The sequence below is a fragment of the Mytilus edulis genome, chromosome 1 (genome assembly GCF_963676685.1).
Source record: "Mytilus edulis chromosome 1, xbMytEdul2.2, whole genome shotgun sequence".
NCBI lineage: Eukaryota > Metazoa > Mollusca > Bivalvia > Mytilida > Mytilidae > Mytilus > Mytilus edulis.
The window spans coordinates 104023501-104149088 of record NC_092344.1 but is presented as its reverse complement, the minus strand read 5'-3'; the positions used below and the strand labels follow the sequence as shown (position 1 = coordinate 104149088).

Sequence of the window (125588 nt, the reverse complement as noted above, 5' to 3'; positions counted from 1 at the left end):
TTTGTTTAAGTTTTTTTTTTTAAATTTCTAACATGAGGCATTTGTCTCATTTGCCTCAATGTAGTTACGGCCCTGTTTATTACAACTATCACATAAACTTAACATAATCCAAGAAAATGAGATCGACAAGGTCAGATAAACCAAACTAGAAATACATGTATACCTAACAATTGTAAGTGTACATGTCTGTCTGACCTTGACCTCATTTTAATGGTTCATTGTTCAATATTAAGTTTTCCTGGTTTAGTTTTTTTTCTCTCGATATATCACGATGTTCAGTAGGTCAACTATATTTAAGGAATGATTGTAATGTGTATATGTATTTCTAGTTTGGTTTAAGGAAGGTGCACATGCCTGTCTGTCAGGATTCATCTGACCTCATTTTCATGGTTCATTGGTCGTAATTCCACACTCCTAATATGCTTTAAATATAGGCGACCTATTGCAAAAAGTATCTAAGAAACAAACTTAACCAGGAAAACTTAATATTGATCAATAAACCAAGAAAATGAGGCCATGGTTAGATGAACCCTGTCAGACAGACATGTGCACCTTACAATCAAATGTGATTGACCTATTGCATATAATATCTATAAAGAAACAGACTTAGCAAGGAAAACTAGATTGACCAATGAACCATGAAAATGAGGTCATGGTCAAATGATTATTTCAAGACAGACATTTAATCTTTACAATCATTCCATACAACAAATTGCTTATAGAAAAAATAAAACTTAAGATTGAGGAATGAACAGTAAAATGAGGTCAAGGTCAAATAAAACATGCAAGACGGACAATTACATGATAAAATATTTTCATACACCAAATATAGTTGAACTATTAAATGCCTTAAGTGTAACAAAAACACAAAACTTGATTTTGACCACTGAACCATGAAAATGAGATCAAGGTCAGATGAAACTTGCCAGTTTGACATGTACACATGTTTCTCGATGCATTGGAGACCTATTTGTGACCTTCTGCTGTTGTCTGTTCTAAGGTCGGGTTGTTGTCTCTTTGACACATTCCCAATTTCCATTCTCAATTTTACAAGTTGCATCATTATATACACCAAATATTATAGACCTATTGTTTATAGAATCTGCGATATGGACTTTACCACGAAAACTTAACCATGTTCCACTGATCCATGAAATGAGATTGAGGTCAATTGAAAACTGTCTGATTGATATTTCTTTTAGAATGATCTTTCTAACTGTATCTTCAAAGGTTTTACCATATGAATTAAAGGTAATACAAAGTGATCTCCAATAATAAATAACCTCTTTCCACTTTGTAATGCTAGGTTACCTAAATTTTTTAAATGAGTTTTATGGAATTAAATTTTGCAGACTGGCCCCAACAACTTTTTTGTTTTCAGAAAAGTCTGATCTGACATTTTACAGATTGAGTCATATTCACTACTGTATATTGTTTTACTTGTCTTATGTGTTAATGAGTCTATTTCTCATACTAGGGATGAGTCATGCAGAACAGGGAATGACAACTCTCTTGACACATTTGGTATCCCTCTGTTTAGTTATATTGTTTTATGATATTTTCTCTTAGTTGCTTTTAGATGCATAAGTCTTGAAACTGCAGTTAGTTGACTCCAAGTTGTTGAAAGCCTTACACAGTGACATCGAGATGAAGAGCCACATTAATAGTCTCTTTGTTCATGTTCTGATTTGTCTTTAATTCCCATGACAAGTGTTTTGGTACACTACTATATGTATCACATGTTATTCACTCATCATGGCTGTTTTCTTGAGATGTAATGGCAATGATGTTTGGGGCTTTTGATGATGGTGATGGATGACTGTTTAAGATTCATAGCAAATCAAATGCATATTCCGTACAAGAACATGTACCGGTAATTGGAATATGAATATGAACCCCGTTTTGTACTAGACACACAGAGCCAGATGTATAAGGGTCAATTCTCAAGGTAACAGTCTAGAAGAAGACATGTCACTCTACACAGAAACATTATTCTATCTTGAGTCAAGCAGTCTATGGTCTTGCTAAGCAGAGAACAGGCAAACACCAATATTTCAGTCTTTGGTTTGACTTCCCTTTTGACCCAATTAAATAAACAATAAAAAAATGTTCGATAAAATGCTTTATTAAATATCTAATAAAAATCAAATTTAGAATAATAATCACTGTACATGTTATACACACTTATCTTCACACATGACTAGAAATAATTACTTTCACTCATTCATAAACTTGAGATCAATATTCTCACACAATTCATTCATACCATTATTTGAGAAGTATTTCTAGTTATAAATGTTTGTAATTTTGTAACAAAAAGTTGTTAAAATGTTTGATTTAACATCAAAACATGCCCCTCTTGAACTGTAACTGTAAAGTTAGAAATTTTCATAAGGTGTATATTTAGACTAATTTTGTGAATAAGATAAATTCATTAAAATATCCCCTTGCATAAATTTGTTCTCTATAGAAGATCAGAATGGGAGAAAAAAATAAACTATTTTACAGTATCAGTTCTAACAAAGAGTAGTTTTTTTTTTGAAAAGTTTAAGACTGTTCAACCCATTGAAAATGTATCAACTCTTATATAAGCTCAATTATAATACATTCTTGCATTCTTTATATTTGGTGTTATAAAAAAAAAATATAAATACATTAAAAACACAAGGCTGCTACAAATTAGACACATTACATCATATAAAAACTGAATATTGTAAAGTAAACTCTTAAATGGCATTTATTTTTGCTATTATCAATTCAGCAAAATAATAACTGTTTTCAGGAGTATTATTCTATCTGACGAGGTAGATGATACTAAATGGTGGGTTTTATTAACTGCAGATATTCTGAATGATGAATGTATTTCCTCCAAGACCTGACCTTTTTTATTTTTATTTTAAATAAATTTTAAATTAATGATTTATTCAACACTATAGGGACACTTCAAATTGGATTCAACCTATACAGTCTTCATATCCATTACAATATTATTCCATTTTAAGTTGCTATGTTAAAAATAATAAAATTCATGACATTCAAATGTAACTTTTACAAAAACAATGCATACAATTGTGCTCCTAAATAATTGGGAAACTGAAACTTAAACAAATACATACTTTTATGTAAAACAATTTCTATACAACATTGAGGTAAACAAATACGAGATTCATTAATTTGTCTCCATTTTGATTTATGCTTACAAATACTGGCCAACTTTAAAACAAACAATATAAATGCTTCAACTTTCTCACTTTGAAAATGCAAATACAACATTTTCATAAAAGTGATAGGAGAAAATTTTAATATCATTTTGGTGCTAGTAATTTCCATTCTTCTATATTCAATTATTCCGCTTATATTCATTCATCCGTTCACTATTATCATATTCATGGATGGAAAATATCTAAATATTACATAACTCTAAATTTGCTGCCGATGTAAAAAGTGCAGTTGCATATTCAAATTATGATGCTTGTAAAACCTGACATTCAAAAGATCATTCATGTATGACATTTAACAGATCATTCATGCCTGATATCCACCAGATCGTTTGTGCATGATATCCACCAGATCATCTGTGCATGATATCCACCAGATCATCTGTGCATGATATCCACCAGATCATCTGTGCATGATATCCACCAGATCATCTGTGCATGATATCCACCAGATTGTTTGTGGTTTTTTTACATTTATCAATCATACAGACTATAGGGAACAAATATATATGCATTTTAACCTCTAATATATCTTTAATTCAAAACTGAGTTTTAGAAGAAAAATAATTTTTTTATATATTCTTAATCTGTATTTTGATACTTAGGTTTATTTTCAAACTATTTTATATGAAATTAACCAGTCAGTGCAAATACTTTTAATATAAGCCTTTGGGAATTTTGTTTAATGGTACTTTTTCCATATTAAATCTATTCTTATAATAATGCTAAATACAGCTTCATTTTCATTGGCAGTGTTACAGTTACATGTACTAGTATAAATAAAGGGACTTAATTTACACACACATGAACACATTACAACACAAAAATATCACCGTTAAAAAAATGTTGTTTATGTACATCTATGGAAAACAAATATTCCTTTTTTTCTAATATAACTTAACACTTCAAAACATCTTTAAGAAAAATGAAACTATATTTGTATGTGTAATAATATCATAATATAGTCATAATAGCATAATTAGAATTATACCATATGTGACTTTTAATTCTAAAAATATATGATCACGAATCTCAGAATGGATTTTCTGAAATAGCTCTCAGCTCAACAGAGCTGAACAACAAAATACAAATAGTATTAACTTTACTTGTAGAAAAGTGACAACAGCAAGCAATTGCCTGACATTTGCAGAAATTTTAGAATATTATGCTTAAACCTATAAAAATTTATACATATTTACATAATTTACTACAACTATTTACATCATATTTACAAAACAATAAATAATTAAGTATATCACACAACTTTAAAATTAATAACTAAAATAATTTAAATTAATTAGAACCTTAGTGAGCAAGCTCATACCAACCCCATCCCCCACATCAATGAAGAGTTGACCTACTAAAAAAAGTTTAGGGCTATCCAGGTGAGGCCCAACCCATGTATACTTTAATCAAATTTGAAGAGGATCCAAAATGTATGAAGAAATTATCCAGGCAAAAAAAAAGTACTTATAGTCTAACAAAACAATAGCATTATAACCTCTGCAACTTTCTTGCATGGGGTCAAATAATTCTTAGTAGTTTAAAAGATAGTTATTGGAAACACCTGTTTTTCAATTTTTTAATAAGAGTTTAAGGTAGATCACAAGTATATATTTTTTGAGACAGAATTTTTTTATAATTTGCCAAAATAAAGATTTTACTATGCTCTTTTCAAAAATTTAATAAAAAGTATGGGTCACCGTGCTATTTTTCAAGCTATGAGTCGTTGAAAATTGCCAAAATTTGGTTAGTTTGTTCATGAAAATACACATTAGTGTGCATAAAAAAAATTCTATGAGATAGAATTTTGAAATAAATTGTGATAAGAAAGGTTTCATAATATGTTTTAAGAAAATAAAAAGAAAACATGGTGTCACCGAACTTGTTTTCTTGCTACAAGTAAAAATTAAAAATATCCCTATTAGCCCAGTATAAATTTTGTACTAAAAGAGTTATCTCCCCTTAAATGGCTCATTTGAAGAAAAGAATGATTTTTAAACCAACCAAATTGATATTTGTTAAAATATTTTGTATTATACAAATAATTAACAAGTTTTCTTTAAATAGAAAATACATTCTAACCATTGAATTGCAAATCTGTCTCCAAATTTGCAGATTTAGGCAAATAACTAGACCGGTTTTGTACTGTAATTGTACAATCCAAGATGGCGGTATACCATGAATCTACCTTAAAAGATTACAATGAGGATAATTAAAGACTACTATTTAGAAGATAATATATGAGGTTAGAAAACAGTCCCATGAAATATACCAAGTTATTACTGATATATTAAAGGAACTTCAGTGTTTTTATTGTCATCTTTATTGATAGCTATCAAAAAGTGTTTCATGGTGAACTGATGAAGTTAAAACTTTAAGCAAGCCTTCTGGGATTCAGGAGTTGTCTAGAACTATCAATTCCTGATATGTTGTTTAAACATCAGTAGCTTGAAATGAAAGCTACTACATTTTGCTGGAATAAATAATAAATATCTGTTTACCTCTGAAGTCGCAAACACTGATCAATCATATAAAGTTATTCACAATCTAAAAATTGTTTTCAAAAATTGCCGTCTGAAGTACCTGATTTCTACATTAAAGCTTGTGATCAAATACACTAATTATGTATTGATTGTCAAGTTATACTGAAAAAAAACCAATCACCATTTTGAAAATTGACTTAGGTAAAATTAACTGTCAATTATAAACCTTATTTCAGGACCACAGACTTATTTCTTTGATCAAACCTTAATGAACTCTTCAATGAATATTCTAAAACATAACCATTTTTGTATCAACAAAAAAATATATATATACAACTTTCTATAAATACATAACTTGTCTTCTAAATGAATGGAATGAACACTAACCAATAACAAAACTGGGAAAAACAAAAAAATATTCCAACAACAAAATTATGAGTATTTGGTGCAGTTACCGGTTACTTTTGACTTAGTCATTTATATGGGGTTGTCAATTTGGTTCTTTATATATATTGCACCACATGTAGAAAGACATATGTTCAAATATTTCATCAAAGTTTTTTTGTATGAAATTTTAAAAAATGGCTGCTCTGTCTTTAACAATAGAAAAAAAGTAACATTTTTCTATTTCATTTGAAATTTAAACGTATATTATAAACCTTATGGCTAAAAAAAATTTCAGATGAGTGGTCTAAGCAAAAACACACACAAATATATTTTTGATAAAACTGATGTCTACTAATAATGCTTCGTCAAAACTTTTTGAATAATTGCATATTTTTTTCTGGTGAAATACAAACAAAATGAAAAATGAAAAAGTTACAAAAATGGGCCATAAAAATATACAAAATAAAATACAGACTCAAAACAAATTTATAATAAATATAAAAGACATTTTAATTACAAAATTTAAATAATATCAATGTTTGTTATATAGCACCATTTCAATATCTGTGGATTTCATCATTACACTGCTTCTATAAATAGTAACGTCTTTGTTCCTCAAACAAATATCCTTTGAAAGACAGCAATGTACAAAATTGCACTTTTTTTCAATTTTAAGTCCTTTTACTGCTCTATAAATTAGAACAGTTTCTACTGCAACTTTCTTGTCAATGTATTTTCATTCTCAAGATATATCCTGAAGATAAATTCAATTACCTTGACAAAAACTCCACAAAGTCTAATAACATTTGAGGACTGTTTGCACTGCCAGCAACCCATTCTATTGATAACTAAGTATTTGTACACCAAGTATCAGACTGGTTTTCTGAGATTTCTTCCTTTGGACGGAAAAAGTTTATAGCAGTGATACTGTTATATAAATATTAGAATGGAAATATATACATGAGAAATGAGATATGTACATGATGTGGAGTGAGAATTCTTCCATGAGTATTGCTGAATGTGTATCATCTTCTAAAATCCTGAAATATAAATGAATTGTTTTAATAAAATTTTAAGTTAAATGCTTAACTGTTTTATAAATCATAAAGTTATAATTCCTTCATAAATACTAGACAACAGTTGCTTGCATTTAATTTCATAAGGATTAATTCAATTTAATTGATATATTGATTGGTGTTTAATGCCACAATCAACACTGTTGTGCTATTTCGTGGCAGTTAGTTTCTATTGGTGGAGAAAGCTAGAGTGCCCGAAGAAAACCAAGACCTTTGGCAGGAAAACTGTCAGTCCAAGTCAATTAAGATTGGAGTCGAGTGCACCTTTAGAGTGTGGTTCGAACAAACACCAAATAAAGATCTCTATACCAGTATCCATAAGAAACATCAAGAAATATTTATTCTTGTGCAAGTTTTTAAAACAATATTAACTCACATTAAAAGCTCCTTACTTTTTATTTTACTGTTGAAGAATTTTATCTTAGGTGACACAAAAGCAAACTTTTTTAAAATTTGAAGGGAACTAATTTTCCAACTTTATTTTCCTAAAAAGTGGGGTTTTTTTAATTGTTGATTGATAAATAATAATACAGAAGCAGGATTACTGAAAAAGTCCTCTTACCTCCATCATCAATGTCTTACATCTAACTGAAGACCAAAGCTTACATCTGGTGAGCATGTACCACAATGTCCACCACAAACTCCTTGTACAACTTCTCTATCCTACAAAAGTAATGCCTCTTTTTTAGTATACTTATTCAACAATTTCAAATAATCCATTTACAAATAATTATAATAGGTTGTTATTTGTTTGATAACATTCAACTCAATTTATTATGTTTCATTTTATGTGTAATGTCAGTAATTTCAAACCAGTATCATCATTTTGTTGGTTTTTAGATATCTTCAATGTCATTAACAAACAGTTTTGGACTCGTGTGTTATTAAGCAAAAGAAACACTGACACAAAACAGAATGGTTAAAATTTCAAATAGTTGGATTTAAGTTACAATTTCAAGTTGGAAATGTAGTATGTTTCAAATTCACAGTTTACCTTGTTTCGATGTGCATATCATTATTTCTATGTTTTTTTCTAGAGTATAGTCCATTGTGGATTAAATAAGCTAAAATATGATAACTAATTTTGAATCTAGTTCTGATGTTTATTCCCTGATCCAATACTAATGCCCTATACTTACATTGAGTATTTGTATAGATTTTGAGGTACGTTTTCCATATGACTTCCATGTGGTATTTTTAGACACTAGCAAACCAGTGCCAGATAAGTTGATACTAAATCTACCCTGAAATTATAAGACTTTGGTGTTACACATGTACTTGGAAATATAATATGTCACAATATTATGCTTCAACCATTTCCTCTACAATGAATTTTATTGCTGTTCTTATCTCATTTATTTTTTGATTTTTCCCCTTCTATAACCAATGGTACTTTTGAAGTGTCACAGAAACAAAAGATCACAAAAAGATGAAATTAATGTCTATGGGGTTTTATAATGTAGATTATGTTTATTTAAGAAACTAGATGTTGTTTCAAAATTTCATCTCAGTGAAGAAGAAATTTGAAATTTATTGATGGGGAACTGAAATACAGTATTTTTTTTCAGTAATATTGATTAGCAAAAGTGAAATTTAAAATTAACAAAAAAGCTATTGATGATCTTAAATGAATGTATATTTACCTGAGGGCAATGATTCTTGGCACTGTAACAGTCACCAGCAGATGCAAAAGGAATGTATTTTCCACTATGGGATGTGGCAAATGATGTATCTGTGGCTGCAATACACAATGTTTATTAATAATCATATAAAGTTAAATTTCTCTTTCAGATAACTAGTCAGTCTATTAACACATGTTTCAATTGTTATATAGTTGACATACAGTAAACCAACTTATTTTTGCAGATACTTTATTTTGCGTTCAACCCTCTCTAGCCCACTTAATGTCGATTTAAATTCGCGATTTTCAAATTCACAATAAATTTTCCAACAATTAATATTTGCGTTATCTATATACTGGTGAAAATCCAGAAATTAAATTTCTTGCAAAAATTAGTTGGTTTACAGTAAATGAAATATATAAAGTATCTGCAGTAAAAAAAAGAGAAAATCATGATTGTATGAGTCAAGTTAATTTAATGGTAAAGTATTATTGATCAACCCCATGTCATGGTGCAAAAGATATTTTTATACTAACCACCATAATTATTCCGTAGTCACTCCATAAATTCATTCTAACATTACTCACAAAAAAGATGCAAAATGTATTAAATTGACATTTGTTTAAAGTGTAAATGAGATGAACTTCAAAGAGAGTATTGTCACAAAATCAGCCATCTTTGAAAAGATCTGTTCAACAATTGACAATTTCTACACCGGAGTATCCAAATTACATGTTTCTCTTCAGCTTTATTTATTCTGACCTTTTCTACGATGTATAATTTTTAAAATGATATCACACTATGTATTTTATTTGGTACTTACTGTTGACTATCATTGTCTTGAGATCTAGGCGAAGTTTAGTGTACGATGTATATCCTGCTAATCGGTAAGGTGAAATACGGAATTTGGAACTATCATTTTCTATTCTTGATCCATTATTTGGACATGACCTAGCTCTTTTCAACCTGGAAATTTAAAAAGAAATTAGAGCTACATCCTTCAAACTTATGACAACTTGTCCATCAAAACAAAAAAATACACCAAATGAATTGCTTACCCAACCACCCACCTGCCTGTGTACTACCCTAAACCAATATATACAGAGAATAGTAATCTATAAAATTGAGAAAGGAAATGGTGAATATGTCAAAGCGACAACCACCCGACCATAGAGCAAACAACAGCCGAAGGCAACCAATGGGTCTTCAATGTAGCGAGAATTCCCGCACCCGTAGGTGTCCTTCAGCTGGCCCCTAAAATATGCATAATAGTACAGTGATAATGGACGTCATACTAAACTCCGAATTAAACACAAGAAACTAAAATTTAAAATCATACAAGACTAACAAAGGCCAGAGGCTCCTGACTTGGGACAGGCGCAAAATTGCGGCGGGGTTAAACATGTTTGTGAGATCTCAACCCTCCCCCTATACCTCTAGCCAATGTAGAAAAGTAAAACAATAACAATACGCACATTAAAATTCAGTTCAAGAGAAGTCCGAGTCTGATGTCAAAAGATGTAACAAAAGAAAATAAATAAAATGACAATAATACATAAATAACAACAGACTACTAGCAGTTAACTGACATGCCAGCTCCAGACCTCAATTAAACTGATTGAAAGATTATGTCTTCATCATATGAATATCAGGTACAATCCCTCCCGTTAGGGGTTTAGTATCATACTATCATAAAATATATGAGAAGAACATAACCCGTGTCATGCCAACAACTGTTTTTTTTTTAAGGAAATATGTATAACAAAAAAAAGAAGGCATTTGTATTTTAATTAGTAGAATAGAATAATTATAAAAGCAGCTGACCATAACAACTTTGAATACCCAATAAAATCTTACCTCATGTCATAAATTTCAGCATAATTATCACCACCTCCAGCAGGTAATGTTATATATTCTTCAGGTTTATTGCTTTTCATATTTTTACAGAACACCTGCAAAATAAATTACTGAGTTATCCCTCTTTGTCCAAAGGACTGACATACAAGTTAATCAGTCATCAGCTTTACCAATTTTAAGAAACTACATTATGGAGCTATGATTCATGAACTGAATGAGAATAGCTAATCAAACTAAGGACAAGGAACATAAATAAATGTAAACATTGTGCTTGGAACTGACTAGCTTAACTCAATTTTTTAAATGTTTTCTCATAAAATGTCAGTTTGAAAAAAATATTTGCTACCAAAATGACACAGAGGAGATTCATTTGATATATTTTTTCTCAAAATTGATTTTTTTTCCCCCACCGTTTTTTAATAGACTAAAAGATCCAGAAAGTGTTACCTGTAAAATTCTTCCTTTCACCAATATACTGTACATATCATCATGTCTAATTGATGTCTTATCTTTTAACTCTAAACAGGACTTAGCATAACCTGAAAATATTATAATCATCATACTATAGGTAACAGTCTTGTATTACAACTCCAGTTTCCGGTGCATGTCAAAACATGGAGGGAAACAAAATAGTGCATTTTTTTCTGAATTTTTTTCTGAACTCAATTTTTTCTGTTTGATTATAGGTTTATGCTGAATTGAAACATATATATAGACTTTAAAAAAAATCTTGCAATCCCGGAAAGTGGACGGATATCATGTTTACTGGAAGTGGTGCGGCCTAGTAAAAAAATGTTTTGACTTCAATGATACATGATATGAACATGAAATTTTTTTTCTATGTAGCATTTTTTATTTTTTTATTTTCAAAGATCAGCTGTTTTGCATGTAAGCCTACGGAGCAGTCAATTACAAGACTGCAACCTATAAACACAAGTCTGCCTAAAAATATTTTAAAACATTGTACTTTAGTAACCAACATATGTAAATGTAAAGAAAATACATGTTTCATATTACTTGGCTGGCCCCTAATCCTTATCTTGGTCGCTAATATTTTAATTTCCCCTACCCTAAATATTTTAGTTCTTTTTTCAAATAAATATTATCAAAGTCAATAGCCAAGACCTTCCTTATCAATATATTTATATAAAAAAAAAGAAAAAAGACAAAAAATAGAACATTTTACCAACTACATAACAAGGGCTAGCATCTGTGTACATTATATGTAAACATGCATCTACATATGTTCCAGAAAAGAACTGCACATTTTAATGTTATTTAACTTGTTTTTTATTGGTTGCTTTTCTATTGAGACAAGTTATACATACATGGCCCACTGTAACAATCTTGTCTCGATTCAGGTTTAAGATCTCTACGACATCGTTTTCTTGATCTTCTTCTTCCTTGTTTATCAACACATATAACTAATCTCATTTCTTTACCCCATCCACAGCGTGAGGAACACTGAAATAAACAATTCATATGCTTTCATTCTAATAATTTGTCTTCAACTTTTTTACAAAGGTTGTAAACAAAGACATATTCTTCGAATAAAAATATGATGGAGAACCAACAAATATTTTGGGATGAAATCAAAAGTGTTATTGATAATCAATTACAATCTTGAATAAGTTATCATTTACATTGACTGATCCAGGGGGTGATTGGAGAATTGGAACTCCCTTTTTAAAATGGTTGGATCCGCACCTGATTGATTGATGTTGACAATTACAATTTATTATTAAGCAGCAGTGACATTTTTTTTAAAGATTTTCTTGTAACAGTTAACCCAGTGGTTATTGGTGATAAATCAAATATTGATATTCTTAAATAATTTAATTTTAGATGTAACATGTCTTCTGATTGGCTTGCTCCAGTTTAAAATAGAATTTAGAATTAAATTATAAGAAATGACTGTAATATTTGTTCTGTCTGTTCAAACTAACATAAAAAATGTGGTGCACACTTTGAAATAACATGCTACACGGGTTATTTAGTGTGCACCACATTTTTGATGTTATTTCTTCATAGGCAGAAAAAATATTAAAGTCATTTCTTAAATAAAGCCGATTAATTAAGAATATTTTCACATTAGAAACTACATAATGTTTACAAACAACAATTCTGTTAAGTTCAGTGCGTTATAAATATTGATATAATATGGGCTGAACAAAATTAAATTCACCCTTTAAGTAACCTATCACTTAAGCTTATTTATAATTAAGCCCATTAACACTAAAAAGACTAGCAAATCCAGCACATTGCTGATTTAACTGAGACAATGTAATCATTACCAATAAACTGCCGAATAATCTTTGATCTTTTTTTGTATTTCTTAATGACTTAACAACTAAAGGTGCCAAAAATGTAACATTTAAAAACCACATTTTAATAAGATTTAATGACACAAGTTTAACAAATCAAAAGTTAATAAAATGGCTGGTGGCAATGATTACTATTTTAAATTGCTGATCTAATATCTACTAATATCTAAACTAAAACTATAGTCAACCTTGAGTTATCTCCCTTCCATTGTAAATATTCTATTCATACTTACAATGAAGTTGCTAATAGACTAATATTAATTCTATAACAAAAATAATAATCTTCTGAAAGATGGCATTCAAAAAAGTAATTGGGTTTTCAGCATTTCTACAAGGAATTTCTATGTTTTTTGCTGTCCTATAAAGGTTATACATTTAAATAAACAATCTGAAAATTAAACCTTTTTTCTCATCTTATCCTCAAAAATGTTAGTTCCACGACTTGCATAAGCAATTAATTGTAATTTTGTATTACATGTATAAGCTTCTGTTAAGAGTTTCTAGATAAACCTGTTCTATGTGAACTCACCTTTCCCCATGCTCCTACAACCCAACGATAACCATCACAATTGCCTAAGTTACATGTTTGGACTCTCGGTGGCTCTTCCTCCTTTCGACAGCCATATGGTACTTCTCCTGGTAATATCCATCCTTCTTTGGTCACAGCTTGACAAACAACCTGTCTTTGTTGTGCACCTTCATCACACGTTTTATCACACTGTAAGAAAAAAAAATATTACATATAATTAAACTATCAAATAGTACCTGTACAAATGACACCTTATCCACTTGCCCTTTTTACTTATATAAGGCTGGCTGACTGTACTTGGACACTTGGTAAATATAAGGCCTAATCAAAGTAATTGGATAACTTATAGTACAATTGTACTTGTTTTTACTATTGAGATACCTGTGAGTGTTTTGTTTGAAGTGGGAGATAATCACTGAAGTTATATGATTCATTGTAATGTGGTACCAAAATAGGAAGTCTTCAACTACAGATTGTAAAATCATGGTTAATTACTTTGACTTGACCCTAACTGAAATCACTACTGGGTCAAATATTTATCATGGTGACAAATTCTATATATGGAACTACATGTAAATCCTTACGCAATAAGTCAAATTACAAGATATCATTTCATGTTATTTAGAAAGGTACCCATAATTACATATTAAGTTATGCAGGAATCAGATGTCAGTCAAAGTGACCTAGTTTTTGAAAGGACTTAAATGATCATCAGTGTACATGACATGAAGTTGAATAAATCTGGACTTTAACAGAAAAATTCACTAATCATTCCTGAATAAAATGCCCCAAAAAGTCTTTTCCTCCTTGCCAGGTACTTTGGAGATTTTTTTAATAATTTAAGTCATTCATTAGTGTAACAAGAAATGCTTTGGACAAAGCTAAAAAAAAAATCCCTGCTCCATGGAACATCTATGATATGCTAAGGAAAATAAAAAAATAATTTAGATAAAAAAAAGGAAATATGCAGAGGCATATATAGCACAGATTCTAAAAAATTTAAATACATTCTGAGAAGGGACTCCTGGAGAGGGATATAATACAATCATTACTGTACATGTATAACGATTTTGAAATGGAAATAGTTGTATAAAAAATTTTACTTACCGAAGTCCAAGGTGAGGTGTTCCAAAAATAAGGACATGGAAATTCACTACAACGTCTCTTGACTTTCGGTTTTTTATCTCTATCACATCGATTGTCAGGAACATGGTAGCCATCACGTCTTACACATTTCACTCTTCGGGTTTTCATACCAAAACCACAGGTCTGAGAACACTGAAAAAAATACCAAAATATATAATTTGTTATGGCAATAAATGTAATGCATAGTAATGGAGATATTCAGCTTCATAGGCTATTTGTAATAAAATCATTTTTTAGTAATTCTATAAGTATTCTGGGACATTTTATAATTCTGAAGGAACAAACAAGAAAAAAAACATGATATATATATATATAAACTTTTTATTAGAAGAGAAGAGGCAGCAAGTCAATTCAAGTTAGAAGCAGTCTTTCCAAATTAATTAAATAGATATCTTATTGAATATGTTTTTGTTTTTTCTATAGAAAAAATAGCCAAAAATACATACAAAAAACTTATACTGGTCATTTAGTAGTACATACAACTTTTAGTACATCATATAAAATGGGTTAAGCCATTTCATACTAGCTTAAAAAAGAATAAACTTAATAAATATATATGAAAATCATTGTTAGTCTAATAGTTTAGTTACCAATAAACTATCTTTCTTTAAATTTTCCCTAGTGACAATCTTTACTTATATTGCTTTAAAAGATACCTATATAATGCTTTTTAATCTTAAAACTAAGATGTTGTGTTTTGATCTATGAAAAATTGTGGACAATATCGTAATTTATGTCATAAATTCTACTTGTGAGTGTTAAAAAGGATTGTGTTCTTCGCACTTTTAACCAAATAAAAGTAAATAGTGAGAAATATCCCTTATTAAAAACTTGCGTAAATCGTTTTTTGGTCAGATCTTTGATGACTTTAAAGTATCCATCAGACCTTGACAATTACAGACCCAACATAAGTCCAGACATGTAATTATATAAACATATCTATTTCATGGACAGCAATATATTTCATGTAGTAACCAAACATTAAAAAAATATGATATATTTCTCCAGTATATCATAAGTTTTCAGTTTAGTTTATTACCCACATAAAACCAAGAGGAATTTCAATGTTTGTAAACTCAATATCTTTGTGTTTATACTTCTGCTATAAACAACCCACCTAATGCTGTCAAAATGAATGTAGAAGTTACATAAACTTCATGTATATATGATTCTCTAAAACTGTCATTACAAGGCTTATCTATATTAAAGGCAAATCAGATGATTTTATTTCTTCTAAACAATTTCCACTGTCAGTCTATGATAATTTGAGCTCAAGTTACCTTGATTGTTCACCATGATTTAGGACCCTTCTGTGGATGGACATAGAAGCCTGGCATACTAACTTTTTTTAATGTTGAATCTTTTTTAACTACTGACACAGTAACCAATTTAAATGATAGATTTTTGTATTATGTCTTGTTGGGTGGCACACTTTTTACATATGTCTATGAAAACAAGCTCTTAATGGCTTAATCTTCAAAGGCTTAACTCAAGATTAAAGTTCAACTTAAATGTTTTAATCAACACATGTATGACATCACTGAGCTTAAAAAGTAATTGTCTTATTCTAAATTAAAAACCCTTTTTAATTTTATCATTTAAAAATAAGAAAAAATTCTTATGATTATTGATTTGTATAGAAGATATGAAATATAAACTAAATACTATAATGATAAATGAATACAAGCCTCCCATTTTACAATCTATCAAAAATTATGATAAGAAGGTCAAGATGAATTGTTGAAGGTCAAGTACTCAGATAGCACGTCTTGACTACTAATATATCACTTCGTAAGTGGAATTTTGTACTAACGTCAGAAAACAATGATATGTAAAGTGGACTGATACCCTTTTAACCAGGTCCTTTGAAAACAAAAAGTATGACTTCATATCTTGGGTGGACCTATGAACAGCATGACATAAAACGTATGGAAAAGATTCATCAGAAATTGTTTATCTACCATGGTATAGGAGCACTCTTTGAAAAACTTAAGTCTACTATGAGGGTTAAAATGTAGATTACCCCAGATATAAACTAAATGCATTTCGCCAAAGTATAAAATATTCAAATATATACATAAAGCATATACCATTGATGGATTAGCTGCTCCCTATCATTTAGGGCAAAACATTTTTTTTAAAATTGAATTTTATTCACTATTTCTCATTTACCTGTGACCAGTTATCTGTTTTCCAGTAGTAGTTGGAACAAGTTTTCCTCTGACAAGTTCTAAGAACTCTTGGTTTCCTCTTTCCTTCACATAGTTTTGGATCAACAGCCTGGTATCTTTTAACTTTACATGTGATGTTTCTAACCCTAATGCCTTCTCCACAATTTACTGAACACTGTAATAGTATGAAAAATGCTATGACTGAGACCAATACACTATAAAAACCTACATTTAGGCAGGTTGATATTTTGTATAAGGAGATGCTGTATGGAAATTATTAGTCCAAACTTTCTCTCAAACTATTCTAAGTAAATAATATTAAATAATTAATAAAAATTTCAAAGAAAATTTTAGAACAAACTAAAATTTAAAAAAAAAAAAAAGTTTTATCATAAATAATCTATATTTAGATATAAGAAGATGGGGTACAACTCTCCAGCCAAGTCACAATTTGTAATTAGTAAACCATTATAGGGCAAATTACAGTATACTTTTAATACCCTGAAAAATGCTTTACAGATTAACATGGTTTAAAAAATAGTCTTTCATCATTATCTTGGATAATCACAGTAGGGACTTTTAATCAAATGATAAAATCATGGAGAATTATAACAGCTATTTATTTCCAAAAAGAGCCTGTTTGACAATACCAGTATTATATTAAACCCCAATAAACAATATTATGCAAACAGTTTCAGACAGTCTATATGGATAATATTTAATTTATTGCCAACTCTTTTCACACAAGATACAAAAATTAAAAAAAAAGAATAAATAATTACCAAACTAATCACAAAGTAAGAATCAATGACAACTTCTCTAATCTGATCTGGTAAATTGAGGCCACAGATTTTGAGAAAAGGGATAGGATGAAGAATACCCTATATTAATGCTTCTCAACATACCTTGCTCCATTTGTCTCCGTACCATCTTGGACATCTACCCATGTGACAGTATTGTGATTCTCTAGGTTTCATGCCATGACATTCTGTGTCTGGATGATGATTACCTTCTTCATCTATACAAGTTATCTCCCTTTGTTGGTGGCCTCTTCCACAACTTACTGAACACTGCAAAAAAAAAAAAGATAAGTAAGATACGTCACTGGATTTTTTGGCAATGTGTTGGTTACAAAATTGTGATACTGGACTATGCTTTTTGACTATTGTACACATTCTTTGTACATGTTTTTGTAAATATACCTCAGCAACTTAGAAACTTCCAAAACTCATCTGCAAAACAGAATCTGACTGGACACCAACAATTTAATTTGTAGGTTAACACTCTGAATAAAAGAAAAACACCAGATGAATTTGTACACAACTTTCAAGCAGGTAGATCAAAACACCAATGCCCTCAAAACTTTAAAGACTAACCATATTGTATTGGTATATACATGACTTTGTCAAAATCAACCTTTGATTTTACATTCAAAAATATGTTTTTCAGCTTGGTCCATAACTGGCAAACTTCTGTTTGTAAAGGCAAATTCATGATATTATTATTTTTAGCAAGTTTTATAACAACTCAAATGTAATAGTGAAAAAGAAATCTAATATATTTTGGTTTTATACAAATATTATTTTAAGGTTATAATTGTGGGAAAATATTGATAATCAGAATCAATATCAAACTTGTTACTAAATAAAACACATCTGAACTAATTCAAATTGATAATAAATTGCTGAGTTGCATATTATCTGCCAGAATAATCTATTTCTGACAATAGAGGATGACCACAAAGAAACAAACAATCTTCAGCTTAACACCTATACTTGTTCTCTCTATCATACAACAAACAAATAATCACATGTTTTGGCAGATATCAGTAGTCTCCCCTTTGAAGTCCTATCATTGTTATCAATGATCTGATCATATAGGAGGTCAATCCCAATGATAGGATGCCAACCTCTGGTAGTATTGTCCAGCAAAAATCATCATGATATGATGGTCAGTTAAAATGGATAAAGTAGACAAACCAATCACAACACTCAAAAGATCTCTTTGAGAACAGGACAATTAACAAATATAATGCCTAGAATTAATCATGATTTCCCAGTTATAATGCCTTTGCAGAGAAAACCATAGTTGACCAAATATAGTGAATATAAAGAAAACATAAAAAAAACCAAATATATCTAATAGACACTTAGTATAATTCTTATTTTCTTATAATTACATTAGATGTATGTTTCATTATAATACTTTATTCTGATTTGCTAACTGCATATCACGTGTTATTCCTTAAGCAATTGCATCACTCAATAAAACTTATCATTCATGATAACACGTGGTTCCACAAAAAAGTGCACAGGTGAATTGAAATAAAAAAGATATAAAATTCGTGTTTTCATGATCATAGCTAAAAAATGTAATTATAAGTATTGAATGCCTCTTTTTGTAACTTCATAGGGTTGTAAAAGCGTTGACCGTGCGTACATTTCGCGCTTAATACAAAATGTACTTCGATCAACGCTTTTACACCCTAATAAAGTTACAAAAAGAAGCGTTCAATTCTTAAATATAATTGTGTCTATAAAGGAGACTTTAAATAAGCATTTTCACAAAAGAATTTCTGATGTTGAAAGGTAAAATCTGAAATTTTTGGTCCAGCAGCAATTTGCTGACTGCCTGATTGTCTTTGGTTGGGTTACCTTACTAAAAAGCCTTATCTATCTTACATCAAACTGTATAATAAAATCACGTAACAGTCTATGTTCTTGGATATCATATATTACCCTCAGTCAATAACAAATTAACAATACAATGTTTACTGCCAATAAAGAATTCTATCAGGTTAGTAAATAACAGGTACAGCAAGTACAATTTTTGAATGCCACTTTCCAGATTATATTTTGCATGCAATTTTCATAATACAACTGGTCACCAATCCCATTTTTCCAGACAATGTATGATTCAAATCAATTATTCTTACACAAAATATTGGGTTTTTTTTGTAGAGAATATTGCAAAAACACACCTCAAGCAGGTGACTTCTTTGTCTGGTGTGTAAAGAAGCGAAACTAAAGGAAGCTGGGATGAACACTGACAAGTATTGAGGTTAAACTAGGACCAGATCACGGATTAGACAGACTCACAAAAAATGCATACTTAATGCACTTTAATTAGGTGTGTATCGTTACATAATCATTAATAAGACATAAACATGGTATAACTGTAAACCAGAACTGGCTAAATAGATACCACATTTCTTCAGGTGTATAGAACTAGGAGTTCTGTCAATAAACATAGCTATCTAGTACATCTGGTAAATGCTATCTTTCTTTGTAGGAATTGCTAACTGGACTCATTTGTGACACTATTTGACATTATAGAGATTTTTATAAATAAAATGTGAGGTAATTTCTGGTTACAATTTTCTGAAGAAAACTCAATTTACAGTTTCCAAAATTTTAAAACAAATTTTTCGCTAAAAAAAATATGGACCATGGTTAATTTCTTATCAGTAAAGAATATCAGGGCCATTATTTAATTTTAGACATGGGTTACATTTAGACAGAAAATGACAACCTATCTGTTTTCACTTGTCTATTTAAACCACAGTCTGTGGTCAAGTTAAATTTATTGCCATTTTCTGAAGATGATAACCTAGTAGGACAATGTAGATTATTTTTGTTTACTTATTTTTATGAACTAAGTTCCAAACTCTGACGAAAAAAATTGAGCATTAGTTCTGAAAATGTACATGGAATATTTTTCAGCATTTCAGGTGACTATTCTGTCCTCTTCATTATACATCTGAAATGTTTATATTGTCAACAAGGTAAACAACATATCGAAAGCAAACTTCATGGAAAAATTGAAATCAATTGTAAAAACAATTGTCCTCAACCCTGTCAAAATTGAGCATAGATTGATTTTTTAAGGTCCATTTAAGGTCATACTGTTCTTCAACAGTTTCAGTTTTTATACATCCTCTGCATTCAGCATTCCTGGTTAAGGTAAATCCAGAAAAGCATTCTGATGCACAAATATCAATAACATGTTGTTTTCATTTTTTGAAACTATTGTAAAAAAACATTTTGCACCTGTATTGAAATAAAATTGCAGATTAAAATTTTATTGCTACAAGTTTTGTTTGGATTGAATTCAACAGATGCTGTAAACTACACTCAACACTGCAAAATTGCAAAAATACTACAAATTCTTGGAATTAAAAAAAATGGAAATGGAAATTGGGTTCAACCTGACACATAGTTTAAAACAAATGCAGACATAAAAAACAAAAGAAACAATCTCCTATTAGATTAGTTATTATCAATCTGCTGAAACCTTTAATGACAGCTTGTACAAAAGAGATGCATTTTAAATGTGCATTATCTGGTAAATTAACTGGTATCAATGCCTATGATAAGAAGATGGGTAAAAAAGTTTGTTCTATCATAGCCTTTGGATAAGAGAATCAGTGAATTGTAACCAAATCTGCTGTTTCGCGTGCCATACAGAGATAGTACTATATGCAGCCATCTGTAGAAGTCAGACCACACCAAGAAAAAAAGAATAGTTTCAATGTAAAATCCATGTACAAATCATTGAAAGAAATCCCATCTTCAAAAGTTGGACATTAAATTATAAGCCAAATAGAATGCAAGAAGAAATGACAAAAATGTACATTGATTGCATATTCAATAACATATAAAATACATTAAAAATTTCAACCCTCTATTCATATTTCAAATTGAAATGGTTTTTCCTTTAGTCCTTTAACTTTACAAAACCTCCACCATCAATTAATTAAATTATTACAGTTTTTCCTACAGTTACTGGTGACCATTCTTACAGTAATCACTAGTCCCATTTACAATTCTGTGAGAGATATGAAAAGTATTAATACCAAATATCTATACCACAACTAATAGTATAATTGAAATTCAACTTCAAAGCTGTCTATGACTAAAGACTATGAACACTACATGCATTATGAGGAGCTACGGTACTATTGGAATAATGTGTGTGGTAACATAAAGGGGTGTTAAGATGATTCACTGTTAATACAAAAGAAGCTGTCTGATGTATATGTGTCAGGCAAATTATAAGGTGAAGACAGCTATTCAACCATATCTTCAATATGTGCATGTTTTAATTGTTAAAGAATTGCACTTCCTTTCCTGAATGTTATTCACTAGGTGTAAAATGACTCTGGTAGTGTTGTATTAGTACAAATACCATAAACTATCTAACTGAATTACTGTCATTTCATCATTTTCATGGGATACCACTTTTTGATTTTGTGGATACAGGTGAAATACATGAATTAAGATATTCAACGAAGAGCAAAATTTGAATAGGCTTGCATGCAGACTTTGTAAAACCAAGAAATCAAATATCAACAGAAATTTTCCTTAATCCAAGAAAATGGGTACCCTCGAAACTAAATAAATCCATACTATGTTTAATGACATTGAGTTATGGTTCAAAATAATATATAGTTCCCAAATACACCTTCAAAGGGAGATTAAAGGGGTCAGTATTCACATATATAAGGCACTAATACGTAGGGAAAAAAAAAAGCAGGATTTAGTAGCTGTATGAAATGGTCAAGACTTCCAAATTACATTTAGTTGGTTTTGTCTGTCATTTGGGGTAATTTGAAATGTAATCCTAAATTATATCCACAGACAATTTATTGCCATTGCCTGAAGCAAGCAGGGTTATTTTATGAGGATTTCATAGGTAGGAACTGCACTTCCAAATCAACCTACCACAAGACAGACCACATTGAAATTTCCAAGTCAAAGAACATCAAAGTTGGCAAACAAAGAATATTCAAGGCTATGATCAGAAATTTTTGTGTCAAAGACCCTCAAAGTTTGTAATAAAAGAGCATACAATTGTATAATCAGAAACTTTTTTGTCAAAGACCCTCAAAGTTTGTGATAAAAGAGCATACAATTGTATAATGAGAAACTTTTTTGTCAAAGACCCTGAAGCAGAAGAAGATAGAACATACACTGTTATGATCACAGGATGATGTTCTATTTAATTCTGGCATGAGTTTACCTAGTAGTTTATTCCACTTGAGATTCAGCACCCAAACAATGGCAAATCGTCAAAATCTGGATCAAGTGTACCATCAATATATATTATAATCACAGTTTTGAAAATGATATTTCTACTAACAAATTCTTTAGTAAATCATTCAATTCATCAAATTCAAGATATAGGTTTTAAATTAAATGTAGGGGGTCTGATGAAACAAGACTTTATCTCAATGTTATATTACATACCATTAACCTTTCTACCTATCAATTAAAATAGAATTGTTGGTATGTATAATTTGATGAAGAACCTCCCAATGATTTTAAACTTCCAATCAAGTGCACCTTTCTACAAATCTGTCTACTCAGCACCAATCAAACAGACATGGAGTTGTCACTTTGGCAGTCCTACAGGGTGTTGATGACACTTAACAATTTAAATTTTTTAGTTCAAAGGTCATGACAAATAGTTTTTAAAAAACTCTCACATGGCAAAGTGAAGCCAACAGACTTGGCAACCACTTTGCCATGTGATTTTAAAAAAACAAAGATTTCAAACAGATGTAAAAAATTGATTTCTAGACAAAGTAATCACAACTACATACAAATCACAGGAAATACATCAATAAAAGATGCTGCTAATATAATTCATATTCATTAAGTTATTTTTATTATTAATTTTATAACCCAGACAAACAATGATTTATTTCTTGCCTTAATAACCCTTTTAAAATCAGGTCACCTACAAATAAATAAAACTCAAGAAGCCTTCGCTTTGTTCTAGATTTCTTTTACTAACAAACATAGCGATCAAATAAAATTCAAGTATTTAAAGAATCTCAGATTGATTAAAACAGGTTAACTCAACTTAATGCTGAATTTCACTGTGCAATGATAGAAAATATTAATTAATGCTACAGTAAAAAACCTATTAAAAGATTACCCTGTATTTAACTAACTGATATACATTAAGCCACTAGAACAAAATGTACAGTAAATATTTATATGTAATGATTACTGTTACATATAAAACTAGATCATCTCAAAGTTTAAGATGAAAAGGGAACAAGGCATCACTTCTATGTGAAGAATAGAACAAAAAACTATCCCTGCTGATATACAGAATTTCTCTGCCTTAGAACAAAAAACTAAAAAAAATGATGGCGTCTTTTATGACTTGTTAATAAATATCCTACAAGACATGTAAGCATTAGATCATATAATTCTATTTCAAAGGAACATTTAAAAATAATTCATCAGCACTGATTTTCGAACTTTTTCTAGACATTGCTGATATAAACTTTTGATTTTAATTTCATATCAATTCTCAGTGGCAGATCCAGAAATGTTCATAAAGTGGGGCTCACAGACTGCCCTAATAGGGACAAGCTCCAGTCATGCTTCAGTGATTCTCAATATATAATCAACAAAAATGTGTCCACCAAAAGGGAATAGGGATTCTACAAGAAATCTAGAGTACTGAAAATGCAATATTTCCAAGGGGCATAACTCCTTCAATATTTTTTTTTATCTGAACTGATTTTCAAACATGTCAGAGACATTGCTGATATAAAGCTTTGATATAATTTAATTAAAGTCAAGCAATAATTGTGGACATAAGAGTGCTTACTAGACTAAATGGACAAACCAATGTTCACATGGTCAGAAATTCGGTTGGACCCCTGTATTTTTATGTCCCCCGTACTATGAAATAAAATGTAAAACATTTCATTTTGCTTTACAAAGTTCCTCAAAAAAAAAATCAAAATGAACTAGTTTTTATAAATTTATAAACCTGAACATTGAGTAAGCAGTTTATAAAGATTCTTGGAGACATACTTGAGTTATCATGAGAAATATGAAAAATTGCATATGGTTTTACAACCCTGCAACAAATTATTTAACTAATACATAGGTGAAAAAGACCAGGGTCTGAATTTAAAGTATAGATGGCAATAAAAATACAAATGCCATCAAATTGTATCAAATTGGCACCTACTTAGTAACAATAATAGTGAAAAAATAGAGGGGCTTCATGCTATCAATTTTCAATTTAAAGTACTTGTGTGAAGTGGTCACTGAAATGAAACTTCTATGTTTTCTTTTTTAATTACTCTATAGACAGATGGAGTTTACTAATATCCATGTTGGATAGTTGTTTTATTGGCTACTAACTTTTTTGTTATAAAGAATTTCAAAACTGCCAACACTTGAAACATTTCTAGAAAAGAAAATTTAAACTTTTCAAAACATAATTCTATTAAGATTGTATCATATATTTGTTTAGCAATAACAAGCATTTTAAGAGGTAAATAATTAAACAGAATATAGGACATATTTCTAAAGAACTACTATTTACATTGACTGTTTACACATAAAATACCACTGCAGAAATACCATAGTACTGAAAACACCTGTCTTCACATTGGAATCTCTAAATGTAATAATATTTAATAACCATTGCATCATTGCTTCCTCAATCAAAATTATTCAAAGTTGTAAAAACTAATCTGATTCTGATCTAGCATATAAACACAATTTTCTATTATACGTCATTGTTATCAACAAGGAATTTTACAGTTACTTCAAAAAGAAGTGCAAGTGTTCCCAGACAGTTTTTCACATAGCAGGAATTTAAGTAATTAGTAGCAAAGGTCCATTAATTTAGGTTCAAAGATTGTGTATAGGTTTATTACAATTTGTTTTGTCTTTGAGAATAAGAAATACAAGCAAGGTCAAGGTTTTAGAAAGTGATTCACATTTCCTTCATAGAAAACCTACTTTTCATTATCTTTGATGAAGGTTCTACTAAAGACTTTGAAGGTCAAATGGATGTTTTTATATTAATTGAAATATGCAATTGATAGGAACTGTTGATAAACAATATAAAAAGTGCGAGTCAAATTAACCTTATTTCTTGGAATGACGTCATGTGTCCAAGTTATGATGCAAAACAGAAAGAAAGCCCATTATCATTATTTAATACAGAACATTTTTATGGAGGTAACAGGGCTTTGAACAGGATGTTTTTATTATTTTTTTCAGATAGTTAGCACTAAGATAATTGTATATTAATTGATACTAGTACGTATGATGATAAATGTGAGAAAAAAACATAAAATAAATATATGTATTATAAAAAGCTATAAAGAATAATTATTCAAAAATTGCGCTTTTTTATTGCAGAATGTCAGGTGCTGAATGAATGCAATGCAGAAAATCCCTTCTTTAAAGAACACTTGTCAAAAAAAAAATTTAATACAAATTGTTCAAATAAATTCAATGCTTTTGTCTCCTTGAGGTAGTGAAACATGTAGTATTATCAAGCTTATAATGCTTTGGACCCCACAAGAAAGAAGATATACCAGTTGCATGATCAGGCTTTTAATACTTGTGACCACTAAAGGTTGAGGGACATTAAGTATTCTTAAGCTGTTATTGCTTTTGATTCTGTACAGAACCTGTATATGGGCATGTAACATTCTCAAGCTGTCGATGCTTTTGATCACAAAGGTACACTAGCATGTAGCATCATTAAGTTGTTGATGCTTTTGACCTGATGTAGAGGGCATCTAGCATTATTAAGCAGTTAATGCTTTTGACCCATCTAAGTCAAATTAAGTTTAGCATTAAAAAGTTGTACTTTTGAATCAGTTAACTTTGAACTTGAGTGGCATCACCAACAGAAAATGACCTAAGAAAATACTTCCTTTTGAAAAGTTGGCAGTTAACTGGGTAGACAACAAAGAAGATTTAAAACAAAGGGTGGAAAGCAATTATCTTGTCTTGTTTGTTTATAAAAACAAGTTATACACAATATTGCATCTATACAAAGCTAGTAATACAGCGCCAAGTACATGTAACACTGGGGTACGCTCCAGCTGGAACAAGACATATGAAGGTTACTATAATACACCTGTTGAAACTTTGCCAAATGTAGTATCGTACACTATCTTCACGACTCTAACGTCACATGTATATATACAAACTGAAATCTACGTCATATTGACAAGAATAAAAAGCTACAATGACAAACTGAAGCTGCTGAAACATCCTGTCACTGTTAATGTAGGGTTTGTTTGGAGCAATGAGTGTACACCAGATATATATATTCAATATTAAACCATTATCTTGTCTTCAGAACATCCATATGTCATACCTTAGAATTTCTAACAAACAGTATTTGTAAAAGTACATAGAGCAGAATATAAACAAAATGATAGATGCAGTGCTATGGAGAAAAAGAACTCACAAAAATTATACTTAATATAATTTAAATGCTTTTCAATTGACAAACCTTCCATATATATCATATTATACTCATACATGCCAATAAATTACTCAGATATTCACTTCACATTATCAAAAACATTGAAAATATATATACATCATTGTACCCTGATTTGAACATTCCATAAGTTATGGAAATTTTGCTCTGAAGTTGTTAAAAAGAGTTTCAGTCATGATATATCAAATACTCTGACTTGTGAAAAAGTCAATATCATTGCAGCAATAATAATATGGACTTTTCTAAGCCAATAGGTACCCTTTGACATTAAATATAATGACAGAAACTTGTTGAATTACAAATGAAAGGGAATCAGAGTGCAGAAGGATACAGAGTTCTTAAGCAGCTACTCTAATTCTTTTGACACTTTTCTATCAAGTTCAAGCAGAAGGATCAAAATAATTCAAATAAAAATCTAAACTTGCAAAGTTGGTCATCAATTCCAAAATTTCTTGTATCTAAGACAACACAAGAGCAAATATAATCTTAGAAGGCAAACAGAATTTTTATACTGAATCCAAAGAAAACATAAATTTGCAACAAAAAAAATAATATTCATTTGAATATTTCCCGAAAATTTAATGGATTAGTCAATTTGAACTAAAACAACACTAGAACTGAAGGACAATATACCCTTACAAAAATTGGGATCCTATATAAAATGTACTGTAAGACCATTTAAATTATCACCATGGATGCCACAGTACCCTCACAGCTTTTGAGGGGTTCTTCGGATAACTGAGGCATTTACCAAGTACATACATACATATATTAAACAAGATTGCACACGCTGAAATGTCTCGCCTTCTATACAAATCATTGATATTATGTTATGAAGCTTTATAACAACTGTCACATAAACTTAACATTAACCAAGATAACTAAACATAGACCAATGAACCTTGAAAATGAGGTCAAGGTCAGATGAACCATGCCAGGCAGACATGTACAGCTAACAATGCTTCTATACAACATATATAGTTGACCTATTACTTATAGTTTAAGATAAATAGACCAAAACACAAAAACTTAACACTGTGCAATGAACTGTGAAATTGAGGTCACGGTCAAATAAAACCTGTGCGACTGACATAAACTCAAAAACTTAACTTTGACCACTGAACCATGAAAAAGAGGTCAAGGTCACATGAGATCTGCCTGTTAGACATGTACACCTTACAATCGTTCCATACAACAAATATAGTAGACCTATTGCATATAGTATGAGAAAAACAGACCAAAACACAAAAATTTAACTTTGACCACTGAACCATGAAAATGAGGTCAAGGTCACATGACATCTGTCCGCTAGACATGTACACCTTACAATCGTTCCATACAACAAATATAGTAGACCTATTGCATATAGTATGAGAAAAACAGACCAAAACACAAAAATTTAACTAAAACCACCGAACCATGAAAATGAGGTCAAGGTCAGATGACACCTGCCAGTTGGACATGTACACCTTACAGTCCTTCCATACACTGAATATACTAGCCCTATTGCTTATAGTATCTGAGATATGGACTTGACCACCAAAACTTAACCTTGTTCACTGATCCATGAAATGAGGTCGAGGTCAAGTGAAAACTATCTGACAGACATGAGGACCTTGCAAGGTACGCACATATCAAATATAGTTATCCTATTACTTATAATAAGAGAGAATTCAACATTACAAAAAATTTGAACTTTTTTTTCAAGTGGGCACTGAACCATGAAAATGAGGTCAAGGACATTGGACATGTGACTGACGGAAACTTCGTAACATGAGGCATCTATATACAAAGTATGAAGCATCCAGGTCTTCCACCTTCTAAAATATAAAGCTTTTAAGAAGTTAGCTAACACCGCCGCCGCCGTAGCCGCCGCCGCCGTTGCCGCCGCCGGATCACTATCCCTACATATGTCGAGCTTTCTGCAACAAAAGTTGCAGGCTCGACAAAAACTGTGAGAAGTGATTTATATTGTACATAAATTATAATACTGTTCAATGACTATAGGAAGAGGTAGAAATACAAATACTAATAATATCTCCATCTATGTCGCCTCCTTCTGTTATATCTATTCTGTAAATATTGATAATAACGATAATACCAATCTCTATATCTTACCGAGGACCATTGACTGATGCGCCATCTACGTTTAGTGCTACATGGACCTTTGTTGCATAGCTGCTTGTATGAAGGCCTGACCGTCATGTTGCATTGACCATCTGACAGGACATGACCATTGGGGAGCTGACACAAAACACGACGAGTTTGAATACCATCCTGTCCACATGATACGGAACACTGTAATATATATACGGCATAATGTACTTTAATGCATAACTTTTATTTATTGTTTAAAGAAAATTGACAAAATATTTATTATAAGATTTATGTGAAATGTATACATATAGAATGCACAATGATTTGTTTTGAAATCTGTACAGTTATTGTCTTTTGACTGATGGAAACAACTTTAACTTATCCATTATATACAACTGTATTATGTAACAACTGATTCTTAAGTCAGGCATTAATTGGAAAATAACGACAATCTATAAAGATATAACAGATCATTAATAAACAAAAATTAACAAATGTAGCCTTGAATGTTTTATATTTTATATCATGTAATCTTTAAAAGTACAAAACGTATCCTTGGTGAGAGTTTAATGTACTTTCAATCTTTAAAATTTATAATTCATTTCATGCATAGCTGAACTAGCAAAGGTTCAATATAAGTTTGAGTACTACTTTTTTCAACAGGTGGTCCAGCTTTAGTAAAATGACAATGTCATAATTTTAATTTATTGTAGTAATTAAACAAATTTTTAAGACTTTCGGCCACTTTCCTATTAATTCTGAAAGTGACATATCTATCATGTTGTAAAGACAGATAATAAAGTAACTGAAGAAGGCCAGTGGCCAAAATGTTTTTAAAAAATATGTTTAAATACTACAGTAAAGTATACTGTGTTCCCTTTTTGAATTTTGAAAATAATTCTAATTTGCAACTGCAACATATACAGAATTATTTCCCTTTGTTAAAAGCTTTCTTTTTTCTTTTCTTTTCAGAAAATGGTTGTCCCTGCAACCTATGGACTAATTTTTATATGCCTAATTGTCAAATATTCTAATGATAAAATAACCTAAGGAATTTTTAAATCCTCTAATTGATTATTGATCATTAAAAACTTCAGTTAGTACCAGCATAAAGTACACATAAACTGAAGGTAGTTCATCAGCAAATGAAAGCAAACATAAGTAAATGTTTTATATAGCTAATTATTTCTCAAGTTAAGTATTCTGGGCAAGATTAAGAAGCCATGCCTATGTTTTGCAAAATTTTAATGGAGGTAAATTGCATTGATTTCTTTTTAATCAATTGTTTTCAATATATTTGATATGTGAAGGAACCAATGCAATACTCTTAGATAGAACTTTAAAAGTTTATAGGGAATTTTGATTTGTTTGGTCATTACCTCAGACCAAACTCCAGTATTCCATGCAGGACATGCTCCAGTGTTGCAAGCCTGTACTTCAGTTGGTCTGGTTGTCTGATCACAGCCGTCACTGAGGCCAAACTCATCTTGACAAACAACCTGTCTTCTCTGCATACCACTTTCACAGGATGCTGAGCACTGTTATTAGAAATCAAAATCAGATAATGCTTATACTCGTTTCAAGATGGATCAGACAGGCATCATAAAAATTACCATACATTATCCTTGTATAAAGTGCCTAAACTAACTAGTCTGACACGAACTTACAATGATAAGACACTTTATACCATCAATTACCGTACCATGTAAAAGTGAAAGCTTTGATGAATCGTATCACATTTACAGCAACATAAACTCTCTTTATCAATTAAATTTAAAAAAACATTTTTCTCTGCATCTTAATTAAATTCAATTTGAAGTAACATCCATCATCAAGTTTTATTACCACTGTAAACTGAAAAATAACACATCTTTTTACTCAGTTCATTATGTAGTTATCAATTTCTTTTCAATTTCCATGATTAAAATTGCACATGGATTGATAATTTGAAGATATACATTAAAAAGCTGCTTTTGATTTGTGATCCAGGATGAATTTAATAGCATTAATGATGCATCGTATATGTGTTACACCAGACTACAGATCTGTCCTGCACGTAGAGTACTATTAACAAGAATTTCACCAGACTACAGATCTGTCCTGCACATAAAATACTGTTAACTAGGACTTACCCCTGACCATGGACCTGTTCTCCAGTGAGCTCCACCTCCACTGATATATCGGGTACCAGGACAGTCTGCTCGATGGCACTTCCGTACAGAGTCAGGTTTTGTTTCTGGTTCACAGTCAGATTCCTGACCACGCTGACGTCCAGGAAGTAAGCAGGCAACAAATCGCACTTCTTCACCTTCTCCACAAGTTTGTGTACACTAAAATATGTAAAATTATAGCTGTTTATAGAGCATCTAAAAATATTAAAGATATTCATAGAATCATATTCAAAATAAATATTCAGACACCAAAAGAGTGCAGAGAACAGTCAAATTTGTTTCAAGCAAGTTAAAGATGTAAAATTGGTACAGAAATCAGAAATTTATAAACAAAATTTATCATAGGGCAAATTCCCACAAATATAAGTTTCAGAAGCCAACACAACATAAGTTAATCCATTTTAATCTATTGTCCAAAAAAAGGGTGTACCTGACTATGTAGGTGGTAAACATGCTTCCCTGGATGTCACTTAAAAGATGTCTCATATTTCAAGCAAGTTGTAGATGTTAAAATGATCTGGAAATCTGAGACTAATCAAAACAATAACATAGGGAAAATCCCCACAAACAATTTTTTTCAGAAGCATTCTTGACGTAAATTAATTTGTTTTAATTCATTGTACAAAACAAGGTGTACTGGTATATATAGGTGGTAAAAAAGTATTCCTGAGTGTCACGTAAGATGTCTTATGTTTCATTCATTTTATTTATTAATATCCTCCACAATCAATATACAGGTGTTAATAAATAAAATAACTGATACTGTATCTTACAATACCTTAAAGGTAAGTAAGGGCAGTGCACTGTGTCAACAACAATTGTTTCAAATAGCATGTAATATAGATACATGTAAAGTTTGTGCAGCTGGTTTATATGTAAGATTAGTTTACCAGTAACAATCCTAACAATGGATCATGATAAATCAAAATTATTCTTTAAACACATTTTCTCATCACTTATCAAAAAGACTGAACTAGAATCTATAATACCAAAAACTTATTTAAAACAAAATCATCTCTATTGTATTAAGAGTTTTGGATCATGGGTCCCAATTTATAAAGATATGGACAAACTTTTGAAGCATCCTTGAAGTTTTCTGTTTATCGTGTCTTGATTCTGCACTACTAGAAAAAACAGCATGTGTCAGTTTCTCATTATAAAGGATAATCTAAAAGAAACCTAAGCCTTATATATTCTGGACAATGAACTAAGCATATTTTCAAAATTCACAAATAAAACCTGATAATACAAATTTTGTAAAGTCTCTTTTAATAATCATGGTATCCCAAACATTATTTTTGGATAATATTACATTATACCATTAACCAGAAGGTTTTAATTAGACTTTAAAATTTATAATAATTACAAAATAAAAGAAAGTGATAGAGCACAGTTTGTTTAACACAGTTCTAAAATATGTAAATATGTTTATGTTATTTCATAGTAATTCATAGCATAAACGATTAATAACTTAATAGAAACAAATATATATTAAATCAAATCAATTCATTGAGTAGCCAATATACAACAATATCTTGTTTAAATCTACAAATTTATATAATTGTAAATGATAACGAATGAGTGCTGCTTATCTGAAATTCATACCATAGGAAAATTGTCATGAACATTTATGAAATATTTGCCACTGGATTTTAAGCAACCAACAATCAATCAATCAATATCATAGGAAAAAGTGTCACAATGTATTCAAGATATTGACTTGTTGTTTGGTTGCTGTCTTATTATGGTTTATCCTTCTTTAATTCATATATAAATATTTCAGCATAAAACATTTTACAACAGGTGACCTCTATTGACCTTTTTTTAACCTGACAGTAGTATGATTTCAGTTATAATTTAATTTTCAGCTAATACTATCTAAACGATTTGTATTTTACAAATTTTAACCTAGGTTACAAACTATATATATAATCATAATGATTTTTATCATATTTTTATTCCTATGTAAAAGGTAAATCTTTTTGATTAGGATGATCTGTAAAGATTATCATAATCACCACACCCCTTTATACATGCTGCTTCATAAAGATAGCATTTTATATCTACTGAAAAATTAAAGTAAATCATCCTATATCTAGGTCAGACCATGTCTACCAACAGCTGTAGCCAACTGAACTTTTCAGGTCATATAAGAATTAATATTGGCTACCCATAATTCTGAAGAATATGTGCTTATCTACAACCTTGCCCTCTTTGCACAATCCCGTTTTAAGTCAGATATGAAATTAAAACTCTTATTAAACAAACATTTCTAAAAGAGAATGTCAAGATAAGCATATGTAGGTACAAGTTAATGTGACCACAGAAAACTACCTTTAATCAAACCTTTAACCTGATACAGAACCAACAGACCAATGAATGGACTGAGCCCTCCCTTCCCCCTTTTGTGAGAAAAATTTGGTTGATTATTTAGGGGATCATTGAAGCATGACTGGAACAGGGCCCCATTATGTCTAATGGAAGTAAGTGGGCCCCCTTTATAAAAATTATCCGATCTGCCAGGTAAAACCTGTTTCTGCTGCTTTTTGACAACTTTGAATTTTTTTTAAATTCTACGTTGTATCAAATTAAAGAAAGTTAAGATTTTACTGTATAAAACCACATCTTAATTTATAAATCAAAACATAAAGCATCTCCCATTTTGAACCAATCTGTTTCTCAGACAGACAATATAGACTGTTTGATGCTGAGATTATAATCTTTTGCACCAGAAAACCTCCCACTATACAGATCTATACAGAGCATCTTCACCAATTATCTCTATCATTATTCACAGTTTTTTATCTTCAGTCCTGTTGACACAATAGAAGTCAGATAAGGCCAATGAGATGATTACAACTTTTCAACAAGGTTGTTTCTTTTTTATTTAATCTCAGTATGCACACTGTTTAAAGACTTTATTATTTAGCTGCTGAGTTAAACAGAAATCAATGCCCTATGCTACTCTGCAGCGATGTTTCACTGCAGGTTTTGCAGATTTTTAGTAACCTGGTATCTTAAAAATGCTTACTGTCTGCACTAACAGTCAAGGCTAGAAAAACAAATCCTTAAAATGTTTCAAAGTTTTCATTGTAATACCTAGTACAGACAACTCTATTTAATCATGTAACAAGATTATAAGATCAATAAGAAAACATTTTTTTTTTACATAACTGTTTCACAAAAGCATCTTAAGACAGAGTTGAGAAAATAGACATACCAGTACACTAAACTAATATTGCTTATATTCAAGAAAGAAAATCTGCAATGAACCTTTTGATTCAACTCATTATAAAGACTAATAAAGGCTTTCTTTTGGTATTTTAAGACAATGAACCAGAGTACTGTGAATTCATTTATTTTCGTGGAATGCGGAAACCTTGCATTTCCATGGATATGTGATTTTGTGGTTTTGCCAAAGTCTACATACAACTTTATAGAAATTTGTATTTCTTTGATCATTTAAATTTGTGGTTCACCTGTACCCACCAAACCATCGAAAATTGGTATCCAACGAATAATAATGAATTCACAGTATATGACTGTAGGTTTCAATTTTTTCAGGTCTATCAGGGCTAGTTTCATACAGGCATTCAGTATATAGAAAGCCTACCTCTCCCCAATCCCCAGATCTCCATACACCACATGGTTTGTCCATACATATCTCTGTAGTAGGTGGCTCTATCAAGTGGCTACAGGAAGACTTCAATCTAGACTGACCCTGGCTGTTCTCACAATAAACCAGTCTACTTTTTGTACCTTTACCACAGGTAGATGAACACTACAAAAAAAATCATTTAATTTTTGGTAAATATTGGAAATATTATGAAAAAAATAGATAAGACATCTGGAACTTGACTTGACATACAGTAATCTGGTCATTTCTGTCGCAGTTTCTTCAATGCAAATTAAATCTAATATCTTGGTAAATCAGGATCTTATAAATAAGAGGACATTTGGATCCCTATCACTGGAATTTTGCAAATGATCCTTGACCTATGAAAACAAAAGTATAACCAAAAGACCACTATAAGGAGATGACTTTTTCTTGCTCAATTTCGAAATGAATTTTGTTTACTAAATTTTAATTTCTTGCTTGATTAACACCAACAAGATATTTGAAGAAAGGTTGCACAACAACAAATGTTTTGATATGAAAGTCTTAACAACTTAAAAGAAACAAACAGAGAAATCTGTGAAATGTAACTTGTTATTCTGAGAAAGTCCCTACACAACAGTTATGTTTCTGGTTAATGTTACACTTGAGCTAGACATAACAAACTTTACCCATTATCTACTAATAAAACAACCACTGTCGTCATAACGGAATATCTTTTTTCTATTGCAGCAAAGTGACGCAAGTGACACAGTTATTTTGGAACAATAGAATCATCAATTTGACAGATATGTATTGAATTTGCCAAGATATACAAGGATAAAAAAAAATCAACTTTTTCTCTGCCAATTCTGCAAATTTGTAAATTCTTCAATTTTGGCAGATACTATTAAAAAAAGCCTGGTGTTTATTATCAGGAAACTCCAGTCTGCCACACATATGATGCACTTTAAAATATGTGTGTTAATTCAGTACAGTAATCTTACTTAACCACATGTCCTTGACATTAGGAAATTAATAGTCTCTTTATACATCAAGGTGGTTACAAAACATTAAACGAGCTTTTGTAATTTCACTTTCATAACAAAATGATAAATTTCTCAAGGGTTCTTCCTTACAGACTAAATTAAAAACATATGTCAGGAATGTTACATTATAGTGTTTATATACTGTATCATGATTCCTTTTTATGCAAAAGCTAAAGCAAAATAAAAACAGTGGACCCTTAAGGACTATCATTATAGACCAAGATTAGGTTTATTTTTTATTTTTTATATAAAAATAACTATTTTTAAGTGGTTTAGCCTTTTGTAGATTGAAAACTAAGAATATGTGGCATGATGAGACAACACTCCACATGACATAGAAATTAACAACTATAAGTCACCATAAGGCCTTCAACAATGAGAAAAACCCATACTGCATAGTCAGCTATAAAAGGCCCCATAAGGGCAAATGAAAAACAAGTCAAACGAGAAAAACTTAAGGCCTGTGTAGGGTCACAATCAGTAAAGTGTTTGTCAAGTGCTTTTTATTTCTCTATTCTGTTATTCTAGAAATATCATGACATTCAAGATAATTTTGTCTATTTCTAAAAAATTACAAAATATTTGACAAAAATTGAACAAGATGTTTCCACATTTTATCAAGATAGACAAAACTTGAGTTTTGAAAATAAATTTCAAAGCATGAAAGATTCTTCAGCTCACAATGATTAAACCACAACATCTTGAAAAGTAATGAAACTAGTGTTAACTCTTCAAAAGTTGTCAATTTCAAGACAACTTAACAATGATTGAAAGCTTTACAATTATTCTAAGTCTGAAACTGTATAACAAAGTTCCTTTCAATAATAGGGTCACCTCGATCTACAAAGTTTTAATAATTGACTTCAAAGAAATTTTTTCTATTTGTCCAGAAGTAAGTTACCACAAGTCACAGAAGAAAGATATTCTATCACTGTGGACTACTTGATCAGAAACAAATAAACAAATAGATCATTATGACCAATTTTAAGTAATAGAATTCAGTAACAATTTGTCAGGATTTAAGACAAAGAGATGCCCCTTAGTAGCTTACAATATATTTACGACCAATATTTAACAAATTCTGAGAAGAGATAGGATTACCTGTTGTTAGCAAAAGCACCATTTTTTCTCTTAACATTATTAAAAGAAAACTCCACTTATTGCATTCTATAACTCTACTGTAACCAAATATGTAATGTTTCAACCATTGGATTAAGTACACAATGATCCTTATTTGCATAAACTTACTTCTGACCAATCAGTATGCTTCCATTGGACTGGTACCAATACTGGTACTGCTAGTAACATTGGAGCCTGGGTTGTTGTAGTACTTGTTGCCATGGTAGTAGTTGGTGTTGATGTTGTAGTGGGCGTGGTTGTTGTAGTAGTGGGCGTGGTTGTGGTAGTTGTTGTTGTGGTTGTGGTAGTTGGACACGCCCCTGTGTCACATGCCTTTACACCATATGGTTTACTGGAGGGATCACAAATATCATCTTTCAGGATTTCATCTCTGACGGATCGGCAATATATATCTTGTTTTGCTATCCCTAATCCACATGTAACTGAGCACTGAAAATACATGAAACTATTCAAACAGAGGCATACAGCTTAAAAGGACTTAAAAATATGTTTTCCATAATGGCATTTAGGGAATTTCTTTGTGGTATTTGGCTTGCCATGCTCAGATGTTATTTAGAAAGAAATTAATGCCAATGCATTAAATATCATTTCTTTTTATTTCAAAAGTTAAAAATATCCTTACAATAGGGCTTACATAACCAAATCTAATAAAGTCTGATGATATACCTAACTACAAATTCCTTTTAGAAAGAATTTTTTCCCCTTTTTTTGACATTTCAACGTTGAAACAAAAAAATAATAAATATTTAGTTAATTATTCATGTACAATAATAAATGAGTTTTTTATAATACATGTGGTCCATTTTAAAATTGATGACAAAATAACCGACTGAATGGTCAAAGTTAAACACATACAACCTACAAAAATAGAAAATAATATGGATGATAAAAAAATCATCAAACAGTAACTTAAAATGTCTATAAAAATCTTCTTCCAAATGAAACTGTTAAAAAGTATGTTATTTATTAGATCATTTTACACTCACTTTACATAAAATGGACATTAAAATTATCCAAACAAGGGGTCAAATAAATGTGTACTTATTCACAGAAAATTGTCACGTAGAATTTGAAAAGTCTGACCTCATTTATAATGTCCACAAATATGCAGTTAAAAGTAATTAATAAAATAATGAGCATACTTTTATTACTAGTAATAAATTCTTTGTACTTATTTATTATTTTGGAAACAGGCAAGTCACTGTTTAGTTCTCAAATAAAAATGGACAATATAAAGTGTAAAATAAATTTATTACTCATATTTCAATACTAAACAAAGACCAAAGGAAATTACAGTTTTCCCCTTTTTAAAAGATTTATAGATGATTAACCTTACTGGAATCAAAGGTTCCATTTTTTTGTGGAAATATTATTTTATCTCTCCGTCAGCAGCCACCAATTTTCACCAACTTATTCATTGAATTAATCATAGTGAAGTACTAAAATTCTTTGAACATTTTTTGTTTTTGTTTTAGGAGGGAGTAATAGTGTTTCTTCCTTTTTGTGGTTGTGTTATTTATTGATCAGTACATTTGGCCCTTAGTCAAAATGTATATTGCACATAGTGAACTACAGTAAACTAGATCTTATTTTGGGTGTTTAATCCATGTATATGAATGATTATGATGCGGGGTAAATACCAATGAAACCGCAACCCAACAACACAACACAAAAAAATAAAATGCCTCCTGTCTTCAAACACCATAAAATTAAAACTATAGATAAATAAAAACAGTTATACATCTATGGTCAAAATACTTTTTCATAAGATGGGTGATTTATTACAAGATACAATTGTAAAAATGCTCTTCTTATACACTTTAATCCAATTTCACATGGTGATGATAATTATACGTCTAGTACTCATACACTTTTAAGATTTGATTCATGTCATGATGACAACTATTGTATGCTATTTATACAATTTTCAGATTTCGAACGTGTCATGGTAACCAATATTGTATATATTTGACAAAAAAACACATTATAACAACCAGAAAGAGTAATAAACATGTCCTTATTCTTTAACAATTTGCATTTGTTTTAAGATTTTCAGTACAAAACAGTTTCTTTGTTTCATAGATAATTAATTAAAAATGTCTAGTCAATAAATGTATCACTTGAGAGTTATAAACAAAAGTATTCACCTTTCAAGTCTTTGATCCAATAGGTGGAGTAAGAATCTGTTAAGAAAGGCTTTATACCTAACACTTTAAACTAATTTTATTGTCACTTTTAAGCTATTATATTGCCATAAAACACTGCTATTATTGCACAACTATATGTCAAAAAAGGTCATTTGGGTTGTCTGTTTGAAAGATAGTACAAAGCATCAAAAACAAAGAAATCTGAGTGATTAAAAGAAGCACAAGGACTGTATAAATCATGGGGCTTATGATGATAGATTATAGAATGATGTACACAGTAAAGTCATATTAGTCAACCATCATTACAAAGGACATCTATTTTAAAGGAAGTACAATTGAATGTTTGCTCATTATTTAAATAGTTCACTGAGTAACTGATTGTTAGTCATATCATTAGCATAACTAGAAACAAAGACAGATTTCAGTTATATTTTCATAAAAATTTGCTGTAGTGCATTTAAGAATGGTGACAAATATTTGTTTAAGAAGGATAATTACTAAACAACTAACTCAAAAGATCATGGAATTACAGATTCTCATAACTACTTCTCATAACTACCACACAATTTTTCATATATACTGTGCGGTATGGGCTTTGCTCATTGTTGAAGGCTGTACAGTGACCAAAAGTTGTTTATTTCTGTGTCATTTGGTCTCTTGCGAAGAGTTGTCTCATTGGCAATCATAGCACATCTCCTTTTATATTGTTACATAGCCTAAATAGTAAAATGATCTAAAACTAGCCTTCACCTCTACTTTATGGTACACTATTGTAAAATTTTAAAAGATTTCATCTAGTGTTTTCACAAAACCAACAAACACCTACAACATACTCAAAATCTCATAAGTCTGGGATATATCAAAACTTTAAATGATCTTAAATGTAAAACCATAAAATTGGCTAATTTGAAAAAGCTTTTATATAAAAAAAAAGATGCTTCTTTAACACTATTTTATAAATACTTTTCATTGATGACAATAATCATGCGTTGAGAGGTATTTTCATACAAAAAAATCTTTAATTTTCAAATTTTACTTTCTATCATTTTTTTTTTAAATTCTATAAAACCTTAAAAAAAGGCTTAAGAAATCAAGATTAGTTTAAAAAAAAAGGATGCTAAGTAGTTAAGCATGACAAAAATGCCCATACATCATTTTTATAGCTGGTATAAGTGTAGGAGTAACAAGATTACGCAACTATATGTGTTATTTAACACCTGTATGCATCATCGTTAGTACACCATCACAAATTATGGAGGTAAATTTTCACTGGATAATTCAATTTTATATCAAACTTGATTCCAATTCTACATCAGACAGTTTAATGTTCTCTTTTAAGCTAAAGTATGTCTTATTCATTCAAATTTATTTTCAAGTACTGTTAGGTTAAATTGTTTTGAAAATTTTAAAACTGAGTAAGTCATAATAGTGAAATGAGAATACCTGAAGACCCAAGGTTTTACATGCATTTCTGCATGGATAACAAGTGTCTAATCGCTATTGCAGAAGGAGTTGTTCAGAGATTGAATCCTCTATGTTAGAGAAATGTTGTTTTGAAATTTAGTTGTGAATAATTTCAAGGCTATTTAATATAAGACTAATTTCAAATTCAAAATCTTAAGTCCAAAACAACTGTGTAGATCTGAAAATATAAAGTTAAGACTCTATAATAGTACTATTGAAACGTGATACTGCTGATCTGTTTATACTACTTTTTTTGAAGCAATAGAACCAAGAAACCCTTACATAAACAGAGCATTATTACTTGCATGTGTGAACTAGAGGCTCTAAAGAGCCTGTGTCGCTCACCTTGGTCTATGTGAATATTAAACAAAGGAAGCAGATTGAAAATTGACTACAAAGGTCAATAACTCCTACAGGAGTCAATTGACCATTTCGTTCATGTTGACTTATTTGTAGATCTTACTTTGCTGAACATTATTGCTGTTTACAGTTTACCTATATCTATAATAATATTCAATATAATAACCAAAAACAGCAAAATTTCCTTAAAATTACCAATTCAGGGGCCGCAACCCAAAAACAGGTTGTCCAATTCATCTGAAAATTTCAGGGCAGATAGATCTTGACCTGATTAACAATTATACTTCATGTCAGATTTTCTCTAAATTATTTGGTTTTTGAGTTATAAGCCAAAAACTGCATTTTACCCCTATGTTCTATTTTTAGCCGTGGCGGCCATCTTGGTTTGATGGCCAGGTCACCAGACACATTTTTTAAACAAGAAACCCCAAAGATGATTGTGGCCAAGTTTGGATCAATTTGGCACAGCAGTTTCAGAGAAGAAGATTTTAGTAAAAGATATATAAAATTTACGAAAAATGGTTAAAAATTGACTTTAAAGGGCAATAACTCCTAAAGAGGTCAACTGACCATTTTGGTCATGTTGACTTATTTGTAAATCTGACCTTGCTGAACATAATTGCTGTTTACAGTTTACCTATATCTATAATAATATTCAATATAATAACCAAAAACAGCAAAATTTCCTTAAAATTACCAATTCAGGGGCCGCAACCCAAAAACAGGTTGTCCAATTCATCTGAAAATTTCAGGGCAGATACATCTTCACCTGATTAACAATTTTACCCATGTCAGATTTGCTCTAAATGCTTTGGTTTTTGAGTTATAAGCCAAAAACTGCATTTTACCCCTATGTTCTATTTATAGCCATGGCGGTCATCTTGGTTAGTTGGCGGGGTCACCGGACACAATTTTTAAACTAGATACCCCAATGATGATTGTGGCCAAGTTTCAAATAATTTGGCCCAGCAGTTTCAGAGGAGAAGATTTTTCTAAAAGATTACTAAGATTTACGAAAAATGGTTAAAAATTGACTATAAAGGGCAATAACTCCTAAAGTGGTCAACTGATCATTTTGGTCATGTTGACTTATTTGTAGATCTTACTTTGCTGAACATTATTGCTTTTTACAGTTTATCTCTATCTGAAATAATATTCAAGATAATAACCAAAAACAACAAAATTTCCTTAAAATTACCAATTCAGGGGCAGCAACCTAACAACGGAATGTCAGATTCATCTGAAAATTTCAGGGCAGATAGATCTTAACCTGATTAACAATAATACCCCATGTCAGATTTGCCCTAAATGCTTTGGTTTTTGAGTTATAAGCCAAAAACTGCATTTTACCCCTATGTTCTATTTATAGCCATGGCGGCCATCTTGGTTAGTTGGCGGGGTCACCGGACACAATTTTTAAACTAGATACCCCAATGATGATTGTGGCCAAGTTTGGTTAAATTTGGCCTAGTAGTTTCAGAGGAGAAGATTTTTGTAAAAGTTAACGCCGGACGCAGGACGACGACGACGGACGACGACGACGGACGCCGGACGCCAAGTGATGAGAAAAGCTCACTTGGCCCTTTGGGCCAGGTGAGCTAATAAAAGGGGGGAATGTGGTATATACTTACTGGTCCCCATGGCCCTGTCTTCCAAACTGGACAGGGATTCAGGTTACAGGGTTCACTTGTAGATGGCATACGTCTATGGTTACAGAATCCATCTTCAATCTTCTTCTCCCTCTGGTAACAATGAACATCTCTATGTCTTGTTCCAGACCCACAAGTTGATGAACACTATAACAACAACCAAACAATATCAAAAGATGGGAACCACATGGTAAATACATAGCTAATTTGATTCTTGTATGCATGTACAAAAAATGTACTATTGATCATCTTCAGAACCTAACAATTCAAGATTTGAAAAAACTGAAGATGAAGACCATTACATTTTGCCATTTTCATTTCTTTTCTGGTTAAATTGTGTTTAAGGGTTTCTGCTTCATTTAAGTATACCTTCCATCTCTTTAAATATAGAATATGAATATAAACTTCTTTCTTGCTTTGTATACAAAGCCATGTTTTAATTCAAATAAAGCATGGTGTTAACATGCTGGCCATCACAATGGAATTTTTGCCTTTCCAATCATGGGCAATGTGTCTTATTGGTCCAATACAAACAAAACATTTCTCATTCTTCTTTGAATAATAAAAATAATTCTTTCATGATCTCCTTTTTTTCTTTTAGCATGACATGACAAATTCTTTCTCAAATAATGTATATATTACAGAATCTATTGTTGTATTCAAATGTATTGTGTTTCATCAAATGATTGATGTTTATTTGGATAGGGGCCTCAGTGAACGAGTGGTCTAAGTAGTCACTACTGTAATCACTAGCCAGCCAACACTGAGGTTGTGAGTTCCAACCCAGCTCGTGATGATGCACTAGACTCCAATTTTAATTGACTAGAATTGTCAGTTTTCCTAACGAAGGTTGCAGGTTTTCTCCAGGCACTCTGGCTTCCTCCACCAATACAAACTGGCCGACCCGAAAAATGCGGTGCTTAAAAGCAGAGCTAAAACACCAAAAATTGAAATCAAATAATGTTTATTTGAACTACTTACTCCTGACCAGGAAAATGTTCTCCACACAGCACACGGTTCATCATTACAAATCTTTGTAAGTATTTTTTCTGATGCTTGACAATCTTTATCTGGTAGTTTACGTCGACTGACATTAGTACACCATGATGTACGTGTCTGAATACCTCCATCACATGTCTGAGTACACTATAAGATAGAGAAATATAGAATAGAAATTGGAATTTTCAAGAATATTTAACTATAAGATTGCGACACAATGTTTCCTCTAATTTGTACTACATTAAACTTGAAAACATAATAAATTACTATAAATATCAGTTTACCATAATATTGTGTATGAGGTATATTAGTGCATTGTAAGAACATATTGTCAGTAAAAGGAACGCATGTACTTTAAGAATTATTTAATAATTATAATATAATATTGGTGCTGATTCAGATTAATTTATTTCCTGGTTAAATGGTGTTTAAGAATTGCAGCTGCATTTATTAGACTTCCCCTCTCTTTAAAAAAATAAAATAAAATGTTATAAATATTAAACAACCTATTTCTCAGCACACAATTATATGTTTTAGGCAAACATTTAAAAATCATGTTACCTTTGACCAGGGTGAGTATTCCCAATGAGTAGGATCACATCTTCCCATACAGGTAACCATGTCTCCTGGTCGTGGACTGAGATGGTCACATTCTGAAAGGTCTACATGTGCTTGTGTATAATATGTAGATTTTACACAATACACATTTTGTTTTGCCACACCTTCACCACATCTTACTGAACATTCCTCCATTTCTGTTTTCCATCTAAAGACAAACAAATTACAAGTTTAAGACTAGAACACAATTTCATTTCTCTACTTAATAGTATTTATATTTGGAAAAACTTATGACAAAAAAATATTTTTGAATAAAATTGTACACAATACCATAATGTTCAACTGAATCATTGATAGCTTTATGGATTGATTGATTGTTGTCTACTTAACTCCCAATTAGAGTTTCAAAGAAATCAATGTCAGAGAGAGAGATAGTTGGAGTTTCTTAAAAATCCATGTAATGTTATGGGACCATTTGAGGGATGAAGATGCAGAGAGAGAGAAAAAACATATTATTCATGAATTTGAAAGAAAAAAAATTGACACTATATTATCTTATATTTTAACATTTACCTTAATGAGCAATCATAGTTACATCTTCTCTGTTGATTTGGTGGTTTGGGTATCCTTAATCTAGTACATTTACTGTCAGAAACAACCATTCTGTTGTCATCATCACTTATACAAACGGCTGAACGTGTTCGTTTTCCTGCAGAAAATAACAATTTGAAGCAATTATATAAAACAGTTTTAATATGAAGTTGATGCTTGCTCATTGTAGAAGTATTGTGAATTCTAGATGTAATTTTCAGTTTTCTTCAAGGTTGAATTGCTGTCATTTACCATTGTATCTATTTTTATACTGCAAACCTCCTTCTGAATCAGCAAAATTGTCTTGACTATCATACAAGGTATACTGTTAATACATGTACATGATCTTGAAAGCATTTCTACCAAATTTGTATGCCTGGTCCAAATAAAGTTCATAATAGAAGAAACAATGCATGGTAATTTGCATTTATTCACATATGAAGCTGTTTATGATATTTCATTAATTTATTTTGATGACACTACACTTGGTGCATATACAATGATCTTTTCAAACATTGAACTTGTACAAGATGTCTTACGATGTCTTACAATGCCTTCAACGCCTACATAAAGGTACAAGATGACCTTTACAATTGAAAATTAATGATTAGGTGCTGTGGATAACCAGGTTCAAAATTGTTATCACTAGCTCACCTTTAACTTTCTATAGAAATTACTATTAGATCAACATTTAAAATCAGTTCTGATATTGAAAAAAATAATCAATTGATTAATTTGGACCAAGTTTTATATCAATCTTTATACCAATAGGACACTGAACCTCATTGAAAATGTAAAATACAAATTCATTACAAAGTGAAAATGTCACACTGGAAATTAAAACAAATGCCAAAAAGTAAAATAAAAAGATTTTTTTTTTAAACTGCAATAAAATTAAGGGAAGATCCAGGGTATGAGTAAAGGGGGTGTAATTGTCCAAAATGAACCACTGAGCAAAGTGAAGTAAATTAGTTCTGACAATTTTCAGACAAAAAAAAAAGAGTTATTTTTATCAAAGTTTAAAGTATAATTACCATTACAGAGATGACTACATTCACTCCACATTTCTTGGTATCTGTATACGTATTTGGTATCAACAGAAAATGCATATGAGTAGTCTACATTGGGTGGATTCACTTTACCTACTGACAGAACCTGCAAGACATACAACAGGTTAATAACACAGCACAAAATATTTTACAAAATAATTTCATTGAGAACAGGGCCAATAAGCTAATTTCTTGAAAAAATCAAGTCTTATACATTGTATCTGAATTTTTTCAAGCTTCTAACTTTTTTTTTATCTAACCATAAATATACTGTCAGTAGAGACCTAAGTAAAACCTACATGGTTGGATGGAGAGTTGTCTCATTGGCACTCATACCACATCTTCCTATATCTATGTAATGCTGTTTAGTCCATCTGTAACATTTCATATTTGTTTTTTTGTTTATTGTTTAGTCATTAAAAAAAGGCTGTTGATTTATTTGCTTTACAATTAATCATGTTGTGGCCTTTTATAGCTGACTATACAGTATGTTTTCTCCCCATTGTTGAAGGCTGAATTGTGATCTTTCCCCTTCATTTGGATAGCTGTCTCATTGGCATTCATACCATTAACTTGCTACATTGTACAATATGTTAGAACTTTTTAATTCATATATCTTCCAAGTTTATCTAAAGATGCTGCAACAGTCATCAATTATCTAGTGCAATTAAAATATTTGTAATGTGACTAGTCCTTTACCAGTAATGTAATAGTGTCTTTGATTGGTCCAGAAGCATTGATCATTTCTATCACAGTATCAGATCCACTGTACTCTATAATGGTCCCTGCTGCCTTTATTTTGGTCACTGCACTATCTATCACCTTCTTTCCATTCAGTATAAAAGCCCCAGTTGAATTCTGCAAAGCTGAAAATGTCAGATAAAAACTTATGTCTTCTTACAATCATACATGTTTTCTTGCAATTCATTAATTTAGACATGTATATAAAAATGAGCTTAAGAAGCACCCTTATTGTTTGTAAGATAATACACCTTTTTTAATAGGATAAAAGTCATATTTTTGTATTCTAACAGGATTCCTTCGACCTTTTTGATTACAATGTTATTGTTTTTTTTGTACCAATCATGCACTGATATTGGACCATAAAATACTACTTATGTATTTTTGTGTTTTTGTTAAATATAGTGTGTTCATACAAATATATAAAGGATATGATTTGGTGTTTCTGAGAGTCTAGTAAACAAAGTAGATTTGAAAGGAATACCTCTTTTATTGTTCTTCATCTTTACACTTATTGAGAGATCCTATATAATTATTGAATAATTTAAAAAAAAAAAATGTTTGAATTGAACATCATGGTTTTCAAGAAATGCTGTTTTTAAAAACAATTATAACATATCTTATGTTTAAAACGTGTACTTTAAATATGTAAATGGGAAGAATATATAGGTCAAATCTTCTAAATCTGCACCTAGGGGCTAACCTGATTTCATTTTAAAAAGTACAATATTTTAATTGATTTCATTTACATCTCTTAAACAAGATTTTTTTCTATATAACTAAAACTTCTAATTCCGTGTGCAATTAGCTATCATTTTAGTATTAACAGTGAACTATAATTTGGTCATTTTATTTCTATAAAAAGTAACAATGTCCCAAAGGCTATAAATAAAATTACCTAAATAGGTTTCATCCTCTTTAAGATTCATATAACCTTTCTGTTTGACTTTAATGTCTCTTGCCCCTACTGGAAACTTGTGAACGATATTATAACCGTAAACCACATTATTAAACGTATTAGAGATTTTCTTTGTATGACAAGTAGAATTGTCCCCTCCACAGATTCCACATCTGTCCACTTTCATGTCAGAGCCAAGTCGATTGTCACAGCCAGCTTTCTACAGACAGAAAAACAAACAAATCAATGCTGTAACATGCTGCTTTATTATACAGCATGGTTTATTTCAAGAACTTAATGACATAAATGGACAAACAAGTCGTGCAAGATAGCTGCCCTTCACAACACTGTCTGATGTCAAACTTGATATACTTGTTTATAATATACAATAAGGAGACTTTTTATTAGATGCTTCAATATATACTTGAGATCTTATTGAAATGTGTTATTCAGCCTGACACCATTACTGACAGATTAATATGGGTTTTCACAGCAAAGGAGTGTGATGTCAATAACCAAATTTACAACATTGACAACATTTACAATACAATATTACGTATATAAAACTCTCTTTTAAAATAAACAGATAAAAATCCATTCACAAAAGGTCTGCAGGTCAAGCACTAACTCAGTTGTTTTGTTAAGGAAAGTGATTTTATTATATTTAATTATTTAAATACTAACCATACATTTTCCATTGACACATATATCATAAGAGTCAGGTCTGCATTTGGTTCCATCAATAACTTTGTCCTTCAGTTGATAGTAGGCACTGGTATGTGAGGCTTGGCAGTATAGTTTACAAGAGTCTTTCAATCTTACTGTATAAAGACATAATACATGCTGTATATAGCATCAAAATGATGTATGACTTGGCATGCTAATTTAGTGGCACAATTATTGAATCAATAATTCTAAATCATATTTTATTCTCTTTAGATTAACATCAACTGTTTTCTATAATTCTTTACTAAAAAAGTTGGTGCAGTAAAGGGATAACTTATAAATTCTCAAATGAAAAATGGCTACCTACTTCCAGAATATTTTGGTATCCAATGAACAGTTGACGGCAAGCCCTGAATTTTGGCAGAGTTATTGAAAGCTGCACACTGCATCTGACGGAAATCCTGAGAACCAGGTGGACATTCCTAGGAAATAATCATTTGTATAATGAATTCATTATTCAAAATAAACATTAAAACATTTAATACATGTTCCCATCTGTTTCAAATGTTTTTTTATTGAAGTATAAAAACTATTCCGTTGATTAATACAATTTTTGCTATAAATCTGGTAATTAAATGACGTAAATGATTTGTTAACTCACAAAGAGCCATCCATATACAGGAGTATTTAAACAGTTAATTCCCAAAATCATTATCATTTATTGCCATAAATTTGATTGTATAAAAATAACATATTTTTTTACTGATAATACCAATTAAATAAATAGTGATGGTTTGTTTGATGTATTTATTCAATTATTTGAATGACGTTTCAGCACTGGGTAATATTAAAAATTTCACAAAATACAAAATATGTTATATAATTGGGAAAACACATTTGTTCTAGAGGAATGGCAATTGCTTATTTTTTTTACTGTAAAACTGTATTTATGAGAAAACAAAATTGTGATGTCATACATATTTTATAAATTTATATATCTATATATTATTTCTGGCATAATCTACCTTAAGATTGCATGATCTGTATCTTGTTCTACGACCTATACAATACTTTCCTCCGTTGGACGGTCTGTGAAAAAAGCATATAATGTAAATTACTTTTTTGGACTATTGACTTAATCTGCTGAAACAGCAGAATTGAAGAACAAGAGTGTTCCGTAAGAAATATTTTGAAAGCACTCTTACAATATGGGTTTTAAATCACAGCCATAGGAGAATTTGGCTCTATCTTCAACAAAAAGTGTGCTTAAGCTGAAAACCATTTTTCAACAATTATTAATCAATATGAATTTTTGACATCACTAGTTTCTTAAGAATACACTAAAATCTAAATTTGTAAATTTGACTGTAAATAGAACAGCGGCCAGATTGTATGATTATTAAACACAGTAGGCAGATTGTTCCATTTAAATGTTGGCAAGTCAAAATTTTACTGTTATAAATTTTAGTATTTATAGTTTCCTGCAATATATCATCATTTTAAAATGCTTAAAAATTGGGTTAAATATGAAAAGCAGATAACAGTTATGGCATCAAAGACGTCCTTCTGACAGAGGATTATTTCATCATATTAATAACTTATCAACCTTTCATGACAAGAAATTTCTGAAATGTAGTTTTTGAATAATTTTAATCTCTTAAGGCTTTATCAAAATCTTAACCTTTTCATCAAAACACAATTTTAAATAATGCATACACATAATTCAAATACAACTACTAGAATAGGTCACAATTTTTAACCTAAGAGAAAAATTATTTCCCCAATCTTAAGACTACCAGCAAAACACCAAAGAAACCTGAATGTTGAATATTCTTAAAATATAAATTATAATCAACCAAAAAAATTACATATGATTTTACACATTTTGCAATATTTTCTTTTATTTGAGATAAATGGAAACTGAAACTTTGAAAAAAGTTATGTTTAATAGAAGCTACTTCTACAAAAAAGAATCAACTGGAGATTTGAATGCTGAAATCACAGAGCTGATACTATTAACAATAAAGGTTTTATGATTGATGTGCTTTATATAGACTAATATCATAACACACAAGAGTGCACACGCTGAAATTTCTCACCTTCTTTACTAATCATTGATATTATGTTGATAGTCCTAAATATAAAGCTCACATAAACTTAACATTAACCAAGAAAACTAAACATTGACCAATAAACCATGAAAATGAGGTCAAGATGATGAACCATGCCAGGCAGATATGTACAGTTAACAATTCTTCCATACAACAAATATAGTTGACCTATTGGTTATAGTTTAAGAAAAACAGACCAAAACACAAAATCTTAACACTGAGCAATGAATCGTGAAAATGAGGTCAAGGTCAAATAAAACCTGAGCAACTGACATATAGATCATAAAATATTTCAATACACCAAATATAGTATACAGTATAAGAAAAACAGACCAAAACACAAAAACTTAACTATAACCACTGAACCATGAAAATGTGGTCATGGTCAGATGACACCTGCCAGTTGGACATGTACACCTTACAGTCCTTCCATACACCAAATATACTAGACCTATTGCTTATAGTATCCAAGATATGGACTTGACCACCAAAACTTAACCTTGTTCACTGATCCATGAAATGAGGTCGAGGTCAAGTGAAAACTGTCTGACGGGCATGAGGACTTTGCAAGGTATGCACATGCCAAATATAGTTATCCTATTACTTATAATAAGAGAGAATTTAACATTACAAAAAATCTTAACTTTTTTTTAAGTAGTCACTGAACCATGAAAATGAGGTCAAGGACATTGGACATGTGACTGACAGAAACTTCGCAACATGAGGCATTAATACACAAAGTATGAAGCATCCAGGTCTTCCACCTTCTAAAATATAAAGTTTTTAAGAAATGAGCTAACGCCGCCGCTGTAGCCGCCGGCGGATCACTATCCCTATGTCGAGCTTTCTGCAACTAAAGTTGCAGGCTCAACAATAAAACTGTGTGGTATCCCCCACCCCCATTACCCGATCTATTTTAAGCAGTGTAAATTCAATGTAACATGGAATATACCTTGGACTGCTACATTTCCTGATAGAGGTCCTTATTCCTCCTCCACACAACCTTGAACAATCACCATACTCCTCCCATTTTCCCCAACCTCCATCTATAGGTTTATAGCTCTTCTTGTATCTACATTCGCCATGCCAGCACCACTGTAAAATAAATATTTTCTTTTCAGTTATAATTATCTTAAGAACTAGCAACCATAAAAGTGAAAGTAAATCACATACAGATAAAAGTTATGTCAGAGAAACCACTATATTGGAAATATGGGACACATAGTAATTCATCTGAAGGACAAAATACCGTTCTTAGAGTTTTGGAAGATAAAATAGTTTTTAGAAATTGAAAAACACAACATTTTTTACAGTAACCTATTTCATGAAGAACTTGCTCTTGGGTAAATTTGGACACATTAACTTATTTTTATGATTTTATTCCTCACTACATATTTTCCTTTCAATCATTCACTAAACCTATTAGATTTCATCAAAAATAAGTTAAATATGCAAATTCCTTGACTTTTACTAAAATGGTAAATTTTATGCTAACTTTGACATAATGTTACTTTGTTCAAAGGGCTACATCTAACAATAAAGCTGTAATTACCCAATAAAATCTTTGCAAACATTAAAATAATATGAATTTAATATTATAATTATCATTATTAAATATTCCATGAGTTTCAAGATGACTGCACAAAATGGATAATTTATCTGAATTATGACATAACAATCTAAGGAAAAACTATTATGTCTTTAGATCACCATATCATTATCTGGTGGATAAATTTGATTCTAATGCAAAAATATATGATGTAAATTCATCATACCAACAATAACTGTAACTCTTCTACATATTATGTAACCTGGAACCAATAAAATAACCGTTAAATATCTACTTTAACCACATTATAATGTCAGTGTGAGTAGTAATACAAATAATTTAATCAAACGAAACATAATATCATTTTAACCTCTTTAAAACCTTGGAATGATATGGAGCAAGTGCATTTCTTTAAAGAGTTGTAATATTATACTGATGCAATTTCATTCTTGAAAATTTCTTCATTCTTTCAAAAGTTTGTTTGGCTAAATGTTTACCAATAAAAATAAAATTGCCCCCAAATGACAAGCAGACAACATCATTATCATTGTGTTGTACTTTTACCAGGTGGTGATGTCTGGGAGGAACTAGTAGTCTAATTTTATTGGTTTATATAATGACAAATTACAACATATATTTTCAAGTTTTTGGACATTAAACCAAGATTAAAAAAAAATAACACAATATTTATTGACTTTTACTGCACAGAACTACAAGAAATAAATCTTTGAATAGAAATATAATCATACATTTTAGCAAAATTATGAAAATCTTGAAAGTATGAGCTAGACAACCTCCTAAATCAGTTTATACCATAAATATTCAGAACATGCACATAGAACAGCTGACATCCAGTCAATAAAATAAATTCAGACATTCTGTGTTAATTATGAAAATCTTCTCTGTATCAATTTGACAGTCTCTTAAAATATAGGCTGGGTTCCACAATAAAACATGTGCAAGATAAAATATCTGCATGTAAAAAGTCATAACGATTTGAAAACCTATAAATCAAAATTGTGAATTGGAAATTTTTCCAAATTATACCATTTTCCCTAGAAACCCAGTTACGTAACTACTTAATAAACAGTGACAAGCGTTCTAAAGTATTTGTGCCAGAGAAGCAGAAGATGTTTTTACAATGATCCTATTCTTCAAGTATACATGTCTGACAAAAAACTTCTCAAATCATGCTATTTTTAATCAAAGAAGAGATCATTACATACTAATTATATAATCTGCCAAATCATTCAAATTGTTCAACAGTGTCTGATTTTCTGAAGATGCCAGCCATAAGAAAAGTGTTACATTTAAATATAGTATCTCTAAAACATTGGAAGCTTCAAAAATAAGAGTTTGAAAGATTGATACTGGCTGAATTATAAGTAAATATAATTGAAATTGAAAATTTCTTGGGACAGCAAAGTCAACAACTGTGGATTCATTATTTTTCATTAGATACCAATTTTCGTGGATTTCGTGGGTACAGGTGAACTACGAATTTAAATATTCAACGAATTACAAATTTTCCATATACTTGTATGCAGACATTAGAAAAACCACGAAATTTAAATATCCACGAAAGTGTAAGTTTTCCTCAATCCCGAAAAAGATTGTATTCAAATCAGATGTTTGATTTATTTGTTGATGTTGAGTTACATACCCTGTTAGATCCACAATCAGTTCCGTCTGCCCAGGGCATATGTAAAGTCCTACATTTCTTGTATGTGTCCTTTAAATCTGTACACCATAGCTTTCCACAATCATCCGCCTATAAAAAATAATCATCTCTTCTACTATAATGCTTTTAAAGAAAATTATATTCTTGAATCATAGAACTACAAGCCACTGAATGCACATGCATTAACAGCAAAACATAACAGTACATTTTCAGCAATCTTCTTTTCAACATAACCTTCTCTTACTTTCTTGTGGGTTATAAATTATAGAAGAAAAATCTTAACCTTTTTAAGCTATACATGACTTTCAATTATAACCTTTCGCCTCAAAACTGGGCCTTTCGGGTAAACTTTGTATAAGTGAATTGAAAAAAATACAAAAAACTTTAGAATCTTCATTGTTTAGTTACTTTAATTATTAATTCAATGCATTAGCTATTCAACCTAATGTAAAACATTATGACATTACAGTTGTCTTACCATGAATGGACAGATAGCATAATCTTTTCCAAAAGACAGTTGACATTGCCTGTTGACATTGTAATATTTAGATACTTGTTCTCCATGGTGTACTGGCTGGATATATTTTGTTTCTGTTGGCTTGTCTAACAAACACTCCGTGAAACCTGCACTGCACCAAAGAATGAACACAAAGGATAGTCATTATTACTTAAAACATGGTTAAAATATAATATAGAGACTATATAAAGAGGGTGAAGCTGCAATACCTCCCCCTACACTGTCTTTGTCTCAAAAAATTAAACAATTATTCCCATTACATTATTCTACTTGTTTGAAAATGAATATGTTTTTTGTTTTAAGTTGCATAAAAGTCATATTTTTCTTGGTGAATGTATAACAAATAATATCATCTGTCTAATATAATTAGATATAAAAAGATGTGGTATGAGTGCCAATGAAACAACCTTCCTTCCATCCAAGTCACAATTTGTAATAGTAAACCATTTTAGGTATACACTAGATAAATTTTCCAGAATGCAGAGTTGTTCAACTATTTTAGTTATTTAAATTATTTAAAGAAAGCTAGAATCATACTCAATAAATTTTGTCAGTAGAAGTGCACTGCATCGAGACCACGACCAAGGACTAATATTGTGGTCAAGTGTTGGTGCCATCACATTGTTCCTAGTATCTCTTTTGTTGTATTTCAGACATGGAGGTTGGTCATCATGAGGTAAATTAAATCTGGAAAAACAACAAATACCTTTTTTTTAATTCAATTATCTAACAAGTTAAAATAATATTTTGTTTAATATTAAGCAGATTTATGTAGGAAGTTTGAACAGATATTTATCCAATTTTTGAAGGAAGGTTGGACAGATATTTAGCAGATTTATGTAGGATGAGGGAAAGCTAGAATTAAAAAAATGCTGTCATTAAAGATTAACCACACAGATGTCTAATACAAAAGCAAGTGCTCAATGCTTTAAGATTGTGCAGTAGTTAAACTTAGTACAGCAGTACATAATGCTTAAAGATTGGGCAGTAGTTAAACTAAGTACAGCAGTACATAATGCTTAAAGATTGGGCAGTAGTTAAACTAAGTACAGCAGTACATAATGCTTAAAGATTGGGCAGTAGCTAAACTTAGTACAGGACAAAAAGAAAAATGTGAAACCACATTATAATATCAAGGACTTTCAATCATTGTGAATCATATCAAATATAATTTTACTACCTAACCTCTAAAAAAAGATGTGAAAACAGTCTGCACTCTCTATAAGGAGGGATGACTAACTTAACCACATTGAAGTAGAAAATATATGAACATGTATCAAAATATTGGCATATAAATCAAAGAAACCACAATATTTAAAGGGGTTGTGTGGTTATAACAAGAGATGATGAATCCTCTGATTACATAATTACAAACATTCTACCTGACAATCACAGGTAAATCACCATCAATATACAAACCTGACCCAAAACAGGGTTTTTATAGAACACTAATGTCATGTTTTTTTATATTCTTACCTAAATTTTTCTATTCCTGATGCAATAAAAGCCTCATTGCACTCCATAGGAATGAAGGAAATAGTTCCTTAATGTTAATAGATATTGTAGATATAAGAAATTTACAGCATGTATGACTTTGAAGGAATATAATTTCTGGCAGGTGGTTATATAATCAAATCTTTGATAAAAGATACCAGAATGCATATCTGATAAACATTTGACAGAGGTGAGAGGAAACTATAATTAAATTGAACATGTAATCAAATTGTACAACTCCCTACTTGCTTTTCAATTATTGCTGAATCAGCTTTATATTTTTTCCAATGCAGTTGTGTATCTATGAAGGAACAAACTTCCTGATGAACTAGCTATTAAAGATAAATTCAGCCTAACATGGAGAGTCTAAGTTAAAATGACAGGCCTAGCTGTTATCATTTACAACTGCACTGGCTCACCAGTTCACACTGAAACTTTGTCAAATATCTGTCAACAAAATTTGTAAATTTACAATGAAATGAAAACTAAACAATCAATCACCAGCCTTGAAAATTTGTCATGTATGTGTTTCCTTTACACCTAAAAGACTGACTCCAAAATGACAGGGTGACAGTAAACGATAATAGTTTATACTAACACTAGCCCATTTTGGATACACCCATGTAATTTGGACATTTCAGTACCAGCTGTTTCTGTATCTGGAGTATACAATAACAGTATTGGTAAACATTTACCATCATAAAACTATGACCTGTTATGGGAATGTTTATTTGTTTTAGACTGACATATACATGGACATTTGTGTGAGAAGGTCAACAATCCAAGACATACTATGAACTTTAAAAGGGGGAATTGTTTAACATTTTCTCGTTCAATGTTCATTTTAAAAAGGATATGGCCTTAAAAACATATATAGAAGATACCAAATGTGTTTTCCGTAATTTTGACAAAATTATTACCATACCATAATAATAAAATAATCACTGCATGATGATCAGACTGTAACACTGATTTCAAAACGGATTCCAAAAATAAACATTGAGCCTTTTATAGCTGTAGATACCATAATTTGGATACCTGGAAGTTGACCAGCATTGAGACAGCAAGCCTCACAACTTCCAATACCATTAAATACAACAATTAGTTAAAGATTATTTCATGGTAATTTATTTACATACTAAGTATATCTGAATGATATATACAATTTGTCATCTTAATGGTCAATCTGTTCACATTAAGTTGACTGAATAAGAGCATCATACAGCATGTCAACACAGGTTGTCAATTATAACACTTTAGTTACCTCAATATCAATTAACATTATAACATTAGAGAACAGTAATGTTTTATACCATAATATAGAACATCAGGTGATTTATGATTCCTTGGCCCTAGAGATTTCTCCTGTGTAACATATTCAATTAGCCTCTTATTTTTAAATAACACTCAGAACTGATTGATAAAATTGTGTATTATGTAATAAAGTAAATAGCCAGAGTCAATATTAAATTATTATCACCCTTACTTCAAACAAATATTAACTTTCCTTATCAGTCATAAAATATTCAACATTTTAAGAAAAGATGAATTCCCCTTTAAAATGTTTAAAGAACTATACAATTTTTCTAACCCAGAATTTGTCCTATTGTTTAGCCATAAGAATGGTTGTTTATAACTTTGAGCATTTATCAATAACTAATAATGACAGAGACTTCTCAACTTTTATAGTCTATGTAATATACATTGACCTTAAAGTAATGAAAACAGAATGGGGTTAAGATTTGAAACTATTGATCACTTCAAAATGTATCAAAATAATGAATATCAAACAGTCACGACAATAAAACAAATTGAGACCAACCATTTTTCTTCCAAAGTTATTCTTCTACCAGTATTTCTAAGCCATTCCCCCAAAAAAATCATAATGTCTAATTTTTCAATTGCATTCATGTATGTATCGTACCAAAGTCAATTTTTTTTTTATAAAAATCATTGATTGAGATAAAACAAAATAAAATGAAAGGCACATACACAGAACTATATTTATTGGAACTGTATTGTTTTATAAAAAAAGCTTTTGAATTGAGTAGCAAAATTGGCTTAAAAGTGCACCTTTACTTATTAGCCTTTGAATTATATTCCAAAGCATGGCACGCGACACATTTCCAACAGTCCAATACATTTACACCTCTAGACCTTTTTCCATACATATTTCAATGATATATTTAATTGATTTTAACTTAAAAGAATATTGGCACAGACATATATGTGAATATGAAGAGGGTATTGTTTTGGATCAGTTCCCCTTTGACTATCACACCTGTTATACTACAAGGATCATTTGTTTTAAGACAATAGAATATGTCATATTACAGTACAGGGTACAAATAAAGCACAATCAGAAACCACAAAAAGATATTATATAGGTATGATAGGGCACCACAAAAAAGATATTAGATATGTATAATATGGCCTTTAACAACAATTTGACAATAAAAAGAACTGTCAATTAAAGGTGCAAAACATTAATTAACAAAGTGGCAAACACCTGGAACTATGTAAAGTATGAAGAAACTGTCACAAAAATAATTATCCTTATTTGAAGTATTTCATACTGTTATTTTTAATTATTTACAATTTTGGCATCATATCTATCTTTTTCTCATCAGAAAATTAATTTATGACCAAGCAGTCTGTTCATATCCTATCTTGATAAAGGTTGAGTCCTTCACTAGCTGAGTCATTATAAAAGTTAGGTAAACCAACCTCTTATGGAAAGAAAGGACATCAGGTCACCTAATAAAAAACAGTTTGCAACTCAGAAGTCCATGCAAAAATAAAAGGAATAAATTAACCAACTTCAAATGGAAGGAAGGGACATCAGATCACCTAATAAAAAACAGTTTGCAACTCAGAAGTCCATGCAAATACAATAGGAATAAATTAACCAACTTCAAATGGAAGGAAGGAACATCAGATCACCTAATAAAAAACAGTTTGCAACTCCGAAGTCCATGCAAATACAATAGGAATTAATTAAACAACCTCTAATGGAAGGAAGGGACATCATGTCAACTAATGAAAAACAGTTTGCTACTCTGAAGTCCATGCTAATACAATAGGTAAACTATCGTTATCAACCTCTTGTGGAAGGAAAGGACATCAGGTCACCTAATAAAAAACAGTTTGCAACTCAGATGTCCATGCAAATATAATAGGAATAAATTAACCAACCTCTTGTGGAAGGAAGGGACACCATGTCAACTAATGAAAAACAATTTGCTACTCTGAAGTCCATGCAAATACAATAGGAATAAATTAACCAACCTCTAATGGAAGGAAGGGACATCATGTCAACTGATGAAAAACAGTTTGCTACTCTGAGGTCCATGCTAATACAATAGGTATAAATTACCGTAATCAACCACTTGTGGAAGGAAAGGACATCATGTCAACTAATGAAAAATAGTTTGCTACTCTGAAGTCCATGCAAATATAATAGGTATCAATTAACAATTGAAAAATTCATCAATTCACAGTGCAAGATATAACTTTGACTTATCTAATTTTTAAGATACAACTTTCACTTATCAGTTTCCAAGCTTTACTCCCTTAAACTATGTATTATAAACAAATAGATGAACCTTTTTGAAATTTGAAGATTCTTTTATCCCTATGTAAAAGTACTTTTAAATTTTCATTTTTTTTTCTTTATCATGAAATATGATGCTTTTTATTCATTTCTGAAGGCACTGATTTTTTATATAAAAATAATGCTTCTTAAAATTGAAGTGGCTTGCCCCCTGTAATGTAACAAAGTGACATGACCTCTTCAAGAGATTTGTTTTGTGTATTGGTCTTTGTTTAAAATGACAGCTGTTCTATGATCACCCTAACGTAGCAATTTATACTGCACACTATGTTAGCAAGGGAGATTATAAAGAGTTCAACAAATTACAAATTATAGCAATTTACCCCATGTGTTTTTAACAAACCACCCTCATGGTATCAGGTATAGAGCCCTCAAGGAATATCAAAATACAATTTTTAATCAATTGTGAATATCTTATTATTTGTCATTATTTCAACCTTATTATTTGATATTTAAGACATATCATTATTACAGGACTTAAGTATTTCCACCTATCTGTTATCAAAGCCTTTGATAAAGGAGTAATATTTATCAAAATATGACATTTTATACAACTAATACTTGAACTTATTTTATTCCATTCTTTCAATTTTCGTGTCTCTTTTGTATATTTCAGGTCCTATGATAAAGGTTGCCTTTTACATAGCATTATTATTTTTTTTTTATAGCTTTTAAATTATTATCTGTCTAAACACAAAAACTAAAGTTTGTCCTGAACTTTGTCTTTATAATATTTATTAAGTTAAAAACTTTTAGTCAAAACTATGTTTGCCTTTTCTAAGCATTCATGAAATGTAGATTAACATAGTACAGTCATAAGATACATAGAATTGAGAGGAATAAAACATTTTGACATAAAATTATGATTAATTGGTGGATTTCAGTTATTTTAAAGTCTAAAGGCTAAACATTTCATGCATTTCCAGAAGAAATGTATGGGTAATTTGTTTAAAATGTTACCTAGCTGTTGAAAAGAATATATGTAAGTTTTATGAAGACTAGATAAACGTATGCATGTACATTTTCCTGATCTTGAGTTCATAATACTGATCTGTATCAGAGATGTTCCTTTAGTAATATTGACAGAACAATACCATTTAATTTGTTTGTCTGTTATATCTATTTATATAATAGTTGTTTTCTTTTATTAAACTTATCACAAGCTCGATTATTTAACAACTCATATAGTAATTAAAAACTTTATAATTAATTTGTACTTTTAAAAAATAATCAACTCTTCAGTAAAGTACATTTGACCTTTCTAATCATATCATCAAACAATCTGAGTCTAAAAGTACTTTATAAACAAAGGTAAATAAAATAAACTTTGCTCAAAGCAGCCTACTAAAATCCATAGTAACTGGTTTTGTTACTGAGAAGTAGGTGTTAACATGCAGTTTTTTCAACAACAACAAGGGTAGGGACGACCTAAAAATAATAACATGTAAAACATGTACTTACACATGGCCTAATTCATGAGCAATGGTATAAGCTGAACTAATTCCATTATCTTCTATAATGGAACAACTTTTTAGCGGGTCACACATGGTCCCTACTTCTGCTAAACCTGTCAACAGAAACGTATGTTTAAAACACATTTTGTTTTGAAAAGATGTTTTACAAGGCATCTTAATGATTCATGAGAATACCTATATTTTCTTATTTTCATAACAACTAATATTGTGCCAAATTTCTTGACTTTGCAAAATTTATCCTGTTTCAGAAGGAACATTGATAAATTCTAAGCAAATGTAACAAAAAATATCATAAGGGGATACCTGAAATAAACAAGATAATGTATACATAAAGGAACATTTAAAAATACATACTCAGAATAAAATGTAAATGAATATAAAAATACATGCCCAAAAGCAAAATAGTTCTACAAAAAAAATCAAATTTTTGTCTGTGCAACTTATGAGTCAAATACATCTTAAGGTAGTGTAAAAATTATAAAAATCTGGTAATTAATTGGAAATTAGCATAATAAACATTATTAAACATGGAGGTGTAAAATAAATGAGCATTTTCCTTTGCCAAAGGGGAAGATGTAACACATTATATTTCATTTTGTTAATCTTCGCATTTTACACACAAGTCTTGGACATCCCTATCAGTATCAGTTTTATCATGATTTAATTAAACGACAGCTAATAAGATGCAGCGGACAAAAACAAAGTTTTTATAGCTTCCCTGTTAGACACAGACATCAAGCTCACAGTGTCTACAACATTCCAGTTAGACACAGACATCAAGCTCACAGTGTCTACAACATTCCAGTTAGACACATACGTTAAGCTCACAGTGTCTACATCTTTCCAGTTAGACACATACGTCAAACTCACAGTGTCTTTAACTTTCATGTAGACACAGAGGTCATGGTCACATTGCCTGCATCTTCCCTGTTAGACACAGAGGTCAGACTCACATTTCCTAAAACTTCCAAAATAAGACACAGAAGTCAGGATTTCATGGTACATGTATATAGCTTCCCTGTTAGACTTAGAGGACAAAAGCACTAGATCTGTACGACATTCATACAAAATGCTATCACTTAACCTCTATGTCAAGCTGAACAGAAAAAGTATTTATGCTTTTCAATGATTGAAATGCAAACTGGGTAATTTCATTTGTTTATTCTCATATAAGAAATTCCTTCTTCATTGTTTCATGTCGTTTTTAAATGCATTCTTTACTTGTCAAAAAGTTGTCATTTCAGGAGAGAGCAGATCTATGTGACTATAAGGGTAACAATTATGGGATGAGTCCCACTGTGTGATCATTATGGTCGCTACAAGACATTATCTTTATTGCTTCTTTATCTTCTTTGTCGCTGTAATCTCTTCACAGGCCATAATTAGTCTTGTCATATGATCATTTTATGAAATTTTAATCTCTAAACTCATAACTTGTACTTTCTCAGTTTTCAAATAATATCTTTCATAGTTTCTCGGTTTTCATTAAAATGGTTAAACTTTAAAAGATTATTTAACTGCTTTTGTCAAATTGAAATAAAACTTTATACAGCACAAAGATCTTCAATAGCCTAGAGGTTAATAGCCAGACCTCAAAATATATACTATACCTTTACAATAAAAAGTATGCAAAATCTCCACTGTAGAGTTGAATCATTAAAATTTGGTGAATGATACAAAACTAGAATAAGACCCACCGCATAAAAATTTTATATTGGGTCATAATAAATAAACTATCTTTTAAATTTTGCTCGGTTCTTAAAATATACTGAAGTTTTTTTTCATTGGCTGTTGAAAGCATAAGCATGAATGAAAGTTTCATGTAATTTTTCTATATGAAAATTCAGTGCACAAATTTAAAAATTTAAAATTTCGATGTATCCTTTATTTTGTCACTAAATAAGTCAACCCATAATATTAAGTAATTGTGTGAAAAAAAATTCAAAACAAAACTATATCAAACTGTTATAAAATAAGTAAGTTTGCCATATGTGAGTGACAGGTATATTAGGGTTCATTACATAAGTTGTTATACACATGTAATGATACAAAACTATTTGAATTTCATAGTTTATACAGTAAAACCTATGCCATGTTTGAAGAGACTTTTGTAATGGATAATTTTAAGTATACCTTATAAAATCTTTTAAAATTAGACTAAAAACAAGCTTAATGTATGCAATAAAAAAATCCCATTTTTAAAAGTTGTTCTTAACTTCTAAGCATGAATAAGGCTGCAGCTTAGAACTATTCAGATTAAAAAAAAAAGATGTGCAGATGGAGATGTAATCAATCATAAAATCACATCTTAAATCAATTACCGATGACAATTCATCCTAACTGGACAATAGCAGTCAGACACTGGACCTTGTTAACTGGTCGATTGGAATACAACAATTGGACATTGATGATGTTTACATCAGGGTGTAGACCACAATAAAAGTGGACAAACATTTGATGTTGGTCACACCTGCATATTAGTAACTTGTATGATTGAACAGTATTTGATTTTATAGTTTGGTCAGTAAGTGATAAAGGAAGGTCATTCTCGGCTAGAGAAACATCTGTTTGTATCAGTCAGATAACTGGGTATGGGGTAGATGTATGACTGACAAGATCACATGGACATTCATACAAATAGGACTGTTGTCAAAGGAATAGATAATATAGCCTTGTAAAACCAAAAACTATTATGCAATATCTCCTAGTTGTTCAAAATTGTTATCATTTTGAAATTTTGGCATACAATAAAAGTGTCATTGCACAAGTTTTGGTGAATAGTGTCCCTTAAAGACTATTAATAGGACTAGATTGGCAGTATAACATTCTAATTATTACAATATTCACCAAGATTATCCCAATAAGCCTACTTCATACTTTGATTGCAAAATCTGACAATGACTTTTAATCAATATAAAATGACTAATGTATCTTGAAGAAAAAGTCTTATTTCTATTATCCTTGAAAACAACATTGCTGATGTCATACAATAGATTGATGTGCACTTCTTTATGTAATATGTATAAATATACATTGTAATGGATAGTAAGGGCATCAACCTCTTATTACACAACCTCCCAAAAAAACTAACACTTACACAAAGATAGAGCTGCTTTAAAACTAATCAACAAAGTCTTTTTATTTCCCTCTCCATTAGTCCTATTTAGGTATTCTAATTCTATATTCTTAAATTGTTTATTGTAAGTTTGAGGGGTATCTTGTAGCACCAATCAATCAAAATTTAAAATCGGTATTTAAGGTCAAATACAATATGTATAAAGCAACATGTAGAACAGGATCTGCATATCCTTCCAGAGCACCTGAACCCCAGGTTATGGTGGAAGTAGTTAAATTAAGCCCAAGTTATGGTGGAAGTAGTTAAATTAACCCCAGGTTATGGTGGAAGTAGTTAAATTAACCCCAGGTTATGGTGGAAGTAGTTAAATTAAGCCCAAGTTATGGTGGAAGTAGTTAAATTAAGCCCAGGTTATGGTGGAAGTAGTTAAATTAAGCCCAGGTTATGGTGGAAGTAGTTAAATTAAGCCCAGGTTATAATGGAAGTAGTTAAATTAACCCCAGGGTGGAAGTAGTTAAATTAAGCCCAGGTTATGGTAGAAGTAGTTAAATTAAGCCCAGGTTATGGTGGAAGTAGTTAATTTAAGCCCAGGTTATGGTGGAAGTAGTTAAATTAAGCCAAGGTTATGGTGGAAGTAGTTAAATTAACTCCAGGTTATGGTGGAAGTAGTTAAATTAAGCCCAGGTTATGGTGGAAGTAGTTAAATTAACCCCAGGTTATGGTGGAAGTAGTTAAATTAACCACAGGTTATGGTGGAAGTAGTTAAATTAACCCCAGGTTATGGTGGAAGTAGTTAAATTAGGCCCAGGTTATGGTGGAAGTAGTTAAATTAAGCCAAGGTTATGGTGGAAGTAGTTAATTTAAGCCCAGGTTATGGTGGAAGTAGTTAAATTAACCCCAGGTTATGGTGGAAGTAGTTAAATTAAGCCCAGGTTATGGTGGAAGTAGTTAAATTAAGCCAAGGTTATGGTGGAAGTAGTTAATTTAAGCCCAGTTTATGGTGGAAGTAGTTAAATTAACCACAGGTTATGGTGGAAGTAGTTAAATTAAGCCCAGGTTGTGGTGGAAGTAGTTAAATTAAGCCAAGGTTATGGTGGAAGTAGTTAATTTAAGCCCAGGTTATTGTGGAAGTAGTTAAATTAAGCCCAGGTTATGGTGGAAGTAGTTAAATTAAGCCCAGGTTATGGTGAAAGTAGTTAATTTAAGCCCAGGTTATGGTGGAAGTAGTTAAATTAAGCCCAGGTTATGGTGGAAGTAGTTAAATAAAGCCCAGGTTATGGTGGAAGTAGTTAAATTAAGCCAAGGTTATGGTGGAAGTAGTTAATTTAAGCCCAGGTTATGGTGGAAGTAGTGGTGCTCAATCTTTAGTTTTCTATATAGTGTTGTTTTATAATGTTGTTTATCTTTCCACTGTTTTTCACCATGAATATAAAACATTACCTAGACAATCCTTGAGAAAAAAATAAATAACACTTTCTCAAAATACTTTGCAAGGGTTAATACATGATATTTTTGGATATCCCATTGTAAATATATATTTATAGTTACTAGTTACTTATCCTTGTTTTTCATAGACAATGTGTTGTCAGTTTTCGACTGATGTTATATCATATACCATTGTTATGAGTTAGCATTACTTAACATTGATTCTGGAGATGTACTCCATTTAATATAAAAACGGATCAATAAGTACACACTCCTAACTGAATGCTTAAGCAATACTTCAACACTTACCTAAAGTATCACATTTTTTGGGCGCCCGACAAATATCTTGTCTGAAAAATACAAAAACAGAATTTTGGTATAGTTACCCATTTATCATTGGAAGAACTCGATTAATAATAAAATAAATTCTAATGTGTAATAATGATCAACCTTATAATACTATTTGATAGGCTCTGAAATATTATTCAATACAGTTAATGAAATAACAATATTATTCTAATAAAAGTTACAACTGTTGCATTCACATGCTCACAAATAGTTCTTTCAAAAGCTATGTGTATGCTGCATTGCTCTATTCAGGAACCATGAACAATATATTTTTTGTTTCATTTATTGACAAATAGCTACAACCAAGTTAAATAAATAATAGAAATACAATGCTGGCATAACAATTTCAAAGTCATGATTCAAGCAATGACAACATTCCATGAATGAACTTTGCAACTTAAACGTTTCTCCAGAAATAAGTCTGAGAAAAATCTTCCAGCTAGCATATATATAGGCATACCATCAAAAGTACATGTTCTGCCAAGAAAAAAACTAGGGAAACTGTCATGGGACAAAAAAACAGAACAAAATATTCTACTGACTACAAGCCAACTGTTTCAGTTAAAGCAACAAAAACATGAAATCAAAGACACCATCTCAAACAGAGTTGGATCATGGATCAGAGAAGACACGTAATTAACCCATTAATGATGGAAATTAGGTTACAATTCTTTATGCTAGGTGGGTTAATAGATTTAACAGGATCACCCAAGATCTGTAAAACTTTAGATCTCAATAATCTGTGACAAGTCATCATCATCATTATGATATAACTGTATTGTATTCCCAGCTATATTGATGACTTTCTTGTCCTTTTCAAACTTGTCACATTGCACTGTAAAACAAGTGAAAAAGTACAAATCAACATACAATCTTCTAATATCATCCTATCCATTGAGAATACAATACAACCATGGTGTAGCTGTCTATCTGCTGTTAATTACAGTGCATACCTACAGCCTACTTCAAAGGGAACATCGATGACCAGGCAAATTCTGTAATGACATGTAATTATAACAGCCACTACTAACGACAATTAATAAGAAAAAATACAATTCCTGGCCAATCGTAAAGCATTAGTATAGTATAAGTGTAATGTATCATCTTATGTCAACTGATAAATCATAGTTCAAGAAAAATGCTAAAATCTTGAATGAGAATATTATAAACTGCTTAGCCATAAGAATGATATATAGCATGAAAATACTATGGTACTTGTTCCTGGTTTACTTCAAGTACCACAACACAAACACAGGTCCAGTCTAAACAGACCTCAATGTTCATTCAGGGTTTTCACAAAATATAGAAGTTTGGGATCTTCACTGAATTGTATGATCATGGAAGAATTTCATCATTTTACTTCCATGGTATGATATAGTAGCTTTGATTTAACCAAGTATATGCTTCACATGAAGTCTGGCAGAAAGGACAATGAACTGTTTACATTGCAAAACAAATCACAAAACAAATCACCTGCACAGCTGAAATTGCTTAAACCTAATAAATTTCGTCAAAATACATTTACAACCAAATTATGTAATTTCTTGGTATAAGTTTAATTTCTTTAATTTTTTTCATTAAGTAACTGAACACAGAAAAGTAAGAAGCTGGATATATTGATGTATAATACCTCAATCATTCATCTCTAAAGGAAGGTCTATAAACATGAAAGGACCGGCTGAAGTGATCATAATAAACATAATTTACCCCCTCTGGTGGCTAATTACTTTGGTAAAGCAATCAAACACAATGGATATGTAAAACATGTTAACTAAGCGCTTATATGACGTCAAACTACATCTACAATATAAAACTATCCTAAATGATGTGTTACGATGATCAGTAGCTTGAAAAGCCATCGATTCTTTATTCCTGAAAAAACAACTAGTCAAGTACTCTGCATAGTTTTTCAAAGAGGTTAATGACAGAATATCATTGCCCATTGTGAACTTACTTAAACCACACAACAATTAACCCTAATGCACTAAGCATGTAACAACCATCTATTGTGAGTTTAGTTTCAAAGGGGTTGTTTGGTTTATTGCAAGTCAAATGGACCAACTTTAGAAAATATTTTTAGAAACATTCCATTTTTTTCATGCAAAATGGCCAATTTTTTTCTTTTAACATTACCTGGTAGGTAAACTAAGGTACATTCTGAGGTACATTTTAGTTTTAAGTGCAATGTCAGTTCCTGGTTAACAAAGTGTAAACAAGGAGTTTCTATGACAATATTATGCCAAATAGTTTTTATCAAAGATTTAGTCAGGTATAATTTCATATGATAATTATCCAAATCATAAGAACATTCCTTAATTTCTGCCACAACATTTTTGAAAACATGTACTGTAAGATATAATATGCACTGATCAAAGAGGTATGATGTCAGTAATATTTTGATCATAGTACTGTTGTCTGCAAAACACTTCAAGAAGATTCACATCTATAAAGCATGCTGTTTACCAATTTGTAATATGGCAAAAAATCTAACTTTCTGTATGACAAAATCAAATGGATTGTACACAAGAAATGTTTTTCTGTACACAAGAAAAGTTTCTCTGGACACAAGAAAAGTTTTGAAAAAATGTCCATGTCCAAAAGTTAGAACAGAAGGACAAAATATCAGAAATATAAATGTGTTTCTATAGCGAATTAAATTTTATTCAAACACTATATGACCTCACAAGTACAAAGAAATAAATGTCTGAATGTTGTTGTTTTTCTTCATGTCAAAATGTTTTTTGCTTGTATAATGACATAACTTTCAACAAAAAAGATGTTATTTCTTTACCAAGTACAGCAGGAATTTTTACAATCGTTCTACCATACTTGCCTTGCTAAACATAAAGGACTAAACATTCCCAACCTATAATGAGCACATACTTTGATAACATTTGCACCATATATTTTAGAAAGTGCTATCTTACTTTAAATCTTCCATTTATTTTGAATTTATTAGATTTATCTTGTCAATGTTATATAAAATGTCTGATTTTAGGTAATACCTTCATTTAAAAACAAATGATTTACAATGATATATGCATGCAGCGCAGATTTACTGCACAATGAAAGACATTATAAATATTTTAAAAATACATTTTTCAAATAGTGTTGAAAAGAAGAGATTTGATAAAAATGTAAGCATCAAATTTATCCAAAGTTCCGTATAATTCAGGAAAAGTAAGGTCAGGGAATTTAAAGCTTTTCGAGTTAATATCAAAATCAAAATCTTTACATATTCAAGGCTCAGTAATTTACTGAAGTTAATGTGAAAAGTTTAACATGATCTAGCATAGTACCAAACATCAAGATCTTAACTTTCCATAAGAATTGCCTTGTTATCAATAATGATAATAAACTGATTAGTTTTTTGTATGTTACAATTCATTAAGAAAAACATTATTATTGCTTTCTCCTATTTATAGCTTATAACATAAATAACACAGGCTGTTACATATTTATATATTATTTGTAACATGTAAATGTATATAACTTTTAATTAAAATCTAGTCATTAAAATGAAAATGAATATCACCATTAGTATAAAATAAGGAGATGTGGTATGATTTCCAATGAGGCAACTATGGTACCAGCCAGAGTTCAGGGTGTGGATTTAAGCAAGTCCATTCAAGTTACACAAGTTTTCTTCTCTTGCATACAAAAATTCCATTTTTAACTATTTAAAATATGTCAAAGAGAAAACAACCTGACCAAAGAGCAGAAAACAGCCAAAGGCCACCAGTGGGTCATAACGCAGCATATTTGTAACCTTGAGGTAAGTTATTGGCCTTTGGTCTCAAGTTTTTCATTCATGTCTATGATTCATAATAAGCATAATCCTGTCTCCTCAAATATTGTCATATTGTCATATTTAGAAAGATTACAAATCTTCCATCCCTTATTCATCCAACAAACTCTGGATCAATGTCCGGCCATTGCGATTGGATAGGATGGTAACTGGATACAAAATATGAAATGAAAATATGATGCATATGATAAGCGATGGTAAATAAACAAACATGTAAAGCCAAAGGTCCACAGGTGATTATCCGGACATCACAGACTCCATAAACAAAAACCATAACAAAATATGGTATAAATGACAGTATAAAACAACTAAATAAAAATAAAATGATGACAACATATCTTAAATCAGGAGTCCTGTTTCTGGGTTCAGTAGCCAGTTGATGAAGAACTATGTAAACTAGATTGTCCAGTTTCTGAGGTCAGTAACCATAGAACAAAATGTGGACAGAGCACTTACCTCATTTTTACTTTGCTCTGTATGGGATTTCAGAGTTCCAAAAAGCAAGCTCATTAAACGGATAGTAGCTACAATTTTCATTAAAATTACTTTTTTAATCTATATGCCGGATTTTGTACAAAAAGTAAAATAATTATGATTAAAACAATTACTGGTTACGTTCCATTAAGCATTTAGAAGCTTTTTAACGTTTGACACCTACATTTATTTATTATCTATAGATGATAATTTGATGTTAAGCCCAACCCTTATTCATATGACCTTTACTCTTCAGTTCCCAATGCGCAATCGCACATTGTGCCTCGAAGGGAAAATGGTCGAACAGGGGAATGTTATCGCGGAAATGGTACGTGAATTTACAGTTTCAGCGAGAAAAGAAACAAAAAAGAGGTGCAGACAAGTTATTGTAAATCAAAAATAAAAAACGTCGATGAGATCGGTCATTAAAATCACTCAAAACACCTGCGACGCAGGCAAAGTCAAACAGAAGTAGCCGACGGTTTGCGTAATGTTTACATTTCTTAAATTTTCCAGATCACATGAAAAAAATTCTCAACGTGTTCATAATTGTCAAAAATATGTTTATAAATTACGGGCAGTAATCTCCCACCTTAGAAGAAATTATAAATCAACTTCCTAAACTTTAATATTATTCTTGAAGTGTATCCTTCATGGAGGCCCCGATTTAACACACAAACACGTGTATACATTACCAGCATGGTCTGGTCATACAAACGTAATAACAAGTGTATAATATCACCATTGTTGGAGAATCTTGGGTTGGAATAATATGCCGGTATTTGTTATATTTTTTATTTACATAATTTGATAAATGGCGTCAAATATGTATGTTTAATATAGAATAATTATCAAATATGTAAGAAAACAAAAAGCACGTGTTCGTATCTATATATATATCTTGGTTAGCTCACTCGCTATGTCGGCAAAGTTCGGGAAGTAAACCCGATGCATAATTAATGAGATGAATAGGCACACAACACGATATGAATTATCAATTATTAACACTTCTGTAGTTTATGAAAACATTCTAGCGATCTTATTGCTTATATTTAGTACATATCTTTGATTTTAGCAGCTTTAAAACTTGTTCATAATGTTGTCAAAATCGTAGCTACTATCCCTTTAAATGATGATATACCTTCATTTCTGTGATACAGATATCATGCAGCAAGCCTGACTACCTGGTCTTTTATCGGTGCTAATTATTAACAAAATAACCAATCAACATTACAGCCAAACAAATGATGATGGTAAAAAAGTATAAGTATAATTGCTGAAAGGCAACCTGCCTATGTCATTATGAATGAAGTTAATGAAGTTAGACCAGTCAATGAACATTGGCCTAAAAAGAATGTGTGTTGGTCATTGTCCCTAGATGTGTAACTTGTGGTGTAAATATCAACCGGACATGATGCCTTATCATAAAGTACTGGACTGTGTGGTCCAGTCAGTTACATCAAGTGGAGGAAAAATAGATTTTCTTGAATCGGTCAATCAGTAACTGGTGACATTCTATGTCCCGAGGATGTTACTAGAGCAACAGGTGTGAAAGTACATCGACACTAACTTCATTCATAAATCCTAGTTAAATAATAGTAACTTTATATATATAGCCATTGGTCTCAATCTGATGCATACAATCATTTAGTAACAAAGTTCTTATGATCAAAAAGAAAAAAAAACAAGCTTTTACAATTGCAGACTTCAAGGCTTTTACACAAGTAAAGGTATTTCAGACAATAAGAGTCCCTAACTAAAGACAATTTTAATATCTGCATATATGAAGATCTAAATTTTGCTGACCAACAAAAAAGTTTAATAATTGAATTGAAAAAAATGAGACTCCACCGAAATGTTCTAGATAAAAATTTGTGTACAATTAATTAAAAATTTACTAAATCAATCTTATTCTCCGAAGGGAAAAACACTTTGGGCTAGTATATCTGGGACAGACTGGGCCCTACTCATCCAATGGCCTACTGTTTAGCAGTCTGAATTATTCAGATAGCTTAGTATGAATGCTCAATAAGAATGCACTTGATAATACAATGTACTTCAAACATAGAAAATTAATTTGTAGGCAGTAAGGTTCCAACCCATGATCCTCCTTTAAACCTTTTCACGAAAGTGATAATAATAAAAATTATATAATACTTTTAAGGTCAACAAGTAAATTTTATAAAGTTATAATTTGACTGACCGATTTAATTTATCAAATTTTGAGATAGTATTCAAACTGAAAATGCCCACTGATCTGAATTTAAACATATTATCACATACTCAATAAAATATTAATACTATGAAACAGAATCTATACACAGTCCCAGTAAATAGTGATTATTTGTTCAATGAAGTTGTAATGGGACATTAAACTGTTTAAATATTGTGTCTATCTCAATGGAAATAACAAACTTATATTTAAATGAATGAATAGAAATACAAAGCTATTGGAATTTGTACTACAATTTATACAATTTATACATCAGCAGTTTTCTCACTTACTATTGTACCTCATTATCGTTAATATACATTGATGAATGAAAGCAGCGTCCTCAACTAATTCCTCGTTCAGATCTGACCTAGAGGAATATTGGCAAATGGTCATATGACAAGAAAGCATTAAGGACTTAAGCCCTCATATAACTTGTTAAGGAAAGATTACTTTATGTGTTAAACATAGTGCACTTCTAATAGCATGCCTATGTATAGCTGTAACTGTCGACCAAAATGTATTAAACAATGTCATAGCTTACCCATGATACAGTGGTGACATACTTTTATAATTGTTGTCATTTAGGTGTTTATTTGACAAAGTTTACATATCTTTGCTGCAAATACAGAACTGATAAAAATTTTAGCCTGGAAGTTTTAAAGTAATATAATTTTTTCAACATAAAAAACTTACAGACTATGCAAAGGATAAAAAGACAGGCAGAAAAACAATAGTGTATAGTCATGGTTTCAATAAATAGATCTACATGCTCGATATAACCTAGAAACCGTTGTTGTTAACATGGAACCTGTAGTTAATAGACAAAACAGCAGAGGAAAACATACTAATTTATTTGACTTAGTGCTGGCCAAACATAATAACATTAATTGCATGTCTGAACTATAAAAAAATAACAGGTTATCTTTTCTGTTCCTAATCATAGTACTAATACAAAGGTTCTCATGCTTTAACAACTTCTTTGATTCCATTTTTAAAACCTTTGTCTATGACAGTTTATTTCTTACATATTTCTTTCAACTCTACTGTTGTGCAAAATAATGACTTTTCATTTGTACTTTATACTATTCCTGTATCTCTAGACCCCCCAAAAACCAACAGAAATAGCTTAATAAACCTTTATCTCGTTTCAAAAAAGTTAATTATTTTTATTTTATTAATAAAGGGACCATTAGGACAATTAAAATAAGAAAACAGGAAGACTATTAAGAGCTAAACAAATACTTTGTGATATAAGTTATGCCTAGCAGTGAAAGTCATGCATAGAGAAAGAACTAACTAAGGAATTTCTAGTTATATATAAGTTGTGATACTGTAATTAACATCCACCAAGGGTTCCATTGCTTTAAAAATGTATTTTGATTCTCTCATGTCTGATTTAGCAAAGAGAGCATACATATATAGACAATAACTGTTTAGTGTCTTTAAATATCAGCTGTATTTGTACGAGGCTAGGAAACAAGGTGTATGCGAGCTTTTAGCGAGCTACTACACCTGTTTCGAGCCGAGTACAAATACAGCTGATATTTAAAGACACTAAACAGTTATTGTCTTTATCCTGCAATTAATTCTGTATATTGTTTGTGTTTTGGAAGACACAAAAACTAACATATTTAGCATTTATTTGCGATTTGTAATCCCTTGAGGCCCGCGTAGTAATATCAAAATCACACATTACGCTGAAGACGGGTTCCCAAAAAAAGAATCTCGAATGTTCAACAATAATGCATCGCTCAAGTTGAATAATTATCTATTTTAACATAACAACTTATTTCAACAGTAAAAACAAATAACAAAACATTGTTTAATTTGAAACAGAAGTGTACGAGTTGTCCTACGCTTCAGACTTGACATTCACTAAACATGCATGCTGAAATTGACATGGTTGATTTTGTAACACAATTATACACATTCAAGTTCTGAAATCGACAATTTTCATCGTCATTGGAATGCAACTGGAATACACATTCTGAGGTCACATAGGTTCAAACAATACTCAGTCCGGCAGTGGGCGGAGCTTTAAAGCGATATCTGTATAGTATACAGATACAGCATAGCGATATCTGTCGGGCTGTATCTGTATAGTAGGACACCCAATTGCAGGATAAAAAGAAATAAAGATAAAATCGTAACTCTTTCAATGCAACCTAATGTTGGTTTGGTCTTTCGTACTATGCAGTATTTTTGGCAATTTCTGTAATAAATTTTCATGCATTATTAATTATCATGGGTTCATGTATCATGGGTTTGTGAGCAAAAAACAAACATTCATCATTTCAATAAGGACCCTTAATATTGAACGTCCAGCATTGTCCATCTCCTCCATGGTTTATGTTACTAGATATACATCAGGTAACAATAGAACTGTTAGGAAGGAAAGTTTGTCATTTCTGGCACTATCAGTACATCTACACTGTCATTTTCTTGTAGTAAAGTTACACTGACTTATTATTTCTCCTTTACTGTCAATTATAAAACAATTTTCATCTATTATTCTCTGATGTCTTGTTGGGAGATCTCCACTCCTACCATTATATTGTGTTTCAAACATCATTTTCTCAGTTTAACATGCTTTCTCGTCTATCTTTCTTCGTCACTTAAATAATTTGTCTTAAAACTTGTCTCCAATGACCTGTCCACCTATATCTTATTTTTATAAAAGAGATTGACCAATTATCATCTATAACTAATTACTGTTTAAGGTTTCAATTGTAAGAAAGCTAGTGTAGATATTAACAGGTCATTGGTTTAAAAAAGGACTGATATATCACCTGAACTTAATTGAACCTGAATGTTCCTACCACCATATGGATAGAAACACATGTATCAATGATTCAATCAGGTCGGTTACAAGTTAAATTCTGTGTGCAGTAAAGTAGAAAAGTAAAATATAAAAGGATTGCAATGAGTTTATCCCAGTAACAGTTACAGACTGGTGCTATCATCAGAGGATTATACAATAAAACAGATACAGTATCAGGTCTCAATAGACCCATGCTGTGATCTTTATGATGTAACGACAAAATCCTCTTAAATTAGCAAGTTTTAATGGTAAGAATGCTTTTACAACCAATTATCCTAGAGACAACATTTAATCTCATATAAAAAAAAAATTGTACAACTTATTGTTTTCTTCTGTTAAAGGAGAACACACAGGAAGATCCTTTTTTTGAACAAGGATTTCATATGCACCAAAGTTGCCATGCAAATGTTAAGTTTAGGTATTAGGGTAAAATTTCAGCTATTTTCTAATTTTGTCATTTCAGTGGGATTGAATAAGTTTTTTTTTCTTCTTACTAACATCAACTTCAAAATTACACAACAACCTGAGTAATAGGAACAGAAGCTAAACAGTATAATCTCTTGACACCGAATCGTGTCAGAAAATGTCAACAAACTATGTAAGATTTCATCAACATGTCTGCTAGTATCAGATGAAGTCTGAAGAAAAAAATGTTTCCAATCAAAAACATCAGAGACATAAACTTTGTAACATTTGACTTAAAAGTTGTGTTAACATTCTCTGATGTTATTTAACTTTGTAAATATTGATGAGCAAAGTGGTGACTGCTGCTTGGCCATGTCAATGTGGGCCTTCAAGGGAGAACCAATGAAAAATTCCCTGCTGAAATATAAGTAGACATTACTTCTATCAAAAGATTTTTTTCTCCAGTTTCAAATACAGAACACTTTTTCTTTGTTCATTCTTTTTTCTACATTTTGTAAAACCAGATCCCTCCATGAACATGACGAACCCTCAAATTTTTGTTCAATACAGGATAAGTCATAGATCCAGTAATTGTGTGGCTATAAGAACAGAAATCATACCAATAAAAGGAATTAGAAAAACATTTGAGTACTAGTACTATTATACACCTCATTTACACTGATCAAATGACTAAATTAATGACTTCATAATTCTTTTTTAATTTTAATATTTTTGAAAGTATAATTACACATCAAGCATGAACACATCAAGCATGATTGTCATGGCAAACTTATGATACATTTTTTTTTATATTTGAAGCTAAAGAGATTTACAAAACTTTTAAATATTTTTAACTAAACTGATTTTGCATTCTTTTTAAATATCTTAATGTGATATGTATCAACCAAATAATTTGTATAGTTCTCACTTCATTTCTCCACAAAACACCTGTGATTTTTGAAGCACATCTTTTTTTAAATGAAAAGAAAATAAATAAGTTACTTAGAGAAGTGTCAAATATTTCTTTCATCTTAAGTTATTGTCATTATAATGATTTATGCATAGTGGCATGCCAAAAATATCACAAAAATGCACACTGAAGGGTAATGCATGATGTAAACTTTTATAATTCTGTAACAAAGATTTTACCAATTTCACATATGACTAAGAATAATGACTGATATTTATGCGGTCACAATCTCACAGCAAACAGATAAAGACCATCTTTGAACTCTAGAAGCAAGTACAATGTAGAAACAAACTAAAACTGTAGTCTGTAGATTGCATCACTTAGAATTCTTTGGCTGTTACCTTGATGATAATGACAAACATTGGTAAAAATGTATAGAAATTATGCAGTATCCATGTTAAAAATAATTACTTAAAATAATACAGTGTAGGTCAAAAGTTCATACAAGCAAAAGCGCATTCATGATATCTCTCTCTTAAAGTCCAAAATAGTCCTTATAAAATAGTGATTTCTGATATCCTCATTGTAATTTCAAATAAGTTATTTCCATGCAGAGAAGTACTGGTATTTGGCATTAATAACAGTCTTAGAGTTTAATTGATGTTAATCCTTGAGATATATCCCACTGTATTTCACACAAAGCTCTGCATTGCAGCCAACATTTGTTTACGCACAAATGGAAATAAATTGCTTTAGATAAAAAAAATATACAGTAAAATTTATTATTCTAAAATTGGGTTTCAGAAAAGGGCTATAAAGAAGAGCATCTTATGATTTTTGCACATTTTTCCAACAGAATGTTTCAAATTCTTCGCAAATAGTGTAAATAGTGTTGTTGTTAAACTCTGAATACTGTAGGGTCACCATAAGTTCTAATGCTATTAAAAATATAGATATCATTTCATATGTCAAATAAGGTTGACTTCAACTTTTACAGACATTTTATCTAAAATAAATTGGTGTTTAATTGGGTTTCAAAAGTGCTTGACATGTCTAGGACAGGATAAATCTATTAATCATCATATCATAATAGTCTCATCTTCATTACTAAATTTGTCCTATTATTTCCATGTACAGTAAAACCAGGAACAAACAAGTGAATTTACACAGTATGATGTAATGTTGACCAAGATGCTGGCTTGACAGATATTTTTTAGGATTAACGGATATTTTTGTGACAAAACATTTCCCAACACAGCAACAACATTCCATACAGAGGGATCAATTGAGAAGTTATTACCAAAACATTATGGCACAATGTGACCTGTCTCTCACAGTGAATTGTCATTAATCACAACTTATCTACCTACTGTTTGCTCCTGCTTATCAAATTCCTAAGAATTACATGGATCACAGACACATACTGATAACTTCTTCATTATATTATCATCATCTACTTGATCATTTTAATCATTAACTCAGTTTTCTTATACTATACTGTACTGCTTACACAGCATATTTCCACAACTTCAGTCTCTATTGCAATATTCAATGTTTGCATCTTGAAATTTGATTGGCTGTTTTTAAAATTTGATGACATAAAATTTTGAATTAATGTTCTCAAAAATATGTTTGACATTCACAACTACATCTAAAATCAAACTTTTGTGCATTTTAACAATTTCATGAAATGGAAACAAAACTGTATATTTCAATACTTTCTGCATCAATTTGCAGTTTGCATGCACATTTCAAAGTTATTATAAGTTAGAGGTTGTTATATGTCACAAGTTGAAAATATGAATATTTATGCTTTGATTGTTTGAACATTTTGATAAGGACAATCAAAGTCATCCAAACATGAATTTGTGTGAATGTTTTGAATCTTTAAATATCAATGATTCATGTGCTTATCCCTATAATATGTTTTGAATTTTGACAACACTTTATTCTTAAGAACACCAATATAGCTTCTGTTCAGTCTCTTAAAAGGACACTTCTGTAGTTTAAATACAGTATAGGTTTATGTGTTTATGTAGTACGAAGACCTCCTGATTGGTTAGCAAGTTAAAATAACAAACAGTTTTTCAACATTGGAATTCTTTTATCATTTTTTTCATTTTGCCACTTTGAGGGTCTCATTCAGAAACTTAAAAAGTCAAAGCTATTTTTTATAGTGTTACAATACACCCAAACAAATGAGTCATTAAAGCTGTACCAAGTACTTTGAAGTACAAATTGTGGCCGAAATATTATATTATGAATATTTTTAAATAGTTAATTCAATATCTTGTTTGTTTATATAGAAAAAGAAAAGTTCACTGACCAACATAAATGACCAAAATATGACAAAATCTTGATTTATTAAGTTATAAGTGATTTATAATTTCTAAATTAAGTTGATCTTTTGTACCAAAATTATTTGGATATATACACATTACATGTCTTGTGAAAATTAATTTAAGAATCTGTCAAAATAGAATTTAAGACCTTCACATATATTTGAAAAATGAACTTCTGAACATTCACTCTGATAACTTGCCAAATTTTCAACCAAGAACAAATAAGATTGCTCACTAATCATACATGTACCCAATGTTCATTGGTCAACATGCAAAGGAATTAAAAATGAGTCTCAATTTGGTGTGGCATATATAGAAAAAGTTTGATACCATATTGAAAGAAGCTAGGACTTATAATTTCTAAAAAAAAATGTGACAAAAATGTCATATTCATGTATAATGCATGACATAATAGAAACGTAAGTTTTTGTCAAAGAGAAAGCAGAACTTCAAAGGAGCTGAATGTGGGTCATACTAAATGATATAAACAAATTAAAGTTGGGGTCATTTACAAATGGAAAACAACTATTACTTGGAGGAGTTGCTTAGATAATGCAACAAAAAGTGTCTTCAGTGTAGACAAACTGTATGGTGACTTGTGACTGGTGAAGGCATCAAATCAATCAATAAATCAACTTCAACACTACAATTCTATAATGGTACTTTTTATAAATACCGCCTACCAATAACTGTGCTTGTATTTTGGGGTCTCTGACAGCTAAGATTAACACCTTTATTCTTTGATTTAAAGCTATCAATTCAAACCTAATCTGAATGTTCTTCAATAAAATACAAACTTGAAAAGAAATCGAATTTCTTTAAACAGACAAGTGTTTGAACAGATAAAACTGGGAAAATAATTTACAACTGTTTTGTGAAGAATGTAGTATTGATGATGGGGATTAGCAGCAACAAGGACAAGATTCAGTGTTTGAATTAACCATATCCAAAGTCAACAATAGTAGATTTCATATCTAAACACATTAACCAGGATTATACCGACCAGGTGAGAGAAGGTGAAACTCAATTGTTACTTTGTAAAATACCACACATTGATCAAACACTCCAGTCAACAAATGTCACTTTCACCATGGCTTATAATCACATCAAACTGTACTACTGTAGAAGATTTATAGGCCTTGTTATTGCAAATCGACTGTCATCCTCAAATATAGCATGCTCTGCACTTTCCAGAATTTCTAAAGACAATTGTTTGCAATTCACCAGTTTATATATGTGGTATGATTGCCAATGAGACAACTCTCCACAAGAGACCAAATGACACAGAAATTAAAACTATAGTTCATAGTGTAGTCCTGGCCAAATATCAGAGGACTAGATAAATTATTCTTAAGTTTGAAAAAAACCCACTATGTTAATGTTATTCTAAAACTACGTTTATATCAAAATCATCATCTTTTCATAATGATCAACTCAGCAAAAAAATCTTATATGTAATACAGTGATCAAAGTTACTAATTACATCTTAATCTTATTGCAATCTCTTATTAAAAACCACAAAAAACAACCTATAAAGAGTGACTTTCCTTAAAGATGATCTGAAACTTGATGACAAATGATTCGAAAGCATCCAGCTAAGTTAAACAAAATATGTATCATTTATTGTACATCTTGTAGAATGTGTAATGGCTACAATTTCAATAGTAACTGAGATTTATTATAAGGACATAAAACATAGATGAAAGGAAGAAGATATATTAAGATTTCACATAAGATAACTTTTATGTCCAAATTAAATGAGATGTGTAACTGCAGTTCTATAGTTTTTGAAGATCATACTGTGCAAGGTTTGCAACATTTTATTGTGCATATATTTGAGCAAACAAATTAAAATTTTGTTTTTATACAAGAACGTCATCAAGATACTATATATCCAAAGAATGTTTATTGTGATGATGCTCGAAATATTTTACATAAAACATTAAAAAAAATATTAAAAATATTTTGAAGTCATAATATAATATTTTTATACAAAATGTTAATGATCACTACTTGTCAAGGAGAGGTCAAAATATATATAGGTCATCTCATGTCCTTGTATATGTTACTCTGCATACTAAAATACACGAGATTTGATAAATTCCTAGTTATGACAAATTATCTATACCATGTCTTCAATATAGCAATGATGGAACACTTTTTGAAAATAACCAAAATGAGAAAAAGCTAAACAGTAAACTTTTGACTTTGACTTCATTGGTATCTTCTAACATGTCCTTTTACATGGCTTAACTTATCACTTAGCTGAACGTTTGTCTTATATTTGTTCAAAGAGTGGAAGAATTACATGTATTTCTTTCTACATAGAACATCCTTTGAGGGAAGATGGGTCTTTTAATCTTAATTTGATGATCTTGTTACAAGAGCAGGGAGGCTTGTTTATCACATTACAATTTTGTATTGATGTAAATCTATAATTATCATGTTTTTAAGAGGTCATTAATTGATTACTTAGTTATTAGGAATATGATAAGCTCTGTCAGGATTCACACTAAAGCTGATTCTACCAACATGATTTACTGTCATAACCAGTTTATTCTATAGAGGTTTAATAACAGCTACTAGGTGCACAAAACAATACTCTAAGCTTAGCCATGGAAAAGAAGCCTCTTGGCCTAGTCATGAGAAACAAAAGTCCTAGATCAGTCATAAATAAAATTCTTAGCTATACAATGGAAAACAACCTTAGCTCAAATATGGAAACAAAGCAGAGTAAAACACATTATTTTTAAGCCATGGAAAACAAAACAAAGCACTTGGCTAAGTCATGAAAATAAAGGGGAAAAAAATAAAAAGCATTTAATAAAAAAAACCTGAATAAAAATGTGAAATGTGACATCCCACATGCATTTTTCCTAAATAAACGACTGGAGTTTTCTTTATTTTACCCACATAGTGTTCTATAATAACATAATCATTGCCAATCATTAGAAATCCTCCATTCAAGTATGAAAAAATATATGATTGATTATATAAGCTTTCTTTCTGTACCTACCTAGACAATTTCTAATTTAGAAAAAAAAATGACGTACATCAACAAGAATAGCAGCCAAAATAAAGGTATGATTTCTACATTAACAGACTTCTGGTGTCTGAAAATTCCAATTATTCAATTACAAAATGGTAAGAAGATTTGGTAATGCCAATAGTCATGATAGTGAACAAACAACTGTTTTCTTAATCAATATGACATTTGATCGTGTGAAAATCAGTCTGATTACCCAACAGGTACCCTTTTCATTGATGAAAATGCAATCTCAACAGATTTCACCACCATTTATAAACATGACTGCATCAACCGACCCAAAACTGTCTTCTTATCACCTTTCATTAAATACTAATCATCATCTTCTTTCAAAGGAAAAGAAAGAGCAAGGAAAATTAACTCACTGAATTTCTGCCAATTTTTGGGGAAACCTTCATTCACTATCAAATAATTACACCAAAAATAATTTCAACAACAAAATTTATCTAGGGTAAAATATTTACTATAATCTATATTTACTTTAAGTAAAGGTCAACATTACGCTATTCCTAAGTTTAAAAACTGCACACATATCTATAAAAAAATATTCACAAAACTTGAAACCTTTGAAGCCAAACCTTTCATGTTTGCCTTGATGGGATCTACCATGATTTGTGGTGATGTCATATGATTGTGCTGATGTCATCTATGTTTGTGATGATGTCATCTATATTTGTGCTGATGGAATAGGTTTCAAAGCAAACAACAAAATTTCACTTGTTGGCATTTGAAAATTAATGGAGACAGTTTTATGGTTTAAAAGTGGTAAAATATTTATGACTTTGTAGAATTCTAAAGATACAGCACAAATGGTCAAAAATGATTTATATTTGTTAAAAAAAAAATCTCCGTAAATATAAGGTATTGTTTGAATGCCCTCCTGTTTGATGACTTTATAAAACACTTACAAATATCAAGTATGCATATCAAGACTATCAAGTCTTCCTAGATGATCTACAGGAAAGTAAAGACCACAGTAGTGGCAATTTTGTGGTTTTAACTGCTATTATTTCTTCATACCAACGTATGCAATTAGGAATAATTCACAGGTGGAAATTCACTTCATCTTATATAAAATTGCTATTTAATACTGAAGGTTTATGAACTGCAGTGTACAAAATATGGATAACCGATCAAGATCAGGCAATTCAATGTTATTTACAAATCGCTTAGACTAAATCTGTCAGCATTGTGTTGATGACCTTTGGCACTTATTTTCTGCAACTGCTGATTTTCTCTTTCTCAAAGCAAAGGCTTAGGAAATTGAGCATTTCTCATGCGGTATTCCACCACACATAAGTCTTAACAGTAAGAACACAATCCAGAGCAACAAAACAATTCCAACATTCTCATTCAGCAGCTAATTCAATTATTCCTATCTCCTCAAAATATTCAAAAAGATAAGGATAACTACAATGATTTCTACCAATATATAACATGCTTCTCAAGCTGTGAATAATAAATCTCAAGTCACCCAATCCAAGAGAAACAGCAGGATCCTTTACAATAAAACAAGTTTTGGTGTGATCTCCTAAAGAGAAAAGAGACAAGTAATATTTCAAAAAGAATACTGACCTCCTCTATAACTTTCAAAATATATCTACAGATAGTTGAATAAACTATTGATCAAAACTTCCAATTACCTCTATGCTGATGTGGGTAGGTACTGTCTCCATATAGTACTGGCTCATGGACTATTGTACAGCTTGACTAATAGTCAATATATATGGTGTACTGCACAGTGGGAGATTCATGTGGGGGTGGAGAGGGTACGGTAGTTCAACCCTGTTTGACCAGAAAAGACCAATTTCTGTGTACATAAAATCTCAAAAGCATGTTTCTTTTTACCACTAAAGATTATAACCCCCTTCCCTGAAAACCCTGGATCCACCCCTGCTGCAGTTGAAAGGAGTAACTTAGATAAAAAGACATTTTGGAAAAGTAGTAAAACATACTTTTTTCATGGATCAGAGCAAGGCTAGATTGATTTTAAATTATTGTTAAAATATTACACTGTGAAATTTTGGAATTGTCTGTTAAATATTTTAGTAAAAAATATTCCATAGAAAAAATATAAGGTTTAATATGGCTTCATTTATGAAATTCATGACAGATGCCAATCTCTTACAATAATTTCAAAATATCTGAGAGAAAGTTTGGTATCCCCAGAAAAACCTGGTGTTATAAGTAGGATTTATAATCCACTCAAATGGACATGTCACTAGTTACAAATCTGACAGGTTAGTCCACCCTTAATTATCATTGTGATAAGCAGAATACTTTCCATGGTATATTGTATCTAGGGATATGGATTATAATATCTTACGAGGATTACCATCAATTCTTTAAATTTTGTGGTTATTACGCCCTTCTCATGTCCATAAAGATGGTCTAAGGGTCACTAACCTATTTTTCTGACCGAAAAACTTAATGCCAAAGAAATGCCATAAGAAACAGACACAGATTTCTGTTAAATTTTCATTGACTTATGTTCCTTTTATTACAAAAAACAATTCTTCAACGTTATCAACCTCTAATTAGGGTTGAGGTCTTTAGCCTTGTAACAAGAACGTACTTATTACAGCATAAAATTTCTTATCTTAATCAGCATTAGTTTTCACACATTTTTATTTTCATCTTTCTTTTATAATAAAGCCTGTATATCAGCACAGACAAGAATCATTGAAACATAAATTTCCGATAAAATACCCCTGATTTTTATACAGTCGTGATTTATACTAGGGTAAGATTTCAATCGGAAGGTGTGAAAAATCTAATATTGTTAAGAGGTGGACAACTGAGTCAGTGACCCAACAATAAATGTCAGTGAACTAAAGAAAGGAGAAAATGACCAATTGAATTTTCTGAAAACACAATAAAATTGGAATTTATTGATTCCTATAATTCGGTCATGAAATATAAGCCACTGTATATCAGATCAGTGAAATAAAAGGTAATATAGTATCTTAAGAAAGGCAACTAACCGGAGAGCCTCTTATAGAAAAAGACTGTGTTCTACAAAATCACTATTAATTTTCTCAACATTTCTCAGAAACATAGAACAGACTCAAATTAGGCTGCATATTCACAAACAATATCTGCATCAACATTAATAACATCTCAATACAAAACACATTGTTTTCTTTCAATCAGAAACCAATGTATAATTCAATCTGTGATAGTTCATGACTCCAACTAAAAAAATATCTGGTATGTTTCTTATTCATCAGACAGTCTTGTCGTTGAAACTTATTCACAGAAAACAAAATACAGATCATTGATTACTGACAATAAACAGGCTTTATTTCAGTCCATATTTAGGGAAGCTGGACATGCATAAATTGAAAAGTATGGAAAACAAAGAATCAGTTTTCTTTTTCCATTAAACTACATGTATATCCCCTTTTTATGCAATGCTTAGCAATAGACGTTTGGTATAAATAAGTTTCATGTTTTTATATGCAACAATATTCAAATTTTATTACTATTAGACAGTACAGGAATGCTAAATCAAAATATGATAAATTTTTTCCCAAAATGTTGTGACCTTACCATTTGCCCATTGACATTTTAACACCTTGCAATGTCATTAGAACTATAATGATAATACCATATACAATTTTATAATAGGTCAATCAAGGACATGTATGTATCTGGTCATAAACAATAAGGATTGTTTTTAAATTTAGCTATGTATGTATAGTAAGTACTATACAGAAATTAATTTCTTAAACTCCTTAAGTTTTGTTTCCACCAATCAAAGAAATAAGCTATATATCTATACCAGACACATAAAATAAAGCAAGACAAATCTCACTGACCCAGCACAGGTTATGTTGCAAAACAAACCACCTGTTTTATGATCTATAAATTTACACTAACAACTTTTTTATCAATCATATATTTAGTACCAGTGAAGTACCTGACCAGGTTTCGGAAGAAAATTGACCATCCAACTGTTATGATGTCCATCATAACACACTGACAACTTCTTAATCAAATCATAATGTCAGATGTAAACTTCAAAGGCTACTGGCCATCCACCATTGCAATCATGTGCAACAAAAGCATTTATTTCAAAACAAAGCCAAACAATCTGCCAATCAGAGAGTCTTGTTTTCTCATTATTGAGATATTAAATAAATACTGGTAATCAAAAGTATCCATTAGTCTGATGTACAAATGTAAATACTCAGACAGACAATATATTTTATGGACAAAATATGGTCCAAACTTCACCATTTATTCATCTGTAATTGTTGAATAGAAACATACTCAATCTAAAATATCATAATAAACCAGATATATGGTTAAAACTTACTATAAAATTACTCTCAACTTGTTGTAACTTGTATTGCAATTTTACACAGTTCAAAAACCCATGTTTAGACAAATAAACATTGATAATCATTTTGCCTGTAAGACTTGCCTACATCTGTCCAACACTTAGCTGTTAGTAAAACTGCAGTGTCATAATGTCTACATGGTGACCATCTTGCTTAAAAAGCTTGCCTGCCTAAATCTGTACTAACACTTACCTTTCCAAGTAATACTGCAGTGTCATAATGATATATGATCATCTCTATGGTAACCATCTTGCCTACAAGTCTTGCTTGCTTAAATCTTGCAAACACTTACCTTGTAAGTAATACTGCAGTATCATAATGATATGGATGATCATCTGTGTGGTAAGAATCTTGTCTACAAATCTTGCCTGCCTGAATCTATTCTAACCCTTACCTGGTAAGTAATACTGCAGTATCATAATGATATGGATGATCATCGCTATCTTCATTCTGTATATGCTGCCACTTGCAAAATTCTTCCAATGTTTTGTGTGCATTTGTTGATATTTTAGGTCCATTCTACAAAACAATTAAACCAAACATTAAATATATATGTTTTCCACAGTCAGAAGCAACAAGGAAATAGATATCTCTAAGTATCTTAAATAATTACCAACCCATTATTCATGACACATTTAATGGGATGTCCCACTAGCACTAGATTGGACTTCAACTTCATCAAAAGCTACCTTGAACAAAAACTTAAACCTGAAGCGTGACAGACAGACAGACAAATTGACGGACAAACAAACATATGGACGAATGAACAGACAGACGAATGGACGAACACACAGACAAAATTTATTATGCTACTACGTGGGGCAAAAACTCCAGGTTTACAAAAAGAAAGGTGAGATTACTTATGGAAGTATAAACCAATCTGAGCCACACGTTCAAAGACGTATCAGCTACATTTCAATACAATAATTTTTACTATAAAGACTGATCCCAAAGAGAAACAAGAAATTCAACTCTTGACTAGACAGTGAACTAAACAGTCAAAACAAGATTAAGGATTATATCCTCACAACTCAGGTGATACTATATCAAAAACTATGTACTAAGTTAATTTCATAAATAATACATACATAATCAGTTTGATTTAAATAGACAACAAAAACAGAAATATTTTGCTAAAATCGTAATGAATGAATAAACTTGGTATGGAATCTGCCTGAGGACAATCCAGATGTTTATAACACATTAAATAGAACCTGGTACAAAACAGTACAAAACTACTTGATCTGAAACTCACACACACACGTCTTTTATAGGTACAAAATATAGATTAAGACGCAAAATTTCTCATATTAATGTTTAAATCTATGTTAAAAATGTCAACTTATGTCCATAAAGTAATTTATACCTTGCTTTAAAATGCTTTAAAACATCCTGGAATTTCAATTTAGGTTATCATGATAAAAGATCATTATCATAGTTTAAAGGTCACATTTTATGCTGTTGGTCATTTTAAACATTTTAAAAAAAATTATTTAATAAATTTGATTAATTCTGTTCAATTCTGGTGTTTTTATTTGTTATTTTGTTATTTTGTTATTTTTTATGAGAGTTCTTTAAAAATATTATCAGTAATTGATTCTGCATTTAAGTCATTTGAACCTTATTATCATATCATGTAGTTGAGTCTCCCTTTTCTTCACTGTAAAAAATAAAATATCAAAAGTGTGTACCACAGGAAACACTCACAAATATTGTGTATACTGATAAGTTTAAAGATGTAATTAATTTCAAGTTATTTCTTTTTTTAAATTGACACACTCTGACAGTTAATGTTTGGTAATTAGTTATTTAGATATCTTTAAGTGTTATAACAACCTCCAAATATGTCAGACAGCAACCAAAGACATTACATGCTAGAGCTTTGGGTAAGGTCCATAAAGAATGCGGCTGGGTAAAACCTGTTGTGAGCTTTCAACCCTCCCACTAATCCAAGCTTCATTAACTTTGCAATAATCAAAGCGCAATCTTAATATCCTACTGATATATGAAGCAAAATCGTTTTCCTCATTTAAATGATATTTTAAGAAAAATGTTGTGTAATAAATACATATAATTAGTGATCTCTACGATAAAAAAATATAACTATATCACTAAAAAGGTATGAAAATTAGATATCATCCTATGATGTATAAAATCATTAAGATCTTTAAAAGATCAGTTTTTTTTTCTCCTGATGACAACCTAATTATAAGTCAAACTGTAAACAGTCACGTAACTTTACTATGAATGTACTTTAAGGCTGACTCAGCACAACTTTAGTATCTCTATTAGAACACCAAAATAAACTCAAAATGATCCTTTTAGAACTTTATTAGAAAACTTGACATTAAATTGATACATAATTTACAACCTAGATTAATCTTATCAAATATATGGATTCGATAACTTATTGTTAAGCGAAACTTGAAGATTCAAATTTCAAATCATTTTCATTCTTCAATACCTATGATAAATTTCATTCTTCTTAAACAATTTTAACTATTTTACCAAAAATTTAGAAAGAAACTCAATTAGTTGAGAGGAACTCGATATTCCAAAGTCCCAATTCATAACTAACAGATTTCTTCACAATAATAATAATTCTACTATCTGTCACTGTTGTAGAACACTATTTCTAAACAGAGTAGAATTACTAGAATAAGCTTTGTAAAAATTTTCATCATATTATCTGTGGTTTACAAATAAAAATGTATTTTCATTTTTTTAAAGGCATGTTTATAACTCAGTGAACCAAAAATCATCTAAATGTAATTTACATTATTAAACGTTACATAAATTAATAATCATTCATAAAAATCCATCTTATTCAAAGTGTAACTTTTAAATTTGTAAAGAGACTCTAAATATGGAACATATTGCTAATAAAAGAAGTATTCAGCTTAAAATGATTAAAGACTATCATTAAATATATCAGGTTTTGTTGGATTTATCATAAAAGACCAATATATTTTGGAAAAAAGATATCAGTCAGTGGGCCCACCTAAACAAAATGGTATAATTTGCCTATAATGCAAGACCCAGACTAATATAATAGCATTTAACCTATAGTATTATGTACATATATTACGGAATGTCTTTTTACTCCTTGGATCAACATGATAAAAGAAAACTGATCGTAGATCGTATATTAGACGTATAATCCTGTTTTCTCTAATGCTGATGTCAGGGATCTAACTTAAAGGTACGGAAAATAATCGCCAATTCTAGCCTCATGAACAGATAACAATCAGACCATTTTTCAGTCTGGAGAATATAATAAAACAATAAGACTAAAAGGAAATGTCACCTTAGATGTGCAACCACAAGTAAAATGGGAATTTAAGACCCACCAGATTCGTAACAGCATTTACCTGTATAAATATATCAAAGAGATACCTGTGTTTATAAAAACTGGTGTAGGTTACATTTGTCTACATTTAGTTTACTGGTGCATCACTTAATATGAAACTTACACCTTTGATTAAAACTCTTTTAGTGACAGAGATGTGTAAAAGTTGACTCCAGGCAAAACCGACGATAATATTTTAAATGGGTAGTACTGAACCTGTATCAAAGTAATAATCACACTTTTGAGGTAATTGTGGTCTAGTAATAGTTTGTTTTTTGATAGTGTTACAAGTAATAACCTCTTATTGTTCTAATTTTGACCTTTGGTATTTCTTTAAATAAAGGAACAAAAAATAAGAAATTGATTGAGTAACAGGTGCAAGTATGTACCTTCGTTAATAGATTTAAACGAAGATTTATGAAAGACATGTCAAACAAAAGACCGATTTCTTATATCGCTGCAAGATGTAACTTCAGCCAATATAGCCGATGGACTGCAAAGATATGGGATTTGATCTTGACAAATCAGTCATGGATTGACAGAAAGAGAAGACTGTACTATCTTCTGTTTTCAGTTCTTAAACCGTAAAATAATATATTAGATATAACCACACAATTACCTGTGAAATTATACCTGCGGTTTGTCAATTAAGTGACAGAAAATGATTGAAGTAACCATACTTAACATCTACTAATTGATTTTTAAACAGAGATAACCATTTGAATAAAACAAACATTTGACACTTACTCTTTGTACTTTTTGTCATAAAAAAATCTAAAATCTTCAGAGTATTTGAAGAAAAGGTTATTAAACAGAATCATAGCTACCCTTTTATCAATATCTATTAATACAAATTAGGTGAAATCAAAATCATTTTAGAAATACTATTTTTAAAATGGGAATAACATTAGAAATTTATTGCATCCGAGGTACAAATCTTGATTTACTTTTATCAAGTGAGGCAGTTATAAAAACAAAGCAATGTTTTGTGCTTTATGACTAAAAGGGACCTCCTTAAAATGTAACTATACTCCAGAAAGTTAGAACCTTATCAATGGGGAATTAAAATGTAACTATACCCCAGAGGGTTAGAACCTCATCAATGGGCAATTAAAATGTAACTATACTCCAGAGAGTTAGAACCTTATCAATGGGCAATTAAAATGTAACTATACTCCAGAGGGTTAGAACCTTATCAATGGGCAATTAAAATGTAACTATACTCCAAAGAGTTAGAACCTTATCAATGGGCAATTAAAATGTAACTATACTCCAGAGGGTTAGAACCTTATCAATGGGCAATTAAAATGTAACTATACTCCAGAGGGTTAGAACCTTATCAATGGGGAATTAAAATGTAACTATACTCCAGAGGGTTAGAACCTTATCAATGGGCAATTAAAATGTAACTATACTCCAGAGAGTTAGATCCTTATCAATGTAACTATACTCCAGAGAGTGAGAGCCTTATCAATGGGCAATTAAAATGTAACTATACTCCAGAGAGTTAGAACCTTATCAATGGCCCTAAAATGTAACTAAACTCCAGAGAGTTAGAACCTTATCAATGGCGAATTAAAATGTAACTATACTCCAGAGAGTTAGAGCCTTATCAATGGGCAATTAAAATGTAACTATACTCCAAAGAGTTAGAAACTTATCAATGGGCAATTAAAATGTAACTATACTCCAGAGAGTTAGAACCTTATCAATGGGCAATTAAAATGTAACTAAACTCCAGAGAGTTAAAACCTTATCAATGGGCAATTGAAATGTAACTATACTCCAGAGAGTTAGAACCTTATCAATGGGCAATTAAAATGTAACTTTACTCTAGAGAGTTAGAGCCTTATCACTGGGCAATTAAAATGTAACTATACTCCAGAGAGTTAGAGCCTTATCAATGGGGAATTAAAATGTAACCATACTCCAGAGAGTTAGAGCCTTACCAATGGCGAATTAAAATGTAACTATACTCCAGAGAGTTAGAACCTTATCAATGGACAATTAAAATGTAACTATACTCCAGAGAGTAAGAGCCTTATCAATGGGCAATTAAAATGTAACTATACTCCAGAGAGTTAGAGCCTTATCAATGGGGAATTAAAACGTAACTATACTCCAGAGAGTTAGAGCCTTATCAATGGGCAATTAAAATGTAACTATACTCCAGAGAGTTAGAGCCTTATCAATGGGGAATTAAAATGTAACTATAATCCAGAGAGTTAGAGCCTTATCAATGGACAATTAAAATGTAACTATACTCCAGAGAGTTAGAGCCTTATCAATGGGGAATTAAAATGTAACTATACTCCAGAGAGTTAGAGCCTTATCAATGGGCAATTAAAATGTAACTATACTCCAGAGAGTTAGAGCCTTATCAATGTAACTATACTCCAGAGAGTTAGAACTTTATCAATGGGGAATTAAAATGTAACTATACTCCAGAGAGTTAGAGCCTTATCAATGTAACTATACTCCAGAGAGTTAGAGCCTTATCAATGGGGAATTAAAATGTAACTATACTCCAGAGAGTTTGAACCTTATCAAGGGGGAATTAAAATGTAACTATACTCCAGAGAGTTAGAGCCTTATCAATGTAACTATACTCCAGAGAGTTAGAGCCTTATCAATGGGGAATTAAAATGTAACTATACTCCAGAGAGTTTGAACCTTATCAAGGGGGAATTAAAATGTAACTATACTCCAGAGAGTTAGAGCCTTATCAATGGGCAATTAAAATGTAACTATACTCCAGAGAGTTAGAACCTTATCAAAAGGGGACCTTAAGATGTAACTATACTCCAGAGAGTTAGAGCCTTATCAATGGGGAATTAAAATGTAACTATACTCCAGAGATTTAGAGCCTTATCAATGTAACTATACTCCAGAGAGTTAGAGCCTTATCAATGGGCAATTAAAATGTAACTATACTCCAGAGATTTAGAGCCTTATCAATGTAACTATACTCCAGAGAGTTAAAACCTTATCAATTGGGAATTTAGGAACAGAATGTTATAAATCAAACTGATACCCAAGCACTGACTACTGAGCTAATAATAACCTCTGCAACTAACAGTGCACCTGCAAGTTTGCAACAGGACCTCAATATTTCTGTTTACTTAACATCAAAATATCAGGTTGACAAGAATATACAGCTGTGGGACACACATGTGCTCTTTTTTCTAATAACTGAAATTTGAAGTCAAACAATTTCTAATTCATTAAAGCAGGATCTGAAGTAAAAAAAGATCCACCTCTCTGCTTATTAAATACATGGGATTGCAAGTGGTCTAAAGGATTAACGAAACTGAACAAAACAGTTGATCATGTCCTTAACAAAAACACTCAGCAGAAAATTATACCAGTGATATACTCAAACATTTATAAGCCCTAGATTTAAATCTACCGTATCATCACTTTTTATGAATGGGACAGAAATACAACCAGTATCATGTAGCTATTTTGATTAATTTAAGATGTATGTCCTGCCATTAATACTTTAACACCATGGTCAGTCTGTGTGTGGACTCAATGTATATCATTTTTTACCATCAACGTGTGTCTCTTTGTCGGCATTAAATACTTCAATTTTTCAATCATCCCATTTCATTATATGGGGGGTTTAACCAAAATCTATTGTCATGTATACAATACAACAATCATTCCATGATAAATGAAGATGGTCAAAAACAGACAAAAACTTGTGGTTTTTATTGTCATATAGCTAAGGAAAAAAAGAATATTAATGAGTGGACCAGGAAATGACCGCAAGATCAAGCAAGTGATACTCTGTCATTGACTGTGGTCTGTTTACCTGACCGCAGTTGGGGCTTATCATTAAATTACTATCTCCACATAAAAACATATTGCTTAAAATATAAACAATTTATCTTAAAATTAGTTATTTATTATTTGATTAAAAATTGACAATAAAAAATACCATAAATTATACTTTAATATTTGATACGAGGAGATTTAACTGAGGATTTGACATGTAGGGAATGTTCTATTTACAAAAGGGGAACAGTTTTATCAACACCATGCTAAAAATTCTTATTTGTGAGAAATCTGAAAATGATTGATGTAAATAAAGCTTCTATTCTTACCTGTTCAGATTCAAACTGTACAATTTTTACTACAACTATATTGATGAAATTTTCTATAGAATCATCATGATATATACTGGATACCTGAAATATACATGTTGAAAATCAAAACTGTTATTTTAATATTTCTTTTATTCAATGCATCGACTGTACAATGTATAATGTTAAGCATGTAAATAAGATGTGTGTTTCTTCTTCTTTACAGAAGATAACAAATAATTAATTTCATTCCAGTGTATTCATTAACTTCAAAATCATTTTTTTCTTTCTTAAAGTACTTATATATTTGTCAACAATTCTTCGTTAAAGTAGAAACTTAAATTAGAGTATTACAAAAATTTGTATTTGTCAAAACTTTGAAATCAAGCATCATGCAAGCCATTTTTTTTTTCTTCAACAAATTGGTACCCAAATAAATAAATGAATCTGCAGTAATATGGAAAGCAAATGTAATTATATGGGAGACATCTCATTAGTGTTAAGCCAACATTATGCTGTTGGTCAAAGAAATAAGAGGTCTGCATTGCATATCTTGTATATGAATGAAAGACTGTGCTTTGACTTTGTGCTCTGTTCTAGAATTTTTGAATTTTTTACAATTTTGTATGGATGGTTTCATTTTTTTAATAATAGAATATAATACTTACGATTGCCATTAATGTTAATATGTAACGCTGTAAATTGCTGCCATGATACTGTTGCATATGATAGTCTGCAGCAATCATAACTTCCACATAACGTTTATATGACGTGGAACGTTTATGAATATGATGAGCACTATTGTTACTTTTATAATATGAAGAATTAGATTCTAACATCACAGATGAATTAAAATTATTGTCATTTAAACTAGAATTCTGCTCTCCCTTTCTTTTTGTATGCTTATAATCTTCTGAAAAATAATAAAACAATGTCAGTAAACTAGATTTAACTCATACCACATCTACTTATATCTATTAAAATTGGTATGATATGTCATGACAGCTTCCTTGTGAAGGATCATCTTCAACATCATTTAAACCCTTTGTAAGCAGTTTCGTACACCATCTAAAGTTATTTTTTAATAAATACGAATATAACCATATGTAACAATTTCATATTCAGTCAATATCACTGAAATTATGAGTAATAATTAACTCACCAGATGAAGTAAATCATACAAAAGACCACCCAAACATGGTATGGTATAGAAACTATAGATTGGTTGCCTTAACAAGTTGTTTATAAGGTTGAATTCAACAGTTACATATATTTTTTGTGTTTATAAGGTTGTATTCAACAGTTACATATATTTGTTGTGTTTATAAGGTTGTATTCAACAGTTACATATATTTGTTGTGTTTATAAGGTTGTATTCAACAGTTACATATATTTTATGTGTTTATAAGGTTGTATTCAACAGTTACATATATTTTATGTGTTTATAAGGTTGTATTCAACAGTTACATATATTTGTTGTGTTTATAAGGTTGTATTCAACAGTTACATATATTTGTTGTGTTTATAAGGTTGTATTCAACAGTTACATATATTTGTTGTGTTTATAAGGTTGTATTCAACAGTTACATATATTTGTTGTGTTTATAAGGTTGTATTCAACAGTTACATATATTTGTTGTGTTTATAAGGTTGTATTCAACAGTTACATATATTTGTTGTGTTTATAAGGTTGTATTCAACAGTTACATATATTTGTTGTGTTTATAAGGTTGTATTCAACAGTTACATATATTTGTTGTGTTTATAAGGTTGTATTCAACAGTTACATATATTTGTTGTGTTTATAAGGTTGTATTCAACAGTTACATATATTTGTTGTGTTTATAAGGTTGTATTCAACAGTTACATATATTTGTTGTGTTTATAAGTAGACACAGTGAGTAAATAACAATGAGGAAGCAATCTAACAAAATAAAATCCAAACCTTGCTTTGTTATGCTTTTGATCAGGTCTTTTTATGTATAACTTTAATATCAAATATTAATTTAAACACCTTGAGTAAGGTTTGTATGCTCATTGGAAATATTTCAGTTACAGCAAAGCAGTGCTAGGCTGAAGTCAAGTGATATTCGTGAAGCTTCCGTAACTTTTGGGTACAAATGGACTAATACATTTTCTATCATTAATACAAGAATAGAATGTCTAGCTATTAAAAGCTTAATGTTGTACAACAAAACCTTTATCATTCTAAATGGAACATCACAGGATTTCAAATTTTTCTTGAGGTCAATACTCCCCAGATATTTCACTAATGAAGCAATTAAGGAATTATTTTTAACATTATTTGTTCATGGGTATGAACATCGCTCAATAAATCAAGGCAGTAGATATAAATAATAATATGACAGGCCCTAATTTCTACAGGTGTTAAGGGTCAACTCAGGTAATTTCTGTGTCAAGTGTGAAACCTGACCCTGATCTAAAAAAAATTTCTTTAACTTTAGTCCATTGAATAAATTAGGCCAAAATTCAAACAATGATCTCGTAATTATATTAAAACATTTGAATATTACCCTGATATCTGACCTGATTCAAACTAAAATGTTACAACATGCAATATTCTTTAAAGTTGGTCAGGAGAAAAATTGTTATTACCAAAATCTATAAAACAAAAACCCTTTATATTTTGGTATAAAAATACCATATTTTGCTAACTATATCATTGTTAATAAAAAGAGCCTTTTCATAAATTTATGCATTTTTTTACCCCTTTCTTAATTATAATATAATATTTTTTTAGTTAATCTAATTTCTATCATGGGATAAAAAAAAGTTGATACCCAAAACGGCCTTGTGCAAATTCCTTGGAGTTCTACTTGGGAGTTCGCAATTATAAATTCTCCAGCTAATAACGGGTTTCAAAGAAATCATCACGAAATGGCTAGTTTTATTTCTATTCAAATAACCCTTATTATAAATTTGCCTATAAAAAGTTAAAATCTCAATTTTCTGCATGCATGAACAGCCTTAAGTTTGCTAAAAGATTAACCTCCAATTAACAAAACATTATGTTAGAGAACAGAAACCACTAGAAAAAATGAAAAGGACAAGGTACGATCGGCTATTTTGAGTGAGAAATGTCAAAAACTACAATATGTCTTATCTATAAATTTAGTAGTTTGATATGGTGAAATAATCAATTAGTAATAAACACCTTAGTAACTTGATTGTTTCAGGAGTCTGATCTCTACAATCAGCATTTTGTCAAAAAAGGTTGAAAAACCATGATTTATATAATCTGCTTCCTTCACATATTTCAACAAAAATGAATCAAAGGAAATTTTCTCATCCATGTTGTTGTACATAAAAGTAAAGTTGACCTTTAAAAGCATCCCAAACTATCATTTAATAATATTTCTTATCATAGTTTTTGTCATTGTACCTTGTGTCATCCTGAATACTCATGAAACGCTTTTCACTGGACAATATGCAAACAATTATTGTCCTTGTGTTGTCATGAATATTCATGTAATACTTGCCACTGAACAGTACGTAAACAGCAATCAATCAATAATTGTACCTTGTCCTTTGTATAAGTGAATATTTTCTATATAATAAGAATAACCAAATTGAATTTACGCAAAAAACTATCAATTTTATAAGAGCATTTATGCAAGTTTTACCTATACATATATTATAAAAAATTGTTTTAAAAAAAATCATATGTTATTTGAACTATTCTACAAAAAATTGCAATGGTTTTGTCATGTTTTACAGTAGTGTCACAACATTTACTATCATGGTATAAAAGACATTAGTCTAAGGTGACCAGAGGAGGAACTGATATAGTGAGATCAAATTGACCCATTGACCAAAGACAAACTCAAAATAGACCCAGATAAGCCAAGTTAACTGTCAAGCAACCTATATATCAACACATTCCATGACATGAGTCATCAACAGGTAACATAAGTATTATCAGTAATACAGGTACGCAAACCAATGTTTAATTATTAGGCATATTAATATTTATAATCCATTCACAGTTTGTCGTCACTGATTATCAAATGAATAGTATCATACTACTCTGACATGAATAAGACCCTTTTACATACATTAGTGGTAAACTTCTGTCCAAATACAAAACTTTAACTCAGGTTAAAAAGTTCAAAGTCCTAATTATATGACAAACATGGAACAATTTTTTCCATGCATTACAATAGTGACAAGTAAATTTAAAACCCATCAAGCTTTTATTGAAGAAAAAAAAAATAATCAAGCTTTTATTGAAGAAAAAAAAAATAATCAAGCTTTTATTGAAGAAAAAAAAAATAATCAATTTGTTTACCAAATTCTAAATTTTCTGAATTAATAACTTCAAAGATTTGTTTCTCTCAGAAACTTCTTAAATCAACTTGTTATCAAACTAGTCTATCCAATTTCGTAGACATATAATAGAGATCATGTTCCCAATATCTGTATGCCTATACCTGCATAACCATGCTCTTATACCTGCTTAACCATGCTCTTATACCTGCTTAACCACACTTCCATACCTGCATACCCATGCTCCCATATCTGCATATACATGCTCGAAAACTTGCATACCCATGCTCCCATACCTGCATATATTTGCTCTCATACCTGCATAAATTTGCTCCCATACCTGCATACCCACTCTCCCACACCTGCATACTCATGCTCTCATACCTGCATACATTTGCTCCCATACCAGCATACCCATGTTCTCATACTTGCTTGCATACTGGTGCTCCATACCTGCATACCCATGCTCACATATCTGCATACTCATGCTCTCATACTTGTATACTTGCACACATGCTTAGACTAATATCTTTATAAACATGATCACAAAGTAAAGTAAAGTTTTCCATACAGTAGATCCCAAAGAAACACAAAACTTTCTTGAACTTAGAAAAACTGAAAGATCCTCTTAAGTGAGATGGATATACTTTTCTCTTGGCATATATGGGAATTTAACTGGAATTCTACACTTAATTCTTAAAAGTTCATGTTTGTAGTACAAGTAATGGGTGGGCAGACTGTCTGCTCCAAGCCATTTCCATGCTACAACTTGAGAATTGTAGTTTTTGAATTAGAGGTTATAGGACTCTATTTAAATTAAGATTGAAAAATAAGGATTCAAAACTGTGCCATGCATGATTTAATTATGAAATTCTCCAGACAAATTAAATAATGTTCAGCCACTAAGATGTCCATCTGGACTCAGCCTCTGGCAGTTGTGGTCAACAAAAAAGATGATTAATGAATACTGGATCAACACACATTTATCAAGTATAAAGTAGCTGAAATTATAATAAACATGTGGAGTTGATAGCATCAAAACTGAGAAATTTTTCTGATATATATTTTTTCAAATAGTAATTTGAAAGATATTAATGAGTTTTAGGCAGAAAATAAACAAACATCTTTTTACCTTATTGTCTGACCATCTCATTGTTGACCTTAACTGGTCAAGATAATTATAGTTATTCAAAGGTGTCAAGATTAAAATCAAAAACTTTAAAAATGTCTTTTTTCAGCTATTTGAAAGGTTTTTGGTCTCTCACACCTTGAAGGTAAAGGGACAGTGCACATATGACGGTCTTAATGAAAGGTTCAACAGACCTCCTATATTTAATATCAGTAATTTAAAAGTAGTTGATGTACCTAAGTGAGATTTGATTATAGGGTGTGTCCAAACAGTCTCATTATCTGTCACACGTCTGACCTTTCTATTGTAATAGGTTGTCCGGGATGACTTGTCACAACCTTTGACTGGGACATAATTGAATGGACCAGTCAGAAAGTTTCTACTCCTATAAAATACTCCACAACAAACACAAACTGTTTAATGTTTACTAAACTGAAACAATTAATGCAAATCTAATCAATTTTATCAACATCACTTGACTGGGTACTCAACATTCCAAGTGACAAAAAGTGCACTGGACAGGATATAATTGGTCATTACTCCGCAAATGGTCCTCAATAAAAATGCTTTGTTGTTAGTTATGATGTGGTTTTCTAATAATTGTGAACTTAAATAGTCCTATACAAATACAGTACAAATAAAGCAGTCTTGGGAACTTTATGAAAGATCTGAAGTATACAGCATAACTTGTTCTTTATTCATACCCTGTTTATTTCAGGTAAATTAAATTTGGCATGTGTAATGTACTACAATAAAATCTTACTTCATGTACAGATTTGACTCATCGTCATAGTCATGTCATGAGCAACAAATCCAGTGCTAAGAGGGAAGTAAGAATTGAGTATACCCTTCTGAAACTGTAGATTCCCCCCTTTATTATTGTCATTATGAAGATATTTTGGTTTTTTTATTTTTAATTCTTTTCTTTATCAGTCTGTAGATTTTTGATTATCCCATGGATATGTGACATATATTTACATAATAATACTGGAAGGAAAGGTAAGTGCTTTATTGTCTTTCTACATTCTCAAGCCTGGTGTTGGGTACTTTATATGGGGACGAAGTCCCCAATAAAAAAAAAAAAAAATCGGGAAAATTTTCCTGATATTTTCATTGTACTAATGAACTCAAAATCATTCAATTGTTTTTTGTCACGTTTTTGAATTTCCGGATCTGCGCAGAAATCAGATTTTATCTACTTCCGTTTCCGGTCTTGTTTGCATGAGACTTTGAATAAAATGTATATTTATCAGTCTAAGAAAGGAACTCAATACTAATTCATTTTTAAAAATTGTTATAAAAAAAAAAAAACGTTACGTGATGACAGTGTTTCTTTGTTTACATTGAATATGACGTCATAACTTAAATAACGTCACAACTAAAATCCCTAACTGACACCAAAGGGCCAGAATTTATAAAATCAAAAGAAGTAGTTCATACTTAGATTAATTTCTATACATGTGTAAAAGACAGTTACATTTCAGAAATCAAATACTTACTACCATCCATAGCACAATTAGTTTCCACAATATTTATTAGAATCTATATTATATTTTTTAGATTCTTGGATGTTTTCTGTCTTTCTTTCTGCATGATTTATTGCAGGTGAACCAGTTCAGCAAAACAAATAACCTTAATTCCAATCTAACATCGCATTTACCGATTTTACTGTATTTCTGTTTCTCAATATACACATTTGTTAATCTGCACATCTTCAATCTAGCAAATTTACCTTATGACCTACTTCGATACTATAAAAATATCTTGAAGGGAAAAAGCGTTTATTTATTTGAGTTGCTATAGTGCTTCGCCAAGGTGTTAATTATTATAAGATGACCTAACGACTCTGCAGACCAACCTACAACTAACCTGAATTAAAAACTCATCTTCAACAGTACAATGCCATCATACCAATTAAACAACATTTTATAAAGGTGTAATGTTTAGATAATGTTCCTAATAACAGATTCTGCAGTGACCTGATATGCCATTTGAGTTACCTCTGTAATGATTGAACCTAATAATAAGAAGTTTCTTGCTTAATTCGTAACATCCAGAAGCATGGTTGATATACACAATACTATGTAAGCCTTTAAAAATTTCTTAACTTAAACTTTAAGTTTAAAAAAAATCAAACTGGATTTTATTTGAACTAAAAAAAAACACTTTCAATTGACTTTTTTAGCAAATAAACCACAGTGTTGATTTGTTTGGCCTAACATAAGAACTATAAACACAGTTCTAAGTTACTGTGGAATGCTTTACTGCAGATGAAACTGTACAATATGTGTCATTTTTCTCATAATCTCCCAATTATTATGTAAACAAAACTGCAGAAAGATAATAAAGAAATACAAGTGTACATGTGTAGAGAAGTACTGTGCAATATCAGTATGTAAAAATATAAAGAGGTCAAGATTGCAAAACTCACCTTTATACAAAAAAAAATGTTCCAATCTGATTAAAACAGTATGTGGGGTAAACACCAATTAATAGCAAACCAACACAAAAAACCTCAACACATCCATATAGTTCAACAGACAAGTGCTTTTACAATGTGTCAAGCTCTCAATCCTGTTCATTTAAAATAAAGGCTCTTGAACTTTTTAGCGGAAAATAAAAGTAGAAAGCCATTGATAAAAATTTCAGGGTTGTCAGACCTAGACCTTGCCATTTACAAATCCACTGCGATCGGGGTATGTTAACGTTATTGTCATTTTGTGTGAATACCAAATATGAAATTACATGTATTTCTTTAGATTCTGAAACTGTTATCTTACAGCTCTGCAAAAGACTTCATTGCACAAAATGTAAACATATTAGATACAGTACAACGAATGTGCAATATTCTGCTGAGCAAGCAACAAACAGCCATATCTGATTGAAACTTGATAAACCAGACTCCCTTAACTTACCTATCAGATACATGTAAATATCTTAATTCATCTTGATTTACATTCAAATATTCCAAACAGCACATTTAATCCCACAATTAGTGCCTAATTCCATTTAAAGCTTGTGACTCATTCGGACCTTAGATGATTTTAAGATAGGGGAATTTAACACACATTTGTTATAATAGGTGCATAATAGCTGCACAACCTTGCATGGTGCAGTCAGGTGTCAAATTAAAGGTTTGATTACTATCTAAATTACAGGTAAATGGATTTACGAATATAAATATCACAATTTAGATATCATTCATGTTTCTGTACAGTGATAATCTGCTCCTTATGTATCTTTATATTTAATGTCAGGCGCATGATAACCCCTGCCTTTACATAATCCCATTGAGGAAATTGATGGGATAAAGTTATAGGAAGATAGCTAATCTGACCTAAGCAGACTCAAAATCTGAATGAGAGTCTAGTCTTAATACCAAAATATGAAAAATTTAATATTGGAATATACAATGTACCTTTATAAATATTTATAACATAAGATGGTAAAATTCCGTTTTTTTTCTGTGAATGAATAGGGTTAATTTCATTAATTTGATTGACATGGAATGCATTTCATTTAAAAATATTTCAACTATTATCATGAATGGGAAAGGAATTTGGAGAAAAAAAAATCATATGAAAAGCTGAGTGAAAAAAGGTCCCATGCAATCTAACTTTTCCATATAAAATAGTTTTCCTGTTAAAGCTGTCTAGGATCAGTTCTAATTAATTCCACCTACAAGTTGTTTTAACTTATGGGACCTGTCCACTTTACTGGATTATTATGGTCAGTATGACCTCCCATGTCTGAGGGGGGTTCTAAGTCTAACAAATTGACAGTTTATCAGTCTGTCAAACTTGTCACTTATTACTCCTGGCAATTAAGGCCATAACATCAGCAACATTTGGTTAAAAAAAATGTCACTTGAAATTTAAATAAAAAATCTATTTCTTATTTTTCTCCAATATTTGAAAAAGTTTGAATACAGAGTCTTGAAAAAATAATTTATAAAGAAATGAATTTCCTTGGTTGCCCCCTCAACTATAACATGTCCATAACTGTCCTGGTCTGTTTTATAAAGTGATAGATACGATACATTGGTCTTACAGGAAATTATGGCCATTTCACTTGACATATATCAAACAAAAGAAAAGAAACTTAGTTCACTTCAAAGTCATATATCATAAAAAAGTATAAAACAACTCTTTTTCTATAAATTTCCATTTTTCATTTTGTAATATGAGTCATTTGTCATCAATCAAATTCAATATCTGTGAAAAGCAAAAGAAAATATATGAAATGTGTGGGGAAAATGGCCATGAGACAACAACCTAACAACACATCAATGCAGACTTCAGCAATACAATGAAATGAAATATCTATGAAAATACAATTTTCTCCTACATCTACCAAAATTGGAACCCACGAAAGTAAACTAAAATCCCAATACAACAGTTTTTTTATTTTGATTACATGCAAAATTAATGATATCACAAAAAAAAAATTTTGAAAAAAAATATCTTTAAATAAGCGAAAAACACATATATACATTTTTGACTGTTCGCTGACTGGTAGTTTTAACCCTCTAGCAAAAGTTATTGGATCTGTTGTCCCATGTAACAAGGTATGGTTTCTGGTCTGCTCCTATTTGTTTACATTTAGCAGAGATGTTGTTTTCATAACTATATCAGTTAATATACATGTACCATTGAGTTTTTACAAAAATCTTTTTTCTGCTTGAAATTTTCTATTAAAAAAATCAAAGATCGGAAGGCTAGTACTTTTTTTAGAATATAAAGACCTTAATACTATAAAAACATGTATCATGACCCATATAGTACAAGATAATTACGATGATCCGTGTTCAAACACCTATGGCCATGTTTTTCATTATCTAACAATATTATATGATACTATCTAAATATGACAACCTGTCATAGAAAATATAGTAGTATTATGTCATTATAAGTCTGTCGGACACCTTAGCCTGTACAACATGACAACAAAACATCATACCCACAAGTCAACCTGTTAGGTAGGTTTGTCGGTCATTACAAAGATGTGCAAAATACACATATGTACAATGTGAAAATAATGCTATTCCTAAAGCCAAACCACAGAAAATGTCTCATTACCTTCTCAGATCACAAAGATATATCTACAATTCCTCTAGCTAAATTTTGCTGTTATTTATTTATAAACAAATGACCTTTGTTTCATTCTTTTAGATTTACAAAACTTTACATAATTATTCAAATAGGAAAGGCGGATGCTGTGAAACAAATGACCATGTAATTTAATAGTCATTGTAAAAATGACATCAAGTGAAAACTCAAATTATATAATAGGAAGTAGATGCTCATATACATACTTTTAAAACTGCAGATAAACAGTAGTAAGAAAATATAAGAAATTTTACAACCCCAAAAGTAAGATCGCGAAGTAACTTTTTTAAAGACTAATTATAAATTTTTAATTCTTGGTAGAAGGTCAGGGAAGAACAATTCAAATTATTCCCATAAAGTAATAAGGCTTAGGTTTTTCTGGTATTGTAGACTAAAGCTGACAAAATGTAAACTATATCTTGTTCTTTTATCATTAATAAATGCATGATAGGTAAAAATTGTAATGCATTGATTCTTATCATAATATTTACATTTGTATACAAACTAATTGCTAGATTTCCTGATACTTTGACATAGACTACAACTGAAATGTTACACGGACCCCCACTAACTGCTAGCATTACAAAAGTACAAATATGTACTTATCCATTCATAAATTTTCATGAATGGAATAAAAATTGTCACTCATTTTACAAATAGATACTCATCTTCCTTTTTATGTATGTAATAAACCCACAATATTACTTCATCAAATACAATATTTAAAGATCAAAGGCAATTTTTTTCATTATCCTAATTATTTGAAGAATAACCACAATTAAATTTTTGAACATAAAATTGCATAGGTCACCGCAGTGGTACTATTTTGGAGATTTAATGACAAAAGTTATTACAAAAAACCTTCAAAAGTAATTAATCATCTGTGTGATAAGGTGTATAGTTTTTATGAATAAGTTTCAAACCAACAAACTTTGAAAAATGACACTCACTCAGATTATAAAATAAATCTTAATGAACAAAATGAAGTATTTATTTGATATTAGTCACAAGATAAATAAGTGTAAAATTACTTTTTTTAATGCATCAAGAATCATAAGAACAAAAGTATTTAAATTGGACAAAATTAACCATTAATAGCTCAAATTGTAATGTATATTATGACTTATTATGCAGTAAATAAAGAAAAATCGTAAATTTTCAGAAAAAAAAACTACATAATATGAACAAGACATATGCTTGTTTGTCAAGTTTCAATTCATAATACTTATTTGAACATATGGAATTTAATGCTTTGATGTCATCATTTTACAAAAATCTGAATGAACTACAACTTGAAGATTTGCCCCTTTAAAAGAATGAATTAATCTTACATGTACTATTGTATAATTTCAGTCATCCATCTAATAGCTTCATGTTTCAATATGGTAAGCCTTTAATTTCACATGAATTTGAGTTAACAAGTCAGAGCAGTATCAAAGATGTATTTCAATACTAGCTGAAATCAATCTAGGTTTTAAAAGTTGGTGTTTCAGTATGTGCCAAACACCAATATTCTTAGGTTTGACTATGGAAAAAAAATTGGTAAGACATTACAAGTATTATCTTGAAATGACCTTTAGGGCTTGTAGCCGGTATACAAGCTTTTGGCAAGGAAATACTGTAATTTACTTTGAACAGATCATTGTTTCGCTTTCAAATATCATTGCTGATGCAAAACACAAAAAATGCCAATGCAGTTAAAATACCATTACTAGAGCTGTCTGGGAGCCTTATCCTGATTCACAAGTGACAAAACAAAGACATTGGAAATCTACAAGTACCTTAAAAAGGTCTGAGATCATGGCATTCAAAAATTGCCTTAGATCAAACAGTTTTAACATTTTCAATGCAAAAATTAGGATTTTCCATATTTTTAGATACATATTGTTGCTGGAGCTAGGCTGACTTATAAATTTCAGTAGGGATTAAATATAAAAAGAAGTTGTGGTATAATTGCCAATGAGACAACTCTCCTCAACAGACCAAATGACAGAAATTATCAACTTTAGGTCACTGTACTGCCTTCAAAAATGAGCAAAGTCTGTCATTGGTAAACCCTTGGGCTATATTAAACAATAGTTTTTGTCTCCTAAGAAGAAAAGTTGTAACATAAATCAAAATGATCATGAAACATCATTATAACTGTCAAAATTTAACATACTCTTAATTAAATAATAAACAATAAATAAATTTACAATCATTTCTGATATAACATCCTTTGATGTGTGAAAAATAAGAAATCAAAATGTCCTAATGACCTAAAACTTACTTTATTAAATGTCATGAAGTGAAAGCCTTAATTAAAACTTTATTACTGTTATTTTTGGTATTACAACATATTACAACATCAAACACTACCTAACCAATTTATTAGTGTGCTTATATTTTCAATAAACAAATTAAAGGTGACTTTTAAATATTTAAAGCACCACTATGTATGTAAAGTCAAGATTAAGGGATGTTAAGTTAAACTTTTCACTATTTATATTCGGCAACAGTTCTTTTACAGTTTTACATTTGAACAAACACTCTGAGACATCTTTAAACTTAGAAAGTTAAACAACTGAGTAAAATACATAACAAATATTTACTACATTAAAGAAATGTTGAGAGGAGTTAAGCCTATAAGCATCAATACAGTACACAGAGACTTGAAGGCTAAAGATTTACCAGCAGTTACTATTCCGTCATAAAATTTCTAAACTTCTACTTCAACGATTTTCTGTATCATGTCGGAAAAAGCCAAAAACAGTATTCAACATGTATATTTTTTCCCAAAGCATTTCAAGCATGCTTATGTATGAATTCCAATACAGTCAATAAGATGACTGAAACTCTTAGTGAGACACTACTACTACGAAAAAGCACTACTTTTGTTCAAGACCATTTCAACATAAGCAAACAATACGAGAAAAGTACAACACACATGTCCAATCAGACCTAATGGAAAGCGACATGTACTGTAACATGATAGGAATGATAACCATGATTATTTAAGAATGATAATCATGATAAGTTGAATGCAATTTCTGTTAAATGGTATACATTGGTAAAATATCAGCTTGTTTGATCTGAATCATGTACCTGTAATATCAGTATGTATAGACACCTGTTAATTGTGAAAGCTTTACACAGATTGTGTCAATTTACTTATGTCTGTATGTCTAATTCCATTATCATGTTCTGTCTGGGCTAACACAACTGACCAGAGGTAATCAGGGTAATTATCATCTCATATACTTAATCATTTTTTGCGATCTTTTCTGTCAGAGAACTCTTTTACTGTAAGAAACTGTTACAAAAATTTTAATTTCTGAAGAAACGCTTTCAACTTTTGATTGGGAAAATAAAACATTACCACCCCAACCCTTTACTGACTAGCACCCATAATACCATCCTACATCCTGAAAAATATGTTAAAGTACATCAAATTACCTATTTTTCTTTGTATCATCTTAAAGAGCCTTTTTTTAAAGATATATAATAAAGATTCCATCAAAAGGGTGTATTTTCAGAATACATGAATAAATCATCTCTGTTTCAATGAAAGATAGCAGAAACAAAAGCTCATGGGAAGTTCAGTAGGTTACTTGTTATAGTTTAACTTTCTAATTGTAATACGCTGTATTAGCATTTTTCCTCCCAAGACCAATTTTCTACATTATTTTCTATTTCCTATCTAACGTTTTTGTATAATTAGAAACACTATCTTTAACCCCAAGGATAAAGAAACTATCCTATTACTATTGTATGTTTATTTGGTCAGTGAAAAAAGGTCATTTTTTGAGTGGTTAAGTGTCATGATGTCAATAGTGTCAACCCTAACCCTAACCCTAACCCAAACCCTAACCTAACCCTAACCCTAACCCTAACCCTAACCCTAACCCTAACCCTAACCCTAACCCTAACCCTAATCCTAACTCTAATCCTAAACTCTAACCCTAAACCCTATAGCAAAAGATACATAGTAAATCCATGAATTTGCTTTATACAAATCACACTCTTTGAGGGCTAACAACTTCTTAATGTTTCTGCACCTCTTAAGATGCAACATCTAAATGTGTCTAGCTTTAGTGCATTTATTGCAGTTTCAATTAGATTCTACAAAGATAAATATCAAAATAAAACTTGGATCCCCTCTTTTTGAAGTCATGATTTACAAAAAAAAATGTGGAAATTGATTAACCTTTGAATATTGTATATAAGAAGATGATTTATGAAATAAATATATAAACTATATACTATCACAACTATTCATTAATGTAGATACCACTTGTTTTACTTAGATATCACAGAGATAGGAAAACCAATATCATTAGAGAAACACTCATAAAACAGGTCTACACAAAATTAAAGAATCAATCTTAATGCAAACAATTTGAAACAATCATTTTCAGTATAAAAATAATTATATTTTAATACATGTAGATTAAAATAGATGAACTTCATATCATCTCCTCAATTATCCCATAGATCCAAGGGTTTATACGTCTGTGGATATCCCATAACTAGAATAAAACAGTTATTACCCATCAAACATTAATATGTCTATACCCCCTCTTCTCCATAGGCAGATCCAAGGGGAGGTTTTAGATAATTATATAGGGAATCAATAAAGCATGACTGGAGCGGGTCCCCCTTAGGTCAGTCAGCAGGCCTCCCTTATAAAAAGTTCTGGATCTGCCACTGTTCTCAGTCTATACTAAAATAAGGTGATGGTTTATTTCACTGTAGACCTAGATATACTGGTAAGTGACAGATGACCTTGATATGTACATGGTTCATCTAATCCAGGTAGGGATAAAATGTTTCAACTGTATCCACATATGGACACACAGATAGAGTCTGACGGACAAACATTGTAATTATATACTTCTACGTTTTTCTAACCATGGATAATACGTTGATCAATGCATATCACAACATTTTACTTCTTTAACCTCATTCAACCTCTTGTAGTAAAAAATAACTATCAATTAATTACCGTGCTACACGATTCTCTAATTTTGTCTAGCCTTTCCTTTCAAATTATCTATAAATTTTCAATAAACTATAATGATCATGAGTTCTGGTTTTTCTACATCAGACCACCAAGCCAAATGTCTTATAAAACTCTGAATGTGTTAGGTACCTGTGATAGTTACTATTGGCACAAGGCCATACTCCATTGTGTCTGACCTTCAATTTCATAACAGCACTTGTATACACTTGAAAAAAACCAAAATGTGCTGACTGCCATTGTACAGTATCCTATTTTGGAGATGAATTAATTTCAATGTATAAAATATTGCAGTTAGTATTTGAAATTGGGGTAAAGTTTGTATAAGAATTATATGTGCTCATAAGACATGATGATCTGCAAACACTATTGCATTTGGATGTTATGTGAAATTAAGAGTGCATTTGTTTCTAACCCGAAATTTTGTCATCGATGACTATCGTTTAGTAAACGTTGAGCTGCTAGAAACAAATACATCGTTTAATAAACTTTATCGACCCCGCGTAGTCAGACAGAAATAGATTACACTCACGCACTGTAAACAAACAGGTAAAAGTCCGAGAAATAAATAACCAGGACTTTGCGAAAACAACACGTGCTCGTAATTATTTAAACGACAGATGCAGAAACAAATATATCGTTTACACGTCTCAACGATAAACGATCAACGACTACGCGACTATTTTGCGCGTACATCGTTTACGTGAATGATGTCAACGTTGACCAAAAAATGTAAGAAACAAATGGATTAAACGACTACGTGCGTAATCGTTTACATCGTTTAGGTTAGAAACAAATGCGCTCACAAAGTTTTATGTGGATGTGACACAAATTACCTGTAACCAAAATTCTAACCTGGACCAAAGACAGACAAAGAAAACAGACTGATTGGGTCAGCTAAAGGAAGAGAGATAATACTGTGGCAATAAAAGAAGGAAAGGCATACAAATTAACAGTCCATAAAAACTTAACAACGATAACACAAGCACTACTGAACACCAGTAGACAGCTCAGGTGCTCAAAGTACAAAAAAAAACAACAACATTTGAATCCTTTTGTAAAAATCCATGCAATATGGTCAAATGTTTTAATGAAAGATACCAAAATCATGTCTGTACTGACTGAACCAAAAGGTGAGAAGCAGCTGAAACAGACATTATAATAAAAATAGACCTTAAATTACAAGCATGGTCAAATACTTATTAACCAGAGTCTTTCATCAAAACATTTGGCTATTATACCTAATGTAACAATTAATAACAAAGAGACTAGATTTCTTTTATCATGTATTTGCTTTCTGTGCAAGGTGGAGTTTGTCCACATACCAATACCTGACATTAAATTAACATCAAATGACAGAAAACGAGGGCCACACATGAATGATATCATGTTCACTTTTTGTATAAAATCATCTTCTCTTCATCATAACACATTGTTGTATAAAAATGGGTAATACATAAATCACCTTATATCAGACAGAAGATACAAAATCTTACAGTATGTAAAAACTCTAGTCATGCTTCAATGATTCCCTATATAATCAACCAAATTTTTCCCACAAAAGGGGGGGGGGGGGGGGGGGCAGGCCCTCCGGGCCCTCCAGGACCCCCCCCCCCTGGATTCACCTATGCTTTCTTTTACATAACTTTTGTAATTGAAAACAAGTTCCTGTTACAACCAGTTACAGAGTTGTATATTTTACATGAGTACATTTTTAAGATAAAAATAAGATGTTGAATCAATGCCAAGGTGACCACCTTCCGCAACAGACAAATGATGTAGAAGTTAGCAACTATAGGTCGCCATTTAGGCTTCAGCCTTACACTTAAATATCAGCAACTGTACTTCCAATTAGATTTCATATAGCAACGTCATTAATTGTAAAGACAAACATGATATTGTTTAGTAAATTTGTATACAGAATTCAAAAATAAAAAGAAAATAATGAAACATTTCTAAAAAAGATCATCCCTTACGTTGCACTTTCCATTCCAAAAACATTGACAAAATCATAACAGTCGCAATAAAATTCTGCTTTTTACAGATTATAAATTTATTCTATAGATATAAGTAGATGTGGTATGAGTGCCAAAGAGACAAATTCTCCTGCCAAGTCACAATTTGTAAAAGTAAATCATTATAGGTCTAAGTACCGTCTTGAAGCCCATATGTTTTCTGGGCAAAATAGTTAGGTGTACATATGCTTAAGTTTGCACAAACAAACCTGCACTGTTTCATCTTAGTTAAATAATGTGCACCTTTTGATTGAGGTCATATCTCCATGCATATTTTATCTTTATATGATAAAGCATTCTTACATCATACAATAAAGAAAAGACAGCAGTAAATTACTTGACCTTAAAATCAATTATTTTAAACATTAATTTTCCAAAGATGTGACCACACTATCAAGAGACAACACTGAAGGCTAATATTTTCAAAGGTATAAATTGTACTATTTCAACAGTTGTGGCCATTTTTCCAGTAAAATATGATTAATGGAGAGACAGTTATTGTCATAAAAGTTTTATTTTACTAGACAGTAATAATGTGGGAGTAAAGAAGATTGATATATGTATAGATGGTTGTACATATAAAACCATGTTCCTAAGCAATAACCTAACTCTTGGCAAGAATAACTGGTGATAAGCTGGGATTAGACAAGGTCTTCATATCATAACATCATCAATACAATAGCTGGCAATAGTGCAGTACAGTCAAAACAAAACTTTTACTACAAAATAGCCACAAGTTTTGGCAATACGGATTGTATTTGTTTCTTTCATTTTGGCTTTCAAGGGTAACCAAAATTCTATTTTCATTTGCATTGTTATCTTCAAAGTATGTATGCTCTGAACTTTACTTTTAGTTAAATCATAAGAAATAAGTTAGTTCATTTAACTTAACCTAAAATTCACTCTCACATATCATGGTCTAGTTACATAAGAATAAGAAGATGAAGTATACATGCCAATGTGAGGACTATCATGAAGAGACAAAAGGTAAGGATGTAAAGATAGAGCAGTGTAGTGCCTTTAACAATGAGCAAAACTCATGTCATAATGTAAGCTTTTTTAAAAATGCCATTCAATGACAAACTATAAAATAAGTTGGAGCTAGACTTATCATATCAGTACTAAGCAAGTTCAGGAAATTAGAAGAATATCAGTTTTAATGACAGAACCATGTCAAAGCCTTAAAGGCAGCTGACCCCATTTCTTAAATTTCTTCAAAAAATCATAATTCATCATGGTTTGAGCAATTATGAAAAAAAATAGTCATTAAATTGTTGTAAATGGTCCATTCAAAAGGCATTTATATCTAAATGGTGATTTCCATAATAGTTTTTAACTTCTAATTGCAGAATTAGAAAGATTAAATATAGTAACTAACATATAGAAAGTCTCTGCTCATTGGAATAGAACAAATAGAAAGAAATTTTAAATATATTTAACATGCAAATTATGATAACAAGCTATTTTGTAACATTTTCAAAGCAGTCTTTTAGACTAGTTTATGACTAAGGTTCATCATACTGTTTCCAACAAATATGGGTGAAAAATGGTAATATTTAGGTCATTGGGTCTTTATAAATTAGCTGATATCAAGAAATTAATATATGTACAGTATTCAAAGATGACTTAACTGGACATCTTATAATCGTTTAGACTACAAGCAAACAACCGACTCACCACAGAGATAATTTGTCACAAATAGGATAAAGACACCAGCAATGTGCACTATTCCTCTTATACTTCTGAAATTGTTAATTTTAAGTCTGTAACAGACTTTCACAAAGACCTTACTTTCACTTGCCATTTCAGCATCAAGACTGACAGTACAAATCTTAATTAAGTAGATTATATGCAAATGACTTCATGCAATATAGATTTAATAAAAGATGTATATATATTGTTCAATATTTCTGTCAAACATGATTGTACAATCACTTTATCTTGCAAAACATATAAGTGTCCAGGGATTTGTGTGAAGCCAAATCAGACAACGATGCCTTAAATGGATAATATACATGACCCAGGAGATTAGAATATAAAAACTTTGCTTTCTTGGTAGCATGGAAGTGATATTAATGATGCAGTATTTCACATTGTATAAAAGATGAATAATTCCCTAACTGCAGATAAAACTAACACTACAATTCAGCAAGGATAGTCAAACTGTAGCCAGAATAACTTCTACACTTTAGACTTCAATCTATGCTAAATGATTTATTTAAAGGACTGACCATAAATTCTTTAAATGTCACGATTTTCTTCATTCTTTAAACTTAAATAAAAGACCGGGACAAGATACCATTAAAGGAAATACAATAAATTATAATTAAAGCCCCCTCAAATGTGATTACTGTTAGCACATATTATTAACGGTCAACATCACCTTTTTTCTCCTCCTTAATATGTACTATTCAGAGTAATAAAGGTTGATGGCTAATTCTTTTACTAATCAAGCTTTGCAAATTGGTTTAGAAGGCATTTGAACTTAATCAAGGAAAAAGACCCCATCAAAGATATCTGAACATTTTGTCACAAAATGAATTTATGACGGCTATATATTACAAGTTTAACAATTAGCGAGTAATTATAAACAAGACACATAATATTCAAGCCAAGGAATTTCAGTAGAACATGGTACATATATGACTGACTTTTAAAACCATTTACTTTCTGATAATATACCATTACAATTTGGACAGTCATGGTTGAGGACATATATCAAAGTTCATTTTGTACACTGTTCATTACCTATATACACCCTCCACGTAGGTAAAGCAGGTGAAGCAAAAGACAGGTGTTAAAACCATAGTATCAAAGCTTAATATACAAATAGTATAAATCATAGCACCAAGGATACTAAAGCATTCTCTGATGAGATGGCATGAACCAAACACACCAACAGAAAGGTTTAAATTACCATTTAGGCCGATTAATACAATATAAAAAGTGTTGTGTAATGCAATGGACAAAACAAGCTTATTTTAATTGTTAAAAGCATGCTTTCCACAGCATGATGATGCATTTTTACCAGATGAATTACCCTGCATTATATTTCTCTTAAGTATTTAACTTTAATGCTAAATAATGATGTCATCACTGTCAAGTAATGTTACACAAACAAAAAAAATACTTTTTGACAACGGCCACCTCACCTCTCTACCACCACAATAAAAAAAAAATAGAGAAATATTTCTCTTTAACAGAAAATAAGAGAAGAGACATTTATCTTTGAATTAAAAAAAATCTTGTACAATTTTTCACCATACTTTCATGTTTTATAAACTTTTTATGAAATATCATTCTTCACAATAAAATCATCCAACAATCCCTAAAGAAAGTAAACTATAGTAACTTTTCTAATCGCAGAATAATTTCAGAAAATGGAACGATTGTGTTCTAATTTGTGAAAGAGTTAGTGAACAATAAATAATTTGTATTTTAAACATGTTATCAAAATAACTGTAATTTTTAAAAGCATAGCCAAAATCTTTGTACTAGTGACCAACAGACACAACAAATAATAGTGGTCAAATATAATATGTCATTCTAGCATGTAAATCATGGCCTTTTACCGTTGTCACTGGTCTCATCTTGTATTATACCTGGGTAATGGACCTTCAAATTGTTTTATTACTAGACTAATGGTCAGCTGTCATCAGTTCTATTGTGTCACAATAAAATTCAAATTTGGAGTCTTGTTTAAAATTTATTGCCAGACATTTTATAATTATCAGATGACCTTAGCATGCATGCAGTGATAGAGAATTTCAGAATTCATTCTCAAATCCTGGAATTACATTTAGAAGCCAAGTTGTACACTGGTTTGGTCTTAAACAGGAAAATAAGGAAAACTGCTTAGAGCCATTTCATTTGGGTAAAAATTCAGTAATACAACTCCATTTCAGTAGATTTGCGACTGGTCTTTTTTTGTTCAACCTTCTTAATGTTGTGGTTTGGATTAAAATGTAAAAAGTTAAGGCAAACAGTATTTAATAATACCAGGAAATAATCCTTGTTCTGTAGTCTAAATTTTAGTGACATGTCCAATATCATTCATCAATGAATATAAAAATCGACATTTCCGCTGTTTTTCTAATACCATAAATGGATCTTCTTATTAAAATCTTGAGAGTTTGTTCAACAAAACATCTGATTGAAATATGCAATTGAATAGTCAATACAAAACTGTAAATATTTTTCTGACTTATTATGGAAAGTAAGCCCATATACTCTTTAATATGATTTGTGGTAATACCTTAATATTTCTCTCTGATCTGCGATAAAGATCAGGTTATACTAATATTAAAGGATAATTCCCTGGCTATGTAAGTATTTTATGTGGTATTTTGACACTCTATAAATTGATCAACCTTTTAATTCAGTTTATTTTCTTCCAGTATTGGCAAGAACTTTAACACCAAATAAATGTATTGTTGATTTCCTTTTGTTTACTGCACTTCAATCTATTCCTTAAGCAAAGATTTTTATAATTGGTTTTCTTTAAGTGATATTTGAGGTCCTTTACCTGGTAATACACTTTAGGTAATAGACTCCCAATGATATTATATATATAAATGTAAAAACTATCTAATTTGTTCAAATAATAAAAATTGAAATTAGTTAAATAAATGAGTCATATTTGAAAAAAATGAAATTTAAGTGATTCCATTGCATTATAATATGGATAAACAGAGGCCACATTACAACAATAAATGAATTATTCGTTTGCAATGATTATGCAGAACGTATTTAAAAATTCCACTATGTTGAATAAGCTAACACCTGAATTTCAAATTAGAATTTTTATTGAAAACAAAAGCCCCTAACCTTCAATATAAAGTAGGTAATGTCACAATAACTATAAACATGACTTTGTGTACTGTTTATGTCATATCAGACAACAACCACTTATATATTCATTAAATGTAAGTCAATATCCTGCATTTGTTACATGCTTTACCATGAAATAAGGTTCAACTTCCAAAAGTTCCCCCTTCTTATTAACAAAAACTTCTAGATATTTCACATTAGACCCATTCCTGGCATGTCTAAAACTACCTAGGGTGTTGGAACAACATGATTAAAGTTGTGATCAACCTGGTATCTGAGTCTCTTACAGTGGCAGATCAAGGGGATTCTAGGGGTTGGAACCCCCCATTTTTTTTAACACTCAACACTGCATTTGAATGAGGACATATGGTTAGAACATGCTTCCCTGGGTATGGAACCCCCTCCTTTTAAAAGTGGCCAGATCTGCCCCTGTCATATATATATAGAATTTGTACACGGTTACTACATAAATCCTACCTTTTACACCACAGTCTGACTGTGACTTAACTGGATGTGAATGTCTGTAAATGTAATGAGCATTTGTATCTCCTTTAGAAGAATCACTTTCTGTGAAGGGTTCAACAATGAAATGTTCACCATGTGCATGAAATGAACCAAGCTGAAAATAGAAATAGAACTTAGTATTCAACTTAAACTTTGGCTTTTAGGTATAAAACTTTATAAATATGAACATAAAAGTCACTTTGCACCAACAGGTGCTACATGTGGGGCAACATCTGCTTACCCTTCCAGAGCACCTGAGATCACCCCTGGGTTTTGGTGGGGTTCTTGTTGCTTAGTCATTAGTTTTCTATGTTGAGTCTTGTGTACTATCAACTTTCTGTTTGTCTTTCTATTTTAGCCATGGCTTTGTCAGTTGATTTTCAATCTATGAGTTTGACTGTCCCTCTGGTATCTCCCCTCCCCCCTCTGGTAAAGTCACCACCCCACATCTGCTTCATTCTATATATATATACATCATATGCACTACAGAATCTAACATTGTTCTGACTTTCAAGCTTCAATGTCAATGATACAAAAACAGTAAAGACATAAAGTCAGAGACATGGGTTAAAATAAAAGGACACATGAGTAAAAATAAAAGTATATATGTGGTTGAGTGTAATCAAGACAGCAACACAACGACAAAAAAAAATACATATATAGAACAACTATTTTAGAAAGTATAAGGGGCAACTGAATATTAGCATTGCTATCTTCATTAATAACAGTATTCTTCTCTTTTATACAAAGTTATTAGCCATAAATGTCGGTGTAAAAGTGTTTAATATGGTATCAACAAATGATAGGAATGGTCTATCATAAAGAAATTAGTACTGGTAATACATTTGTGTAATACATGTTATTATACCAGTAATATATGTTAATAATTATTGTGTATACTGCATGCTCACAATGTTGATTGTTTTGTAAATATAATTGTAATCACATTGATTGAAACTACTCTTGATGGCAAAATCATCCCTTAGCTGTTTTTGTAAATATATATTGTAGAGGTAATATATTCTTGCTCAAAACGAATGTGTATCCCTTTAAGTTAATGCATAGATACAGGGATCCTATCAGTCTGTGTGATATTGTTTTTTTAAATTTTCAGAACCCCAGAACTATCAAAAATGTTCATAGGTGGATCCAGGAGGGGTATGGGCCCCCCCCCCCCTTCAGTGGGAAAAATTGGTTGATTATATAGGGAAGCATTAAAGCATGACTGGAGTGGGCCCTCCTGAGGTCAGTCAGTAGCCACCCTCCACTTGTAAAAAGTTTCCTAGATCTGCTACTGATATTTCACAATGACCATAATAATTGTGGTTGTGAAGCTATGCCTACTTAGAGTGATATTTTTTTTTTATTATTTACTGAACCCCAGAAAGTTCTAAGGATTATTAAGGGTATAAGGCGATATCTACAACTAGTAATCCCAACATCCTGATCTTGCACCTACAATTTTGATCCAAGTGAGTCTAGATAGTTGTTAAAAAGAAATAGAGTACCAGATGAACAATTGCCATAAGTTGACAAGCAGTATATCAATGTTTTGATCTTAGGATAGCGATGTCATGATTTTCAAAAAATTACAGGTGCCCAGTCTGGTGTCATGAGTACCATGAACTTGTCACAAAAGAGGGATTATAATTACCCCACAACTTTGCAAAAGTAGACCTAAAAGAGATTCATTGTATGCTTACACGTACAAAAATGTAGTTAGTCCAAATAATTATGAATACTCAAAGACGTCATAATTATTTGGGGAAAATGTATGATATATCAGAGGCAGATTTAGGGGAGGGGCAGGCAAAATTTAGTTGATTATATAGGGAATCACTGAAGCATGACTGGAGTCGCTCCCCTACGAGCCAGTAAGAGCCAACCCACCACCGTCCCCCTTTTTTAGGATTTTTTTTAGATCCACCACTGTATAATTTATGTTCTTGTTTCATAACTTCCATACTGAAGGAAACACCATGCATTTACACTTTTAACGAGGTAACAATATACTGCTTTGGTCTGTTTTAACTGAAATGCTGTTTGTTGATCCATGCCTTTTTTAGGGCTGATAAAGGATGGGGAAAGAAACATTCAAAATACACCCCACAAATCGAATATAGATCGAGTTCACCAATTAACGTTAAAGGTTTTGTTTCATTGTTAAAAAACATTTCACGGAACTTGAATTGGTTGACTTTTGTGATACAAACACTTATATTAATAAAAATATGTTTATTGATACAGTCAGGTCAAGAATGTTTGATAATTATATTGAAGAATGGAAAAGTATTGTTAGCTCATCCTCTTCCAGACGGGGAAATGGGCGTAATAAATTGAGAACCTATAATATTTTTAAGCAGGATTATGTTGTTGAAAACTACTGAAAACTGTTAATGCCTTTTTGTGAAAGAAGAGCCTTTGCAAAATTTAGATGTGGGGTGTCTCCTATTAGACTGGAAACTGGGAGGTATGAAAATTTGCCGCTAGAAGCGATATGTTGTTTTAATTGTTTTAATACTGTCAAAGACTGATGATGATGAATATCATGTTATTTTACATTGTCCTGTTTATAATGATCTTAGACAAGTTCTTTTTACTGAGTCTCTTAAAATTGATGAACATTTTAATAGTTTTACAGATTGTCAGAAAATGGTATATTTATTTTCGAATCAAGACATTATAAGACTATGTGCCAAAACCTGTAATTTTATTCTTAAAAGACGCTGAGAAGTTTTATATTGTAAATAATAATTGAATATTTTTGACTATAATTTTACCATTCAGGTTTAATATTTATTGATTATTGTCTCTCATAAATCTGTACAGATTGGCTTATGTATACAAAATGTATCTTTTATACATGTATTGTGTAATTTTATACATAAGGTGAGACGTAAATAAAATATTGAATTGAATTGAATTGAATGTACAAATATCTGATAATCAATTCCAGTCAATTTTAATACCTAGTTAAATGTAGATATATGTCATACGTGTGACTCTAGGTGTTACTAAATTAAACATATATAGTGTTAATGATACATCATTACAACTCCCCTTGATTTTTTGATAGATGGTCAAGTTATCAATCTTATTTCTAATAGCGTTAAAAATTGATAAAAGTAACAAACACCTCTCTGGTGTATTCGTAGATAGCATGATCATATTAACTTTACTCTAATTTCACAGTTGCATTCCAAATTTTGCATTAATTGTCTGCTTTCGTCTTAAAATGCATGAAATATTTGCCACTAATAGACGTTAAACAAGCGACAATCTATAACTTAAATACAAACAAATACCTGACCACCTGGTCCATATGCCAAACTGCAGTCAAACATCTTAGTGCTAATGAAATTTAATAAGAACCCTTAATGCATGGCTCAAGTGACAAAAGGTATAAGGTTAATTAAGTCAGTTTATTTGAGGTGACTGTCCGATTATAAATGAATGTCATTAAGAATTCTTTTTTTTTTTTGTAAATAGATAATACCTATTTCAAGCCAAAATATCTGGCATATCATTTGCACGTTGAAGGGGATGGACGTTTTTGAATCTGAAGGCATACTACTTTGCTTAGTGCTCGGAGCACAAAAATCATGCTCGAAACATGAAATCCAGCAATTTGATTGGTTGATTTTCGAGTACGAGTACAAAAAACTGACTCGAAAGTTTTATGACCGCAAGGTGACACGTTTGGGGGATACAGTGTTATCATTGTGTCGTTCTTTTGTCACTTTGCTTTTATCACATATTCTTTCCAGTGTAATGCCTGTGAAACGATGGTCCAACACACGAATATACATTATAAAAGGCATGGTATTTGTCGGATAGCTGTCCCACTGGCAGGTTACCACATCTTCTAAAGTATATATGAAGTCCTAATGAAAACAGTATTGAATTCCGGGTTTCATCTAGAACCTAACTGAATTATGACTATGTGTGTTACTGTTATGTGAAGAAGCACATACAACAATGCAAACTGCATTATGACTATGTGTGTTACTGTTATATGAAGAAGCACATACAACAACTGAATGCACATGGACAATTATTTGGTATATTTATGTTCGTCGGTACCCGCAAAGATTTGTTCAGTAAGATCTTATTATACAAATCCTTGGAACCCGAAATCACAAATTTTCAGTTCGGAGCTAGTAGAACTGTCAATCACCATGCATTTGGATGACGTAAATGTAAGACACTTCACCTGCGTCGCTTGATAGCTTTTATGATAGTGTTTTATGATATAGGCCTGTATCTAGTGTTGACTTAGTTATCCTTGTAAAAGTTAAACACAAATAATCTATCCAATCAGTTGTTTACTGATATCAACCTTACAGTTTGTAAGTAATAAGCAACTTTCAATCGGTATTACATTGAAAGTATGCCATTAAAGAAAGATATAAAAAACGATATGTCGAGTGCAAGAGAGTGGCTAACACCACAAAAGTTAAAGAAAAAGGTGTCGAACTCTACGATTGTCGATGAACATGCATGCTAATAGAGCTCAGAAACAGGCAGTTTCTCTGGAAACTGAAGGTTAAATAAATTCAAAGACAGACGAAGAACTCGTACATTTGCGAGAGTCGAAAACTGATTTTTCTCTTATTTGATCTCACTCGGAACAGAATAAAGCAGAGAAAAATGTTGGAATGAATGAAAATGCGAATGTGTGCCCATTTTGTATTAGCATACATATGTATACCCTCATACGACTGCAAGAGTGGCCTTTACATTAAAGTCTACTTTCATACAGTTATTTTTATTACGTAAGAATACTGCGTTTTTACCCAATACTTAAAATGGAAAAAATACACGATCAAGCTCTATACCCAATGCTATAATTGTTATACTTTTAATTTGCACTCTGCGATTTGCAGTTGGTCAATGAACCTGTCTAATTTACCTTATTCATTCCAGAAATATTGGTATAAAAATATCGTTAACTTCAGAAATTATTGTGTTTAATTTTCTGGCTTCTGATTGCCAGCTCTGCACTTCCAAAATGTATATATATACATCGAGTGCAGCTTCGACAGACGAATAAAAGTATAACTAGCTGACTCGGCTAATCTAATATAGTAAAATCAGCTTACCTGAGTTGAACGGTAGTAAAACAATTGATAGTTTAATCTCTTTATTGAATTTTAAGCTTAAATTCTATACCTACAAGTGAGAAATCTAACTGTACATACTTATTAATTTCTTACGAAGGGCGAAATATTACAGGGGGCAAACATGCGGAGGTAAGAATGCTTTTAAATAAGCTTTAATACGAGATACAAAGAAAAGTAACGAAGTTGATAGGCAGGGTTTTACATCTCTGTAACAGAATAGTAAAATGTGTCATATCTTTACGTACTACAAGTAAAGGACTTACCAGGCCATTGCATAAGTTGAATACTGCCCTCGAGGGGCCAGCATTTTGAATACTTCCACGATAGAAACACTGCTCCTGGTCGGAGCTTTTGTCCTCTATCCGAGTAAAGTTGTCACCAAAAGTTTGCACAACATAATTATTAGGTATTAAATCCTTTGTAAAAGTTAGATCTAGTAAAAAATCATTTCCAAACGCTGATATGGAATAAGACACAATTTTTTGGTTATTACGAGTACTCCTTTTATTAATGTGATTATCATGATTATCATAAGTATTTAGTCTCTTTGGAAACACTATTTCCTTTATTGTTTCTCTTCTTATATCTGAAAATATATAAAACATGTTATAAATGAAAAAAAATATCAAGTAAATTACAAGAGGTTGTTAAATAGATATTAATTAGAACAAGCTAATTATACTAACCCTTTGGAATTCCTGCTGGGTGACACCGGTATAGCATTGGAAGAAGCAGTACAAATACTAGCAAAACTAATGCCATCGTAACTTAACATGGTCAAAACTTCATCTCTTTTCACACTTCAAACTCGGACCATGTAGTCTAATTTGTGGGCGTGCAAACTCAGACGCGTCAATCAAGCTGATCGTGTGTTCTCCAACCAATGATGTCGCTCGATTTTAATTAGTTCCCACTATACGATAGAATACTATGCATTTAGACTACTGCATTAATATATTTATTATATCTACAACACAAGCATATTGTTTTTGATTTTAAATGATTTAAACCTACCAGTACGCATGGTATATAACGTAATCCGAACATGATTTATAGTTTATTTCAGTTCATACGGTACGTTCACACGAACTTCACAAGTGATCATAGATACAACTTCAAGAAGTCATTAAACGTATATCAAAATTATGTTACTTATTAGTTACTTTACAGTTTCATATATATGTTTCTTTATTTAGTATTGTTACAATATGTTTACTTAGGACAGGTTTAATATTTATTTAGAAGTATTGAACGTTCATATAGAGTTAATTTGTTACTACTCTATAGATTTGACGAAAAATCCAATACAGAAATAAACTATTCACGATTTTGAATATACGCGAAAAACGCAACAAATGTTGTAGGGCGAATGGATTTTTAGTTCTTAGAGCAACATCTTAAGAAAGTCGCCGATCGACGCGAGACGAAAACTTTTGTAACTTTTGTAATATTTTTAGTCTTACTTTTTATTCATTTACTGAAGAGTGCAACTTTATGCAACTTTAAATAGCCCATATCTACAAGGATAAAAACGAAGAGATTGATATTCAATAAAGAAAAAAATATTGACAAAAATATATATATTGTGTACGTAAATATATAACAAGACAAAAAATATGGTCAACAATTTATTTAAGTATCTATATAATGCACTAAGCATCCGGGGAGGAGGAACTAATTATATCATATGTAACGAGTATTGAGATAAGTTTCAATATTATGATAGAGTAAATTTGTTAAAAATCTATGAATTGAACGAAAAATCCAATACAGAAATAAACTATTCACGATTTTGAATATACGCTCAAATATTGTAGGGCGAATGAATTATTAGTTCTTAGAGCACAATCTTAAGATAGTCACCGATTGAAGCGAGACGAAAATTTTGGTAACTCAAAAGACTCATTAGTGACGTTCGAATAAAAAGTGCCCTTATCAATTGCCAAATAAAGTACAAAGTTAAAGAGCATTGAGAACTAAGATATCCGAACATGGCTTCTGATTTGGGATGAACACATTATAACGTAGAGAGGTTATTTTCTTAAGTACCCGATCGTACATTTGTAACTCAATCAATGAAATAGAAGGCATGATATAAAAAAAAAAAATGGTTCGGGAAAGGCCATTGCCTTTATTATACATCATATTACATGATGAAAAATCACAGCCGTATACAATATTTCATAATAAACACTATAGCTATACAATGTTTGTGTGTTTAGTTAACTCATGTTTTATTGACCTTTCCCCAAATCTGGGTATATTACTTATCAAAGAGAGTTGCTCAAGTCAGGAACCTGTAATTCAGTGGATGTCTTGTTGATGTGTTACATATTTGTTTTTCGTTAATTTTTTGTACATAAATTAGGCCGTTAGTTTTCTCGGTTGAATTGATGTACATTTGTCATTTCGGGGCCTTGTATAGCTGACTATGCGGTATGGGCTTTGCTCAATGTTGAAGGCCGTACGGTGACCTATATATTTTTGTTAATTTCTGTGTCTTATGGTCTCTTGTGGAGGTGGTCTCTTGTGGAGGGTTGTCTCATTAGCAATCATACCACGTCTTCTTTTTTATATCATATTAACTGCATGAAATCAAGCTCGCAGTACTTAATCTTCATGTACAGTTGTTTCCTAAAGCCTCGGTAACACCTTACCGGATAGCTCGAACGGACGCCTAACGGATAACTTTTTTTCAATCCGTTCATGTCCGTTAGACGTCCGTTCTTATCCGTTAGACGTCCGTCCATATCCGTTGCATGTCCGTTAAGCGTACGTTTTATCCGTCGGCGTCCGTTCTGTCCGGTGGAAAATTTTGAGCATGTTCAAAACTTTGAACGGACGTCCAACGGATAAAATGTCCGTTGAACGTCCGTTAGGCGTCCGTTTTGTACGGTACTCGTCCGTTTGGTGTCCGTTTTGTATCCGTTACGTGTCCGTTATACATCCATTGGAGGTCTGAAAGATAATTTCCCCAACGGACTTCTACCGGTTGTTTAACGGATAAAACGGATGTTCAACGAATGAGAAACGGACTTCTACCGGACGTATAACGGATCTGAAACGGATAAATGTCAATTGAAAATTTCGCGTCAGAAATGACAATTATCGGTATGTCAGATTTATTAAGGTTCATAAACTTTCATTATTCATAATCGGTCTTAAAGTAAGGGCACGTCTTCACAGTCAAGCTGCTCTTATCCAGGCCATACATTGTCCATTGGCGGCATTTTGAAGAACAAACCAAAACCATGTACACAGAAACATTTTGAATATTAATGCGATTTACATGTATTATTATTGTCGCCTTTAATTTTTCCGTATATCTTAATGGTCCGTTTTATCCGGTACGCTTCCGTTAGGTGTCCGTTTTATGCGGTACTCGTCCGTTGGATGTACGTTCGACATCCGTTCTGTCCGGTACGTTTCCGTTTCTCGTACGTTGCATATCCGGTGTGTGTCCGTTAGGCATTCATTACACGTCCGTTTTATTCGGTCAGTACATCAACGGACTCCCAACGGATAACAATTTTGTCAACGGACAACATTTATTTTCATCCGTTAGGCGTCCGTTCGTGTTATCCGGTAAGGTGTGACCGAGGCTTAATGATTTAATGTCGGTCACTCTACTTCTGATATTGATATAACAACACTCAAATTTTTGTGTAGAGTTGAATATTTGTTAAAAAATTTAATACCCATTACACTTCCCCCTCGTTAACACAAAGTGTGTCTGAAGAAAAGCACTGTTTAATCTTTCAGATATATTATTTCATTTTGGCCCTCATTAGGCGTTTATATGTTACTTGTAACGTCTACCAATTTATGATTTACAAAGAAAATTCGTCTTTAAACGAAAACGAAAAAGTCGATCTAAAATGACAATAAAATAAACCAACTCGAAAATACTTAGCTTTGGTTGACGAAGTCTGATAAAACAGTTGGCGTATATAGAAGAGGATTGCAGGAGTTTGGATTTACATCCATTTGTCCTGTTGGACCATTTAAAAAAGTATCGAAGAGAAAGATCTGATAATATGATTCTATATAGTGAAAGTTATAATATAAAAGCACCACTTAATCCGAGAAAGTACTTAGTCTTTTTTTTTAAATATACAAAATATTACTCCTGTCTAAACCAACTTTAAATTTGTATGATGAAACGGATTAGTAATGAAGAAAACTTTTAATAAAACAAAACCATAACAAAGCAAGAAATGAGA

At 30.9% G+C, this 125588-nt stretch overlaps 1 protein-coding gene across 3 annotated transcripts; it reads right to left on the bottom strand.

The window, feature by feature from the left end:
* Nucleotides 1–6007: 6007 nt before the first annotated feature.
* On the bottom strand, nucleotides 6008–122204 carry LOC139516746 (A disintegrin and metalloproteinase with thrombospondin motifs 9-like). Of its 3 annotated transcripts, XM_071307034.1 has the most exons (39): nucleotides 122052–122204; nucleotides 121629–121951; nucleotides 116216–116357; nucleotides 94039–94283; nucleotides 93392–93475; nucleotides 86328–86452; nucleotides 65528–65568; nucleotides 60704–60809; nucleotides 54673–54822; nucleotides 54097–54247; nucleotides 53601–53708; nucleotides 51341–51483; nucleotides 49303–49366; nucleotides 48645–48759; nucleotides 48296–48432; nucleotides 47612–47831; nucleotides 46672–46838; nucleotides 45958–46078; nucleotides 44906–45041; nucleotides 44336–44540; nucleotides 43757–43921; nucleotides 42758–42922; nucleotides 37264–37584; nucleotides 34985–35152; nucleotides 31333–31530; nucleotides 30580–30738; nucleotides 29222–29401; nucleotides 17722–17886; nucleotides 16818–16991; nucleotides 14607–14777; nucleotides 13500–13688; nucleotides 11975–12110; nucleotides 11094–11185; nucleotides 10647–10741; nucleotides 9613–9755; nucleotides 8811–8905; nucleotides 8307–8411; nucleotides 7730–7830; nucleotides 6008–7131 (listed from the first exon to the last, which is right to left on the bottom strand). In XM_071307034.1, the coding sequence occupies exons 1-38, from the start codon at nucleotides 122125–122127 to the stop codon at nucleotides 7738–7740; spliced, it is 5673 nt and encodes a 1890-aa protein (XP_071163135.1). In that variant the 5' UTR covers nucleotides 122128–122204; the 3' UTR covers nucleotides 6008–7131; nucleotides 7730–7737. The 3 variants fall into 3 exon arrangements, with proteins under 3 accessions (XP_071163135.1, XP_071163142.1, XP_071163151.1); XM_071307041.1 differs by lacking the exons at nucleotides 121629–121951; nucleotides 122052–122204 and adding an exon at nucleotides 118232–118336; XM_071307050.1 differs by lacking the exons at nucleotides 86328–86452; nucleotides 93392–93475; nucleotides 94039–94283; ... (1 more) ...; nucleotides 121629–121951; nucleotides 122052–122204 and adding an exon at nucleotides 86226–86261.
* Between the last annotated feature and the right edge of the window lie 3384 nt (nucleotides 122205–125588).

Excerpts from the sequence above, each read along its gene's own strand:
- LOC139516746 (XM_071307034.1), bottom strand. The coding sequence starts at position 122,127 with ATGGCATTAGTTTTGCTAGTATTTGTACTGCTTCTTCCAATGCTATAC. Across the intron at positions 86,453-93,391 it reads TACAGTTTGAATCTGAACAG|AATGGACCTAAAATATCAAC; the intron begins GTAAGAATAGAA and ends ATTGTTTTGTAG. Across the intron at positions 7,831-8,306 it reads AATCTATACAAATACTCAAT|GATAGAGAAGTTGTACAAGG; the intron begins GTAAGTATAGGG and ends TTACTTTTGTAG.